Here is a 144,179-nt window from a genome sequence, read left to right on the forward strand (position 1 = left end):
AGGCTCCTTGTCTTCGCCAACTTATGGCTTGTCCGTGAGAACTGACTCAGCGTCACAGAATCACTCAAAGATCCAATTTGTAAGACGTTTCTGTATTTATCCCTTTCAATTTTATACTTTTTTTTGCTTTCGTGTACATTTCTTTTGTTATTTAATCTTTGTTTTTTAGAAGCACTGTACATTTTTTGTACACTAAATCTAAAATGTAACACGTTTGTTCTTTGCAGCTCTAAACGTGCCCACAACCTCAAAGAGGGAAAGTATTCCTTGATTGTCTTGATTATGTTAACCGGTGAATGCCAGAGTGCAAGAAGAGAGCCTGTCAGGGGCTTGTGTTACCCAGGCGTTGTGGCAAAAATAAGTGTGAACTGGCTGTGAGGCGTCATCCTATTTTGATAGGAGAGTGGATGAGGGAGTGTGAGAAGTGTAGTCCCCCTTACACTCACACCTGAATCACGTGTGCAGTGAGTGTTGTTCATGACACTGACAAAGAAACAAAGAACTGATCGCGTGACTCAACCATTGTGCAAAAGGGTATTTTATCTAATAGTCTTTTCTACATGCATCTTCTTATTTATTACAGTATCTTTGTTCTTCTGGATAAAGGAGAACATTGAGTCCATAGATTTTATGATGGCATCACGCAGGCTCGTGAGCTCCCGTTTCTTGCGGCCTCATAAGCCGCCATCCTGTGCGCCGTTTCTCTCGACACCACTCCGCACTGGAGCAGCTGCGCCTGGCGCTCCCTGCCCTCCTCCAGTTCCTTCCAATGCTTCTCTTCATAGGAGTCCAGTAAGAAAGAGGATTTCACTGCTAAAGATCCGCAAAAGTAGCAAATGTGTAACACCCAATAAATGTAAAATATTTACCCGCTTCTTCTAGATTCCGCAAATAGACAAGATTTATTGTAGCATAAAAAGTTATACAATTTAACAATATACAGTATATATATATTTTTATAAATTCTGTACGCTTCCAAATTGCGATTTCAATATCTCTGCTTGCTGTCGAGGTTCATTTATTACAAGTAGAGTCTTCAGCTCTTGAAAACTGTAATTAATGTATTGTTAAGTTTTTAACTTTTGATTATAAAAAAAGAACAAACTTTATTGGCTGATATTGGAGTACCCCCTTTAGGGCTCAGGTTACTCTTCTGGGTATACGGAGACCACTTCAGCACTGAGATAACAAGATTATGGATTGCTTTTTGTGAGGTGATATTTATTCATCCCCGACCAATGTGTACAGATAATATCCAACGTTTCGCCTAATTTGGCCTTTGTCAAGATTATCTGTAATGAGCGGAGGTCGGGGAAACTGGAGTGGTTAGAGTAGATGCGGGACTAGCCGCTCATTACAGATACCCTTGACAAAGGCCAATTCGGCGAAACGTTGGATATTGTCTGTACACATTGGTCGGGGATGAATAAATATCACCTCATGAAAATCAATCTATGATCTCCTTGTTATATCAGTGCTGAAGTTGTCTCCGTATACCATTGACAGGTATTAAAGGCCATCTGTCAGTAGGATCAACCCTCCTAAGCCGTCTGTATGGGCATGAAGGTCATAGGAAGCTGAATAAAATGATACCTTGATATCTGTGATCCGATCTTTTATTCCAGAAAAATCTGCATTTTTCTTAATATGTAAATGAGCTGTTAAGATCTATGGGTGGGACCTAGATCTCCCTGAGAATCTGCCTCCAGAGCTTACTTTAGATGAAAGGAGGAGTTACTAGTGTGAGACATGTAATGACTGACAGTCTGCTCTCAGGATCTACACAGAAACTGTAGTTTTTAGAAGGGAACTTAAAGCTGATCACAAAGTTCTCCCAGTTGGGACACTCAGCATTCAGCTCTAATCTATGGGGAAACCTTGAAGTGAGCATTAACTTTTACTAGAGGACCACCACAGAGGAAATTAAAGTGAAATCAAAGTGAATACAGGCATAACAGAGAGGCAAGCAAATCACTGGACATTCTTGTGAAGGGATGTTCCGGCACATATAGTGCCTCTAGTATAAGAGGAACCGCCCACTCAAAAGACTGGATGGCAAGTTACAGAGCATGAGAATTGGTATAGTTACTGGACATATTGTGCATCAAAAGCGGTTTCCAATGTATTGGTGTGAATGAGGACAATAAGGCCAATACTTTTTTACAGGTATTATGTGAAATGACTGGTACAGTGTAAGGTGGTGCCCACATGAAGCTCAGCGGCCCGGTCCCATACCGTCCTCTTACTTTGATGGCATTACGCTGGGGGTGCAGCTTTAAGGCCTCCGCCTGTCTCTCGCGCTCGGTTATTCTCTTTTCCAGTTTCCGCTGCAGTTCGGTGACTCGATCATTGTTTGCTGCGGCAGTTTTTCCAAACTGAGATTTAGACTTTTTCTCTTCCAGCCTGTCAACAAAGATAAATGAAATAAAACACATCCAGCAGATACTTCTAGAAAAAAGAGATGAGAAAGTGTATGTTTCTGCTCCTATTAAAGCAAGGTTGTATTAATGCGGTGCGGGCTCAGAAATAGCCGCACATTGTGGGGGATTCATTGTCACACTGAGCACTGACTTTACCCGGACTCCGCAGCTTTCAGTTAAGGCGGCAGCTGAAGAGGAAAATTACATTCCCCCAGAACAAGCTTCCCCGGCCGCCCAGATCTGTCCGGAAAACAGTCACTCATTTTAGAGACCTCAGAGATCACTTCATGAATCAGGAGCAAATCTCTGCATTCAGGACGACTGGATGGATGGATGGATGGATGGATGGATGGACGGACGGACGGATGGGAGAAATTATAGAGAGTTAAATAGATAGAAATAGAGAGAGAAAGAGAGATACAGGTGCATCTCACTAAATTAGAATATCACCAAAAAGTTAATTTATTTCAGTTCTTCAATCCAAAAATTGAAACTCCTATATTATATAGAGTCATTACACACAGAGGGATCTATTATATAGAGTCATTACACGCAGAGGGATCTATTATATAGAGTCATTACACACAGAGTGATCTATTATATAGAGTCATTACACACAGAGGGATCTATTATATAGAGTCATTACACACAGAGTGATCTATTATATAGTCATTACACACAGAGGGATCTATTATATAGAGTCATTACACACAGAGGGATCTATTATATAGAGTCATTACACACAGAGGGATCTATTATATAGAGTCATTACACACAGAGGGATCTATTATATAGAGTCATTACACACAGAGGGATCTATTCCGAGTGTTTATTTCTGTTAATGTTTATGATTATGGCTTACAGCCAATGACACAAAGGTCATTATCTAAGTAAATTAAAATAATTAACAAATAACACCTGCAAAGGCTTCCTAAGCATTTAAAAAGGTCCCTTAGTCTGTTTCAGTAGGCTCCACAATCATGGGGAAGACTGCTGACTTGACAGATGTCCAGAAGGCAGTCACTGACACACTCCACAAGGTCCCAGAGTCTGGAGGAAGAGTGGAGAGGCCACAATCCAAGCTGCTTGAGGTCTAGTGTGAAGTTTCCACAATCAGTGATGGTTTGGGGAGCCATGTCATCTGCTGGTGGAGGTCCACTGTGTTTTATCAAGACCAAACTCAGCGCAGCCGTCTACCAGGACATTTTAGAGCACTTCATGCTTCCCTCTGCCGACAAGCTTTTTGGAGATGGAAATGTCATTCTCCAGCAGGACTTGGCTCCTGTCCACACTGCCAAAAGTACCAATATCTGGTTTACACACAACAGTATCACTGTGCTTGATTGGCAGCAAACTCGCCTGACCTTAACCCCATAGAGAATCTATTATAGAGAATCTATGGGGTATTGTCAAGAGGAAGATGAAGACACCAGACCCAACAATGCAGACGAGCTGAAGGCTGCTATCAAAGCCACCTGGGCTTCCATAACACCTCAGCAGGGCCACAGGCTGATCGCCTCCATGCCACATTGCCGCATTGATGCAGTAATCGATGCAAAAGGAGCCCGACCAAGTATTGAGGCATTTACTGAACAGACATTTCAGATTTTAAAATCATTTTTCAAGCTGTTGTTATAAAGTATTCTAATTTACTGAGATAATGACTTTTGTGTTGTCATTGGCTGTAAGCCATAATCATCAACATTAACAGAAATAAACACTTGGAATAGATCCCTCTGTGTGTAATGACTCTATATAATATATGAGTTTCACTTTTTGTATTGAAGAACTGAAATAAATTAACTTTTTGGTGATATTCTAATTTAGTGAGATGCACCTGTAGATAGAATAGACATAGCTATGAATTAGAAAGAGATAGTTAAATAGATATTACATACAGTGGTGTGAAAAAGTGTTTGCCCCCTTCCTGATTTCTTATTCTTTTGCATATTTGTCACTTCAATGTTTCAGGTCACAAAACAAAATTTCAATATTAGACAAAGATAACACAAGTAAACACAAAATGCAGTTTTTAAATGAAGATCTTTATTATTAAGGATAAAAGAAATCCAAACCTACAGGGCCCTGTGTGAAGAAGTGATTGCCACCCACATAAACCATAAATTAACTGTGGTTTATCACATCTTTGGGAAGCTGAGCTCAATTTCCCTAGCCACACAGAGGCCTGATTACTGCCACACCTGTTCTCAATCTACAAATCACTTAAATAGGACATGCCTGACAAAGTGAAGTAGACCAAAACATCCTCAAAAGCTAGACATCATGCTGTGATCCAAAGAAATTCAGGAACAAATGAGAAATAAAGTAATGGAGATTTATAAAGGTTTGGGACTGCAGCGAACCACAGTGAGAGTCATTATCCACAAATGACGAAAACATGGAACAGTGGTGAACCTTCCCAGGAGTGGCCGGCCGACCAAAATTACCCCAAAAGCGCAGCAACAAATCTTCCAAGAGGTCACAAAAGACCCCACAACAACATCCAAAGAACTGCAAGCCTTACTTGCCTCAGTTAAAGTCAGTGTTCACGACTCCACCATAAGAAAGAGACTGGGCAAAAATGGCATGTATGGGAGAGTTCCTAGACGAAAACTACTGTGAGCAAAAAGAACATAAAGGCTTGTCTCATTTTTGCAAGAAAACATCTTGATGATCGCCAAGACTTTTTGGGAGAATACTCTGTGGACTGACGAGACAAAAGTTGAACTTTTAGGAAGGTGAATGTCCCTTTACATCTGGTGTAGAAGTAATACAGCATTTCAGAAAAGGAACCTCATATCAAGAGTAAAATATGGTGGTGGTAGTGTGATGGTCTGCGGCTGTTTTGCTGCTTCAGGACCTGGAAGACTTGCTGTGGTAAATGGAACCATGAATTCTGCTGTCTACCAAAAACTCCTGAAGGAGAATGTCCGGCCATCTGTTTGTGACCTCAAGCTGAAGCGCACTTGGGTTATGCAGCAGAACAATGATCCAAAACACACCAGCAAGTCCACCTCTGAATGGCTTAAGAAAAGCAAAATTAAGACTTTGTCGTGGCCTAGTCAAATCCTGACCTTAATCAGATTGAGATGCTGTGGCATGACCTTAAAAAATGCTCGGAAACCCTCCAATGTGGCTGAGTTACAACAATTTTGTAAAGATAAGTGGCCAAAATTCCTCCAGAGCATTGTAAAAGACTCATTGCCAGTTATCACAAATGCTTAATTGCCGTTGTTGCTGCCAAGGGTGGCCCAACCAGTTATTAGGTTTAGGGGTAATCACTTTTTCACACAGTGCCCTGTATGTTTGGATTTCTTTTTCCCTTAATAAAGACCTTCATTGTCTAATATTTAAATTTGCTTTGTGATCTGAAACATTGAAGTGTGACAAACATGCAAAAGAATAAGAAATCAGGAAGGGGGAAAACACTTTTTCACACCACTGTATAATATCATGGCTTAGATCTATGAAGGGAAGGGGGGTTGTCCATGCGATTGCAGACTCGTTAGGGGCTGATGAGGCTAATACAGAGATAGGAAATTCCAGGCACATTGACTACAGGAAGACGTCTGGTTTGGGCATGGTGCTGCAGTAATGCCCTGGTGCCAGGGTTGCCAACTGTCTAGAAATTCCAGGGCAGTCCCTAAAAATAGGGCACTTTTATGACATGTTCATAAAAAAAGGTAAGACGTCCATGATTTTTTGGAAACTGAAGAAACCTATACAGATTATGTTGACTGTAATTATCATCACTTTAAAGTTCACAGTGACTGCAGCCGATCTCTTCTGGGCGGCAGACATGTATCACTTATCAACACAATGATTTATTGTGGTTTTCCAATGTGTCCGTAAAAAATATTATTTGTCAGTGATTGTTTCGTAAACTGTCCAGATAAAAGTGGGTGAAATAAATATTGAACAAGTCACCAATTTTCTAAGTAAATATATTTCTAAAGGTGCTATTAACATGAAATGCTCACCAGATGTCGGAAACAACCCATCCAATCCACACATTATGTGTAATAATGAGAAATGACACAGGGAAAAAGTATTGAACACACTTGCTGAAATTGAATTAATACTTCGTACAAAAGCCTTTGTTGGTGATGACAGCTTCAAGACACTTCCTGTATAGAGAAACTAGTCGCAGGCATTGCTCAGGGGTGATTTTGGCCCATTTTTCCACACAAACACTCTTAAAATCCTGAAGGCCCCGCAGGCTCCTTCTACGAACTCTGAGCTTTAACGCTTATTTCACCCACTCATACAGATACACTCCTTAACAATAAAATTGTAAAACCAAGGTAAAAGGTGTGGAATGATGGAAATCACAGGATGGAGACACGTTACTGATCTGCAAATGATGAATGGAAATAATATTTTCAAATATGAACGCCTCGCCTGCTATCAATGAGGTTATTAATAGTCGTCTAAGGAATATTCTGTAACGCTGAATGCACTTGGGCAAATCATCAAAATCCGCTGCTGGCAGCTCCTGTGCAATTGCCGACCAATGATGTCCCAGATGTGCTCAATGGGAGACAAGTCCGAAAATGTGCAGGCCATGGGAGCATGCATAAGCCACGCAGGCTGCTCCCGGTAACACGAGCAACATGTGGCCTGGAGTTGATGTGTTGAAAAATGGCTTCTGGAACACTATGGAGATGGTAGTACCACTGGCTCCACAATTGATCCATTCTGTACGGCAAGAGAAAATGGACAACACATACTGAGCCTAAGGCAGCACACAGTGTCTACACAAAGCATTAGAAGGCAATTGGATGACATTGGGCTGTGAGCCACATATCCAGCCACAGGGGTCCATTGACCTCACACCACCACTGTCAAAGGCCATCATTCTGCAGAACTAGAGGAAATGGAGGCTGGAATGGAATGATGGGTCTCGCTTTTGATTTGGACACAATGATAGCGGGAGACAGGTCTGGAGACCACCTGATGGAATGTGTATTCATCCTGTGATGGAAAGGAAAGAGTAGGCAGCAACCCCTAAATTATAGTGAAAAAAGAGGGTTTTTCTAGACCGACATCAATACTATGTGACATTTAAGCTCATCAAAACATACTCAACCTTTGTCTACAATTTATGGAGCGCTGCCTACTTTTCTATTTTTTATCAATTGAAAGGTTGATTGTCTGTACCTATCTTTTTCTACTGTTTTTTAGACTAATAGACAGATGATACATACAGTAAGGAAAATAAGTATTTGATACACTGCCAATTATGCAAGTTTTCCCACCTCCAAAGAATGGAGAGGTCTTCAAGCAAGTCAGGGAAAAAGCGGTTTAGAAATACAAGTAGAGGGGAAGATTGATGGTGCAAAATACAGGGATATTCTTGAGCAAAATCTGTTTCAGTCTGTCCGTGATTTGAGACTGGGACGGAGGTTCACCTTCCAACAAGACAACGACCCAAAGCATACTGCTAAAGCAACACTCGAGTGGTTTAGGGGAAAAGTGTAAATGTTTTGGAGAGGCCTAGTCAAAGCCCAGACCTTAATCCAAATGATTGCTGTTCACCAGAGGAAACCATCTGACTTGAAGGAGCTGGAGCAGTTTTGCCTTGAGGAATGGGCAAAAATCCCACTGGCCAGATGTAGAAAGCTCATAGAGACTTATCCAAAGCGACATGCAGCTGGCTGTAATTGCTGCAAAAGGAGGCTCTACAAAGCACTGACTTTAGGAGGTTGAAGAGTTCTGCACACTGAAGTCTTCAGTTATTTTGTCCTATTTGTTGTTTGCTTCACAATAAAAAGAAAACCAAATGTTCACAGTTGTAGGCATGTTCTTTACATGAACTGATGCAAACCCTCAAAAAAAGAAGTGAAATTCCAGGTTGTGAGGTAGCAAAACATAAAAATTGCCAAGGGGATGAATACTTTCTCAAGCCACTGTAGATAACCAGAGCAGAGACTTATGGGGATCCAGAGCAAAGAAATTAAAAGTTGAGAATGGGTTTTTTGTTTGTTTTTATATAATAACATTTCTTGTCTCTCTCCAAACTTTTTTGTAAAACTTTCTAATAGATTACAGTAATGGTATAAATGCCATCTTCATTGCGGGTAATGTGCTGTCAAGAAATGGAACAGGCAGCGAGCTCTGGACCCTGCATCCTTTGTGGCCCCCTCCGATATATGAATGCCCCTGACTTTGCACTTTAATGGTTTATGTGGCGCGTGTATGGGGAAAGTCCTAGTTTACGCTGCCGCAGCCTTACTGGAGCACCACAGATCCCTGTTTTTTCCGTCCCGGTGTCGCCGTCGTTTTACCTCTGCACTATGGAGCCTCTTGCAGCTGCGATATGTAAATCTCTACAGCTTGAACGGTATTTATTAGCGCAGCTGTACCGTGTCTGCATGTAAATGAGCTGTCGAGAAAACGAGCTAATTATGCCGCCACCGCTGCTACATAAATCAGGTAATCGGGTGATTTTTACGGGATATTTTAAAATTAGCTGTTTTTTTTTTTTTGTTGTTTTTTTTAACAGAAAACCTTTCACCATAAGTAACGCACTTAGCAATTTACCACCTGAAGATTTGGGTCACTGCCACCTCCCGGCATGCAAGCGGTAATTACATATCCTTCATTATTGCTCCGTATTAAATAAAACATGAGGAAAAAATCAACAAACATAGAATAATATGGAGCATACATAGGGATCTGTGTGTGTACACTCCTCTATACAGCATATCCAGCCAGATCCCAGTGTGTATAGAATATTGTGTCATTTCATTATTTTCTGGTTAAGATGGAATGTGAAGGCTGCAGCCAATCAATGGCTAGTGACTGGCTGCAGCGGTCACATGAAGTCCTCCACTGCAAGAGGAGAGCAGGTGCTGGTAGGTGAGTATATGTTTCTCTTAATACCGCTATGGGTCTTTTTTTATTATTACAAAATGTAGGATACATGTAAAGTTTTGATAGTTTTTTACAGGATTTTTTGGGGGCATGAAAAATGGCAATTCTGAAGTTTAGAACTTTTATTTTTTGCTTTACAGCATATAACGTAGAGGTTACATAATTCAATATTTTGGTAGATCGGACTCTTGCACAATTGTTAATACCAAATATGTCATAAAATATACTTTTTTTACATTTTTCAAATCTCTATTTTTATAATGGCAAAGGGGGGAAATCAAACTATTACGTTTTTGCTTTTTAAAAAGCTTTTTTTTTTTACTGTCTTTTGTCATTTCTGATGAGGAAGCTTGAATCTGCTGATTTCTATTCCTCCTACTTGGTTTTTGGCATCTTTGGTAGTCGACTACTATGAGGCCCCCTTCACATGTCAGAGTCTTCAGTACGTGTGGTGACCGTTTCCACACGTACTGGAGACACTGACGCACGTAGACCCATTCAAATCAATGGATCTGTGCACATGTCAGTGTGTTTCCACGGACCCTGTGTCCGCGGGTAAAACACGCTGACATGTCTGTTTTTTGCATGCAGCACGGGCGGCAAAACGTTGAGAACACGTGCACACTGATGACACATGGATGACATCTGTGTTTCATCAGTGTGACACGTACCATCGCCTGGGAAAAAGAGCTACAGTTAGCGCCGGGTGGAGGCAAGTCTCATCATTGTCCCCTGCGTGCACTGAGATCTGCGTGAGCAGGGGACAATGTTGAGAGTTGTATTCAGCCCCCGCTATCTACATGCAGTGTAAAATGAAGAATAAAATAAAAAACACATTATACTCACCTTAACACCTAATCCCCTGAAGCCATTGTCCCCTGTAAAAAAAATAAATAAAAAAACAATATCCCTCACCTGTCCGAAGTGTAAAGAATCCATAGTGTCCCAAGACTAATCCATCTGTGCGACATTTGCTCATCAGCATGAGGCGACCGCTCATGCTGAAGGGCAGGGGAGAATGACTCGATGCAGCAAGCGTGGGCCCTTGATCTGCAGTGACCTCACTGAGTTCACCGCAGTTCAGGGGTCCGCTCACTGAATCGAGTCATTTTCCACTGCTCTTCAGCATAAGCAGTCGCCTCAAGCCACCGCACATGCTGATGAAGAAATGTCGCACAGATGGATTACGGCGTGGGACACTAAGGATTCTTTACACTTCAGAGAGGTGAGGGATATTTTTTTTTATTTTTGTTTGTTTTACAGGGGACAATGGCTTCAGTGGATTAGGTGTTAAGGTGAGTATAATGTGTTTTTTATTTTATTTTTCATTTTACACTGGATGTAGAAAGTGGGGGCTGAATACAACTTTCAACATTGTCCCCTGCTAATGCGGATTTCAGCACAAGCAGGGGATAATGATGAGACTGGCCTCCAGCACTCGGGAACAGTGTGAACAGTACCGCTGTTTCCCAGGCGCCGGTAAGTGTGATACTGATGCAGCACACGAGCTGCACACAGTTACCACACAGGTACACGGATATCTCTGGTATTGGTTTTTCCAGTATCGGTAATATCAGGACGTGTGAAGGAGGCCTGAGAGCATGCTGTTCTTTTCATGGTTCAGACACATAGATAAGTAAGTCTAGACCTGCAAGGTGTAAAACCGTGTCACTTAATTCCCAGGTTGGGAATTAAGGGCCTTCCCCCATTTTTGATGGTCAGCGCTTGGACTTGTCAGTTTTGTGTCTGTGTCTTGGTATCTAATGATAAAAGGAGGAAGATGTTCAGAAGTTACCGGCTGACTAGGATTCATTTGGGCATCCATTTGTTAGATGAGGTTCAATGTGGATAAATGTAAAGTTATGCACGTGGGTACTAATAGTATGCAGACATCATATGTTCTATGGGGAGTAAAACTAGGTGAGTCACTTGTAGAGAAGGATCTGGGTATACTTGTAAATGACAGACTAAATAACAGCGCGATGTCAATCAGCGGCTTCTGAAGCCAGCAGGGTATTGTCATGTAGTAAAAGAGGCAGGGATGTAATATTTCCACTTCACAAAGAGCTAATACGACCTCATCTGGAATACGCAGTTCAGTTCTGGGTACCAGCTCAAAGAAAGAAAAACCTGCAGCTAGAAAAGGTACAAAGAAGAGCCACAAAACTGATAAGGGGCATGGAGGGTCTTAGTTATTAGGAAAGATCTATTTAGGCTTCAGAAGAGACGTCTACGGGAAACATTGTACAAGTGCATAAATGGCTCGTACAAAAGATGGTCAAAAGCTTTTTCATGTAAAATCCTTCAAAAGTTAATGGGACGCTCCCTCCGTCTGAAGTAAGGAAGGTTCAATCTCCAGAGGACACAAGGCTTCTATTCCATGAGAACTATTCATCTCTAGAACAGCCGATATCAGGAGCCGGTCACAGCAAGAACCTTTATGGTTTAAAAAAAAAGCTTAGATGCTTTTATAGAAGAAAATCACATACAGTGGAAACCAGAAGTTTACATACACGATATAAAAAGACACATATTTATTTATTTTACTCACTTATATAGCGCCATTAACTCCACGGCACATCACAGACAATATCGGCACTGTCCCCATTGGGGGCTCACAATCTAAATTATGGTCAGTCCAGAATTCTTTAAAGGCTTAGTCTATGTAAACTTTTGACTTTGCAGTAAGTAATAGAAATGCCTTTAAACATTTTCGCTCTCTCATTCTGGCATTTGTCAAATATTAAAAATTATGGTAATCCTAATTGACCTAAAACGGGAAAGGTTTATTCTGATTTCAAGTCAACTGTAAATGCTTACATACATGTGTAAAGCTCTTGATCAACACTCGGGATCAGACTGGATCATGCATTATGGTTGTATCTATAGCCCTTTACCTTTATTCTTTCCCTTGCTTCGGTTGAACTTGATGGACATCTGTCTTTCTACTGGACTAACTAAGTAATTATGAAGCGAGGTGTCGATTAACAGGTGTGATCCTTATAAAGGATAGACGCTATTGTGTAGTATCTACCAGAATGGAGAGAATAGAGCTAGGCGCGGGAAACGAGGAGCATTGGAGCTTTAGATAAGGTTTTTATTAGTGCCAAGGCAGTTCGGCGCCGGACCCATGCCTTTCTCAAGGTCAAAAAAACATCTACAGAATGGGAGGAATAGAACAAAGCAACAGTACGTGTAAAAAAGACTTGAGTATACTAATAGATCACAGACTGCACATGAGTCAACAGTATGATGCAGCAGCAACAAAAGCAAACACAGTTCTGGGATGTATTAAGAGATGCCTAGAGTCTAGCTCAAGAAGTAATTAACCCCCTCTAGTCCTCCTTGGTCAGACCCCATCTGGAATACTGTGACCAGTTCTGGGCACCACATTTTAAAAAAGACATCGAAAAACTGGACAAGACAAGAACTGGACAGTTCAGACAATAGCTACCAGGATGGTGACCCGTCTGCAAACTATGTCCTACGAGGAACGGTTAAAGGATCTAGGAATGTTTAGCTTGCAAAAAAGAAGGCTAAGAGGAGACTTAATAGCTTTCTACAAATATCGGACGATACATCACAGTGTAGAGGGATCATCCTTATTCTCATTTGTATATGGAAATACGAGAAGCAATGGAATGAAACTGAAAGGGAGAAGATACAGATTAGATATTATAAAAAACTTTTTGACAGTGGGGGTGATCAATGAGTAAAACTGGCTTCTATGAGAGGTGGTGAGTTCTCCTTAAATGGAAGTCTTCAAACAGAGGCTGGATGGACAACTGTCTGAGATGGTTTAGTGAATCCTGCATTGAGCAGGGGGTTGGACAACTCTAACATTCCATGATTCTATAAGTGACTGTTTAGGATCTAGCTTCAAACCTGATTTCCACATGCCCAGTGTCTCAAAAAAGTAGCATTTATCGCAGAAATCACAATGATGGACACCGCACTGACCTGAGGAGAGCGGCTTTGCCTTGGGCAGCTCTGTGGAGAGATCTGCTCCAAAGTGTCCATTAGATGCTGCTGTTTTGTCTGCTTTTCCTCAAGGATCTGGTCTCTCTTTTCTTCCTCAGCTTTTCTCTGAGCTTCTTTTAGTAAAGCCAGACGTTCCCAGAGCTCCACTACTGACATCTCACAGTTCAGTCCATGCCCCGCGGTCTGAAGAGCAGAGTAACCCACAGAGCAATATCTTAGTGTCCATGAACAGCCAGATCCTTATGTGTGAGCCATGCAAACAATATAAAAATCTCACAATTGTGATTGGTTGGCAAGATTTTTTGTTACTCGAGGCAAACCCTAATCCTGTGAATAATACCCTTAAGAAGTCCTATCGGCATACCACACATCTAGGATTACAGTGCACTCACCTGTGTTAGATCCACAAACTTTTGTCTAATGATTGGCACTGACTCCATGGCTCGTATCTCACGGATCAGCTCAAATTTCTTCCTCAGCTCCTCCTGTGCCTCCTCTAAGGCCTGGCGTAACAGCTCCCGGCTCTCCTCCGCTACTTCTTGTACTAGAGAGGGATAAAACCAGGTCGTAGTAACAGATAGTGGTCCCCAAGAAGGCGACATGACAAAAGAATAGCGTAGCGTTAACGTTTCATTGACGGCTATCCTTCCCGACTCTGCTATGCAAGAGCACGATCAGACCGTGGAATGTGTTCTCAATGGCTGGCTTTGCTCTTTTGTATATAAGCGCCTGCAGTTTATTGCTGTATGTATCTGAACACTCCCATTAAGGCAGAAGTTCTTGCTGATTCTCCTGAGCACCCAGCTCCTGGCACACATACCACGGACACCTCATGGAGGGAGACGTCTTCGGTAAAGGTAACACCTCTGGGTAGACTTTCTTTTACTTTACTGTCTAAAGCGAGACTGAAGTTATGACCCAATTCTTCTATTATCACATACCTATTTGCTGCTTGTATTTCTGGAGCTTCAATCTTGCCTGTTTAGTGTATTTGTGTCCCTCAGAGACTTGCTCCACCAGGTCCCTCATCTCCTTCTCTTCTTGCAGACGTTTCTCGGCGTATTCCCGCATCAGCTTCTCCGTCTAAAGACCAAACAACCAGATGATTATAAAAATTGCAAAGTGACGATAATCTTATGATGCATAAGCCTGGAGCTCCTCCGTCTACGTCTGCAGGCTTCACTTGAGAGTAAAGGTCCCCATACACATTAGATGGGTGTTGCTCTCAGAACTTCCTCGGCCAAGTGCTCCTGTGCTTTCTATGCCAGACTCCTCGAGTGGTGTCCCATCTCCACGCAGGACAAAAGGGTCGGCCACTGGGATCCAATATTCCAATCTTCAATCTAATATTCCTTTAGGTGGGACATCTTCGCGGTGTGCAGGGTGACAGGTGAGACATGTGGCGGAGAGGTGAGATGGACAACGACCGTTTCGCAACCTTCTGGTTCTTCTACAGGTCCAAGGTCCCGTAGAAGCACCAGAAGGTTGCGAAACGGCCTTAGTCCATCTCACCTCTCCCCTGTCTCCCCTATCACCTTGCACACCGCGACGATGTCCCACCTAAAGGAATAATGGACTATTAGATTGAAGATTCGCTGAGTGCTGCCTTTCTTTGCTCTTCATTGGAATTCATTTGCACTTGGCTTGTTGCACCACCAAAAGAATCTAAGAGCCCCTTCACACATGGTAATTTCTGCGGATTGCACATGGTGTGGTGCCGAAATAGTTCTCTAACCCAGAACAATATTCCAATCTTTTCCTTCCCCGACATCTTCCATCAAGGGAGAGTCAGGAAGTTTTCACACACATTAGGGCTCGTTTACACGTCCGATTTTCTCGTACGAGTGCTGGGAATATTTTTCATGGATAGCACTTGTACCCATGGTATTCTATGGGGCTGTGTACATGTCTGACTTTTTCCTCGGACCGAGAGGTGCACAAAAAATTATCTGAGACATGTCAGATTTTGATCAAAATCGGCAATGCAAGTCTACACGTCCATGAAAAACAACAGACCGTACTCGGGTGACATCCAAGTGCGATCCGAATTACAGGGATTGTCAGAAAGGAGTAGGTGAAAAAGTTTTTCTTTTTTCTCTCCACGTATGAAAAAAATGATGACACTTGGATCAAACTCTGATCAGAGTAATTGGTCCGTTTTTCTCCTACGTGGAAAATAGTGACGTCTGAATGAGGCCTTAGACTGTCAGCCGATCCTGATAATATCGCTGGGTTCAGCGAACGTTAGTCTAATGTGTATGGGGCCTTAATCACAAGACAGGTAAGGGAATGATCCCCCTCTTTCTATTAAAAAAAACATGCTCAGCAGACTTAAGTACTGTATATGTTTGTGCCGGGCTATTGAGATATTTGTCTGACGAAAGAATGTTGGGCGACGGCTGTCCGATAAGAGAGTCATTCCCATCTTCATAAATTGAGTATTGCTCTTGTAAAAACAAGCGATTCTGCAATTTATTGCTTAAAATTTGCAGCCGTTCTTGAGACATTAAAATGTTTCTTTTGTTTAGCGCTCGTTGCCTTGGAGTCCGACCACCGCTGAAGTCTAGCTTGTAAGCACTGCAACTGAAGCCGGCCGGGATTAGGAGGTAACAGCGCTCTCCAGCGATCCCGGCCAGCTTCAAAGCAGCGCTCTCCAGCGATCCTGACCAGCTTCAAAGCAGACATCTCCAGCGATCCCGGCCAGCTTCAAAGTAGCGCTTACAAGTCTGATAGATAAGAGCTTGTATGTACTGCACATGTTCTCTTGTCTAGCAGCGGTGGTCGGTCTCCAAGGCGATGAGCTGAAAACAAAAGTGTTGATATCTCAAAAGCGGTTGAAGATTTTAACAAGTGGTGAATTGTAAACTTGCTTGTATTTACAAGCTCTTTCTGAGAATATAGCCATTTATGAGGATGGTAATAACCCTTTAACAAAGCCCCTGACAGAGACAGTCTACAGATTAATAGCTGGAGTTTTGTAAGGAGACAGAATTTATGATTTCACTTTATCGCCAGTGACAAAATAAGGTTTCATTTTTCTGTTACCCCTATATTCACATATGCCCCCTGACATCTTCCTTTATTGTTGCGGTAAACCCCTAATGGATTAACAATTGAGACCGGCGGGTTGCGATCGCCTGGGTTTTATTCATTTCTCGCTGTCACACTTGAAGTGAGGCTGTTTGTCTAGGAAATTAGAATAAGGATTAATGTCGGGTGGATAAAGGCAACAGATACAGATAAGTGAATCCTTCCTGCTTGGATGGTTCGGAGTAATTCGAGTCTGCGTGGCGGCGCTGCCAATGCCTCAGCGCTGACAGTAGCTTTACAAATCTGCCCGCTTCCACCTCTCACCTCCTCTTTCTTCATTAGGACCTTTTTCTTGTTCTCCTGGATGAGGTTCTGCCGCGCCAGCACAGCTTCCTCACGGCTCAGTTTTCCTTCCAGACGCCGGCACTCTATATCGGCTAGTTGCCTTTCCAGGTCCTTTGCCAACATTTGCCGCTGCCATTCTAGAAACTCACTCGGATCCCGGGCGCCATCAATCAGCTTCTCTATTCTGGAAAGTGTAACGCAAATTAACAGAAACTGTTGGGAATATGCAACGACAAAGGCAGCGGCTGTGTCAGGAGTTGCCAAACTAGGCAGCTGCCTAAGGCTCCCTATCCACTAAGGGGTCTGCGGAGCACAGAACCAACCAGAGGCAAACTGTACCTAACATTTGCCACCTTCTTCTACCTTAGATCGCCAGAGAATTTAGCTTAGATCACCAGGGTTTTATTTTTTAGAAAGCGGTCATGTGTGGACATTAGGAATAACATTATTTCTGGCCACTATATGACTTATATCAGCAGATATCCCCTCTGTAGGCTCTAGTAACTAGAAGTCTCAGCAGTTTCATTTTGTGTCTCTTTCTCCCTCCAGCTTCTTTCCTCTCCATAGACTTCTATTAGCAGCAGTAATAGTTTAATCCCTCACTGGAGACAGATCTGTAGACAGATTTGAGCAGCTTATGAGAGTGAATGATTATTACAGGGAAAGAAGAAGTGACTGATGAGTGGGGAAATATACATATTTTCTAATAAAACATATTACAAAGGTTCTTATATTACTTTATGCTGTTGATTTACCAAAAAAATAAAAAAGTAACTACTGTAGACAGATGTGTTGAAAGATTTGAGCAGTTTATAAGCGTGAATGATCATTGCAGGGAGAGATGAAATGACTGATACATGGGAAATATTAATTTTTTTCTAATAAGACATCTTACAAAGTTTCTAATATTTGCTTCTACTGTTCATTTATGATAAAAAAAAATAAACGAGGAATTACTAAAGAAAGAGTTGTAGATAGATCTGAGCAGTTTATGACCTTGAATGATCAGTGCAGGAAAAAAGTGGCTGATTAATGGGGAAATATACATGTTTTCTAATAAAACATATTACAAAGTTTCTTATGTTCACTCGTACTGTTAATTTATGATACAAAAAATAGAAAAGTAGCTACCATAGACAGATCTGTTGACAGATTAGAGCTGTTTATGAGAGTGAATGGTAATTGCAGGGAGACACTAAATGACTTACAGTATAAGTGGGAAATATACTTTAGTTTTCTATTAAGACATATTACAAAGTTTTTAATATTCATTTCTACTGTTGATTTATGATAAACAATAAAAAATAGCTATTGAAGACAGAGCTGTAGACAGATTTGAGCAGTTTATGAGCTTGATCATGTACATGTACTATGATTGATCAGTACAGGGAAAAACCGTGGCTGATTAGTGGGGAAAGAAGTATTTTTCTGTAATAAGACATATTACAATGCTTTTTTTCTAAACTTTTTCTTCATTTATCAGATCTGAACATGAAGATGGCCAGATAAAATATCCAATGTCGCTCAGTACTGTAAAACCGAATGTCCATCACAATTTAGTTTCATGTCAATTATTAGGTCTTAAACTCCTGAGCTCCCCCTGCTGGAGGTTTCTAGTAGGCATATTGAAATTGTCTTCAATCTATGGAAGATAAGCAATCTTAAAGGGGTTGTCTCAACATCTCTAATGGGTAAAATTGCAAAGTGCATATAAAAACATGATTAAAAATCCTAATAGTGGAATTTTTTAAGAGTATTATGTATAAAGGGTGGCTGGTCTCCTAAGCAAGGAGTGCGGTGCTTACAACCCTTTTCTATAGAGTATGCAAGCGCTGCTCTGAAGCTCGCCAGATCACATGATCGGGCCAGTTTCAGTGCCCCTGCGATCCTTTGATGCTGCAAAGACAAAGCTGCCTGTGTATAGTTCAGGCCAGCCCAAAATGTCAATCAATCAGAAGCACACAGCCACAAACAGCCAGGGGAGAGGTTTGCTCTTGTTAGACAACCCCTTTAAGATCAACTGGGTTTCTTTGGCTTCTCCATACAAAAAATTGTTCTTAAAGAGAAACCGTCATCTTAATTTTTATTTAATAAATCAATAGTACACATGAAAATAAGCAACTTTTATTTCTTATCAGAGAAATCTGCTTCTTTCTTCTCCTGGATTGATCTTTTATTCTCAAATTTATGGGTCAAGTTTGTAAAATCTGTATTGAGACAGACTTTCCCATTACTGAGATTGGAGGTGACAGTTGGTGCATTTAAATTATATGGAGGAAGGAGGAGCTAGAGGAACACAGACATTCCGCTGCAAGTTCTCCGGAAAGGACAGTTACACTTCTCCATAGAACTTTATGAGCACCAACTATCATCACCTATCTCAGTAATGGGAATAAGAAAACCTCATAAACCCTAGTGACAAGTGATCTGCTCCTGTTACGATACTGGCTTAGTACTGCTGGAAACCAATAGAAATAATCCGTAGATAGGCAAGAACAATCTAGGTAAGAATGTTCAGGAGCTTGGAGACTGGAAACTAGGCTAACAGCTAGACACAATACTCAAGCACTTAGTAAAAGGCAATTGCAGAACACAACAGCAGCCTCCAGTGGTAAGGAGTGGGATTGCAGAAAAATTATTAAGGTGAACAATAGCAGCCAGTAGTGGTCAAACTGTAGAAGGACAACTGGAATTCTGACAGCTCCACAGACAGCCTCAGGGGTGGTTGTCTTTTGGTGGAAATCATAGGTTTTGTTACAGTGACTATGATTGCTGGATGATGGTGTGATGTGCCGGTTCAAATGCTAATGAAAATAACTACTAAAAAGAATATTCAGGTCAATGTTCCAATCTATAGGGGGCAGTGATGTGTTTTTATACACTGACAAGCAAAAGGGTAACAATGTTTTGACCTTTTGACTTTCAGGCTCCATATCTCTCCATCCACTACTGCTTCAAACATGAGACTGCCATCATTTTATAGACAATCATCGTGGCAATCTCATATATAAATGTGACTTGCATATATTTAGCATATGATTAGTTATGCAGATTCTTGTCATGTCTCTGCATTGTTACTGTTTTGCTCCTAAAAGTCTAAAATTTTAATTTTTCATATTTTTTAAATCCACCTTTGGCTTTCAGCACTGCCTGAATGAATTCTTCTGGGCATGTTCTCTATCAGGTTCCAGCATGTCTCCACCAACATCTGATCTCAGCTCTCTTCTACACGTTTCCATAGTTGGTGCATGCTCTTGGACTCACTCGGGTATGTATACAGCTTTTTCTTCTACTCTACACACAAGTGATAGATTCATTTGAGATCTGGGGACTGTGGGGACAATCCAGCACCTCGACGTCATTGTCATTGAACCATTTCTTGGCAACTTGATGTCTGCTTTGGGTCATTGTCCTGCTGGAACACTATGTCATCCTTTTTATACCCATAGTACTTGAATGTACGAAGTAACTCGTCTTGCAGGATACTCACATATAGCTCAGCATTGAGACCACCATCGATCCTGGTCAAGTATCCAACTTCATTGGCTGTGAAGCATCCCCATATCATCAGGCTTCCTCCAATAAACTTAACAGTTCCTTCAATTTCTCCACCCGTTCGCCCCTTTTTCCCTTGTTTCTTCCAGACCCATTTGCACCCATCAGAGCTTCGCCTATTGACTTTCGTCTCATCGCTCCCAGTCTCCCGTTTCTAATCTTTCACTTTTCGTACTTTTTCTCAGACTCGAGCTGACACTTCTTATGAGGATATTGAAGTCGCGGCTTCTTCACCTTTTTTCTGGCCACCATTCCAGACTTGTGTAACGTGCGTTGCCCGGTGCTCGCATGGACGTCTGTGATCTATTACGAAGCTTATGAGACTCCTCCGCTGTCGTGTTTGTCGCACCAGAGCTGATAGACCTTGTGATGAGCGACTTGTTCACTCCGATATTTTGCCTGGACGTCACCTTTTGGCTATTGGATGGACTTCATTTCACATTCTTCCTACTGTCATGGCGCTCACATGATGCAGTTTGGCAATTTTCTTGGCCGAGAGGCCGATATCGATGAGCTGGATGATGCAGTTTCTCTTTTCTTGGGAAATCTTCTTCATGGAAGCTCCTTCAGTGAACTTTCTCTTGGGAATCGACCCAATAACACACGGAGCTATTAGGGAATGTGAGAACAGGTTGTAATTTGTAGTAAACAAGAAGAAAAAGATTTTTCCACCATCAGGAGCAAAACAGTAACAATGCAGCGACATGACAAGAATCTGCATAACTAATCATATGCTAAATAGTAGTCAAATTTATGTATGAGATAGCCAAGAAGATTGTCTATAAAATGATGGAAGTCTCACGTTCAAAGCAGAAGTGGATGGAGAGATATGGAGCCTGAAAGTCAAAAGGTCAAAACATTGTTACTAGTGATGAGCGAGTGTGCTCAGTTACCCCTTTCACCGAGTAAACTCGGGTGCTGACCGAATATTTTCGTCATGCTCGTCAACTATGTTCGAGTCACAGCGGCTGTTAGACAGCTGCGACACATGCAGGGATTGCCTGTTCGTTAGTCAATCCCTGCATGTCTCGTAGCTATTTAACAGCCCAGCTCAGCATTTCGCTCACTCCCTCACAGCACCTTTCTTTCCTCTCTATGCAGTTTTTTAGGGGCGGCATGCAAGGATCACACAGCTCAGCGTTTCGCTCACTCCCTCCCGGTACCACTCTTTCCCCTCTATGCGAGAATCACACAGCTCAGCATTTTGCTCACTCCCTCCCGGTGCCACTCTTTCCCCTCTATGCGAGAAACACTCAGCTCAGCGTTTCGCTCACTCCCTCCCGATACCACTCTTTCTCCTCTATGCGAGAATCACACAGCTCAGTGTTTTGCTCACTCCCTCCCGGTACCACTCTTTCCCCTCTATGTGAGAATCACACAGCTCAGTGTTTCGCTCATTCCCTCCAGGTACCACTCTTTCCCCTCTATGCGAGAATCACACAGCTCAGTGTTTCGCTCATTCCCTCCAGGTACCACTCTTTCCCCTCTATGCGAGAATCACACAGCTCAGTGTTTCACTCATTCCCTACAGGTACCACTCTTTCCCCTCTATGCGAGAATCACACAGCTCAGCGTTTTGCTCACTCCCTCCCGGTACCTCTCTTTCTCCTCTATGCGAGAATCACACAGCTCAGCGTTTCGCTCCCTCCCTCCCGGTACCACTCTTTCCCTTCTATGCGAGAATCACACAGCTCAGTGTTTTGCTCACTCCCTCCCGGTACCTCTCTTTCTCCTCTATGCGAGAATCACACAGCTCAGCGTTTCGCTCACTCCCTCCCGGTACCACTCTTTCCCCTCTATGTGAGAATCACACAGCTCAGTGTTTCGCTCATTCCCTCCAGGTACCACTCTTTCCCCTCTATACGAGAATCACACAGCTCAGTGTTTCGCTCATTCCCTCCAGGTACCACTCTTTCCCCTCTATGCGAGAATCACACAGCTCAGTGTTTCGCTCATTCCCTACAGGTACCACTCTTTCCCCTCTATGCGAGAATCACACAGCTCAGCGTTTTGCTCCCTCCCTCCCGGTACCTCTCTTTCTCCTCTATGCGAGAATCACACAGCTCAGCGTTTCGCTCCCTCCCTCCCGGTACCACTCTTTCCCTTCTATGCGAGAATCACACAGCTCAGCGTTTTGCTCACTCCCTCCCGGTACCTCTCTTTCTCCTCTATGCGAGAATCACACAGCTCAGCGTTTCGCTCACTCCCTCCCGGTATCACTCTTTCCCCTCTATGCGAGAATCACTCAGCTCAGCGTTTCGCTCACTCCCTCCCGGTACCACTCTTTCCCCTCTATGTGAGAATCACACAGCTCAGTGTTTCGCTCATTCCCTCCAGGTACCACTCTTTCCCCTCTATGCGAGAATCACACAGCTCAGTGTTTCGCTCATTCCCTCCAGGTACCACTCTTTCCCCTCTATGCGAGAATCACACAGCTCAGTGTTTCGCTCATTCCCTACAGGTACCACTCTTTCCCCTCTATGCGAGAATCACACAGCTCAGCGTTTTGCTCACTCCCTCCCGGTACCTCTCTTTCTCCTCTATGCGAGAATCACACAGCTCAGCGTTTCGCTCCCTCCCTCCCGGTACCACTCTTTCCCTTCTATGCGAGAATCACTCAGCTCAGTGTTTCGCTCATTCCCTCCAGGTACCACTCTTTCCCCTCTATGCGAGAATCACACAGCTCAGCGTTTCGCTCACTCCCTCCCGGTACCACTCTTTCCCTTCTATGCGAGAATCACACAGCTCAGCGTTTCGCTCACTCCCTCCCGGTACCACTCTTTCCCTTCTATGCGAGAATCACACAGCTCAGCGTTTCGCTCACTCCCTCCCGGTACCACTCTTTCCCTTCTATGCGAGAATCACTCGGCTCAGCGTTTCGCTCACTCCCTCCCGGTACCTCTCTTTGTCCTGTGTGAAGTTTTTTAGGGGCAGCATGCAATTTCAATAATCTAAAATACTGTCTATGCCTCCATTGCAGACGTTTGAGCCCGATGGTGACACAAATCACGGGTCAGACACATTTACTGGCATGAGAAAAAAAAATTAATAATGTATTAGAAAATGAGTAATTGCTGGCTATGTGCTTTCTACAGGCTACATAATAGTGTATAATACCATATATCCCAATAATATGTACGTGACAATTGGTCAAATGTAAATCGGCCATTTTCTAATGGCTCGCTCACAATGGAGGCAGCGGAGGGCGGCACTGCCTGTGTGCTGCACTACATGAGACTCCTCTGCGTACTCTACCTGTTCAGCTCGTCCTCCACCTGCCTCTGATATAGAGCGCCCTCTCTCAGTATGGCCGCCGCATTCAGTCTCACTGGGACATTGTCCACCTGGAGAGAAAAATATGGAAGAAAACGCTCTCCAATCAATATTGCTAGGATTCATAATCTGGTGCTCCCTGCACACCGGCACCAGGTCTCCCCCTGTGCAAAGAAGGCCACCTCCGCTCCATATCTGTGCCTACTGTCTCCACAGAGCTCAGTACTAGCTGTATACATCCGTGTGCACAGAGCTCCCCCTAGTGGTAATTTTACATAAAATGGATTGTATATTTTTTTCTAAGAGGCAGGTGATGTGATAAGCCGCGGTGCCACCAGTCCCCATCGGTCTCCATTTACTTCCGGTCACGTGCCATCTAGGCATGAGGACAATAGGTGTCATCAATATCACATTAGTAGGGGTCCGACACCCGACATCCCCACCGATCAGCTGTTACGTGCAGTGGTCGGGTGTAAGCAGTGCACAGCGCCACACACTGTAGTGGCCACTCCTGGTACTGCAGGTCAGCTCTTATTCTCTCCAATAGGAGCGGAGATTTTTGAAGTTGCCACCAACATCCGAGCAGCTGATTGATGGGGGTGTCAGGTGTCAGACCCCCACTGATCTCATACTGATGACTTATTCTCTGGAAAACCTGTTTAAATATTCCAGGACTCTCTGTCGGCACAGCTGAGACTGTTCGGAAGAACATTGATCCTTGCAAGTTAACCAGTGGGCACAAAGCAAGACTTATATGCCGTCCATAAGATGGCAGAAGATGGAGAATCCTGCGACCAGATGTGTCACTCATCCATGGAAACAGCAAATATCCCCCACGGGTTACACAGAATTGGAGTATGTGCACACTTGTGGAGGTTTTGGAGCAAAAGCTGAGCGAAAACTTTCCAACTCCTCCTCCAAATCTCAAAACTCCTCAAAAACTTGGGTTTTCTGCAAAAACTCAGCAAAAAGACTCAGGTGTGGCCGTAGCCGTAGAGTATTTTGAAGTCTCAGAACCACTTTCTATGTAAGAACGACTTGCGGGTCTTATGTTCTGTCTTTTCAGACATTTTTTTAACCACTTCATGTCTCCAAAAGTGTCAAATGGGTAACAGAAGCGGCGTACATTCTGAAGACCATTTCTGCTATGAAGTCGCTCCATACATACAATAAAAGTTAGATTAGCATTCACGTCTTGAAAAATGCTCGCGTTTTATTCATTGCTTGATGGATATAAAGAAAATTAAAAAAAGACAGAAAATAGTCTCCCAAAAAGTGGTTAAAAACTGCTAAAAAAATACAGTACATGCCTCCTTAAAGCATCAAAGTTTCCTGGAGCGGTTTCCGTACGAAAATCTCAAATGAAAATTGAAAAAGCAAAACTGTAGTGTGAACATACCCTAAAGGTATGCGAACGGAGAGTTTTTTTGAAGAGTCTTTTGAAACGAGTCCACTTTGAAAAAACTTAAGAAATGGTTAAAGTGGTTTACACTAGAAAATGAGTTGGCTGTAAAATGACTCTGTGTGCACAGAGCCCTAGACTCACCTTCTTTATCGGAGACGGCTTGAGTTTCGTTTTGTTAAAGGACAATTTGTCATCTTCTTCTTTCCTTATTTCGGATAAAACGCGCTGTAAAGACACCGGAAAATGTTAAAAACTCGATCCAGCCATGAGTTCTGACATTTATTCAGTCAGTATGGCGCCACCTGGTGTTCATAATGTATAGCAACGTGCGCATCCACCTATTAAGAGCTGGTGGACGCACATGCTCAGTCACTCTCCCCACAGCCAGATCTCTGCACAGTCATCCCCTCTTCACTCCAGAGCAGGTATTGGAAAAACATTTCTCTCTGGTTGTCAGGAAAGGAGCAGAGTCTGCACAGTAATTAGCAGAACAGCTGAGAACACTGCTTCTATAGGGGTAGTTAGAAGGGACAACATTAGCAGCTGCCAGAGGGGGAAGGAGACTGATTTTATACAGACCTGCCCTCAAAAGCACTACTTGGGACAAATGGAAGTAGAAACTATTAGAAAGAGTGTTTTTCTTTATTCTAGAAACATTGAAAATTATTTAAAAAAAAAAACACAAACAGCTAATACCAACCTTTAGGGACTTTTGTTATGAGAATGATTCATGGGATAATCCATTTCAATCATGAGAGAACATCATTGTTAAGCACCCTTAACACATGAACATATCCATTCTTTGTTTCTCCAATATCAGTCACTGAGGGGCTCTCGAGGTTTCCCTATATGTATTAGATTAGATTATTAGCTGGTACTGATAGAATTGATGGATTTGGATAGTAATCTATGGAGTGTGGGCAGCTTGAAGAGGACCTGACATATCTAGAGCATCATTTTTTGTATAGTACTGTGATGCTAGTCACTGCTCAGGGACAAGCCATGAGGTTGGGTAGTCAAGCGGTCCGGGGTCAGATACCAAGAGGGCTCATCATAAAGTAAGGGGAAAGATAGAGGCGTAGTCAGGTCATGGTCCGAGGTCAGAATTCCAGGAAGGTAGCGGATCAAAATAAAGGGGCTAGGCAAAGGGATGTTCAAAGGCAAATCCAAGGTCGGGCAACAAAGATCAGAATACAAGACAGGGAGCACAGAGCAAACACATACCACTTGAGCTAAGCTACAACTGGCAGTAATTGGAGGCAGAGAACCAGCTAAGGAGCCAGGTAATCACTCAGAACAGGAGACACATGGAGGAAGCCTGGCACATCCTTGCCCTGACTAGGCGGCTGGACTGTCACTCAGCACACTGTCAGGAGTAATAATATATTCTTCCATCTATGAATAGTGTTCCAAAGGTAATGGATTGGTAGTAACAATCTACTGCAAATATAAAAAAACTAGTGTCATATCTTGAGGGGGTGTCCACAATAACAAGAGGTTGTCTGTGCGCCACTTCAATAGAAAGCAATGGTCCAGATCAGGGATGTCAAACTCACAGAGGGCCAAAATGAAAAACTTAGACAAAGTCGCAGGTCAACCACTATACAGTATAATGGCCCCACATAGTCCTCCATACAGAATAATGGGCCCCATATAGTCCTCCATATAGTATAATGGGCCCAACACAGTCCTCCATACAGTATAATGGCCCCACATAGTCCTCCATACAGAATAATGGGCCCCACACAGTCGTCCATATAGTATAATGGGCCTCACATAGTCCTCCATACAGTATAATGACCCCCCATAGTCCTCCATACAGTATAATGGGCCTTACATAGTCCTCCATACAGTATAATGGGCCCCACATAGTCCTCCATACAGAATAATGGGCCCACATAGTCCTCCATATAGAATAATGGGCCCCACATAGTCCTCCAACCAGAATATTGGGCCCCACATAGTCCTTCAACCAGAATACTGGGCCCCACATAATCCTCCATACAGAATAATCACTCCACATAATCCTCCATACAGAATAATGGCCCAACATAATCCTCCATACAGAATAATGGCCCCACATAATCCTCCATACAGTATAATGGGCCCCATATAGTCATCCATATAGTATAATGGGTTCCACATAGTCCTCCGTACAGTATAATGGGCCACACATAGTCCTCCATACAGTATAATGGCCCCACATAGTCCTCCATACAGTATAATGGGTTCCACATAGTCCTCCATACAGAATAATGGGCCTCACATAGTCCTCCATACAGTATAATGGGCCTCACATAGTCCTCCATACAGTATAATGGGCCCACATAGTCCTCCATACAGTATAATGGGCCCACATAGTCCTCCATACAGTATAATGGGTTCCACATAGTCCTCCATACAGTATAATGGGCCTCACATAGTCCTCCATACAGTATAATGGGCCTCACATAGTCCTCCATACAGTATAATGGGCCCACATAGTCCTCCATACAGTATAATGGGCCCACATAGTCCTCCATACAGTATAATGGGCCTCACATAGTCCTCCATACAGTATAATGGGCCTCACATAGTCCTCCATACAGAATAATGGGCCTCACCTAGTCCTCCATACAGTATAATGGGTTCCACATAGTCCTCCATACAGTATAATGGGCCTCACATAGTCCTCCATACAGTATAATGGGCCCAACACAGTCCTCCATACAGTATAATGGTCCTCTTTAAGGGTTGTCCCAGCAATCAGACTCCACTGATGTCCTAGTGAAATGCTGGCACTTACAGCAGTGGGGAAGCTTCTTCACAGGGCTTGTTCCTACCTGTTGATCCAATAGGGATTATTCATGGATGGGGAAAGGTCAAGATGGCGCTGCTGTACCCACGGGGGCATTGCACTTACCTTGGTTTTCTCTGACTTCTCGGGGTTGGCACAATTGAACTGCCCCATGTTTGCTTCCATTAACAGCTCCTGAAATGAAGAATGAGAAGATAATACACATCATAAAGACGGAAGGGCATACAGACGTCACAGCAAAATCTCCCTGCTAAGGATGTGCCTTGTATCAGCCAGAGAGGAGAGCCCGTGCAAAGGGTCGTTCCTGCACTGGCAGACTTGGCACAAAATTCCATTTTTCATGGCTTCTGAGCAAAACAGAGACATCTAGCTGAATACAGGTGATATGAACTGACCACAAAGTATGTTTTGGATGATTTATTACTGAAATAACTTTTATTACACTGGATCATAATAACTTAATAATCAAAAAAACTTACGCCCCTGCGATGTATGATTTGTCCACTAGATGGCGCATCTATGAAAGTATTTACTGCATGGATGACCATGCACTGTAGAGGCAAACTGGGAACAGTACAAGCTGGGGGGCAGCAACCCTGAGGGTCAACACCTATTAACACTCCCGATGGGTCTCACAAATATTCCAAATATCAATATGTCGCATATTTTGGAGTCATTGTAAGTCTGTAGAAGAGAAATAATATTTCTTCAGTTTTATTATTAATTGGTTTAACTTATTTTGTTGTTTTAACTTGTTTTGTTTTTAAAAACTTTGCAAGTCCCTCAACTGTTTCCCTGCACGACCACCTTCAGCTATCTCTGCATGACCATCTACTGCTATCTCTGCACGACCATCTACTGCTATCTCTGCACGACCACCTTCTGCTATCTCTGCACGACCACCTTCTGCTATCTCTGCACGACCACCTACTGCTATCTCTGCACGACCACCTACTGCTATCTCTGCACGTCCAGACACTGCTATCTCTGCACGATCACCTTCTGCTCTCTCCACAACCATCAACTGCTATCTCTGCACGACCACCTTCTGCTATCTCTGCACGACCATCTACTGCATCCTCTGCACGACCATCTACTGCTATCTCTGCACGACCACCTACTGCTATCTCTGCACGACCACCTACTGCTATCTCTGCATGACCATCTACTGCATTCTCTGCACGACCACCTTCTGTATTCTCTGCACGACCACCTTCAGCTATCTCTGCACGACCATCTACTGCATTCTCTGCACGACCACCTTCTGCTATCTCTGCACGACCATCTACTGCTATCTCTGCAAGACCCTCTACTGCTATCTCTGCACGTCCAGACACAACTATCTCTGCACGTCCAGACACTGCTATCTCTGCACGTCCAGACACTGCTATCTCTGCACGTCCAGACACTGCTATCTCTGCACGACCATCTACTGCTATCTCTGCACGACCATCTATTGCTATCTCCGCACGACCGTCTATTGCTATCTCTGCACGTCCAGACACTGCTATCTCTGCAAGACCCTCTACTGCTATCTCTGCACGTCCAGACACTGCTATCTCTGCAAGACCCTCTACTGCTATCTCTGCACGTCCAGACACTGCTATCTCTGCACGTCCAGACACTGCTATCTCTGCACGTCCAGACACTGCTATCTCTGCACGTCCAGACACTATCTCTGCACGACCGTCTACTGCTATCTCTGCACGACCGTCTATTGCTATCTCCGCACGACCGTCTATTGCTATCTCTGCACGTCCAGACACTGCTATCTCTGCATGACCATCTACTGCTATCTCTGCACGACCATCTATTGCTATCTCTGCACGACCACCTACTGCTATCTCTGCACGACCACCTACTGCTATCTCTGCACGACCACCTACTGCTATCTCTGCACGACCACCTACTGCTATCTCTGCACGACCATCTACTGCTATCTCTGCACGACCACCTACTGCTATCTCTGCACGATCATCTACTGCATTCTCTGCACGACCATCTACTGCATTCTCTGCACGACCATCTACTGCATTCTCTGCACGACCATCTACTGCATTCTCTGCACGACCACCTTCTGCATTCTCTGCACGACCATGTACTGCATTCTCTGCACGATCATCTACTGCATTCTCTGCACGACCATCTACTGCATTCTCTGCACGACCATCTACTGCATTCTCTGCACGACCACCTACTGCTATCTCTGCACGACCATCTACTGCATTCTCTGCACGACCACCTTCTGCTATCTCTGCACGACCATCTACTGCTATCTCCGCAAGACCATCTACTGCTATCTCTGCAAGACCCTCTACTGCATTCTCTGCATGGCCAGACACTGCTATCTCTGCACGTCCAGACACTGCTATCTCTGCACGACCACCTACTGCTCTCTCTGGGCGTCCATATACTGCTATCTCTAGAAGACCCTCTACTGCTCTCTCTGGGCGTCCATCTACTGATATCCTGCCCGCCTCTCTACTGTTACCCTGCACGGTCATCTAGTGACACCCTGCATATACTTCCACTGCCACGCTGCACATTCATCTACTTCCACCCTGCATGTCCTTTTATTGCCACCCTGCACTTCCCTTTCCTGCTACCCTGCACATACTTCTACCCTGCTCCCTCTTTTTGTCTTGTGTCCTACCTCTCTTTACCTCTGTTTTGTCTCTGACCTACGCCTATACAGCTGGTCTACCTGTCCTTGCGCTGCCATCCAATCTCTCCCAGGTCAGCAGTGTCAGTGCGGGGAGCTGTGTACAGAGGACGGTGTTGTGGGTCCGGTCAGTGTTCGGAGTGATGATCCCCCTGAATAGCTGAGGTGCCTGTCCATTGTCAGACGTGGGCAGAATCGTGCTGTATGGAGGCTTTTTCTGCCGTCTATCGGTAATCGCAGTAATGGGGCTGTTCCTATTGACGAGCTGCTCTGTTGATTTAACAGCTTTTATACAGAGAACAATCGTCCTTGCAGTGTTCCCTGTCAGGACGGCGTTTATCACATATGCTGACACGTTGCAAAAGAGGAATTGACAAGACCCGGCCAAAATAATTAACAGGGAAAGTAACGCTGGCAATTCTGATGAGGGACACGGCACCTTAGTCTATGGTATTATTGGCCACGGGCAGCTTCCACCTTCAGCCGTGAGGATGACCTATCCCCATGGGAAAAACTATAGGGGGGCCAAACAGGTAGGAACACTTGGACCCTGGTGCTTGAGGGTCTCCACAATTAAATATTTTCTATTTGAGACTAGACGCTTCAAGTTATGGCTGTGAATATTCCGGCACCCCTTCAATAGATACCGCATGTAGTAGAGAAAAATTGTAAAATCCATAAAGACATCTCCGGAGTGAGGACATATCATTCTCACATTGAACATATTTTATTATTTATAACAGGGGAAGTGAGAACCTCCATTGAAGTAGGACCTCCTGCCGTGAACAGGTAATTACCACAAGGGGATCTGATGAGAACCAGCCAACAAACCTAGGATTCGTATACTCAGAGGCAGAAAAGTACAGGGGTTTCCTCTGTTCAAAGGAATTAGCTTTCTTTGTTCAAACAAATTTTCTCATACTTTCTGGAGCCAGTGGTCAGTGATGAATATTGGGATTTGCATTGATCCGATATTTATGACAGATATATTTTCGCCATCGTAGTGAAAGGACAAACATAACACAATCACTCACATCAGCGTAAGGGCGACTAAACGCCTCCAACTTATAATCGTCAGGATGCTATCCATGCCATATTTCATCTCTATAGAAAGGTAAAATAGTAATAGGAAACATGACAACAATATCACCGTCTGGGACCTCCAGGGGTGAAGATATCCTGATAGTTGGGAATCTCATAACCTTCTAAAAGACCTAGTACATCCCATGACCAGACCCCATATGAGCTCACCAAAGAGAGGCATGAGGGCGTAACCGTGATCTAATAAAAATCAGAGTTTGGGTTTTGGTCATTTGTCAGTCCTGGAAGGCACAGCTTGCTGTAGTTATGCCCGTTTCCTAAAGGAGTACCTCCGCTAAGCTCTGAGTCATTTCTGTTACCCAGGTTTAGTACTTTTTTATCTCTATTATATGTAATTGTTTATATCGTATTGTTTTGTTCCCATTTTGTATTGTCTTGTATATTTTTAAAAACACTGCCTACTTTTCCAGATGAAATCTAGAAAATGGAAACAGCACCCCTTAAGCAATACGCTTCCGGTAAAGGGTGTCCAATCGGCCTGTAAAACCTTTTGGTAGTGGCAGCTAGTAGTTCATTTTGTTATTGTGGAGTTGGCAGTTACCGTATCGGGGGTATATATTGTGACAAAGTCGCTGACAAAGTACTAAAGGGGAGATATGTAGCACTGAGGTTGTTAGTTTCAGTAATATACAGTAATATATTCAGTAAAAATCATCCAGCACACTAAGTGCTGAGAGGAGTTAATCAGCTATGTTTAGTGCTAGGATGATTGAGCAGCTGTAGAGTGGGAGGAGTCCAGAGGATAAATACCCAGCTTTCTAGAGCAGTGTGTGGCGTGAGTCTGGAGGTGAAAGTTCTGGAGCTGTGTTTTTGTGTTAAGGAAAGCTAGACCTTGTGTTGATTGTTCCTGAAGCGGACGAATTCCCGTAGCAACAAAGCCTATGCCATATGTTATGTTTTGTTTTCCTGTTAAGCCGGGAAGGCCGTATTTGTTTTGCTAACTCTGCACTGGTTTTATGCTGTACTTTTAATAAAACCAGTGGAATATTTGAAGAACCAGTGTTCCTGTGTCTACCTCTATGTGCAGCCGAGTGAGCCGATCTACCACAATATTTACACTACCGTTCAAAAGTCTGGGGTCATTTAAAAATTTCATTATTTTTGAAAGAAAAGCACATTTTTTTTCAATGAAGCTAACATTAAATGAATCAGAAATACACTCTATACATTGTTAATGTGGTAAATGACTATTCTAGCTGCAAACGTCTTGTTTTTATTGCAGTATCTACATAGGTGCATAGAGGCCCATTTCCAGCAACCACCACTCCAGTATTTTAATGGTACATTGTGTTTGCTAACTGTGTAAGTGTGACGCCTCGCTGCCGCTCGCTGGCCCTACCCTGAGAGACGGGGGTACTCGGAACCGGGCCTCCTGGTGTAAGGTGGATGCAGTCGCCCAGGGTCATCACAGTAAAAATAAGGGACAGGAGGGACGGTGGTAATCGAGTGGATGTAATGACTACGCCACCTGTGGTGCATGGTGATTTGCCACCAGCGCTGCGGTAGTCCTCTGAGGCGGGATGTCGTGGCAGCAGAAGATGGTACTACTCCCCACAGGCGGAGCAGGGCCTCAGGGCAGAGAAGACGGATCAGGGGGGTCGTAGTGGGTGGTACGGTGTGGTGTTGCGCTAAAATAAGGGACCGGCGGCAATGAATGCAGTCTTCCAAGCTTTACTCATGTTGTTAGGTGTCAGCTGCAAGGTTTCTCCTTGCTCCTCACGGCGCGCTGCGGCCACCAGGAAGTGGTTCAGCATACTCCGGGTAGTTCAGGTGCATCAATCAGGACCCCCTGCACCAGAGTGTTCCTAGACTTTCCCACTAGGTCCTCTCATGTCCGTATGTGGTGCGTGTTACAAGGCTGGGTCTCCCTCTGGCTTTACACAGAACAAGGGTATGGGTGGCAACTCCGCTCCATCCGTTACCCAGTGGGATCCTCTAAGCCTCCGGGCTTTTCTGACTAGGACATGAAGTAACAAAGCCAGATATCGGGGGCCGGTACCCCTTTTGCAGCAGAAATCTCTGACTAGGCCAGAATAGTGAGGACAGGTGGGGTATGCTGCTCCGTCTGCATCCCCTGGGATCCTTTTACCTGTGGAGCTTGTCTCCTCTGCTCCCCTCCAGGCCTTCTTAGGTAGGGACCTTGACCGGGTAGAGATAGCCGTTAACTCTAGCCCGCTCCTCGCCTCAAGCCCGGAGACCGTGTATCTCCTGTCAGCTGCAGGTTCCACCGGAAAACCACGTTCAGTGATGAAGACCACAATCAAAGGACCTTGAACCTAAGATGGCCATTGATTAAATATGATAGAATGAGTGTAACCTAAAGTGCGTCCTCCACCCTCACCCACTACATGATTCCCCCTATCTTTTGGTTCCCCCCATCTCCTCTATCCCGGCTGGGGCAGCACTATGGTGCCTTAAAGCCCCCTCAGGACAGGAGTGGTGTAGTTTTGAATGGATGGCTGAGTCCCGAGAGGTGCTCCACCCTTACCTCAGAGAGGAGATACCACACCTCGGTCTGAGGTGCAGTACCCCTGTGGCGACTGAACCCTCAGGGGCGCCACATAAGAAGGCTAATGGATGTTTAGAAAACCCTAGAAAACCCTTGCACAAGTATGTTAGCCCAGCTAAAAACGGTTTGGCTGATTTGAGAAGCTATAAAATTGACCTTCCTTTGAGCTAGTTGAGAATCTGGAGCATTACATTTGTTTGTTCTATGAAACTCTCAAAATGGCCAGAAAAAGAGAACTTTCATGTGAAACTCGACAGTCTATTCTTGTTCTTAGAAATGAAGGCTATTCCATGGGAGAAATTGCCAAGAAACTGAAGATTTCCTACAACGGTGTGTACTACTCCCTTCAAAGGAGAGCACAAACAGGCTCTAACCTGAGTAGAAAGAGAAGTGGGAGGCCCCGCTGCACAACTGAGCAACAAGACAAGTACATTAGAGTCTCTAGTTTGAGAAATCGACACCTCACAACTCCTCAACAGGCAGCTTCATTAAATAGTATACGCAAAACGCCAGCGTCAATGTCTACAGTGAAGAGGCGATTCTGGGATGCTGGCCTTCAGGGCAAAGTGGCAAAGAAAAAGCAACCTCTGAGACTGGCTAATAAAAGGAAAAGATTAATATGCACAAAAGAACACAAACATTGGACAGAGGAAGATTGGAAAAAAGTTTTATGGACAGACGAATCAAAGTTTGAGGAATTTGGATCACACAGAAGAACATTTGTAAGATGCAGAACAACTGAAAATATGCTGGAAGAGTGCCTGACGCCATCTGTCAAGCATGGTGGAGGTAACATGATGGTCTTGGGTTGCTTTGGTGCTGGTAACATGGGAGATTTGTACAAGGTAAATGGGATTTTGAATAAGGAAGGCTATCACTCCATTTTGCAACGCCATGCCATACCCTGAGGACACTGCTTGATTGGAGCCAATTTCATCCTACAACAGGATAATGACCCAAAGCACACCTCCAAATTATGCATGAACTATTTAGGGAAGAAGCAGGCAGCTGGTATTCTATCTGTAATGGAGTGGCCAGCGCAGTCACCAGATCTCAACCCCATTGAGCTGTTGTGGGAGCAGCTTGACCGTATGGTACCAAAAAAGTGCCCATCAAGCCAATCCAACTTGTGGAGGGGCTTCAGGAAGCATGGGGGGAAATTTCTCAAGATTACCTCAGCAAAGTAACAGCTAGAATGCCAAAGGTCTGCAATGCTGGAATAGCTGCAAAGGAGCACTCTGTGACGAAAGCAAAGTTTGAAGGAGAAAATTATTCTTTCTAATAAAAATCATTATTTCTAACCATGTCAATGTCTGGAATATATTTTCAATTCATTTTGCAACTCATTTGATAAATAAAAGTATGAGTTTTCATGGAAAACACAAAATTGTCTGGGTGACCCCAAACTTTTGAACGGTAGTGTATATATATTTCATGTGTTGAAATCAGAGGAGTATATACTATATGCTCACTGTGAGTTTCCTAATAACCGGCCTTATTAGTGGAAGCAGCTGCAGCCTCATCCATCACTCATCAGTCAATTGCGTAATTGTCCTGATAATTGGAGGAGTTGCGTCCCCTGACAAATTGGTGGCAGTGGAGGGATCTGCGTGATCTCTCCAGTGTTATTGCTGACACTGCAAATTTCTCATGAATGTACTTTGGGGAAAATTTAGCAAAGTATCACTCCGGTGATAAATGTAATCTTTTGTCCCCATTTTAGTGATTATTGTGTATGAAGTGCTGGCACTGATTCACGTTCCCATTGCCGCTTTCTCCTGGTCTCAGCGCCATTCCGGTCCTCATCGGCACCACATGATCTATCCTGCATTGTGTCCTCACCCGCCTGGAGGGAGTAGATTATTTACATGTAACCCACCTCTGCTTTCTTACGGTTTCTCAGTTTCTTCCCTTGAAGAACGTCTTGGTCTTTGGGACTTTTGTACGTGGTGTTGGGAACCTGTGTGCAGAGATGGCGGACATTTATAGCAAATACTGAGACAACTACTGATATCATTATGCGGACAGGAGACCCTTCCCGTGTGTGAATATTCCCCGCGGCTCGGCCATCACCACTTACATTCCTTATAATAATAAGGATGCTCATGTCTGCACCTCTTGTCCCCCCACCCCATCCTCCTTTCCCCCCATCCTCCTGTCCTTCTTTGCCCCGTCCTCCATTCCCCCCGTCCTCCTTCCCTCCCGTCCTACTTTGCCCCATCCTCCTTTCCTCTGTCCTCCTTTCCCGTCCTCCTTTGCCCCATCCTCCTTTCCCTGATCCTCCCATCCTCCTTTCCTCCCATTCTGCTGTCTTCCTTTGCCCCATCCTCCTTTCCCCCTGTCTTCCTTTCCTCCCGTCCTCCCATCCTCCTTTCCTTCCATCCTCCTTTCCTCTGGTTCTGCTGTCCTCCTTTGCCCCCGTCCTCCTTTGCCCCCGTCCTCCTTTCCCTCCGTCCTTCTGTTCTCCTGTCCATCTTCTTCATGAATAATGCTCAAAGTAACACAACCCCATTCTGACCGGTCAGGACCCTCAGGGTCAACATGAGGCCAGAACGGGGATTTATACAGGTCCATGATTCCTCATCATTTACAGATGCAGACACTTTCTATTGTAATACACACCTCAGCTGCTGCAGAACCCCATTATACCCACCCCAGCTGCTGCAGAACCTCACATTACACACAACTTCTGAGGTGTGTATTATGAGGTTGTTCAGCAGCTGAGGTGTATTCTGATGTACTGCAGCGGAGGTGTATTATGAGGTTCTGCGGCAGCTGAGGTGTATTATGAGGTTCTGCAGCAGCTGAGGTGTATTCTGATGTACTGCAGCGGAGGTGTATTATGAGGTTCTGCGGTAGCTGATGTATATTATGAGGTTCTGCAGCAGCTGAGGTGTATTCTGTAGTTCTGCAGCAGCTAAGGTGTATTATGAGGTTCTGCAGCAGCTGAGGTGTATTCTGTAGTTCTGCAGCAGCTGAGGTGTATTATGAGGTTCTGCAGCAGCTGAGGTGTATTATGGAGGTTCTGCAGCAGCTGAGGTGTATTATGAGGTTCTGCAGCAGCTGAGGTGTATTATGAGGTTCTGCAGCAGCTGAGGTGTATTATGGAGGTTCTGCAGCAGCTGAGGTGTATTATGGAGGTTCTGCAGCAGATGAGATGTATTATGAGGTTCTGCAGCAGCTGAGGTATATTATGAGGTTCTGCAGCAGCTGAGGTGTATTATGAGGTTCTGCAGCAGCTGAGGTGTATTATGAGGTTCTGCAGCAGCTGAGGTGATATTCTATCACTAAAACAGAACCTAAGAATGAAGGCTCAGCAGAACTCAGTGACTGTGGCGCCCCCTAACTGTTTATCCGTGCAAGCTTTGATGAGCATGCAGCGCTAAACCAGAGCGATCTCTTCAGTCCCTGGATTATGGGGACGTTGGACCCAACCAGGAGGAGATGGCAAATGATATCAGACGCCATCACTTTATCAGCCTTTAAAAGGATTATACAAGATTAGAAATAAAACAAGAACAGCGCTATCCCTGCCTACAGGTTGTGCGTGGCATTGCAGTGCAGTCCCTGACTGTGGGGTTAATAGACACAGTGGTAGACAGGTTCTGGGACACAAATCTGAATACACAACTGCAGCTGCTGAAGAACCTCGCTGTTCTATAAAGCAGGAGCAGCGAGTGTCAGTCCCATCTTCTGCCCCGCACTGTATAACGCCCCCTACTGGGCGACCACTGACTGGCTGGTGAGGCTTTTGGACGGGTATTTTCTGTGGCAGCGGCAGAGTTCTGGGCTTCGGCTTTGTTATACTGAACTCCTTCACTTCCGTCACTTTAGAGCCTTTTATTATATCCGGACCGTCCGCCATCTTACTATCAATGGAATCTATTAAGTTCAGCACTTCAGGTTGCCACCTAGTGGAGAAAAAAACGTGCACTCATCGCAGTGTATAACAGAGTGAGACGATCAGCAATGAATACAGTTTAGGAAAACCCCTGTGCCCTGGCTGCAGGTTGTCAAAAAAATACTCACCCTCCCCAGGTCCAGAGCTGAGTCTCCGCTGCAACTCCCAATGTATGTTATTGTCTGCAGCACTGATGTCAGATCGACAGCGCTGCAGACAATCACTGCTCATGCTGTTATGTCTGGCAGACACGCTGAACTCAAAGATGTGACGTCAGGGCTTCAGGCAATAACAGAAAACAGAAGTAGAGGCGGAGAATCAGTGCTGGACCAGGGGATGGTGAGTAAGGCCCAAATACTTTTTTTTTATTATTATTATTATATATAAATTCTTTCACAGATTTTTCAGTATTTTTTTCACCCATCGAAAGCAATGAGAAAGTGCAAAAAAAATTGCAGCGTTTATTGCGATTTTTGTAGAAAGAAACTAACTTTATTAAACATGTCCTGTAGACAAATCACATGTAATCCGCTCGAAAAAAGCAGCTAAAAAAAGCATAAAAAAACACAAAAATACACTAAAATCTGCAGCATTTTTAATGCCAAGAGAGCAGGTTTAGCTGAAGACAAAGACACTGCGTGTGAACATAGCTTTACAGCGATCACTATTAGATGAAAATAACATTAACTTTATTTCAGAGACAGGTTTAACTTTCTACACAGTAATATAAAAAAATAGAAAAAAATACTGTATATATTTATTTTATTATTTATTTTTAGATTTTTTGTGCCCTTTTTATATATTTTTTTAACGTGGTAATTCTATAGCCCATGCGCCTAGGTTATACACGCCAAGCTCTGGCCCGCAGGGCGGTTTTATTTGGTCCGCAACACCAGAACCACAACCCATATGTAGGCCCATTATTCTGTATGGAGGACTATGTGGGGCCATTATACTGTATGGAGGACTATGTGGGGCCATTATACTGTATGGAGGACTATGTGGGGCCATTATCCTGTATGGAGGACTATGTGGGGCCATTATACTGTATGGAGGACTATGTGGGGCCATTATACTGTATGGAGGACTATGTGGGGCCATTATTCTGTATGGAGGACTATGTGGGCCCATTATTCTGTATAGAGGACTATGTGGGCCCATTATACTGTATATAGGACTATGTGGGCCCATTATACTGTATGAAGGACTATGTGGGCCCATTATTCTGTATGGAGGACTATGTGGGCCCATTATACTGTATGGAGGACTATGTGGGCCCATTATTCAGTATGGAGGACTATGTGGGCCCATTATACTGTATGGAGGACTATGTGGGGCCATTATACTGTATGGAGGACTATGTGGGGCCATTATACTGTATGGAGGACTATGTGGGGCCATTATACTGTATGGAGGACTATGTGGGCCCATTATTCTGTATGGAGGACTATGTGGGCCCATTATTCTGTATGGAGGACTATGTGGGCCCATTATTCTGTATGGAGGACTATGTGGGGCCATTATACTGTATGGAGGACTATGTGGGGCCATTATACTGTATGGAGGACTATGTGGGGCCATTATTCTGTATGGAGGACTATGTGGGCCCATTATACTGTATGGAGGACTATGTGGGCCCATTATACTGTATGGAGGACTATGTGGGGCCATTATACTGTATGGAGGACTATGTAGGGCCATTATACTGTATAGAGGACTATGTAGGGCCATTATACTGTATGGAGGACTATGTGGGGCCATTATACTGTATGGAGGACTATGTGGGCCCATTATTCAGTATGGAGGACTATGTGGGCCCATTATTCTGTATGGAGGACTATGTGGGGCCATTATACTGTATGGAGGACTATGTGGGGCCATTATACTGTATGGAGGACTATGTGGGGCCATTATACTGTATGGAGGACTATGTGGGGCCATTATTCTGTATGGAGGACTATGTGGGGCCATTATTCTGTATGGAGGACTATGTAGGGCCATTATACTGTATGGAGGACTATGTGGGCCCATTATACTGTATGGAGGACTATGTGGGCCCATTATACTGTATGGAGGACTATGTGGGCCCATTATTCTGTATGGAGGACTATGTGGGCCCATTATACTGTATGGAGGACTATGTGGGCCCATTATACTGTATGGAGGACTATGTGGGGCCATTATACTGTATGGAGGACTATGTGGGCCCATTATACTGTATGGAGCACTATGTGGGCCCATTATACTGTATGGAGGACTATGTGGGCCCATTATACTGTATGGATGACTATGTGGGGCCATTATTCTGTATGGAGGACTATGTGGGCCCATTATACTGTATGGAGGACTATGTGGGGCCATTATACTGTATGGAGGACTATGTGGGGCCATTATTATGTATGCAGCACTATGTGGGGCCCATTATTCTGTATGGAGGACTATGTGGAGTCATTATTCTGTATGGAGGACTATGTGGGGCCATTATTATGTATGGATGACTATGTGGGGCCATTATTATGTATGGAGAACTATGTGGGGTCCATTATACTGTAAGTATGACTATGTGGGGCCATTATTCTGTATGGAGGACTATGTGGGGCCATTATACTGTATGGAGGACTATGTGGGGCCATTATACTGTATGGAGGACTATGTGGGGCCATTATACTGTATGGAGGACTATGTGGGGCCATTATACTGTATGGAGGACTATGTGGGCCCATTATTCTGTATGGAGGACTATGTGGGGCCCATAATACTGTATGGAGGACTATGTGGGGCCATTATACTGTATGGAGGACTATGTGGGGCGATTATTCTGTATGGAGGTCTATGTGGGGCCCATTATACTGTATGGAGGACTATGTGGGCCCATTATACTATATGGAGGACTATGTGGGGCCATTATTCTGTATGCAGCACTATGTGGGGCCCATTATTTTGTATGGAGGAATTTGTGGGGTCATTATTCTGTATGGAGGACTATGTGGGGCCATTATTCTGTATGGAGGACTATGTGGGGCCATTATTCTGTATGGAGGACTATGTGGGGCCATTATTCTGTATGGAGGACTATGTGGGGCCATTATACTGTATAGAGGACTATGTAGGGAAATTATACTGTATGGAGGACTATGTGGGGCCATTATACTGTATGGAGGACTATGTGGGCCCATTATTCAGTATGGAGGACTATGTGGGCCCATTATTCTGTATGGAGGACTATGTGGGGCCATTATACTGTATGGAGGACTATGTGGGGCCATTATACTGTATGGAGGACTATGTGGGGCCATTATTCTGTATGGAGGACTATGTGGGGCCATTATACTGTATGGAGGACTATGTGGGGCCATTATACTGTATGGACGACTATGTGGGGCCATTACTCTGTATGGAGGGCTATGTGGGGCCATTATTCTGTATGGAGGACTATGTGGGTCCCATTATTCTGTATAGAGGACTATGTGGGGCCCATTATACTGTATGGAGGTCTATGTGGGGCCCATTATACTGTATGGAGGACTATGTGGGGCCATTATTCTGTATGCAGCACTATGTGGGGCCCATTATTCTGTATGGAGGACTATGTGGGGCCATTATTCTGTATGCAGCACTATGTGGGGCCCATTATTTTGTATGGAGGACTATGTGGGCCCATTATACTGTATGGAGGACTATGTGGGCCCATTATACTGTATGGAGGACTATGTGGGGCCATTATACTGTATGGAGGACTATGTGGGGCCATTATTCTGTATGCAGCACTATGTGGGGCCCATTATTTTGTATGGAGGACTATGTGGGCCCATTATACTGTATGGAGGACTATGTGGGCCCATTATACTGTATGGAGGACTATGTGGGGCCATTATTCTGTATGCAGCACTATGTGGGGCCCATTATTCTGTATGGAGGACTATGTGGAGTCATTATTCTGTTTGGAGGACTATGTAGGGCCATTATTATGTATGGATGACTATGTGGGGCCATTATTATGTATGGAGAACTATGTGGGGTCCATTATACTGTATGGAGGACTATGTGGGGCCATTATACTGTATGGATGACTATGTGGGGCCATTATACTGTATGGATGACTATGTGGGGCCATTATACTGTATGGAGGACTATGTGGGGCCATTATACTGTATGGAGGACTATGTGGGGCCATTATACTGTATGGAGGACTATGTGGGGCCATTATACTGTATGGAGGACTATGTGGGCCCATTATACTGTATGGAGGACTATGTGGGCCCATTATTCTGTATGGAGGACTATGTGGGGCCCATAATACTGTATGGAGGACTATGTGGGGCCCATTATACTGTATGGAGGACTATGTGGGCCCATTATACTGTATGGAGGACTATGTGGGCCCATTATACTGTATGGAGGACTATGTGGGGCCATTATTCTGTATGCAGCACTATGTGGGGCCCATTATTTTGTATGGAGGACTATGTGGGCCCATTATACTGTATGGAGGACTATGTGGGCCCATTATACTGTATGGAGGACTATGTGGGGCCATTATTCTGTATGCAGCACTATGTGGGGCCCATTATTCTGTATGGAGGACTATGTGGAGTCATTATTCTGTATGGAGGACTATGTGGGGCCATTATTATGTATGGATGACTATGTGGGGCCATTATTATGTATGGAGAACTATGTGGGGTCCATTATACTGTATGGAGGTCTATGTGGGGCCCATTATACTGTATGGAGGACTATGTGGGGCCATTATTCTGTATGCAGCACTATGTGGGGCCCATTATTCTGTATGGAGGACTATGTGGAGTCATTATTCTGTATGGAGGACTATGTGGGGCCATTATTATGTATGGATGACTATGTGGGGCCATTATTATGTATGGAGAACTATGTGGGGTCCATTATACTGTATGGAGGTCTATGTGGGGCCCATTATACTGTATGGAGGTCTATGTGGGGCCCATTATACTGTATGGAGCACTATGTGGGGCCCATTATTTTGTATAGAGGAATTTGTGGGGTCATTATTCTGTATGGAGGACTATGTGGGGCCATTATTCTGTATGGAGGACTATGTGGGGCCATTATTCTGTATGGAGGACTATGTGGGGCCATTATTCTGTATGGAGGACTATGTGGGGCCCATTATACTGTATGGAGGACTATGTGGGCCCATTATTATGTATGCAGCACTATGTGGGGCCATTATACTGTATGGAGGACTATGTGGGGCCATTATACTGTATGGAGGACTATGTGGGGCCATTATACTGTATGGAGGACTATGTGGGGCCATTATACTGTATGGAGGACTATGTGGGGCCATTATACTGTATGGAGGACTATGTGGGGCCATTATTCTGTATGGAGGACCATGTGGGGCCATTATACTGTATAGAAGACTATGTGGGACCATTATACTGTATGGAGGACTATGTGGGGCCCATTATTCTGTAAGGAGGACTATGTGGGGCCCATAATACTGTATGGAGGACTATGTGGGGCCATTATACTGTATGGAGGACTATGTGGGGCCATTATACTGTATGGAGGACTATGTGGGGCCATTATTCTGTATGGAGGACTATGTGGGGCCCATTATTCTGTATGGAGGACTATGTGGGGCCCATTATACTGTATGGAGGTCTATGTGGGGCCCATTATACTGTATGGAGGACTATGTGGGGCCCTTTATTCTGTATGGAGGACTATATGGGGCCCTTTATTCTGTATGGATGACTATATGGGGCCATTATTCTGTATGGAGGACTATGTGGGGCCATTATTCTGTATGGAGGACTATGTGGGGCCATTATTATGTATGGATGACTATGTGGGGCCATTATTATGTATGGAGGACTATGTGGGGTCCATTATACTGTATGGAGGACTATGTGGGGCCATTATACTGTATGGATGACTATGTGGGGCCATTATTCTGTATGGAGGACTATGTGGGGCCATTATACTGTATGGAGGACTATGTGGGGCCATTATACTGTATGGAGGACTATGTGGGGCCATTATACTGTATGGAGGACTATGTGGGGCCCATTATTCTGTATGGAGGACTATGTGGCGCCATTATTCTGAATAGAGGACTATGTGGGGCCATCATGCTGAATAGAGGACTATGTGTGGCCATTATACTGTATGGAGGACTATGTGGGGCCCATTTTTCTGTATGGAGGACTATGTGGGGCCATTATTCTGTATGGAGGATTATGTGGGGCCCATTATTCTGTATGGAGGACTATGTAGAGCAATTATTCTGTATGGAGGACTATGTGGGGCCCATTATACTGTATGGAGGACTATGTGGGGCCCATTATTCTGTATGGAGGACTGTGTGAGGACAATTAGACTGTATGAAGGATTATGTGGGGCCCATTATTCTGTATGAAGGACTATGTGGAGCCCATTATTCTGTATGAAGGACTATGTGAGGCCCATTATTCTGTATGGAGGACTATGTGGGGCCCATTATACTGTATGAAGGACTATGTGGGGCCCATTATACTGTATGGAGGACTATGTGGAGGCCATTATTCTGTATGGAGGACTATGTGAGGACAATTAGACTGTATGAAGGATTATGTGGGGCCCATTATTCTGTATGAAGGACTATGTGAGGCCCATTATTCTGTATGAAGGACTATGTGAGGCCCATTATTCTGTATGGAGGACTATGTGAGGCCCATTATTCTGTATGGAGGACTATGTGGGGCCCATTATACTGTATACTGGTTGGCCCGTGACTTTGTGCAAGTTTTTCATTTTGGCCCTTTGTGTGCTTCAGTTTGACATCCCTGTCCTAGGTAGTAGGAGGATTGAGGACTGAGAGCCTATATTAGGTCCCCACAATCGTCAGATCCCTCTATGCCGGCTCTTCCCAGCGCTGCTAGAGGTGATTGACAGGTTTCTCCCACAGTGAGAGGGAGACATATCAATCACCTGCAGCAGCGATGGGAAGAGCCATCTGGGGACGTCACAGTATATTTTCTCTGAAAGTTTGGGCCGCATGAATCACCTGAAAGGTTCCCTTTACAGGAGCTTGTGTCCCTAATCTGCGCCCAGCCCTTCCTTCCATACTACAAGAAGATACATTATACGCACTTCAGTAATGGATTAATCCAGTTTTCCTTCACGTAATTTGAATCATAGATCTGACTCCATTCATCTTTTATCCAAGTGCTCAGGTTTAGGACATTAAAGAAAAATCTAAGAAACTGACAAGACAAGTTAATTAGTGGAAGAACACAAGTAACTCATCACCTGTATGGTCAGCATAAGGAGATTATAAATACAATGCATTACTTATCCTGTACTACTCCAGAGCTGCACTCACTATTCTGCCGGTGCAGTCACTGTGCACATACATTACATTACTGATCCTGTACTGATCCGGAGTTACATCCTGTATTATACTCCAGAGCTGCACTCACTATTCTGCTGGTGCAGTCACTGTGTACATACATTACATTACTGATCCTGTACTGATCCTGAGTAACATCCTGTATTATACTCCAGAGCTGCACTCACTATTCTGCTGGTGCAGTCACTGTGTACATACATTACATTACTGATCCTGTACTGATCCGGAGTTACATCCTGTATTATACTCCAGATCTGCACTCACTATTCTGCTGGTGCAGTCACTGTGTACATACATTACATTACTGATCCTGTACTGATCCTGAGTTACATCCTGTATTATACTCCAGAGCTGCACTCACTATTCTGCTGGTGCAGTCACTGTGCACATACATTACATTACTGATCCTGAGTTACATCCTGTATTATACTTCAGAGCAGCACTCACTATTCTGCTGGTGCAGTCACTGTGTACATACATTACATTACTGATCCTGAGTTACATCCTGTATTATACTTCAGAGCTGCACTCACTATTCTGCTGCAGCAGTCACTATGTACATACATTACATTACTGATCCTGTACTGATCCTGAGTAACATCCTGTATTATACTCCAGAGCTGCACTCACTATTCTGCCGGTGCAGTCACTGTGTACATACATTACATTACTGATCCTGTACTGATCCTTAGTTACACCCTGTATTATACTCCAGAGCAGCACTCACTATTCTGCTGGTGCAGTCACTGTGTACATACATTACATTACTGATCCTGAGTTACAGCCTGTATTATACTCCAGAGCTGCACTCACTATTCTGCTGGTGCAGTCACTGTGTACATACATTACATTACTGATCCAGAGTTACATCCTGTATTATACTCCAGAGCTGCACTCACTATTCTGCCGGTACAGTCACTGTGTACATACATTACATTACTGATCCTGTACTGATCCTTAGTTACACCCGTATTATACTCCAGAGCTGCACTCACTATTCTGCCGGTGCAGTCACTGTGTACATACATTACATTACTGATCCTGTACTGATCGTTAGTTACACCCTGTATTATACTCCAGAGCTGCACTCACTATTCTGCCGGTACAGTCACTGTGTACATACATTACATTACTGATCCTGTACTGATCCTTAGTTACATCCTGTATTATACTCCAGAGCTGCACTCACTATTCTGCTGGTGCAGTCACTGTGTACATACATTACATTACTGATCCTTAGTTACATCCTGTATTATACTCCAGAGCAGCACTCACTATTCTGCTGGTGCAGTCACTGTGTACATACATTACATTACTGATCCTTAGTTACATCCTGTATTATACTCCAGAGCTGCACTCACGATTCTGAGTGCATTTACCATGAAGAAATAAAACAACTTTGTAAACCGTGTTCAGTGTTTTGTCATCTATACGGATCTATGTGTGTCCATGGTAACAGACAACAGATAACCCCGGTGTAGTCTGATCCGACAGTCTCCTTGATTTGTTCCTTACTTCCTGCTACTATAAGAAATGGATGTTAGGAAAAAGTAGTGGAGGAAAGTAACTGAGTGACTGCAGGGTCAGACTACAAAGATTGTGTGTTGTCCTTTACTGTGGAGACACATAGCTCTGCATGGGAGCTGGGACACATTTTTAATAAAGGCTATTTACAAAGTATTTTCTTTTTTAAAAGGGAATCTGTCACCAGGTTTGTGCTCCCCTATCTGAGCGCAGCACGATGTGGTTACTCACTTGCTGCTGTTTTGATCAAAAACTGTTTTCTCTGCTGTAGATCTGACAGTGCTGTGAATGCCAAGCCCTGTACAACCCGCCCATTCTCTATGTGCCTGCTGAGTGCCCGCTCCACTCATTCTCTATGTGCCTGCTGAGTGCCCGCTCCACTCATTCTCTATGTGCCTGCTGAGTGCCCGCTCCACTCATTCTCTATGTGCCTGCTGAGTGCCCGCTCCACTCATTCTCTATGTGCCTGCTGAGTGCCCGCTCCACTCATTCTCTATGTGCCTGCTGAGTGCCTGCTCCACTTATTCTCTATGCCCCTTCTGTGTGCCCGCTTCATTCATTCTCTATGTACCTGCTGAGTGCTTGCTCCACTTATCCTCCATGTCCCTGCCGATTGACGGCTCCACTTATTCTCTATGTGCCTGCTGATTGCCGGTTTCACTCATTCTCTATGTGCCTGCTGAGTGCCTCCTCCACTTATCCTCCATGTGCCTGCTGATTGCCAGCTCCACTCATTCTCCATGTGCCTGCTGAAAGCCTCCATTCATTCATTCTCTATGTGCCTACTGAGTGCCCGCTCCATTCATTCATTCTATATGTGCCTGCTGAGTGCCCGCTCCATTCATTCATTCTCTATGTGCCTACTGAGTGCCCGCACCATTCATTCATTCTCTATGTGCCTACTGAGTGCCCGCTCCATTCATTCATTCTATATGTGCCTGCTGAGTGCCCGCTCCATTCATTCATTCTCTATGTGCCTACTGAGTGCCCGCTCCATTCACTCTCTATGTGCCTACTGAGTGCCCGCTCCATTCATTCTCTATGTACCTGCTGAGTGCCTGCTCCACTTATCCTCCATGTACCTGCTGATTGCCGGCTCCATTCATTCTCTAAGAGCCTGCTGATTGACGGCTCCATTCATTCTCTATGTGCCTGCCGAGTGCCCGCTGCACTTATTCTCTATGTGCCTGCTGAGTGCCCGCTCCATTCATTCTTTATGTGCCTGCTGAGTGCCCGCTCCATTCATTCTTTATGTGCCTGCTGAGTGTACGCTCCATTCATTCTTTATGTGCCTGCTGAGTGCCCGCTCCATTCATTTTTTATGTGCCTGCTGAGTGCTGCGCTCAGCTTTTTCTGGCAGTCCTAAAGAGAATGAATGGAACAACGGTCGGGCATCTGACCATTTTGTAATGGGGATAAAAGTGCTCCTTCGGGAATAAATTAATATTCGCCGTTCTGCCGATCAGTTCAGGTCCCAGCGGTCGGACCCCCACCTGTCAGGAGGTTCTCTTCTATCTTGTTTTCCCCAGACAGCAGAGTGTACAATGGTCTGAACCCCAGTGCTGAGCCCGATGCCGCAGGCTACTGGCCACATTACAGCAGTGCAGTGGTCACTACGCGAGACCCTAGCTGACTGCGGCACATCCTGGGCAGGATCTGGAATTTACCCTCTTGCACGGCCGGCCTGCGAAGGGATAGTAAATGCAAATTAGGGCATCTGCAGTGTGGGAAGGGAGTTTGCTCTGGGACCCTTAGGACCCCTTAGTTGCCCCCTGACAGCCCACTTGTGAATGCCATGAGGACAGTACATACAAGACCTATTCCTCTTTCTATGGTCATGGTGATTCTGTAGCTCCAGAGGCCTCATATATGTTCCTCTACGGCTGTGGATTTCTGACGGAGCGGCGCTCGGCTTCTGGCAGACGAAAGCTATTTTGGTAGCAAACAAGACTTTCCGAGAGGCAGAGAAATCTAATTATAGGCGGCTAATTTGTGAGCTGCATATGTTCATTACTGTGGAGGTTGTGGTGCGGGGTGTGATGTCACCGGTGAGTGGGCCGCATCCCACCTGGGGCGCCAATACTCTCCGCTATTACTACAGAAACAGGTGTGGGAGCACGCTCTGCTCAGACATCTCCTCCAACGCAACAACCACCACCACTACCACGCCTTTACTGACCGCCATAGCACCCAGAGCGCGAGAAGCCGGAGTACGCGGGCTGCGTATAATACTTCTGTGTAATGGAGGATGCACAGCACACGACAAGCCCAAAGTCATCACTGCAGACACAAGAGGCCTGTGACTACCTCTGTGACTACCATCATCGGGGCCCAAAGGCCAAGCCGCTGATCCGGCCAGGACTGCGGGCCCCTTCAGATCAGAACTGAATCCATAGTATGTAAGGACTTGAATAAAATCTCTACCTATGGCGTCTATAAACCTCACTGTTCTTACCGGCATAAATGACATTAAAGTGAACTTCTATCTTTTAACTCCTTCCTGCTACAGCTAATGTTCATTTTTTGCTCTTTGGAGCAAAAGCCATAACTTTTAATTTTTCCATCTACATATGAAGACTTGCTTTTTTTTTTTTGCAGGACAAGTTGTAGTTTTGGATGACACCGTTTGTTCTATCATCCAAAAGAAATCCAATTATGGTGAAAAATAAATTATGATTTTATGATGTTCATTGTGCGGTAAAAAGATGACCTTACATTATGATTTTCCAGGTCACTCCGATTATGGAGATACCAAACTTGTATAGTTTTTTTTTTATAATTTAACTGGGGGAAAAAAATCTGAAATTTGTAAAATAAAATACATAAAAAATATTGTCTTGTCGCCATTTTCTAAGACTATGCTATGTGGGGTTCATGCTGTATATAAGAGGCTATGTGGGGGCTCATACTGTATATTGGAGGCTATGTGTGGGCTCATACTGTATATAGCAAGCTATGTGTGGGCTCGTACTGCATATAGGAGGCTATGTGGGGGGCTCGTACTGTATATAGGAGGCTATGTGGGGGCTCATACTGTATATAGGGGGCTATGTGGGGCTCATACGGTATATAGGGGGCTATGTGAGGGGTCCTTACCGTATATAAGGGGCTGTGTGAGGGCTCTTACGGTATATAGGGGCTGTGTGGGGGCTCTTATGGTATATAGGAGGCTATGTGGGGGCTCTTACGGTATATAGGGGCTGTGTGGGGGCTCTTACAGTATACAGGGGCTCTGTGGGGACTCATACTGTATATATGGGGAAAGCTGTCTGCAGGCTCATACAGCATATAGGGGGGATGTCAGCATACTTAATTCTGCTCAATATTTAGTGATACAACATTAATATAAAATAATTATTAATATATTGATATTAATATTGAGCAGAATTAATTTCAGCCTATTGGTTTGGCCTCCACAACAGTCATGCTCTCATGTGGCCTCTTGGGAAAATTAATTGCCCACCCCTGTTTTATATGATACCATTTGGGGTACATACCTCATTTTGATCACTCTTTATTTTATTTTTTTAGCAACATGTGGAGACCAACAGCAGCAATTCTGGCATTTCATTTTTTTTTCTCTTTACGATATTTACCATTCGGAGTCGGATTAATTAATTTTTTTACTTTGATAGATTAGACATTTACGGATGCGACAATACCAAATGTTTATTTTTTAAATTCTTGAACTGGGAAAACTTTTTTTTTAATTCAAATTTTATGTATTTTTAAAAAAAATTTAAAACGGTTAAGCGGCATCGATGGGGGCTCACACTGGACCCACTAACTATGTAGTGACCATTATATTCACTGATACACCAAAACTGTAAAAACAAAACCCAAAAACTACATTGAAATTGTTTTTTTCACTCAACTTGGAATTAATTCTTGATTTTTCAGTACATTATATGGTAAAGTAAATGCTGTCGATCAAGACTACAAGCCGTCCCGCAGATAACAAGCCAACATACGGCTGTGACGACGGAAGAATAAGAAAGTTATAAAAGAAGTGGAGGAAAAAATAAAAGTGCAAAAATAAAATTTGGCGGCAGTGGAAAAAATATATAATAATAATAGCAATAATATTAAAATAAAACTTTTTATGCTTTTGATTTTTTAGAAGTTAGGAAACTAATGGTCCATATAGGGGGTATACCTTGACCATCTTGGTGAAATCTTGGCATTTGATGATTCTACCAAAGGTCTGAAGACCTAAATCTCCAATCCTAAATATGGCTATGTAACTGATCACTGCAAAAAAAAAAGAAAGAAACAGTATTAATAAGCATCAATAATAATAATACACTCTGGTCAGTGTGCTATAGATGAGAACGCATGATGTCCTTCTGGACATCTGTCAAGTCAGCAGTCTTCCCCATGATTGTGGAGCCTACTGAAACAGACAAAGGGACCTTTTTAAACGCGTAGAAAGCCTTTGCAGATGTGTTTTGTTAATTATTCTAATTTACTGAGATAATGACTTTTGTGTTGTTATTGGCTGTAAGCCATAATCATCAACATTAACAGAAATAAACACTTGGAATAGATCACTCTGTGTGTAATGACTCTATATAATAGATCCCTCTGTGTGTAATGACTCTATATAATAGATCCCTCTGTGTGTAATGACTCTATATAATAGATCCCTCTGTGTGTAATGACTCTATATAATATAGGAGTTTCACTTTTTGTATTGAAGAACAGAAATAAAGTTACTTTTTGATGATATTCTAATTTAGAGAGATGCACCTGTATATATAAACTTGAGGGTAGCCACACGGGCAAGCGGTTAACCCACTGAATGGGGCTATTCACCATGTGAATCCGCAGCGGTGCAAACCGAAAATCCACGGCAGAAATCGGAGGTTCAGTTTTTGATTTCTGCTGCTGATTTTCTTTCATATCAGTTCAGCGTTCTAAGCGGAATATCAAAATGTCTCCAAAGATTTCCCTGATTTTCGGGTCATCACATCACGGTACGTTTAATCTTTCCCACCCATCAATGTAGATCTTTCCACCCCTTTCCTGCACCAAGTTGACCCGTTGTTCACTTTCATAGCTGGGAGCTCCTACTTACCAGCAAACAAAGACCGCTCTGACAGTAGATAATGCTTCCCGTCCCGGGCATAGAAAGCTCGGACAACAACGTCCAGGAGATTTTTATATTGAACACATCCACAAAGAACGTCAAGGACAAACTGTTCTTCTTCATCATTAAGAATCTAGGAGAGAAAAGGCAGGAAATCTACAGGTGGATGAACTATAGATACAAGAGAAATGTATCGGGACTAATGATAGAAGGAACGTGCTTAACACTAAACATTCTGTCAGCAGATTTCACAATACAAAACTGCATACATTTGTAAACAGATCTTTTAGACCTGATGAGGCTGGTGTACTTACAGTGATAATGCGTGACAGAATGGCTGTACAATACTTTTTGAATGTTTAAACTCAATTTCCTTATTTGATTGTCAGCTTCTCAATGTCCCTCTCCTTCTTGTTATGAATCTCTGCCCACCTAGCCCTACTGCCAGCTCCTCAGTGTTCCTCCTACCTGCTGTTGCTGAATTTCGATGAATCAAGCTTCATTGACAGCTCTTCAGTGCCTCTCCTCCCTGCTGCTACTGCTGAATCTCCGGGTATCAGGCCTGATTGAGAGCTCCTCAGTGCCTGTCCTCCCTGCTGCTACTGCTGAATCTCCGAGTATCAGGCCTGATTGAGAGCTCCTCAGTGCCTGTCCTCCCTGCTGCTGAATCTCCGAGTATCAGGCCTGATTGAGAGCTCCTCAGTGCCCCTCCTCCCTGCTGCTGAATCTCCACCCAAATGACATTGTGCTGTCCCTCCTACCTGCTGTTGAGACCTCACACTGCTCAGTACAAGCTGCAGCTGACAGGCTCGGTGGGTGGAGACGGAATACACGTTGACTCATCAGTTCTGTTATACTTTGGCTGGACTCATAAAATACTCATAGTAATATTAGGATTATACAGCCATTAAGACAGGGGTCTCAAACACGCGGCCCCTGAGGCTGCTTTATGCGGCCCGCAGGCACAGACCCCTTGACGATCCCGACCTGGTCCAGGAGGAGCCGCCGACAGCAGCGCTGCATTGCCGCACAGAGACTGTTTCCCAGCACTGCATTTCCAATGTCAGCCGCCGGCCAATCAGAGGCCAGCAGCTGATATCTGCGTGTCGGCGCAGCGAGTATGACGTCATTGCCATATGCAGATGTCAGCTGCTGGCCTCTGATTGGCCGGCGGCTGACATTGGAAATGCAGTGCTGGGAAACAGTCTCTGTGCGGCAATGCAGCGCTGCTGTCGGCGGCTCCTCCTGGACCAGGTCGGGATCGTCAAGGGGTCTGTGCCTGCGGGCCACATCTGCAGGAAGGCCGCCGAGGGAACGGAGGACAGGTGAGAATCATCTTCTTTTTTTTTCTATTTTATGTGTGTGAAGAACAGCACAGGGGGCACATAGCCACAAGAGGGGACCTGGATGGGGCACATAGCCACAAGAGGGGACCTGGATGGGGCACATAGCCACAGGATGTGGACCTGGATGGGGCACATAGCCACAGGACGGGGACCTGGATGGGGCACATAGCCACAAGAGGGGACCTGGATGGGGCACATAGCCACAAGATGTGGACCTGGATGGGGCACATAGCCACAAGAGGGGACCTGGATGGGGCACATAGCCACAAGATGTGGACCTGGATGGGGCACATAGCCACAAGAGGGGACCTGGATGGGGCACATAGCCACAAGATGGGGACCTGGATGGGGCACAGAGCCACAAGAGGGGACCTGGATGGGGCACATAGCCACAAGATGGGGACCTGGATGGGGCACATAGCCACAAGAGGGGACCTGGATGGGGCACAGAGCCTCAAGATGGGGACCTGGATGGGGCACATAGCCACAAGATGGGGACCTGGATGGGGCACATAGCCACAAGAGGGGACCTGGATGGGGCACAGAGCCACAGGATGTGGACCTGGATGGGGCACATAGCCACAAGAGGGGACCTGGATGGGGCACATAGCCACAAGATGGGGACCTGGATGGGGAACATTGCCACAGGATGGGGACCTGGATGAGGCACATTAGTACAAGATGGGCGCCAGGATGGGGAACGTTGCTACAGGATGGGGACCTGGATGGGGCACAGAGCCACAAGATGGGGACCTGGATGGGGCACAGAGCCACAAGATGGGGACCTGGATGGGGCACAGAGCCACAAGATGGGGACCAGAGCCACAAGATGGGGACCTGGATGGGGAACATTGCCACAGGATGGGGACCTGGATGGGGCACATAGCCACAGGATGGGGACCTGGATGAGGCACATTAGTACAAGATGGGCGCCAGGATGGGGAACGTTGCCACAGGATGGGGACCTGGATGGGGCACATTAGTACAAGATGGGGACTTGGATGGGGAACATTACTACAAGATGTTTTCCATTATTACTATATGATGCTAATTGTAAGACAATATTACTGTATGTGGCCAATTGGGGGAAATAAAATAGTAAAAAAAATAAAAAATAAAATAAAGCATGAAAAAATATTGGGCACTAAAAATGCTGTTTTATATGTAAACTAAAGTAAACACAAAAAAGTGCACGTTTATTATTGCCACATCCATAACGACCCAAGCCATAAAAAAATAAACACGGCAAAAATGTTCAAAAGGTGTATACAAAAAAAATGGTATCACTAAAAATGTCACATTGAACAAAGAATGCGGCCCCCCAAATTCAAATTTTTTCCATGTGTGGCCCATATACCCAGCCGAGTTTGAGACCCCTGCATTAAGACATGGATTTTCATAGTAAGTACACTAGTCTCAACAGGATATATATTTATATTGTATGAATCTTTCACTGCCCCTCATAAAGAGTGTGCCTAAGGTGACAATTTAAAACAATTATATAGTTGAGCTACTAATAGCGTAGTTAATAAAATATCAATTTGCGGTGGTCTGACCACAAGGTATTAGATAATGGGTCGATTCTTCACGACTAGCACACGCTCATGCTACGCCGGTCTTGACGGAGTACAAGAAGCACCATATTCATTAAGAGGTACACGCCATTTTAATTGAGTTTAATGTATGAAGCATGAAAAACGTTGTGTCAGTCTTCACTTAGTTCCGTCATTCTATTCTTAGTCCAGGAAGATTGAGCTGACTAATTTCACCAAGTACTGATTACCATCATCTGTGTGAATACAATCAGCGAGGTCAACAGGGAAACCTCTGCACATATACGTCATTGTGATTTCAAGGCAAATTATCCCCTGAAGTTGGACGCCGGTCCTGCAGCATTCATGACGAGACGCACGAGGAAATATTATTAATCACAAGGCAAATGAACAGAGGTTTCCTTCTTCACTAAACGCCCCATAAAAAAGTCTTAAAATTAGGTAACTACAACCTTGGATGGAGAACAACGCCTGGCAAATGACAACGCGTCATTATATATCAATGAAAAACTAGGCCTAAATGCAAAAGCAGTGAGAGAAAAAGTAAGTACACCCTTACTGCCTTTGTAGTAACTTAGCCGGGTCCTACTAATCAAATACTCTTGATGAATTGTTTTTCAGCAAGTGTGACCGCTATAAGTGTGACCGCTATACGTGTGACCGCTATAAGTGTGACCGGTATAAGTGTGACCGCTATATGTGTGACCGCTGTAAGTGTGACCGCTATAAGTGTGACCGCTATAAGTGTGACCGCTATAAGTGTGACCGCTATACGTGTGACCGCTATAAGTGGGACCGGTATAAGTGTGACCGCTGTAAGTGTGACCGCTATAAGTGTGACCGCTATATGTGTGACCGCTATAAGTGTGACCGCTATAAGTGTGACCGCTATACGTGTGACCGCTGTAAGTGTGACCGCTATAAGTGTGACCGCTATAAGTGTGACCGCTATAAGTGTGACCGCTGTAAGTGTGACCGCTATAAGTGTGACCGCTATATGTGTGACCGCTATAAGTGTGACCGCTATATGTGTGACCGTTATATGTGTGACCGCTATAAGTGTGACCGCTATAAGTGTGACCGCTATAAGTGTGACCGCTATATGTGTGACCGCTATAAGTGTGACCGCTATAAGTGTGACCGCTATATGTGTGACCGCTATAAGTGTGACCGCTATAAGTGTGACCGCTATAAGTGTGACCGCTATAAGTGTGACCGCTGTAAGTGTGACCGCTGTAAGTGTGACCGCTGTAAGTGTGACCGCTATAAGTGTGACCGCTATAAGTGTGACCGCTATAAGTGTGACCGCTATATGTGTGACCGCTATAAGTGTGACCGTTATATGTGTGACCGCTATAAGTGTGACCGCTGTAAGTGTGACCGCTATAAGTGTGACCGCTATAAGTGTGACCGCTATAAGTGTGACCGCTATAAGTGTGACCGCTATATGTGTGACCGCTATATGTGTGACCGCTATAAGTGTGACCGCTATAAGTGTGACCGCTATAAGTGTGACCGCTATAAGTGTGACCGCTATAAGTGTGACCGCTATAAGTGTGACCGCTATATGTGTGACCGCTATATGTGTGACCGTTATAAGTGTGACCGCTATAAGTGTGACCGCTGTAAGTGTGACCGCTGTAAGTGTGACCGCTATAAGTGTGACCGCTATATGTGTGACCGCTATAAGTGTGACCGCTATAAGTGTGACCGCTATACGTGTGACCGCTGTAAGTGTGACCGCTATAAGTGTGACCGCTATAAGTGTGACCGCTATAAGTGTGACCGCTGTAAGTGTGACCGCTATAAGTGTGACCGCTATAAGTGTGACCGCTGTAAGTGTGACCGCTGTAAGTGTGACCGCTATAAGTGTGACCGCTATAAGTGTGACCGCTATATGTGTGACCGCTATAAGTGTGACCGTTATATGTGTGACCGCTATAAGTGTGACCGCTGTAAGTGTGACCGCTATAAGTGTGACCGCTATAAGTGTGACCGCTATATGTGTGACCGCTATAAGTGTGACCGCTATATGTGTGACCGCTATAAGTGTGACCGCTGTAAGTGTGACCGCTATAAGTGTGACCGCTGTAAGTGTGACCGCTATAAGTGTGACCGCTATAAGTGTGACCGCTATAAGTGTGACCGCTATATGTGTGACCGTTATAAGTGTGACCGCTATAAGTGTGACCGCTATAAGTGTGACCGCTGTAAGTGTGACCGCTGTAAGTGTGACCGCTATAAGTGTGACCGCTATATGTGTGACCGCTATAAGTGTGACCGCTATACGTGTGACCGCTGTAAGTGTGACCGCTATAAGTGTGACCGCTATAAGTGTGACCGCTATAAGTGTGACCGCTGTAAGTGTGACCGCTATAAGTGTGACCGCTATATGTGTGACCGCTATATGTGTGACCGTTATAAGTGTGACCGCTATAAGTGTGACCGCTGTAAGTGTGACCGCTGTAAGTGTGACCGCTATAAGTGTGACCGCTATAAGTGTGACCGCTATAAGTGTGACCGCTATATGTGTGACCGCTATAAGTGTGACCGCTGTAAGTGTGACCGCTATAAGTGTGACCGCTATAAGTGTGACCGCTATATGTGTGACCGCTATAAGTGTGACCGCTGTAAGTGTGACCGCTATAAGTGTGACCGCTATATGTGTGACCGCTATAAGTGTGACCGCTATATGTGTGACCGCTATATGTGTGACCGCTATAAGTGTGACCGCTGTAAGTGTGACCGCTATAAGTGTGACCGCTATAAGTGTGACCGCTATAAGTGTGACCGCTATAAGTGTGACCGCTATAAGTGTGACCGCTGTAAGTGTGACCGCTATAAGTGTGACCGCTGTAAGTGTGACCGCTATAAGTGTGACCGCTATATGTGTGACCGTTATAAGTGTGACCGCTATAAGTGTGACCGCTATAAGTGTGACCGCTGTAAGTGTGACCGCTGTAAGTGTGACCGCTATAAGTGTGACCGCTGTAAGTGTGACCGCTGTAAGTGTGACCGCTGTAAGTGTGACCGCTATAAGTGTGACCGCTATAAGTGTGACCGCTGTAAGTGTGACCGCTATAAGTGTGACCGCTATAAGTGTGACCGCTATAAGTGTGACCACTATAAGTGTGACCGCTATAAGTGTGACCGCTATAAGTGTGACCGGTATAACAGCAGAAGTTCTGGCAGTTTGCTGGTCTGGAGCATTCAGGCCTGTGCTATTCTCAAGTATGAAAGTTACTTTCCATCCAAAAGATCGGGGATAACTAAGACCCTTTCCCACCAGCCGTTCCCACTCTCGGGCCCATGTATACAGCGGAGCAATCAGATAAACAGCAAGTAATACAATGTGCATCGGGCTGTGTATAAGGAGTGTAAATGAGCGCTGATTGAGGATTGGCGCTCGTTACGAGTAGACCACGGCGGGGGGAGATTCCACGGGAGACCACTGACTAATGAGAGCTGACGCCACGGCGTACGGCGAGCACATCACTCACTTCTTCAATCCTGGATTAAAACTTTGACATCCGAAATGCTCAGAATCTCTCGGAGGCAGCGGAGGAATCAGATGTTCATCTGGATTTCAATTACATTTCTGGATTTGCCGGAGACAGATTTATGATTCCAAATGACATCTGTCTGACATTGTAATATCAGATCTGCAGCTCTGGAGCTCGCGGGAAGTGAGACGAGCGCGCAGGCTTCAAGTGCGCAATTAAATGCCTCATTATGAATGTCACTCCACCGCTGGCAGATATACAAAAGCCTTCTGTAAAATGATTAAGACGTCTCGCAGGAGCAATTAGAATATTTCTTCTGCTCTGACAGTTGTTAGATTGCTGGAAACCAGGATCATGCTGTGCATTGAGGTCGGACCCCCTACATACCACATACTTGTATATACAGAGAGACGCATGCCTGGTGGACGTTGGGGATCATGCTGTGTATGGAGGTCGGACCCCCTACATACCACATACTTGTATATACAGAGAGACGCATGCCTGGTGGACGTTGGGGATCATGCTGTGTATGGAGGTCGGACCCCCTACATACCACATACTTGTATATACAGAGAGACGCATGCCTGGTGGACGTTGGGGATCATGCTGTGCATTGAGGTCGGACCCCCTACATACCACATACTTGTATATACAGAGAGACGCATGCCTGGTGGACGTTGGGGGATCATGCTGTGCATTGAGGTCGGACCCCCTACATACCACATATTTGTATATACAGAGAGACGCATGCCTGGTGGACGTTGGGGATCATGCTGTGCATTGAGGTCGGACCCCCTACATACCACATACTTGTATATACAGAGAGACGCATGCCTGGTGGACGTTGGGGATCATGCGGTGCATGGAGGTTGGACCCCCTACATACCACATACTTGTATATACAGAGAGACGCATGCCTGGTGGACGTTGGGGGATCATGCTGTGCATTGAGGTCGGACCCCCTACATACCACATACTTGTATATACAGAGAGACGCATGCCTGGTGGACGTTGGGGATCATGCGGTGCATGGAGGTTGGACCCCCTACATACCACATACTTGTATATACAGAGAGACGCATGCCTGGTGGACGTTGGATGCATCTACATTCTCATGCTGCATTTCTAGCAGCAGCAGCAGAAATGCCACATCGGTATTTAATACATTTGTTTTTTTGTGATAATGGCATTATTTTGATTGGTCAGGAGACGGGGGTCCTGAGAAAAGTGTAGGGGCGCCCGTATTATCCTGCATAGGCTCAATAGAAAGTCCAAAGATCTGTATAACACCGCTCATGATCTGAGGATGAATTGCTTTTTCCTTTGACCAGCTATAGGTGCCAAGTACCTGAATACTCAGGCGGCGTCCTGCTGCCTGAGCCTTCCTGTAAAGCCACGGAGCATGATGTCAAAGGAGCTTGCCGGCTTACCATAAAAATACTTTGCACTCAAGAAAAATGTGATTCAAGGTGTTTTATTCATAAGTGTAATCCACAGACAAAAGCATAACGTTTCGGTCCAATCTTTGACCTTCATCAGATGCACCAATTGTGTTGGAAAACACAAAGAAAATGAATCAGCATCTTCCTGGAGCCATTCCTACAGTGATGCTCTGCCATACCAGGGCTCTTTTTATTTTGCCTTGTACTTCAGCTTCCACGGCAATTGGTACATCCGATTTGGCCGAAACGTTATGCTTTTGTCTGTTAGTTGAACACCTTGAATAACATTTTTCCTGAGTGCCAAGTTTTTCTGTTGGCGTACGCTCTTGTAGCATGATACTGCCTGGCTTTACATGCCGACTCAGGAAACCGCAGGCAAGCAGGGACGTCAGGAAATCGCAGGCAAGCAGAGGACGTCAGGAAACCGCAGGCAAGCGGAGGACGTCAGGAAACCACAGGCAAGCAGAGGACGTCAGGAAACCGCAGGCAAGCAGAGGAAGTCAGGAAACCGCAGGCAAGCAGAGGACGTCAGGAAACCGCAGACAAGCAGAGTACGACAGGAAACCGCAGGCAAGCAAAGGACGACAGGAAACCGCAGGCAAGCAAAGGACGACAGGAAACGGCAGGCAAGCAGAGGATGTCAAAAATCGCAGGCAAGCAGGGACGTCAATAAACCACAGGCAAGCAGAGGACGACAGGAAACCGCCAGCAAGCAGAGGACGTCAAGAAACCACAGGCAAGCAGGGACGTCAGGAAACCGCAGGCAAGCAGGGACCTCAGGAAACCGCAGGCAAACAGGTGGAGTGCAGGAAACCGCAGGCAAACAGGTGGAATGCAGGAAACTGCAAGCAGGAGGACGACTTCAGGAAAACGCAGCCAAGCAGAAGGAGATCAGGAAACTGCAGGCAGGTGGCGTTCAGAAAACCACAAGTAGGCGGAGTACTTTTGGAAACCGTAGGCAAGCAGGTGGAGTGCAGGAGACTGCAGGCATTTAGCAGTAACCCTCTGGAGTAACGGGAAAGTCAGCAACCGAAGCCGTACACAGCCAGGAAGACGTCCTGAAAACAACAAGTGTACACAGAGAAGAGGTCCAGAAGACCCAGGGACAGGTAGCCAGCAGAACTCCGGAGTCACTAAAAGCCGCAGACAAGTAGGAAGAAGCACTAAAAGCTGCTGATCTACAGGAGACGTCCTCCAGCCCGCACCTAGATTGCTGTGCACGCACAAACTGCAAGTCTAGTCTGCAGAAATTACTTTATTCTGCAGTTCAGTGAGGGTTTGGTTGATGGCCTATACTAACGGTGGCCATATACATTAAATGAATCACAGCCATGCATGCTGATTTTAGCAAGACCAATGTATGTGGAGGGCCTTCAGACTTTTCTCATGAGTTTGGGTTAACGAAGGATTGGGCATGCTGGACGTGAACCTGTATGACTGTTTTATTATTAATGCAGATAAACCATCAGAGGCGTCTAGCAATGGCCGCCTTCCTTTAGAGAATACATGAAGCTCGGCTCAGTATACAGTACAGACCAAAAGTTTGGACACACCTTCTCATTTAAAGATTTTCCTGTATTTTCATGACTATGAAAATTGTACATTCACACTGAAGGCATCAAAACTATGAATTAACACATGTGGAATTATATACTTAACAAAAAAGTGTGAAACAACTGAAAATATGTCTTATATTCTAGGTTCTTCAAAGTAGCCATCGTTTGCTTTGATGACTGCTTTGCACACTCTTGGCATTCTCTTGATGAGCTTCAAGAGGTAGTCACCGGAAATGGTCTTCCAACAATCTTGAAGGAGTTCCCAGAGATGCTTAGCACTTGTTGGCCCTTTTGCCTTCACTCTGCGGTCCAGCTCACCCCAAACCATCTCGATTGGGTTCAGGTCTGGTGACTGTGGAGGCCAGGTCATCTGGCGTAGCACCCCATCACTCTCCTTCTTGGTCAAATAGCCCTTACACAGCCTGGAGGTGTGTTTGGGGCCATTGTCCTGTAGAAAAATAAATGATGGTCCAACTAAACGCAAACCGGATGGAATAGCATGCCACTGCAAGATGCTGTGGTAGCCATGCTGGATCAGTATGACTTCAATTTTGAATAAATCCCCAACAGTGTCACCAGCAAAGCACCCCCACACCATCACACCTCCTCCTCCATGCTTCACGGTGGGAACCAGGCATGTAGAGTCCATCCGTTCACCTTTTCTGCGTCGCACAAAGACACGGTGGTTGGAACCAAAGATCTCAAATTTGGACTCATCAGACCAAAGCACAGATTTCCACTGGTCTAATGTCTATTCCTTGTGTTCTTTAGCCCAAACAAGTCTCTTCTGCTTGTTGCCTGTCCTTAGCAGTGGTTTCCTAGCAGCTATTTTACCATGAAGGCCTGCTGCACAAAGTCTCCTCTTAACAATTGTTGAAGAGATGTGTCTGCTGCTAGAACTCTGTGTGGCATTGACCTGGTCTCTAATCTGAGCTGCTGTTAACCTGCGATTTCTGAGGCTGGTGACTCGGATAAACTTATCCTCAGAAGCAGAGGTGACTCTTGGTCTTCCTTTCCTGGGGCGGTCCTCATGTGAGCCAGTTTCTTTGTAGCGCTTGATGGTTTTTGCAACTGCACTTTTGGACACTTTCAAAGTTTGCCCAATTTTTTGTACTGACTGACCTTCATTTCTTAAAGTAATGATGGCCACTCGTTTTTCTTTACTTAGAATTTGTATTATGGAAAGAAAAAAGCAACTAACAGTCTATTCAGTAGGACTATCAGCTGTGTATCCACCTGACTTCTGCACAACACAACTGATGGTCCCAACCCCATTTATAAGGCAAGAAATTCCACTTATTAAACCTGACAGGGCACACCTGTGAAGTGAAAACCATTTCCAGTGACTACCTCTTGAAGCTCATCAAGAGAATGCCAAGAGTGTGCAAAGCAGTCATCAAAGCAAAAGGTGGCTACTTTGAAGAACCTAGAATATAAGACATATTTTCAGTTGTTTCACACTTTTTTGTTAAGTATATAATTCCACATGTGTTAATTCATAGTTTTGATGCCTTCAGTGTGAATGTACAATTTTCATAGTCATGAAAATACAGAAAAATCTTTAAATGAGAAGGTGTGTCCAAACTTTTGGTCTGTACTGTATGTGTACATGGAAGTCAGGAGGAATAACTTTTGGCCAATCAAGCATTCAACCAACAGTGTCACTGATGTATCAGGTTTGACAGTCGTTCTGGATCCAGCTGTAGAAGGTCGCTGCGCTTGGCTTTTCAGACACCTTCTTCATCCTTTCATCTCTGGAGTGTAGTGGTATGCTTCTTTCGCTAGGACCCAGCAGTGATCTCCATCTTCTGCTGCTAATTGACACACCCTTGCTTGATACAGAAAAACCCTCATTGCCTCCAGAGAGTCACCGGTGATAGTACTATTTCCCCTGCTCAGGCCTGGGGTACTAGCAGTCGGCTAGTGTCTTCTTGAAGTTTCTTGGTGGATTATTGTCGTCTTCTCTCTGGTGTCTTCTCAAGCTAAGAGTATCCCCTTGTCTGTTTCCCTTGCTTGTCTTTAGTTGCAGTGGGGCTGACTGGTGCTCACCCCCCCTCCCTACCTAGGGCCTATCGCTAGGGGCAGTCAGGGATTAGGCTTGCTGCTCGGCGATAGATGCGGAACCTATTTAGGGACGATAGGGGAGTCAGGGTGTTGTAAGCTCTGCCCAGGGGTCTCCACTCTCCCTTTCCCTAGTTGCTGGCCTTCTCCCCCTTTTCCCATCATCATACACTTGGTCCTTCTCTCACCTAGCATGACAAAGAGCTAACTGAAGTAGAAGTCATCAATATAAAATCACGGAAAAGCCCATTAAATACTAACTGGTAATACCAATACTCAATTATAACATTTATTCTGGATAAAACCTAAGAAACAAAATGCAATTTAAGTAAACTGTGCTATCTAACTTGTTAGGCCACGGCCCCACTATCAGTATTTGAACAGTGTTTTTTCTCAGGAGTGGGAGCCAAAACCAGGAGTGGGTGATGAATGCAGAATTGGTGACTTGTTTCTGACGCGCCCCCTGGGCCAGTGTTGTTGGGGGGGGGATACCCGGAGCCGGATCAGATGGGGGTTGTAGTCTCCGAGTGGCGGTGACCCGGTCCGTGCCCAGGGTGTCAAACTCAGTGTGTGGCAGTCCTTACTGATGTTACTAAAGTTCTTTATGTCGACTACGCCACCCGTTGAATTGCGGTCACTACGGCCGCCGCTGCAGCAGGGTCCGCTGAGGCTGATGGTGTTTGTGCAGCCCAGGTAGTATAACCCCCAACGGGAGGGGTATAGCCTCAGGGGGTCAGGTGCAGAGGATGGTGGTTGTGGAGGTGCAGTGAGGATAGTAATGAGAGTCAGAGTCGGGCTGTGCAGTTCAGGGTCTTTACTTACTGCTGTTCTTGAACCGGTCACTCCGGCCTTGAGTGACCACCCGAGCCGCGCTGCGTCCACCAGGTCCTGGACTCGGCCAACCCCCAAGTAGTTCTGGAGCGTGGTTCTGAGCTCCCTTTCTGTCCTGTCCTCGTCTCTGGCCTTCCCCACCAGGGATCCACCTAAGTCCGGCTCCCTCGGGCCTCTTGTTGGTGAACCCTTGTCTCTGGGTTCCCTGACCCTATGCGTGGTCTGCCTTCCGGGTGGATATAGTGGGTGGCCGTGGCAGATTCTGCCCACGGCCTCCGGTTCCTGGCTAAGGTGTGCTGTAGCCTCTGCCAGCTTGGGATCCGGTACCCTGTTGCCAACTCTTCACCCTTTGATTTAGTTTGGGCTCTCAGAGTTCCTTCTTTCTCCCCCTCTGGGTCTTTCTTTCTCCACTCTCACTCTTGGCCTTGGGGCTGCTCTGCTCCTCTGCTTTCCTCCACTGCTCTGCAAAAGACTGACAGACTGACCAGCCTTCTACAAAAGACTCCTCTGCAAAGACTTACTGACTGACCCTGATCTAAGATGGTGCCCACCTTATATACTCCCTCTATGTGTGAGCTCAGGTGACCAGCACCCAATGAGCTCCTAGCTTTACCCAGGCTGCTCCCCCTATCTGCCCCTACACTACTGGGATGGTCCACCCCCCTCCCACTCCAGTCAAGGACAGACTCGGTCGTACCTGCACATTATTAAGTGGGAGTACCATTGGTCCGTCCTCCGGAAATGGGATGTGTGTAGTGCATGCAGTTGACTGAGCTCAGTTCCACACTCCATCCTTACCCGGGAGTGGAATATCACACCTCTGGCTGAGGTGCAATACCCCTGTAGCAGCCGAATCCTCAGGGTGCTACATTTCTATTTTACCTTTTCTCTGATTGTTCCTCACCTGGTTTTGGTTCCCACTCCTGAGATAAAATACTGACCGAATACTGACCAAATACTGATAGTGGGGCCGTAACTCTGCCTGTTGCAATTCATCAGTGTTAGCAGAGACACTGAGACAAATGACAGGAAGCTGGGAGCGAGTCTTTGTGTCTCGGCTCCTGCTCTCCCGTCTGTGAAACTGCAGATAGTCATGAGAGACGTAGGGTTTACTCTAAGGCTGTGTGCCCACGATGCGAATTTAATGCGTTTCCGCCGCGAAAACGCATTAAAAACGCTTGTTAAGTTGTCTGCCATGTTTCCCAATGATAATCCGCATGTGCTGTGCACATGCTGCGCAAATTTCCGCTGCTGATTATCATTGCGGAAAAATCCGCAGCACAACCATTTCTTGTGCGTAATCGCGGCAAAATCGCCGCCATTGACTTGCATTGAACCGCATAACATCCGCATGTATACATGTCTGTATGCGGATGTTATGAGTTTCAATGCGCGGATGGTACCCAGGTCTGGAGAAGAGGAGACTCTCATCCGACCCGGGTACCATTAGTAAAAAAAGAATTAAAAAGTAAAAAAAAAACATTATACGTACCTATCCGGTGGCCCCCGGTCTCCTCTCCGATGGCATCCTCTGTCCTCGGCGTCCCGCAGTGTTCTGAAGGGACCTGCGTTGTCGTCATTTAGTCATGTGATGGTCACGCGACCGCTGACGTCGGCGGTCGCGTGACCTGTCAGCTGACTAAATGACGTCATGGAAGGTCCTTTCAGAACACGGACGCCGAGGACAGACAATTGATGCTGCATTTAAAGCAGGATAAGTTGGTCACACACTATATATGCCGGTCGCATGGATTTATATTGTGTGACCAACTTGTCAAGCACTTTTCCAAGTGATGCTCAAAATTGCTTGGTAAAGCGCTTGAAAAAACGCATGCGGAAATGCTTAAAAAACGCTTCTCCCTGGCAGAAAAAAGCATGTACAAACCACATGTGTTTTTTCTGCCAGGGAGAGGCAGAAACTCTCAGGAAAAATCCACATCAATTCTGTATCGTGGGCACATAGCCTGGGGGCAAAGCAGGTATCAGGCACAATGCATGCTCAGAAGTGAGAAAAAGGAAGTCCCAGGATCTAAAGTGCTGGTAGAATGCTGATGATGACAAACTGACCACAAAAAAAAAGAGTGGATGGCAACTTACAGAGTATAAGAACTGGGGTAGATCCTGGACATATTAGACCGGTATGACAACAAAAATAAATTAACTCCTTGGTGATGAGGGCAGCAAGACTGTGCATTTTTACACGTCTTGTGTGAAGGGATAAGGAACGATAGTCAGCCTCATTTTTAATGGAATGTTTAGGTGTGTAATTTTCATTACCACATAGCATTGTTGAAACCAAAGGTAATTTATGTGTATTTTCCCTTATCAATAAGTCATTAATAATATCTACAGTCCCTTTACCTTCAGCTTCTCACAGTAATTAAAACAGAAGCAGAACCAGTATCAAAGGACAGCAGAAAACGAGGCTGCCCAAAACTGGAGGTCCCCTTCCATGCATTACATTAATGGGGGTTGCATCTAATAGTCACACTCCATAGAGTCAATGATCTGCTAACCTGAGAAATCTCTGTGTGGAAGGACCTGGAGGGGTTGTAGTGAAGCTTCTCCTTTTTTGGCAACGTCTTTGCGTTGGATTACACAGATGAAAGCAGGCATAAAACAGTGAGTCAGGTCAGAGAGACTACAGGCAAGCGCTGTTTTATACCTTTCTCCAGCCTCTTTAACCGGATATCAGCACCTCCACTTAGTAGATCCATTGGGGACCTTGTGGTGAATATCATGGTGTCCTTTTGGAATTGTCACTTGAAGTTGAAGGTCCCACCACCAGGACTAATAACGAATAATCTCCAGTATGGACAAACCCTTTAACGCAGGTTGCTTCTGATTGCCATCCTCCTAAGAGCTAATGAACTGCTCTGAGAAATCAGTGTATGAAAGGTCCTGGAGAGGCTGTAGTGAAGCTTCTACTAAACTGTTAGCACAGATTAAATGATTGTGGGTAGTTTTTACATTTTATATCTTTGCTCTTCTTCTGATTGTCCAAATCAGGTTTTTATTTTTAATGTATTATTTCAAAAATGATGGTCAATTTTTTTGCAGTTTTTTTTTGTTATTTTTCACATATTTCAAATTGAAAGCAATTTTCACAGTGGCCACTAGGCCTCATTTACAATTCACACTTCCTGTTCATTCAGGAAAGCTACATGGACATTAGCTTAGCTCTGTCTGACCATGTAATAAGCATTCTCTCATCTGGGCAAAGGTCACTGCGATCAGAGGGGGAGGAGGTGAGCTGTGACATCACATAGTGTGAATGGTGGATCCTGTGTTATCTACTGTATATAGAGGTGTTATCAGTCATTGTACAGGAGGAGGAGGTGAGCTGTGACATCCCCTATTGTGAATGGTGGATCCTGTGTTATCTACTGTATATAGAGGTGTTATCAGTCATTGTACAGGAGGAGGAGGTGAGCTGTGACATCACCTATTGTGAATGGTGGATCCTGTGTTATCTACTGTATATAGAGGTGTTATCAGTCATTGTGCAGGAGGGGGAGGAGGTGAGCTGTGAGGTCTCCCCTATTTCTGGCATGTATGAGTATTAGGCATAACTGAGCACATTCTCTTACCTGAAAGTCCTCCATAGATTCTTCTAGGAAGTGCTCCAGGCTCCGATCCTCCGGATTATACTTGCTATGGAGCTGGATTATCAGGCTGAGGCATCTTCCATAATGAGTCATCTGTAACCATACAAGTCCGGCAAGAAAGCTATGACGTCAGGACACTAAAACACGTGATTACTCCTATCTTTTTCTACGTGATACGTGACACTTTACTATAACGTCTTCACACTTTTTATTGTAATAACATAATTGCAGTCATTATAATCACTATTATCACAGAAAGTACGGATGCATTTACCTTGTCAGTGACACAATACAGTCCCTGCTAAACGCATCCCCCCCGGATATTATATTATGTAGGTACTAAGAAAAGTAGCTGCAATCATCACAACGAGGCGAACACCTGGGGTTTAGCTCTTAAAAAGTTTGTGCTCACTGAGCATTTTGAGGAGTTTATTAGAGCAGGTCCAGCAAAAAAAAAAAACACACAAAAAAACTTTTTCTGATGACATTGCGTGTTTTTTTTAGCGCTTTCAGATTTTGAAAAACACCTGGCAGTAAAAAAAAAAGAAAATGCATGTCAGTGGGTCCTGATAGAAAACGCTCCGAACTAAGCACTATCCAATCAAAAGGCTGCAAAAAAACATGAACGGAGAAAAAAAAAAGATTCAAAAGCACTTAAAGGGGACATTTCACCAGTTAAGATGGCCACATCATAGAATAGCGGCTGCAGAGCTGAGTAAAATGTAGTTTTTATTGTTTAATTTCTCCTCTCCGTTACGGAGATATTAGTGTGTAAAGTTTAGGTTGTAATTCATGTAGTTCAACTAAGCGTTACCATAGATGTCTCTGGGGGCGTGTACTTCTTCCCCTGTATGAAGTCGACCAATCATAAGCAGGCAACAATACACAAGGGAGAAAAGAACACACCCTCCTCTTCACTGATTTCCGCAGCAACTATGTAGAGAAATAGTGTGACTGAGTTATGTATCAGTACAAACACTTCACTTCCTTTTGCTCGTTTTTGCCTCTGGGGGTGTGTACTTCTTCCCCTGCATGAGGCTGACGAATCAAGCAGGCAACAATAAACAAGGGAGAAAAGAACACACCCTCCTCACTAATCTCCGCAGCTACTGTGTAGAGTAATAGCGGAGCTGAGTTATGTATCAGTACAAACACTTCACTTCCTTTTGCTCGTTTTTGCCTCTGGGGGCGTGTACTTCTTCCCCTGCATGAGGCTGACGAATCAAGCAGGCAACAATAAACAAGGGAGAAAAGAACACACCCTCCTCACTGATCTCCGCAGCTACTGTGTAGAGAAATAGCGGAGCTGAGTTATGTATCAGTACAAACATTTCCTTTTGGTAATTTTTTCTTTTTTTTTTTCTTTAACTGTATAAACTAGTGAGCGGCTTCCAAGTAGAAGCCCCCAGAAGAATGGACCAGTTACTTCTTTTAACAGCTTCATGGATTTTGAAGCCAGAAAGAAGCTCCAAAAAGACTGACTATGTGCACAGCAAGTCGTTTTTACATTGTTATTTATATGTTCATTTTTTATTGCATTTTATTAAGAGCTTTTTCAGGTGGATTTCATGTGAATCTGTCATGTCCTGTGTTCAATTTGGGAGGGTGACTGCCTGCTCTGTTTATGTTACATACGGTATATAAAATCGTTTGGAAAAACAAGTTTGCATGAGATTTCAGAAATTTCATTCATTTTTCTGTTAGGGCTTGTTCACACATTGCATTTTTTTATTTGCAGGAAAAAAACAAAAAGTATAGTACCAGCACAGTGAATGAGATTTCTGAAATCTCATACATAGCCTATTTCTTTCCTTGTAGATTTGAAGCATCAAGGCCTTTTATGAACCTCTATTTTTCACTGTTTTCTGCAGCGCTTTTCACCCATTCAAGTGAAAAAACACATCAAAAATGCACATATTTTTCCTTCCAACATTCCAGTATTGCCAGCTGATTTTTATTCTCCAAATACTGGCCGTGTGCAGATTCCCCTATTGTAAAACGCTGCATTTTTTTCTGTCCAAAAAAATGGACGAAAAATATATAAAAAACACATTGTGTGAACAAGCCCATTACCCAGAAGCATGAAATCCTCAGTCTGATGGAACATGCCACAGTTTTCTTTTGTCTCACTAATATCCCTAGCCAATATTTCATTAGGGCATCGAACCCGAAAAACATGGGCCACACATTAATAGGCCTTTTTATTTTTACTCTTCAGGTATGTGAACATGACGACTTTTTTCAAGCAGATTCCGCTCTGATCTCGCCTCAAAAAGCCCTAAAAGAAAACAGCAAAAAGAACGAACATACGGCACAGCAATGTCAAAAGACTTCCTCGCTCGTGTTCCGTCTTTTTGAGCTTCGAAAGCCGTAAAGCAGCTAAAAGTGACCCGGCGATTCTTCAGGCGGCTTCCAGAAGTTTATATACAAAATAAAGAAAACAAGAAAAGTCAAGACAAGAAAAATGCCAAAGACTTTCTTCAATAAAAACACAGCCAGCGTTTTTGTTACGACATAGCTTATAATCTTAATCAGCCAGACGTCTAGAATTGTTAAGCCAAGAGAAATACACCATTGTGTTTATGTTGACTTATAAATGTATGTGTATTTCTGTGGTTCGTCAAAAAGGTCATACTATTTGTATAACCCTGACTGTTGTCTCCTCTTGGTTCGGTGAACCATGAATGTTTGCTAAATATGTTGATTAACCATTGTGTGGACCCTGTGGCTTGTTGACTCACAAAACAGGAGGACAAACTATGTAAATTCATTAAATGCTCGAACAATGAGACCTGAGCACTTTACCTTTCCCCCCAACCTGTAACTGATGACCTTACACAGATGTAAATGTAAACAGGGATGTCTGTAGAGCTGCAAGCAGAATCAAGGAGAATCAGAAAGACTTTACAAGGAGAATGAGAGACATCCTTCAGGACAGTAGATGGATAGCATGGCGGCTCCATCCAAAGAGACACAGATTTGGATTCTACATGATTTTGGCCTAAGGGTATATAGCCTAGACTGGAAAGATAGGGATCTGCTCCATTGACCATCAGAGATCCCATGGATACATTTGGGGAGACCAGGTTGGGACGATGAAGTCACCTGGCCCCATGGATATGTTGTTTGGGGTTGCCAGGTGGGACCCTCCGGTCGCCTGGAACCCATGGAGACATTCGGAGAAGCCAGATTGGGACCAGCTGGTCATTTGGCTCCATGGAAACTCTCGGACAGGCCAGGGTGGGACTCCCGGGTCTCCATGCCTTGTACCTCGATGGACTGCTAGCTTCCTAAGCTTGCCGCTATCTTCTCTCGGTGGGGGCCTGCCAGAATCGGGGGGGCCACTGGTTGAGGTAGTTGGCCCAGGAAATCCCAAAGTCGCAGCTGTTGTATCCCAGGTGGGCCAGCGGAATGGTGAGCCTGTGTAATGTTGTACCATCTTGGGACTGTTCTATGTGTTTTTTGTCGGTTTTGTGGTGCAATAAAGTATTGCCGCACAGTTTTACCCTCGCCCTGTGTTGTCTAAGTAGTATTACACACACGGAAGACCCCGGGTCTTCACAGTTTTCCTATAACGTCTTCCACTGCAAAAGTTCTGTGGGTACGCCGGCATCTAGACGCCGCCGTGGGCACATGCCTTTAATAAGTGATATGTATAAAACCTATGCAGGATTTGTGTCTTCTACGCCTGTTTGACATAAGTGAGTTTTTCCGCACTACTGAGCGTGATGTCCTCAATGGTCTAATTAGACTCCATCTCTTCTTGTCCACAGTAAATATGACAGTCCTAACCTATGAGGACTGCCACGGCTGCTGATCCAGTCTGAAGTTTGAGCATTTTCCAAGTGTCTGTTTGCTTGTGAATACTGGACGGCAGCTAATAAGACTGCAGAACGGCGTGATCATGAATGAAACACTTAGCGGCAAGTGAGTAATGGCGCCACACCTGCAATAATTGGCGGTGCAGATGGACCCGTGTGACCACATAGCAAATTGCAATGAAGTGACCGTGTTGAACCCATGAAGACATTTCATCATTTCCTCCGCCTTGTGAAATAGCTCAGGCTGTCATATGTTCAGGTAGTGACTATCCAGACCCTGCAAACGTACAGGGAAGTGTCTGTGAATATAAAGAATAATGGGAGCGTAATATACTGTACGTAGAAGAAATCACAACAAACCTCATCTACACATTGCTGGGAATTTCTGAAAGGAAATTGACCTGCGGTTTGGATATTGAAATCTGCAGCAGGTCATATTTTTGTGTAGATTCAAGTGGATTTCACCAATTACAATGGAGTCTGATGGGTAACATCTCTCCTTATGAAGAGTGACATACTGGTGTAAGGAGACTTATAGGCCATGAAATGCTCCTCTGGGAAATTAAATATGCAAATTGCCTCTTCAGAAAGGAACTCTAGTGCCACCTACTAGAAGTTGTAATTTGCATATTTAATTTCCAAAAGGAGCATTGCAAGGCCTATAAGTCTCCTTACAATGGAAAGAGTGAAATCTGCAACAAGTCCACAAGAAAACCCGCGGGAATATTACTGCATATAGGATTTGTTCACGTGCTGCTTTTTTTCCAGTGTATTTTTCAAAGGTAAAAAATGCCTTTGTGAAATCTCATGCACCCGCTGCTTATTTTTTTTCTCGCGGATTTAAACCATCAAATCTGCAGCACGTCAATTCTTTCAGCGTTTTTCACCTATTCAAATAAATGGGGAAAAATATATAAGACATGCACATAACAAGTATAAAAGGCACTTATTTTACTCAGGTTATTTTTGTTACACTCTGGTTTTTGGTGCAGAAAAATCTGCTGCAAATACTCAACGTGTGCACACGGCCATAGGCTGCAGATGCACTGCTAAAAAATACGCATCCAAATATGTAAAATATAGAGATTCCTTTTCATATGAAAGGGTGAAATCCGCGCTAAATCCACAAAAAGTGCTGACAAGCTGCAGACTTTAAAATTCGCACCACTATATTTAACAGGTACAGCTGAAAGCAGAAGTCTCCACACACTATATAAAAAGACACATCTGCAGGTTTATCTCAATATCTAACATGGAATAAGAATAAACCTTTCCTGTTTTAGATCATTTAGGATTACCAGAATTTTCAATATTTGCCAAATGCCAGAATAGTGAGAGAGAGAGAGAGAGAGAGAGAGAGAGAGAGAATGTTTTAAGGCATTTTTATAACTTACTGCAAAGTCAAAAGTTTCCATACACTAAGATTACTATGCCTTTAAACAATTCTGGACTGCCCATATAATGATGTCATGTGTTTGGAAGCTTCTGATAGGTTTTTTGGCAACATCTGAGTTAGAGACACACCTGTGGATGTATTTTAATGCACACCTGAAACACACTGCTTCTTTTGTACCATCATGGGAAAGTCTAAAGAAATCAGGAAGAGAATTGTGGACTTGCACAAGTCTGGCTCATCCTTGGGTACAATTTCCAGATACCTGAAGGAGCCTCGTTCATCTGTACAAACAATTATACGCAAGTACAAACAAGATGGGAATGTCCAGCCATCATACCGCTCAAGAAGGAGACGGGTTCTGTGTCCCAATAGATGAACGTGCTTTGGTCCGACATGTGCATATCAACCCAAGGACAAAAGCAAAAGACCTTGTGAAGATGATGGCAGAAACTGGTAAGATTGTGTCAATATCCACAATGAAACGAGTACTGTATCAACATGGGCTGAAAGGCCACTCTGCCAGGAAGAAGCCATTACTCCAAAAGAAACATAAAAAAGACAGATTAATGTTTGCAAATGCACACAGGAACACAGACCTTAATTTTTGGAGACATCTACTGTGGTCTGATGAAACAAAAATTGAACTTTTTGGGCATAAAGACCATCGTTACGTTTGGAGGAGAAAGGGAGAAGCTTGGAAGCCTAAGAACACCATCCCAACTGTGAAACATGGGGGTGGCAGCATCATGTTGTGGGGTTGTTTTGCTGCAGGAGGGACTGGTGTACTTCACAAAATAGATGGCATCATGAGAAAAGAAGATTATGTGGCAATACTGAAGCAACATCTCAAAACATCAGCCAGGAAGTTAAAGCTTGGGCAGAAATTAGTCTTCCAAATGGACAATGACCCGAAGCAAACTGCCAAAATGGTAACAAAGTGGCTTAAGGATAACAAAGTCAAATGTTTTGAAGTGGCCATCACAGAGCCCTGATCTCAATCCTATTGAAAATTGGGCAAAGCTGAAAAGGCTGCGAGCAAGGCGACCTACAAACCTGGATCAGTTACATCAGTTTTGTGAGGAGGAATGGGCCCAAATTCCGACCAAATATTGTGAGAAGCTTGTGGAAGGATATCCCAAACGTGTGACCCAAGTCATTAAGGGCAACGGTACTAAATAGTAATGAAATGTATGGAAACTTGACTTTGCAGTAAGTAATAAAAATGCCTTAAAACATTCTCTCTCTCATTATTCTGGCATTTGGCAAATATTAAAATGATGGTAATCCTAATTGACCTAAAATGGGAAAGCAGGAAAAGGTTTATAATGTGCGTGTGTACCATATATATAGTACAGACCAAAAGTTTGGACACACCTCATTAAAAGATTTTTCTGTATTTTCATGACTATGAAAATTGTACATTCACACTGAAGGCATCAAAACTATGAATTAACACATGTGGAATTATATACTTAACAAAAAAGTGTGAAACAACTGAAAATATGTCTTATATTCTAGGTTCTTCAAAGTAGCCACCTTTTGCTTTGATGACTGCTTTGCACACTCTTGGCATTCTCTTGATGAGCTTCAAGAGGTAGTCACCGGAAATGGTTTTCACTTCACAGGTGTGCCCTGTCAGGTTTAATAAGTGGGATTTCTTGCCCTATAAATGGGGTTGGGACCATCAGTTGTGTTGTGCAGAAGTCTGGTGGATACACAGCTGATAGTCCTACTGAATAGACTGTTAGAATTTGTATTATGGCAAGGAAAAACCAGCTAAGTAAATAAAAACGAGTGGCCATCATTACTTTAAGAAATGAAGGTCAGTCAGTTCGAAAAATTGGGCAAACTTTGAAAGTGTCCCCAAGTGCAGTTGCAAAAACCATCAAGCGCTACAAAGAAACTGGCTCACATGAGGACTGCCCCAGGAAAGGAAGACCAAGAGTCACCTCTGCTTCTGAGGATAAGTTTATCCGAGTCACCAGCCTCAGAAATCACAGGTTAAGAGCAGCTCAGATTAGAGACCAGGTCAATGCCACACAGAGTTCTAGCAGCAGACACATCTCTACAACAACTGTTAAGAGGAGACTTTGTGCAACAGGCCTTCATGGTAAAATAGCTGCTAGGAAACCACTGCTAAGGACAGGCAACAAGCAGAAGAGACTTGTTTGGGCTAAAGAACACAAGGAATGGACATTAGACTAGTGGAAATCTGTGCTTTGGTCTGATGAGTCCAAATTTGAGATCTTTGGTTCCAACAACCGTGTCTTTGTGCGACACAGGAAAGGTGAACGGATGGACTCTACATGCCTGGTTCCCACCGTGAAGCATGGAGGAGGAGGTGTGAAGGTGTGGGGGTGCTTTGCTGGTGATACTGTTGGGGATTTATTCAAAATTGAAGGCATACTGAACCAGCATGGCTACCACAGCATCTTGCAGCGGCATGCTATTCCATCCGGTTTGCGTTGGACCATCATTTATTTTTCAACAGGACAATGACCCCAAACACCTCCAGGCTGTGTAAGGGCTATTTGACCAAGAAGGAGAGTGATGGGGTGCTACGCCAGATGACCTGGCCTCCAAAGTCACCAGACCTGAACCCAATCGAGATGGTTTGGGGTGAGCTGGACCGCAGAGTGAAGGCAAAAGGGCCAACAAGTGCTAAGCATCTCTGGGAACTCCTTCAAGATTGTTGGAAGACCATTTCCGGTGACTACCTCTTGAAGCTCATCAAGAGTGTGCAAAGCAGTCATCAAAGCAAAAGGTGGCTACTTTGAAGAACCTAGAATATAAGACATATTTTCAGTTGTTTCACACTTTTTTGTTAAGTATATAATTCCACATGTGTTAATTCATAGTTTTGATGCCTTCAGTGTGAATGTACAATTTTCATAGTCATGAGAATACAGAAAAATCTTTTAATGAGGTGTGTCCAAACTTTTGGTCTGTACTGTATATATATTATATTATACATATAATGGCATAAATGTTTAAACAGAAAAAGTTTTCCCAGGTCATAAGTCAAATAAAAATAAACATATCCGTAACTTTGTGTCCATTTATTAAAATCTAAAATTATTTCAGCTTGTACTATCACCAAAAAAAAATCTCACAACTACAGAATTGTTCCTTTTTGTTTGCTGCAATTCTTAGAAAAGATAAAATAAAAAGTGATAAAAAAATCAAAAAAAGCGTATCTAGCCCAAAATGGTGCCAATGGGCGCAAAAAAAAAAAAAAACCTCTCTCACACCTCAATCAACCAAAAAGTACAAAAGTTACTACGGATCTTGGAAAATGACATGACACAAAGCAAATGATTTTTTCCCTTTACAGAATTATTATTTGTCTTTCACCATATACAGGTGCATCTCACTAAATTAGAATATCATCAAAAAGTTAATTTATTTCAGTTCTTCAATACAAAAAGTGAACCTCCTATATTATATAGAGTCATTACACACAGAGGGATCTATTATATAGAGTCATTACACACAGAGGGATCTATTTCACGTGTTTATTTCTGTTAATGTTGATGATTATGGCTTACAGCCAATGAAAACACAAAAGTCATAATCTCAGTAAATTAAAATAATTAACAAAAAACACCTGCAAAGGTTTCCTAAACGTTTAAAATGTTCCCTTAGTCTGTTTCAGTAGGCTCCACAATCATGGGGAAGACTGCTGACTTGACAGATGTCCAGAAGGCAGTCATTGACACACTGCACAAGGTCCCAAAGTCTGGAGGAAGAGTGGAGAGGCCACAATCCAAGCTGCTGGAGGTCTAGTGTGAAGTCTCCACAATCAGTGATGGTTTGGGGAGCCATGTCATCTGCTGGTGTAGGTCCACTGTGTTTTATCAAGACCAAAGTCAGCGCAGCCGTCTACCAGGACATTTTAGAGCAGTTCGTGCTTACCTCTGCCAACAAGCTTTTTGGAGATGGAAATGTCATTCTCCAGCAGGACTTGGCCCCTGTCCACACTGCCAAAAGTACCAATACCTGGTTTACACACAACAGTATCACTGTGCTTGATTGGCAGCAAACTCGCCTGACCTTAACCCCATAGAGAATCTATTATAGAGAATCTATGGGGTATTGTCAAGAGGAAGATGAGAGACACCAGACCCAACAATGCAGACGAGCTGAAGGCTGCTATCAAAGCCACCTGGACTTCCATAACACCTCAGCAGTGCCACAGGCTGATCGCCTCCATGCCACATTGTGCATCGATTACTGCATCAATGTGGCAAAGAGCCCCGACCAAGTATTGATGCATTTACTGAACATACATTTCAGATTTTAAAAACATTTTTCAAGCTGGTGTTATAAAGTATTCTAATTTACTGAGATAATGACCATTGTGTCATTGGCTGTAAGCCATAATCATCAACATTAACAGAAATAAACACGTGAAATAGATCCCTCTGTGTGTAATGACTCTATATAATAGATCCCTCTGTGTGTAATGACTCTATATAATAGATCCCTCTGTGTGTAATGACTCTATATAATAGATCCCTCTGTGTGTAATGACTCTATATAATAGATCCCTCTGTGTGTAATGACTCTATATAATAGATCCCTCTGTGTGTAATGACTCTATATAATAGATCCCTCTGTGTGTAATGACTCTATATAATAGATCCCTCTGTGTGTAATGACTCTATATAATAGATCCCTCTGTGTGTAATGACTCTATATAATAGATCCCTCTGTGTGTAATGACTCTATATAATAGATCCCTCTGTGTGTAATGACTGTAACGGGTCTGGGAGGCGGAACCTCTGGGCTACTATACAAGGGAGCGGTCCTTGTAAGGGAGCGGGTGGCGACCAGGCAGGCAGTCACAGCAGGTGACCGGGACAGTCTCTGGGTGTACGGGCAGGAGATCACGGCAAGTGATCAGGGCAGTCTCTGGAAGAACGGGCTGGAGGTCACGGCAAGTGACCGGGGCAGTCTCTGGAAGAACGGGCTGGAGGTCACGGCAAGTGACCGGGGCAGTCTCTAGGTAAAGGGTAGGTACGACCTGTGATGGCTGAACCTCCAGGTAGGCTAGCAAGGCAGATGGAGGATGTGTGCTCCCAGGTGAGCAAGCGAGAGTCTCTGGAATAGCAGGTGGTCACAGCACGTGACGGCGGAGCCTCCAGGAAGGCAAGCAGGCAGGTAGCGGAAAAGCGCTCCCAGGTGAGCGGGCAAGAGTCTCTAGAATAGCTGGTGGTCCCAGCACGTGACAGCAGAGCCCCCGGGCAGGCAAGCAGGCAGGTAGCGGAGAAGCGCTCCCAGGAGAGCGGGCAAGAGTCTGGAATAGCTGGTGGTCACAGCACGTGACAGCGGAGCCCCCGGGCAGGCAAGCAGGCAGGTACCGGAGAAGCGCTCCCAGGAGAGCGGGCAAGAGTCTGGAATAGCTGGTGGTCACAGCACGTGACAGCGGAGCCTCCGGGCAGGCAAGCAGGCAGGTAGCGGAGAAGCGCTCCCAGGTGAGCGGGCAAGAGTCTGGAATAGCTGGTGGTCACAGCACGTGACAGCGGAGCCTCCGGGCAGGCAAGCAGGCAGGTAGCGGAGAAGCGCTCCCAGGTGAGCGGGTAAGCTGGTCCATAGACAGACTGACCGGAGTTGTAAGGCAGACCGTCGGACCTCGGGCAAGCAGGCAGGTAGCTGATGTGCGCTCCCAGGTGAGCGGGCAAGTTGGTCCTTAGACAGACTGACCGGAGTTGTAAGGCAGACCGTCGGACCTCAGGCAGGCAGGCAGGTAATAGGAAATCAGGCAGGATTAGGACAGCAAGCTGGCAGGAATCTGGCAGGTAACTGGCAGGTAACTGGCAACGGGACCTGAGGGCTGAAGCAGAGTAGAACGGTGCAACAACATTGCTCGGGCACCTCCATTTTGGAGGAGGTGCCTTATATATGGTAAAGTCCTCCGGCCATTGGCCGGGGACTCCTTAGGACGGCGCGCGCGGCCCCTTTAAGAGGGAGGGAGGGCGCGCGCGCGCGCCCTAAGCACAGTGGCCGGGAAGGAGCGCGCGCTGCCAGCAGAGCGGGAGAGGGACGCCGGGCACGGAGCAGAGCGGTGAGGGGAACAGCGTCCCTGCCTAGCAGAGGGCAGGGACGCCGGCACTACAATGACTCTATATAATAGATCCCTCTGTGTGTAATGACTCTATATAATAGATCCCTCTGTGTGTAATGACTCTATATAATAGATCACTCTGTGTGTAATGACTCTATATAATATAGGAGTTTCACTTTTTGTATTGAAGAACTGAGATAAATTTACTTTTTGATGATATTCTAATTTAGTGAGATATATATATATAGTTGCATTAGCAATTCTTACCCCGATAGATGTGCACACAATCTAATGATTCCTCTTCCGCTGACTTCCCGTTGCGTTCCTGACCCCGCTTATACCGGTATTGTGGGGTCTCTGTTTGGTTTTGTGTCTTTCTATTGTATCAGACAACCAGCGTGACATCTGATCTCTCCCTTGCTGGCATTGTGCCCTCGTGCTGCCCACACGCTGTCTGTCCCGCTCTAAGCTGCCAGGGTATCGTCTTCCCAGCGTGTAAGGAGTTCTCTACAGAAGGCACTGATATTTCGGTGCCCCCCATCTCTTTTTGCGCTTTCTTTTTTCCTCCCCGTCTTCCACAATGCCGCACTAGGGCTTGTTTTTTTTGTTGTGGGACGAGTTGTACTTTTGAATGAAATCATCATTTTATTGTGCGAGTCCTGGAAAGTGGGAAAAAATTCCAGTGCGGCGAAATAGTAAAAAAAAAATCTTTTTTTTTTATTTTTATTCACCATTTTCACTACATGTAAAATTGACCTTGCAATCTGATTCTCCAGGTCAGATACTAAACACGTATAGTTTTTTTTTTGGTTAAGCCTTTGTCCAAAACCCGTAATTTTGTAATTTTTTGCGGGATCTGGGGCAGTGTGAGGGCTTATTTTTTTGCACCCTGAGCTGACGCTTTTACTGTTACCATTTTGGGGTAGATACGATGTTTCAATTGCATTTTATTGCAATGTTGTCAAAAAAAAGTAATTCTGGCGTTTCGATTCAATTTCTCATTCCACCGTTCACCGATTGGGTTAATTTATTTTATATTTCAATAGATCGGGCTTTTACGAAAGGCATCGATACCAAATATGTGGGTTTTTTTAATAGGGTGAGAGGGATTTGAACTTATATATATTTTTTTATTTATTTATTTATTTTTTGCATATTTTTATTAACTATCCGCGGCTGTTAGCGGCAGATGATGGCTGAATAATTCAGACATCATTTGCCGGGAAAGATGCAGGCTCAGCTTGCGAGCCCGCGTCAAAGTAAGGTAGGCGGCATATGACATAACCGTAACTGTACGTCATATGTCGGTAAAGGGTTTAGTATATGGTGAGTCGCATGCGACCAGAAACTGAAGATCAAACACTTTTGGAAACATTTTGGACTTTATGTTGTGGTACGTCACTGGTCACAATGTAACACCGTAGGGAATCATTAGGTGTAATATCGCAGCGTGGCACCACGATCTCAATGTCGCCCCAGCATTAACGGACTTGTTACCAGGTGAAATGGGACCAGTTTTTGATCTAATTTTATTCCCTCTACTCCCCTGATTATTATTATTTTTTATTCCGTCATACGGTTCCAGAGATATGGCCCTTTTTATTTAATGCTAATTTTTATGGCATTTACAAGGAGGCGCGGCTCACAGGATCTTCGGGGGCGTGTCTTCAGTTTGCTCTGCATAATTAGCCTGTTGGCCACACCCCCTTAGTAAAAGACCATAAAAATGAGCACTAAATAAAAAGGCCCATATCTCTAACAGTATGGCAGATTAAAAAAAAATGCTCAGGAATAAACTGCCCACTTTTGACCTAGTTCTCTTTAAGGGTGTATTCCCAAGTTTGGAAGTCGTCACCTAACCGTGGTATAGTGAATAATGTCCAGATCCCTGGGGCTCTGACCACTAGGACTCCCACCTATGGCGAGAGCCCCTTGTGAGTGGGTCGATCAGCGCTCTAATCTTCCTGTGCTCAGCTATCTCTGACGTTCCCATTAAGAATTGAGCAACAGAGCGCATGATCGACCACCGCTCTTTTCAATCGGGTGAAGAGCCCTTGTTCCCGGGACCTGTGGAGGTCCGAGCGGTCGGACCCTCAGTGATCGGGAAGTTTTCCAGACTGTGCAGGAATTTGTAGACAACTGGCAATGATGCAAATGACTACTGTACCAATGAAACAGACCACTAAGGCTATGTTCACACTAGGTGTTTTTTCAACATTTTTTTTGCTGCTTTTTTTTAATGCAAATTTTCTGCTGCGTTTTACAGTACCAGCAAAGTCGATGAGATTTCAGAAATCTCCTGCACAGACATTGGTTTTTGTTTGATCAGTATTTTGTGCTTTGCATGTTATTTTGCAGAATAGAACATGTCACGTCTTTAAGCGTTTTTTTCTGCATTTTTTTCAGAGCTTTTTACCCATTGAAAGTAATAAGTGGTGAAAAAAATGCCTAGAGTGAACATAGCTATCAGGTTTTGGTGCCTTTTTAGTATAAAAAAAAAAAAAAAAAAAGGAGAGCAGTATGTGAAACTCATTTATTTTTGTCATTTTACCATCTTGTCTTTGTCACGTGAGATGGCAGTTTGGATTAGTACAGTGTAATTAAATTAGAGATGTGTATAGTGTAAACAATGGCTGAGCAAGGTGTGAGATTGAACAATACCTGTGGCCCAGGGAGGTGTGAAATTGAGCAATGCCTGAGCAACCCAATGGCAGACCATAGTGTGAAAGTAAATGGTGTCCTACAAACTCAATGCACTGCCAGTGTCTTAGGTAAACTAGTTGGCCATGGTCCCACTATCAGTATTTGGTCAATATTTTTTCTCAGGAGTGGGAGCCAAAACCAGGTGAGGAACAATCAGAGAAAAGGTATAATAGAAACAAGTCACCAATTCTGCATTTATCACCCACTCCTGAGAAAAAATACTGAACGAATACTGACCAAATACTGATAGTGGGCTTGTGGCCATACTGACCAATACACCTCCCCCCACTGTTACATTTGTAATTCTGGTTAATATGGTTTCACATATGTCTTGCATTGGTGACCTGTGTTCATGCTTCTGTGGTGGAAGGGATCCAGAAAAACGCACCAAAACCTGTGATTTTGACGCAGCTTCTTTCCTGCCAAGAGATCAAGTTTTGCTGCAGAAAAAAAACGCTGAAAAAACGCCAAGTGTGAACATAGCCTTAGTGTCCGTTTTTTTAGAAAGGAATAAAAGCACAACATGCAGAATTTTTTTTCTTCTGTTCCAAAAAAAACCTGACATTTAAAGGGAACGACCCATCAAAAACAAGTAATACCTTTCCATGGGATAGATGATAACTTGCTGATTGTTTAGGGGGATGTGACTGCTGGGACCGGCAATATTCAGCAGAACAGGGAAGTTTTATCCTAGATGGGGGGAATTTTATTACAAAATGGAGCAGCAAGTTGGATGCTTCGCTCATGCTCTATGGGGCTGCCGAAAAAGCCGAACACAAGGCTTGGCAGCCCCATATGGAATAAATGGAGCGGCGGTCGCACATGGGCATTGATGCTCCATTCTAACGGGGACATAAAGATCCCTCTTCTGCCGATCAGTGCGGGTCCGAGAGGTCAGACCCCAGCGATCAGCATGCTATCCTGTGCATAGGTGATAACAACCCCTTTAATGGAACCCAGGCGGCCCCCATAAGAATCAGTGGGCTCCTCCCCTTCTGACTGCATCAGTTCACGCGACGGAACGGAACATGTCCTCATATCCTACATTTTCCACTCTACTGCTTAGGAAATTTGTCTATTTCTGCACTGCAACATTTTGTACCAGTAAGGCTATGTTCACACGTTGCATTTTTACTGCAGGTTTTTTCTGCAGGCAAAACCTGCTCTCTTGGCAGGAAAGAAGCTGCTTACAAAAAGCAGGTTTTGCTGCACTTTTTTTTTTTTGTCCCTTGTTCCCCCTAAAAAAGATGATGCAACTTCCTTAGGTTTTCTGCACCGAAAACACAGCAAAACCTGATACCTGCGTTTTTTTCTGCATTTTGCACTTATTTATTGCTTCCTATGGGTGAAAAAATGCTGAAAGAAGTGACATGCTGCATTTTGCAAAAACGCAGCAGTTTTCCAAGTCAGTCAGAAAAAAAAAAAAAAAAAACAATGTGTGTGGTGTGCTGGAGATTTCTGAAATCTCATAGCTTTTGCTGGTACTGTAAAATGCAGCTGAACATTTGCATAAAAAAAAGCAGCAAAAAAAAGAAGCAAAAATGCAATGTGTGAACATAGCCTTAGGCTATGTTCCCACGCTGAGCTTTTGGTGCGTTTTTGACGCTGTATATTTTTGCATCACTGACTGGAGAGTGACAGCTGCATAGAAATACATGACGCTGTCACGCTCGGGTCAGAAGAGCCGCCGGCCAGTCCGAGCATTGCGATGTAATCCTCGTCCATGTTATACGGCCATCTGTCTGCATCCTAAGAAAACACAAGTAACCTAAATACTAGGTGCAGAAATGGAGCACAAATAGTGCAACATACAAAACTCATCAAAAGCTCATAGCCTTAGGGTATGTGCACACAATCAGGATTTGCTTTGCAGAAATTTCTGCAGCATTTTTTTAATGCGTTTTTTGCGTTTTTGCCTGCGGATTTGCCATGCGTTTTTTCCAATGCATTGTATAGGAAAAAGACAAGCAAAAACGCCCAAAGAAAGGACATGCTGCTTCCGAACATGAAATTCTGTTAGGAAAAATCCTGATCATGTGTACAGATCTTGCAAAATCTCATAGAAAATGCTGGGATAAGGTTTCCAATGCGTTTTTGGGGCCAATTCCGCACGGATTTACTGCATAAAAAACGCACCGTGTGCACATACCCTAAGGGTACATTCACACCGCGTCTTTTTCCGCAGGTCCTTTTTCAAGCAGAAGATGCTCCAGGAATTGTCCCCTTTCTTTGGAGTTTTTTAGTCATTTCCTCAGCACTTTTTCAGGGTTTTATTTTCGCTGTCGTTATTTAAAAAAAAATAAAAAAAAATTGAAGCTTCTCTTTACTGATATTTTCCAGACGTTTTTTAAAATTCTACAAAACGATGAAGACAATGAAGCCAAAACGCTGACAGAATGTTCAATAAGACGCCCGGGCGCCATCTTATCCTTCCCATTGACTTCATCTGTGAAATATCGAGTGACTTCTCGGCAGAAAACACCTGAAGAATCTGAGGATCGGCGTGGAGCCGCCGGACGTCACTTCTTTAAACGCTTTGGCGCCTTTTGGAAGCCCGGACATACGGACAGAACGTCATTTTTCCCACACAAATTAATAGGATCAGTGTTTTGATTGTTTTCTTAGCGCTTTTTCCGCCATTTTTTTAGCAGACCCGCTCATAAAATTGGATTTTTTTATTTTTTGCTCTGCTATGGAAATAAGTGACATTATCCTGCCAAAAATGATCCTTTTGGAAGGTGATCTGCATAATTTATTAAAAAGATCTTAGACCTGATGAGACTGGTGTATTTACTTTGAAAAATCCCATTTCTGAATGGCCTGTATAATCTTCATGGTATGATAAAGGCTAAGAACTGGATATGACTATATGGATATGAATGGGGCAGAACTTTCCAAAGAGGACTACACAGCCATTGTGAGCTGGATTTTTTCCAAAGGAAATACACCAGCCTCATCAAGTTTAAGAGGGTTTTTTCTATGCAAATCAACACATTCTTAATTTGCTTCTTATGCAGATGTAGGAATAATAGGAAAGCTGAGTGACAAGTGCAATAAGGAAGAGTGATACTGTTTGTCACCCAGCTTTCCCAGAAGTAGACCCCACTGTGGTGAGCCCTGCATCTGATGCCCGTGGATGATGTGGAGAATGCAGCCTAGTCTTCAGTAAAGCAGTCACTTACCTTCTGACACATTCCCTGCTTCTTTAGGAGCTCAGAACAGTCCAATAGTAGTTTCAACAGCGGTTTCTAATGCAGCGCGATGACTGCTGGGTATTGTAGTCCTAATGTTAACAGCGCAGCAGTTCTAAAATGGTTCTCTGCTAAGAGAAAAACTACTATTCCCAGAGTGCAACTCGGCCTGGTTACTATCCTTATGTTTGATCGCCGCCCTAGCAACCGGAAAATATAGAGGACGGTGATTGGTGAAAGTAGGAACACGTGGTTCTGTCCTGTTGTTTGTTTTTTTTCCTGAATTAGGTGTTAATAAAGTTGGTTTTAAAATAGGAAGATGTAGTTTGTATATTGAATTAAAAATGTGATATTATATTAATGTGTAACATCAATTGCCCTGTAATTGGCCATTTTGAGACCGCCCACTCTTAAAGGGGTTGTCCAGACGTGGGGCTCTGGTTTGTAGTCACTCTGTGTGACTGCAGACTTGTGAACCCTCACAGCTCGCACAGTGTGCGCTGTCACGATTCGCTGGGAGCAGATGGTACTCACCGTCCACATTTCGACTAGACGTGCCCGGCCTTGTATTGAGCGAGGCTGTGCACGACTAGTCGGCACGTGACCACATGTATGCAAATCACTTACTTGCACTCACGTGCCAGCCCGCTCCCAGCACCGACAAATCCTGACAGCGTGCACTGTACGCGGAGGATTCACAAGTCTGCAGTCATATAGAGTGACTATAGACCTGAACCCCAAGACCTGGACAACCCCTTTAACGCTTTTTCATTTGGGCCTTCATTTTTACCTCCCCTTATCCCAAGAAACAGAACTTTTCCATCAAAGTAGCCATTTGAGGGTTTGTTTTTTTTGCAGGACTAGTTGTAGTTTTACTCATATTACTATATGATGTACTGAAAAACATGAAAAAAAATCCAAGTGAGGTGAAAAAAAAACACAAGTCCACCATTGTTTTTTGGGTTTTGTTATGACAACGTTCATCATGCGGTATAAATTACCTGGAAACATGATTTTCCCAATCAGTATGATTATGGTAATACCAAAGTTGTTTATATACATAAATATATATCTATATATTATATGTATATGTATACATATATATATATATATATATATATATATATATATATATATATATATATATATATATATATATATATATATATATATATATATATATATATATAGATAGATAGATATAGATCCTAAAAATATATATTTTAATGGTTTAAAAATATTAGGAACTTCGTAAAAAAAATAACTAACTTGTGCCGCCATTTTTTCACTTTTCCGTGTGAAGGGTTCTTTTTTTATTTTGCCGTGGCGAGCTGATGTTTTTATTGGTACCGTTTTTGGAGCACATACTATGTTTTGATAGCTTTTTATTGTATTTTTTGGGGAAGGTGCGGTGACTAGAAAACACTAATCTTGACTTTTTTTTTCTTTACGGCTTTTGTTGTAGGGGTTAAATCATTTCATATTTTGCGATGTCGGACTTTCACAGTTGCAGAGAAACCAAAAATGTTAATTTTTTCTTTTAGTTTTGAGAGCGCGAGGAAGGGAATGATAATTTAAAGAGTTTTTGTTTTAGTTATTTTTTTAAATTCCTTTCTAGTTTTTTTTTACGTAGTTTCCCTAGGGGACTTGATCCTGCAGTTTTTGATCACTTGCAATGCATAATGCAATACTTTAGTATATAATGCTAATAACAATCTCCTATGACTGGGCGTCAGAGGAGGACCAAGCTGGCCCTTATAGGTGCTTTCAGTGGGCCCGCCGCCTTTTGAGCCCACTGCAGCCGCACTACAGGAAAGTTTCTGCATCACTTGCCAGAGCGCCAGTGTCCAACGGCACATTTAGAAGATTGGTAATGGGTAGTAGAGGGGTTAAAAATCCTTCGGCGGCATAACCTTACAGAAGCCCATTGCTAAAATTTGACACGTCTGCCTATAGAATTACATGTCCTTAAACAGCTTTATTCATCAAAACTCACAGTTCAAAACAAAAGCTGTCCTCCGGATCGCAGCCGGGATGTCCACACAGTTCATAAGACCCTGTTGCCGTGGGAGACGGCCGCGCCATGTCACTCAGGGTGCATCAGATGTGGAGCCTTCACAGACCTGTGTTCAGCCTCACACAAGCCTGTACAGAGCAGAGCACTGCTTGCAAACCAGAAACTGACATACCCAAACCTTTGCTGCAGCTTTTAAACAGGAATCTGTGGCCATGAGCCACCTATAAGACCCGGGCTGGAGGAAGTGGACTGCCCCACTGCCATTCCTGCAGTCCACTCCAAGAATAAAAGCCCATGCCGGGTTTTACCAAATCTGCCTTGGACAACTAGTTTGACCAAGTCCAAACTTACTTTTATCCTACACTGCAATCATATATGTATACACACCGCTGCACTACATTATGGTGGAGAATGTGGGCAGTGTGAGCTGAGGCATACCCCAACACCAGCTGCATGTCTATTATTAGGCCTGCCACTTTGCAGCCTAGGCCAACAGACAAAATGGAGGAGCTACTAAAGAAGTTTGTACTCACCCAGCGGCAACAGCAGGAGCGGGATCAGCAGCACAATCAGCAGCAGCTACTGTACCAGCAGCAGCAAAAGACTAATGAACTAATTCTGCAACAGATTGCTGCCCTGCGAGAAACGGCGCAAACGCCGAATATCTCTCCGACGTGAGGCCTGGGACAAAGTAAGAGCAGCGTTAAGGAAGATGGGTCCTGAGGACGACATGGAAGCCTTCCTCACAGTTTTCGAATGCACAGCGGAGCGGGAGTGCCTGCCAGTCCATCAGAGGGCTGAAGTGGTGGCTCCGTTTCTGATGGTCGAAGCTCAGAAGGCCTACTTTGACCTCAGTTGGGAGGATGCCCAGGACTACGAGAAGCTGAAAGGTGAAATCCTTGCCCAACTGGGGGGTAATACTTATGTGTGAGCCCAACGCGTGTACCAGTGGTCCTTTGCGGAGTCCCGACCCGCTAGGTCTCAGGCATATAACTTGTTACAGTTGGTCAAAAAGTGGCTCCAGCCTGAGACCTTGAGCCCAGCCCAAATGGTAGAGAGGGTGGAGGTGGACCGGCTGGTGCGAACTCTGCCAGCAGCCATACAGAATTGGGTGGGGCAAGGGGACCCAGGTAATCTCGACCAGGTGGTTAGCCTGATTGAGCGGTATACAGCCACCCAGGACTTTTGAACGGGACTCTGCCCCAATGCAAATGGCACGCCGGCCCCTGCAAGCCCCGGAGTCTGGGAAAGGGTCACGGCCCTCTGGTGGGGACAGTAAGAACCAAGCCCACACTGTGGGGGTACCCCAGAGTGAGGGTGGCAGGAGACCAGTTTCTCCTAAATTGGTCTCAAGGACTGGTGGTGCCCCCGCTATTAGGTGCTGGTGATGCCAAGGGCCAGGACATATGGCTGCTAACTGCCCCCTGACTGTTGAACCCATGGACTGCAGGTTTAACCGCAGGTTGTCTAGGTATGCATGGACCATCGGCACCGCAGACCCTGTCGGAACAACAGGGGAGCTCCATCTGTGCCAAGTGCGGAGAGGTTAAACATGTGGTTGGAGTGGTAAAGACTCTTCCTTACGGGACTGTGCTGGGAAGAAGTTTGCCACTGTTTTGGACCTTGTGGGAGAGTAAGATTAACCCTCCCAGAATAAAAGTGTGTCCGGAAGTGGAACCCGAAGATCCCGACTCAGAGGTACCTGCCGTAGGGGTCGCGAACCTAGGGACAGAGTGTGAACCCAATAGGTTTCCCTTAGAGGTATTGACAATAAAGGTTTGTTTGTGTGGGGGTGTGACTGTGGCACTACTAGATGTTCAACGACCTTGTCCCGGATCTTGTCAACCCTATAGAGTAAATCTTGGTTGACCGCCATGCGTGGAAAGACAGTCTCTGCACCCGGTTGCTGAGCCACCCCATTTACCTCTATTACCCATTCTCGTGCCCGGGTCAGGGTAGGATCCTATAGCTGAGCTGTCCCAGATAGATGTATACATATATCTATCTATATATATATTATAGGCATAAATATTCTTTTAAAACTGTTGTGATAATATATTATTTTTGTCAATTAACAAAATGCAGAGTAAAGTTTGATGGATGCAAAAAAATCTCCGTAAAAATATATATAATTTTTTTTATTGATAATAGGATAGAAGGATAAGGGAGGGAGAAAATCAGGAATAGAATCAATAGGTGAAATCATAGTCAGGAGCACAGCCGGGGTCAGATACCGGGTGATCAGTAAAAGCCCAGACAGGCGAGCAGTATGAATACCGCGGAGCCTGGTGACAGAGGTGATACATGTCCGGGTAGAGATGTAACAGTCAGACGGCCTCAGGTAGATGGTGAAGGTCCTTCTATACAGGTCCAGCAGTGATGGTGGATCTGCTGGACTTCAGGTTTTCTGTCTTTTAGATGGTTTTAGGGCAACAGTGACAACATGCAAATGCACGAGCAGCCCTGGATAATCCACGCCGGCAGGATGATAAGATCCGGCGGAAGATGGAACCTATGAGAAGAGAAGTAAATATAATGTAAGTGATGGGACTCCATAATACATGATACTACTGTGCGGTCACTGTGCCGGACGGCAGAGGAATCTCATCACACAGAGGTCAGGGATCATTGTCAGCCATCACACATGTGACAATCCCATCACTGACAGATGACATCTGCTCCACATGAATTATTCTCACTGACCGACATCACACAACATGGAGATGACTCTCACACTTACCTCGTCTCTTTTTCCCCTTTTCTCCATTTTCTGGTTTTTGTTCTTCTATACTCAGATTTGATGCAGATTTTCTTTCCTCCTCAGCTGGAAATTCTGATCGGAAAGTAAAAAAAAACCTCATTAACGACATATTCTTCTGGGATCTGCTTTGTATCTTTCATATACATAGTAGAATTGTTCTAGTCATGTCTCCTATAGTCCTGGTAATCTGGCATTACATAATAGGGCAGAATAAGTCCTATATACCACACACGACCTTATCTGAGGGGCATTAAAAGTATCACTAATATGAAGCCGCGAGCGCCCTGTGTGCCGCCATATGGTGCATCCCTAATGAGCGATATACTACTATAGGAGACGATGTCTCATTATGATGACGTAGGTCACTGGATGCTCCAACGTATCTCACAGAATCCATGAAAAAACTGTACAAAATGTAAGGAAACTGAGATACAATATGGACCCATGGGCAATATCATTGGAATCCATGAAACATGGATAACATAGTAGACCTATTACAGAAAAACCATGTGGAAATATTTGAGTCTTGATGGCAACATCTCCATTCTTTGTGCTGTAGACATGTACATACCTGACAATGGGGACGAGGATGGTAAGCTGATTATAGCGTCGTCTCTGTCAGATTGACGGAAAGATTCTTTCTGCCTGTTTGGATGAAGAAAATGTGTAAATCACAAGTAAACGCAGGATATAAGGGATTGTCTCGCTAGAAGAACACCGACTATAAGGACTAATAGGACATATGACTGTCATCGTGGGGAAGGTCTCCTGCTCAAAACTATGTTCTGTGGATCAGAGGAGAAAACAACTACCAAGAATGACTGACATGTAATACTACATCTCTCCTACAGTGTGGGCAGCAGTGAAAATGCATGACTAGCTGCAATTATGGACTGTTATCACCAGCGATTTCTGAAGCCAAAAGTACAATGACCGCTAATCATGGGGCGGTGGATGCTACTTTTGATATTATCGTATTTATGTCCTATATTTGGTGTTGTGGTAATATATCAGCATGGAGCTCCCAGTAATGACCCCTTAATCTACTTACATTTCTGAGATGTTTGTACTGGATGATTGGGTACACTCGGGAGAGGACTTGGGATCCTCATCATTCATTGTCCTGGTAGCGGAGGTATGGAGCTAAATACAAGCAAAAATAAGATATGAAATACTTTTTTACTTTTAGAGGTTTTTTTTACGTATTCTGGATTTATTGATCACCTACTTACTTTAGAAAGCCTTTCAGAAGATGATATAAAATTTTGGAAGTCAAGGCTCTCATTGTCCTCACTTGTGTCCTTCTCATCCTCTGAGACCAGATAATTGCTTATATCAGAGTGATCTACAAGACATAGGTAATGAAGTGTTATTAAGGGTTGTCAGTATAACACAGTCTCCATTAATCACTATTATCAATGGGAACCAATTGTCACATTTTATGGAAGACGAGACAAACAGCCGCTTAGTCTAGGTGACGTCTCTTTCTACTTACTGATAAATAAGCTGGTGTCCTCATCTGACACAAGCTGAGGAACGTACTCCGGCTTCTGACTTAGAAGGTTGTCAAAATCGAAGTCACTCAGGAACGGATGGCCCTTGATCTCAAATGCTCCTCCTGGAAAAAAAAAAACAGAAGTGATTCGGACATTGTCAGAGACAGCTCCACATCTGAACAGTATATCTTAATCTGAACTAATAACATAAGCAAGCCAACATGAAGGAAATAGACTTAAAATCATAGTATGGAGAATTAGAAATAGGCAAGCAGATAGAGAAGTGCTGATCCTCATGGACATGAGCGATATATCCTTGGTTTAGTAAGAAATATTAATGCTGTTATATCTGTTACCTGTCCCAAGTCTATGTGCCGGATTTCTTCTAAGCAGCTCATTGATGAGGTCCTGAGCATCGGGAGGAGGAGCATGATCGCAATCCCAAATTATGTCTCCTGTTATATAGAAAATTACAGAAAATAAAAACTCTGCATTGAACTGTAAGATAAAGCAAAGGAAATAACTAAACCAATGTAACCAGTGAAAGCAATGATTGGATTATTCTACCTACCAACTTGGCCAGTTCTATAAAGCTCAGTTAGTGAGTTCTCATCAAATGGTACAGATCCCACAAGGAATTCGTGCAGGATGATCCCCAGTGACCACCAGTCAATAGGTCTTCCGTAGCCTTCGTTCAGGAAGACCTCTGGGGCGATGTAATATGGGGTGCCACAGATCTGGAAACGAACAGAAGATCAAGATGAGAATCGATGAAACGATTATTGTGAAAAGTTCTCGCCATAAAAACACAATGACAAAAGACAAAATATCAGTGGAAAAGTTCTCTAGAAATGAAGAATGTAGAGAAGAGACAATAGTGTAATGAGATTTGTAAAGAACAAGCTAAGTTCCTGTAAGTGATGCTGACCTCGCTGTCCAGGAACTCTCTGTAGATGTCCACCGCTAATTCCTTGTGGACGTTGGTTTTTGGTATCATGAGACCAAGTTTGGAAGCTCCAAAATCGGTGACTTTTATGTGTCCAGCAGATGAAATCAGGAGGCTGTGAAAGAGAAGATGGTTTTAGACTCACAGACCATGTGATAATAGATGATAGCTTTACCCCTTTATTATACTACAGGGGGCACTTACTTATCTGGCTTCAGGTCTCTGTGCACCACACCATAGCTATGGAGGTATTCTACAGCAACAACCACTTCTGCAAAGTACAAGCGGGCCAAGGGGACAGATAACGGACCCCTGGTGCTTAGGAGGGTCCCACAGTCTCCACCTATAGAAGAAAGGAAATATGAGCGGTGAGGGGTTTATACAGCAGATCGCCATGATGTATGATGAGAAGCGAGCGGAGACATTGGGGCAGGAGAGAATATATACAGATATCATGTATAGTGCACATAATATTAGTCTGAAGTCATGGTGAAACGTCGTCCATGTCACTAATAACATAAAGTGATGTCACATCTCGTCTACAGCTGGAGATACTGACGTGCTCAGTGCGGACATACAAGGAGATCACACACATCAATGACTTTCCAGGCATCTTGGTAATAGATAACCTGTAGTAAATGCTCTGTGGGGATGTAACCGTCCACGGGGAGAATCCTAATGATAAGATGTCAGCAGACATGAGCTGAGTATAATACAATGTACGTGTCCTACCTCCTACATACTCCATGACCATACACAGGTGAGATCTCGTAGGGAAGGAGCAGAGCATGGAGGCCACAAAGGGACAATCAGAGAATGTCAGGATGTCCCTCTCCAGAAAGGCCGCTGGTTTATCCAGGTTCCGCTTGGCCATTTTCTTCATGGCAAAGATCTGTTTTGAGTCTTTGTGGTGCACTAAGTAGACGGCCCTGGAGAGAAGGAGAATCCATGGGTTATAATGAATCATTATTAGCAGTCCGTCTATAGAAGTTATTATTAGTGTTGAGCGAGTATGTTCTGTTAACCCTTTCGCCGAGTATGCTCGGGCCGAGCTCCGAGTATTTACAGCTGCTCGGTGATAAGGTTGAATCGCTCCCGTGTGCTTGATTTGCAACTGTTTGACAGTTTTAATACATGTGAGGAATGTCTATTTCTTACACATTCCTCACATGTAATAAAGCTGTCAAACAGTTGCAAATCATGCACACGGGAGAGATTCAACCATATCACCGAGCAGCTGTAAATACTCGGAGCTCGGCCCGAGCATACTCGGAACAGAACATACTCGCTCAACACTAGTTATTATATGATCTTCTGTACTAATGTTTAATACTAGAAGTCCGGCCGTCACTAGAAATCCACATCTAGAAATACATGAAATAGCACTATATAGATCACCTATGGGAGGTCTACACAAGCCACGTCTGTCAGACCCTCACCCAGGTCACATTATCACCTATGTGAGGTCTGCACAATGCCATATCTGCCCTCACCTAGGTCACATTATCACCTATGGGAGGTCTGCACAATGCCACGTCTGCCCTCACCCAGGTCACATTATCACCTATGGGAGGTCTGCACAATGCCACGTCTGCCCTCACCCAGGTCACATTATCACCTATTGGAGGTCTGCACAATGCCACGTCTGCCCTCACCCAGGTCACATTATCACCTATGGGAGATCTGCACAATGCCACGTCTGCCCTCACCCAGGTCACATTATCACCTATGGGAGGTCTGCACAATGCCACGTCTGCCCTCACCCAGGTCACATTATCACCTATGGGAGGTCTGCAAAATGCCACGTCTGCCCTCACCTAGGTCACATTATCACCTATGTGAGGTCTGCACAATGCCACGTCTGCCCTCACCCAGGTCACATCATCACCTATGGGAGGTCTGCACAATGCCACGTCTGCCCTCACCCAGGTCACATTATCACCTATGGGAGGTCTGCACAATGCCACGTCTGTCCTCGCCCAGGTCACATTATCACCTATGGGAGGTCTGTACAATGCCACGTCTGCCCTCACCCAGGTCACATTATCATCTATGGGAGGTCTGCACATTGCCACGTCTGACCTCACCCAGCTCACATTATCACCTATTGGAGGTCTGCACAATGCCACGTCTGTCCTCGCCCAGGTCACATTATCACCTATGGAAGGTCTGCACAATGCCACGTCTGCCCTCACCCAGGTCACATTATCACCTATGGGAAGTCTGCACAATGCCACGTCTGCCCTCGCCCAGGTCACATTATCACCTATGGGAGGTCTGCACAATGCCACGTCTGCCCTCACCCATGTCATATTATCACCTATGGGAGGTCTGCACAATGCCACGTCTGCCCTCACCCAGGTCACATTATCACCTATGGGAGGTCTGCACAATGCCATGTCTGCCCTCACCCAGGTCACATTATCACCTATGGGAGGTCTGCACAGTGCCACGTCTGTCCTCACCCAGGTCATATTATCACCTATGGGAGGTCTGCACAATGCCACGTCTGCCCTCACCCAGGTCATATTATCACCTATGGGAGGTCTGCACAATGCCACGTCTGCCCTCACCCAGGTCACATTATCACCTATGGGAGGTCTGCACAGTGCCACGTCTGTCCTCACCCAGGTCATATTATCACCTATGGGAGGTCTGCACAATGCCACGTCTGTCCTCGCCCAGGTCATATTATCACCTATGGGTGGTCTGCACAATGCCACGTCTGCCCTCACCCAGGTCACATTATCACCTATGGGAGGTCTGCACAATGCCACGTCTGTCCTCACCCAGGTCACATTATCACCTATGGGAGGTCTGCACAATGCCACCTCTGCCCTCACCCAGGTCACATTATCACCTATGGGTGGTCTGCACAATGCCACTTCTGCCCTCACCCAGGTCACATTACAGATGAGAGAATCTACCGATATTCATCCCGGGCAGATTCGCTATATTTCACCAGTAGATACTATTCAGTCCAAATAAAAATTGGTCTAAATTGAAAGTCGTCCAATGGCCGTAAGAAGTTTATTATGCTCCCCCCACACATTACAAGGCATAATTGCTCAACTGTATATAGCTGAGCTGAATAGTGATCATTAGATGTGGACAGTGGTGTGGACTCATCATGTCCCTATGATAACACTGAATGGCAGCACAGCATTGTCATAGGGAACCCTGAGAAATGTGGATGATACAACAGAAATCTCACCCATAAGATCCGCTGCTGATCAGTTTGGATGTTTCGTAGTCGCTGATATGCGGCTTTCTCGCCGGGATCAATGATTCCATCAAGTTCTAGAAAAGAAGAAAGAATGATATTAAGATACAGAAGATACAGGAAAAAAGCTCCAGATACAGAAACTTCTCCCCTATATTATGTCCCAGCGGATGTGCACTGATCCGATGTAGGGAGGATACAAGCCGGACGCTCCGCAGACACGGATGTAATATAAGGGGGGATCCTCCCGGGGTTATATGGAGGATAATACTGGACGGGTCATTCACACCCCATGACCCGGTGATACACAGACATCTCCCTCTATGATACTTACATCAGCAGATTCTTGGATCTCCGGGATCTCACAGATTACACTGTCAGGATCCGCCAACTCAGCTGTTTCTAAAATAGTGATAAAACAATGAAGAAATAAAATGTATTAGATGATATTAATCCTACATAGATAATACAGCAATATAACGGAGAAATGACAAGACGTCTGTGAATGGGATTAATATTCGTTATATGGGGATTCTAATATGGGAGCGTACGGCGCATCCATAGACATCAGTAGCATCGCTATCTGTAGGGAGTGGCAGAGGTTGCGGCTGGGGCGCGCTCAGAGGGTCCTACCAGGAGCATCATACATCATATTATGCATAGGGGAGCTGTGGGCTCACAATACGATATATAGGGGAGCTATGTGCTCATCATACTTTGTATAGGGGGAGCTGTGGGTCCATCATACTGTGCATAGGGGAGCTGTGTGCTCATCATACTGTGTATACGGGAGCTTTGGGCCCATCATACTGTGTATAGGAGAGCTGTGTGCCCATCATACTGTGTATAAGTGAGCTTTTGGCCCATCAAACTGTGTATACGGGAGCTGTGGGCTCATCATGCTGTGTATTGGGGAGCTGTGGGCCCATCATACTGTGTAGAGCGGAGCTGTGGGTCATTCATACTGTCTATAGGGGAGCTGTGGGCCATTCATATTGTGTATACTGTGTATAGGGGAGCTGTGGACCCATCATACTGTGTATAAAGGAACTGTGGGTCAATCATACTATATATGGGGGAGCTGTGGGTCCATCATACTGCGTGTAGGGTAGCTGTGGGCCCATTATACTGTGTATAAGGTAGCTTTCAGCCCATCATACTTTGTATAGGGGAGCTGTGTGTTCATCATACTGTGTAAAGTGTCACCGTGGGTCCATCATACTGTATATAGGGGAGCTATGGGGGCATTATACTGTGTATAGGTGAGCTGTGGGCCCATCATACTGTATATAGGGGAGCTGTGGGGGCATTATACTGTATATAGTGGAGCTGTGGGAGCATTATACTGTGTATAGGGGAGCTATGGGTCCATCATACTGTGTATAGAATAGCTGTACATGGGGGTCTCAGGGGACATTATTAAATGGGCACTTGAGCATTATTATTATCGGGGCACTCAGAGTATTGTGACCGACAAAGATCCATATGTGGACTTTATCACTTTTATAGGGGCAAAATGTGGAAACTTTTCTAGGACACTTGCACAGGGCAATGATATTTTCTAGGGGGAAATTTTACTATCTAGAGGGAACAAAGGGGGCAATTTACTTTGTAAGAATCACATTGGTGGCATTACTATGTGGGGCAGTAAGAGGATCCCTGTTTTTGTGCGGCACAGCAGCTGCAGTAATAGGGACACATAGGGCAGCAGCGGCTCAGTATTGGGGTATCAGCAGGATGAGGAGTTTGTGCAGGTTGGGAATAGATGGGGACGTGGCAGGAAATGTGAGAAGTCTAATGTGTTTGGAAATATCTGGATATTCCTTGTAGAAGGTCGGGTGGTCGCTCACCTGTAATCAGATCGCTGTTCAGCTCCGGCTGACTCATATTAGGGTCAGCGATTCCCGGGATAAGATTTTGTTCATCTTTGGTGTCGTCTTCTGCTGTTTCCTGATAGATATAATATATGTAATTAATATGTGGAAGATGTCACTAAATCACCAAACACATAAATCAGGAAGGAGTAAACCTGCATTTATAGATGCACCAATTGTAACTGCACAAATCACGCGCCATCTTGAGAACAAGGGCAGCTTGTGGTTGCTTCAATAAAATCAGTGTTTTATCAGCAGGAGATTATCACTAGAGGACTATCTGTCTCACGTCATCTAGTCCTATTGTTCTGTGCAACCTCGCCAGCACCTCTGAGTAGCAGCTTTTTGCCCATGCACAGTGTATACAGAAAGCTACCAATCACTGGTGTGGGCGGGGTTATACACAGATATCTGCCAATCACTTGTGTGGGGTTATATAAAGAAAACTGCCAATCACTGGTGTGGGTGGGGTTATACACAGAAATGTGCCAATCACTGGTGTGGGCGGGGTTATACAGGGCTCAGCATTCAGAGCACTGCCAGATCTGCAGCAGAGAAAACAGTGATTATATCAGAACTGCTGCCTCCAGTAAGGTTATCGATACATCACTGGAATCAGGGTCTCTGCCCCTCCATCATGCTGCTCTCAGATGAGTAGCAAAAACCTGGTGACAGATTCCCTATAATATAAATGCTATTATGTAACGCAATGGTGTCATCTCCTCTTAGAATAGCGACGTCCTGGGGTTATATGGGGATAATACTGGACGGATCATTCACACCCCATGATCCGGTGATACACAGACATCTCCCCCTATGATACTTACATCAGCAGATTCTTGGATCTCCGGGATCTCACAGATTACACTGACAGGATCCGCCAACTCAGCTGTTTCTAAAATAGTGATAAAACAACGAAAAAATAAAATGTATTAGACGATATTAATCCTACATGGATAATACAGCAATATAACGGGGAAATGACAAGACGTCTGTGAATGGGATTAATATTCGTTATATGGGGATTCTAATATGGGAGTGTACGGCGCATCCATAGACATCAGTAGCATCGCTATCTGTAGGGAGTGGCAGAGGGTGCGGCTGGGGCGCGCTCAGGGGGTCCTACCAGGAGCATCATACATCATATTATGCATAGGGGAGCTGTGGGCTCACAATACGATATATAGGGGAGCTATGTGCTCATCATACTTTGTATAGGGGGAGCTGTGGGTCCATCATATTGTGCATCAGGTAGCTATGGGCCCATCAAACTGAGTATAGGGGGAGCTGTCGGTCCATCATACTGTGTATAGGGGAGCTGTACATTGGGGTACTCAGGGGACATTATTAAAGCGCACCTGTCAGCAGGATTGGCTCAGTAAATTACATACACTGTCAGGTGGGTGACATTACACTTATTAATATGATACCTTGGTTGATGAAATACATCATATGGTTCTTGTGTAATCTTCACTTTCATTTTGGAGATAATGATATGCTCAAGCTTCGGGGTGGGACTGTAGGGGGCGCTCTCTCTGGTGATCTGCTTTCATATTCATTTGTATGCTCTTATGACAGCTCACTGTGCCTTCACTGACCTGCCTGCTATTTTACCTAGCCCTACACTACTAGATGCATTATGTAAAATAGGAGGCATGTCAGTGAAGGCACAGTGAGCTGTCATAAGAGCATACAGATAAATATGAAAGCAGATCACCAGACAGAGTGCCCCCCACAGGCCGCCCCGAAACACGAGCATATCATTATCTCCAAACTGAAAGTAAAGATTACACAAGAACCACAGGACAGATTTCATCAACCAAGGTATCATTTACTCAGTCGCCTACCTGACAGTGTATGCAGTTTACTGAGCACAATCCTACTGACCGATGCGCTTTAAATGTTAAATGGGCACTTGAGCATTATTATTATAGGGGCACTCAGAGTATTGTGACTGTCAAAGGTGCACATTATGGCATTATCACTTTCTGGGACAAAATGTGGAAACTTTTCTAGGACACTTGATCAGGGCAATGATATTTTCTAGGGGTCAATTTTACCATTTAGAGGGTAGAAAAGGGGAAATTTACTATGAAAGGGGCACATTGGTGGCATTACTATGTGGGGCAGTAAGAGGATCCCTGTTATTGTGCCGCACAGCAGCTGCAGTAATAGGGACACATAGGGCAGCAGCGGCTCAGTATTGGGGTATCAGCAGGATGAGGAGTTTGTGGAGGTTGGGAATAGATGGGGACGGGGCTGGAAATGTAAGATGTCAGAATTGTCTTTGTTGTAATCTCTGCAGACGAGTCCTGGCCGGAAGTTGTTATGTCAGTCTGGGCCAGATGGAAAAGATGGGAAAAGTGATCGACTCCATCAGAAAGAACATAATATGTAACCATCTATAACTACTGTAATCTCATATAAATCTAACGTTATCCCCGTCCTCTGTAATATCTGGATATTCCTTGTAGAAGGTCGGGTGATCGCTCACCTGTAATCAGATCGCTGTTCAGCTCCGGCTGACTCATATCAGAGTCAGGGATTTCCGGGATTAGACTTTGCTCATCTTTGGTGTCGCCTTCTGGTGTTTCCTGATAGATATAATATATGTAATTAATATGTGGAACCTTCCTCTAAATCACCAAATACATAAATCAGGACGGACTAAACCAGATCTTCTGAGATCTGACCGGTGATCTGGAGAAGATCAGAAAACAAGGACGTGTGATAGAGAAGATGATGGCTCCTTACCGGGCGTTCCGATGAGCGGGCCGGACGTTCCAGTACACACAGGACTTTTTCGGCCAGTTCTTTAATAAAAGCCAAATCTCCATATTGAGATCTTTTTTCAGCCTATAAAGAAGAAAGGAAACAAAAAGGAAAATTCTGAGATGAGAAAGGTGACAATGGAGGCCGCCATTGTCTGTGACATCTGCTCCTCTCTCTGCAGATACAAGACTACATATCTGGGGACTCGTCGTGCTTTATATGGAGGAAAGAAGAATCTTCTATCCCACCATTATTATCTATTATCAGGTCCCTCAGACCCTCATTCATCTGAACTGTATTGCTGCCCAGAGACCGGCTCTCTGCACCACAATACCTATAGCAGCCACCGGCCAATCAGAGGCCAGCAGCTGATGTCGGCATTGCGGCACGGCTGCACATGACGCCATTCCTAAGCGCCCCGGCTGTGGAGGAGGAAGAGGTCAGGTGAGATGAATTTTTTTATGTGTATGTAAAAAGCAGCAGAATGGGGGACATTGTTACAAGATGGGGCCAGGATGGGGACATTACTATAAGATGGAAAACAGGATGGTGACATTACTATAAAATGGGTCCAGAATGGGGACATTATTATAAGATGGGACCAGGATGGGGACATTACTATAAGATGGGACCAGAATGGGGACATTACTATAAGATGGGGACCAGGATGGGGACATTACTATAAGATGGTGACATTACTATAAGATAGAGAACAGGATGGTGACATTATTATAAGTTGGAGACCAGAATGATGATATCACTATAAGATGGGGACATTACTATAAGATGGGACCATAATGGGGACATTATTAAAAGATCGGGAACATGATGGTGACATTACTATAAGAGAGGGACCAGGATGGGGACATTACTATAGGAAGGTGACATTACTATAAGATGGGAACAGGATGGTGACATTACTTTAAGATAGGACCAGGAAGGGGACAATATTATAAGATGGGACCAGGTTGGTGACATTACTATAAGATGAGGACAAGGGTGGGGACATTGCTATAAGATAGAGAACAGGATGGTGACATTATTATAAGTTGGAGACCAGGATGGGGACATTACTATAAGATGAGGAACAGGATGGGGACATTACTATACGATGGGACAAGGATGGGGACATTAGTATAAGATGGTGACATTATAAGATGAGACCAGGATGGAGACATTATTATAAGATGGGGAACAGGATGGTGACATTACTATATGATGGGACCAGGATGGGGACATTACTATAAGATGGGACCAGGATGGGGACATTAGTATTAGATGGGACCAGTATGGGGACATTACTATAAGATGTGTCCAGTATGGGGACATTAGTATAAGATAGGACCAGGATGGGGACATTAGTATAATATGGGGATCAGGATTATTATGGAGAAGTTTTGTACGGAGCTTCCGCCACTTACCTGCTGTAGTAATGTCTTGATGTTCTGAGATAAATCCATCAAATACTCTGAGGTGAGATGACCTTCTTGGTATTTGGTCAGGCAGCCCTTTACTAGCTCCAGCACCAGCCGGTGAGTGAAGCTGAGGACGCCATCGGGTGGTAGAAGCTCAATGTCAGGGCGATTGGTGGTAAGAATCTCCCTTAGTGCTTCTACCTGAAGATTGTCCATAAGTAATTCAGCCATAGCAAGAAACTGCAAGTGCAATCAGTCACTATGGAATAGCGAGAAACTGCAAGTGCGATCAGTAACTATGGAATTGTGAGAAACTACAAGTGCAATCAGTCACTATGGAATAGCGAGAAACTGCAAGTGCGCGCAAGTCACTATGGAATAGCGAGAAACTACAAGTGCGATCAGTCACTATGGAATAGCGAAAAACTGCAAATGCGCTCAGTCACTATGAAGCCAACAAAGGCACCTGTGACCCTGTGTACATTGTATAAGTAGAGACCGTGAGCAGTGATGTCATAATGGCCGACAATCACCAGTGATGTCATAATGGAATCTTGTGATGGAATCTTCAAGGTGCAGCTCTGCACAAATAGATGCTGCCTGGCGATATTTAATGTGGAAACACCATAGAATTACATATGTCTCCATGTTTTGATGACCGTTCTCGTTTATTTCCAATCAGAACACAACCATTATAAGGGTAGGTTCACACGGTGCGTTTTTGCAGCATTTTTCTCTGCACCAAAAACCACATTGTTTTTGCAGTGTTTTTACTTCAGATGAATGGGTGAAAAACTCTGCAAAACCCCTGAAAGAACTGACAAGCTGCAGATTTTAGAAAAATGCAAGGAAAAAATGCAGGGTGTGAATGAGATTTCAGAAATATCCAGCACTAAGCTGATACTGTAAAACGCAGTTTGCAACAGAAAAAAAAGATCGCTAAAACAGGGCAACTTGTGAACATACCCAAAAGATATACTCCGCCATATTCTGGGAAATATTGTGTGTATTTATTACCTCACGTGTCTTTTTTTCTCCATAGACATTTACCTCTTTGGCTGCAGAGTTTCCTATTACCAGCTGTGACTGTGATAAATCATTCACATCATTAATATTAATGGCTGTTTTCTGTGATCTTCCTTCCTTTCCCGTGTGGGTTTAGGTGGTGATCGTGCGGCTGCAGGAGCGGAGAGCGGCTGTCAGACCCGGCCAGACTCCCTATAAAGATGGTTTATTACAAAGATCTCCGAGCATCAAATCAGTCACAAAAAGACGAAAAATGTATTATACAAAGTGATACCTGTTATTGTAATATGCAAAATACACGCTGGGTTTCCTCCTTTGTGAAGCTTTACCCCTTTAACCCCTTAGTGACAGAGCCAATTTTGGACTAAATCGCCAGGCCAAATTTTAGAAATCTGACCAGTATCACTTTATGAGGTAATAACTCTGGAACGCTGCAACGTATCCCACTGATTCTGAAACTTTTTTCATGACATATTGTACTTCATGTTAGTTGCGAATGTTGGTCGATATGATTTGAGATTATTTCTGAAAATATCAAAAACTTGACAAAAAAATTTAAAATTTTGCAATTTTCAGACTTTACTAGTGATGAGCGAGCACTAAAATGCTCGGGTGCTTGTTTCTCAGGTCGAGCACATTGGAATACTCGGGTGCTCGACCCGAGCAACGAGCCCAATGTAAGTCTATGGGAAACACGAGCATTTTTCCGGCGGCTCCCCCCGGCGTTCTGCAGAGGGACTAAAAATTGCCTAAATTGATGGGAACAGTGCTCAAATGACATGGGAACAGCATGAGGAAAACCCCTGGAAGCATTTCGGACTCCCAGGTCACTGCTGTCAACAAAGTTGTGAGAGGTATTACGCTACTTTTACGGACTTTCAATAAAACGTACAAAAACGAAACCATAATGGACTTTCCTGGGAAAAATGTTAAGGAACATCCTTTCCAGGATAATGACTTGTATATAAGGCAAAATAAATAACCAAAAACAAAAATGCTCATCCACACCTTGGGCTATGTTCACACATAGCGTTTTTGATGTGGTTTTGCACTTTTGCATTGCTTTCAACGGTGAAAAATACATTCACCAGTAAATGTCATTTTAACATTTTACAACCTTATCTGTCCATGTGGTGTGTCACACATCATCAGACACATATTGTTTCATTTATGAAGGAGGGATTGTGAAAGTCACAAACACTATTTTTACAGCCTTACTATTCTTAAAGGGCCAGCAGTCGGCTATGCTTTGCTGTTCCCATTATTAAATAGTGGGTTTCCTATACTGTTAGTGCGTATGAAGTGACTGCAAGGGCTGGCAAAAATTTGCACGCAACCCAATACCCCTTTGAAGAGACATAGACGAGGGTCTCAGTAAAAAAAAATTTCCCATTATAAAGGAGCGGGTCTCCTATAGTGGTAATGCCCATGCTGTGACTGCAAGGGCTGCCAAAATTTGGGAAAAACCCACTAACAATTTAAAGACACATAGAGCTGGGCCACAGTAACGACATGTTCCCATTACAAAGGAGACGGTCTGCTATCCAGTTATAGGGTATGCTGTGAGTCCAACGGCAGCCAAAATTTAGGAAAAACCCCACTAACAATTTAAAGGGAATGTGTCACCCCCCTGGGCGATATCAGACCTCTACTATGGGCATACAGGTGATAGAAAAGTAAATCTATACTTATACCTGTATGGCCCATAGCACAGGTCTGATAGCAGAGAAATATGGTTTTATAAAGTCTGCTTTCCTGCTCTGCCTCCCCTCCTGGTCATGCGCAAAGCGCCTTTCCCATGGAGCGTGATTTGTTGCCCTCCGGCCCCGTTTGGCTGGATACTGCCAGTGAAGCGGAAGTCTCAGTGACTCACCGTCGCTTGCGCAATACAAGGCTGCGGCGCAGTATGCAGCCAAATGGGGCCGGAGGGAAACAAAGCGCTTTCCATGGGAGCGGCGCTTTGCGCATGCGCTGGAGGGGAGGCAGAGCAGGGCACGTCACAGGGCCTGTCATATGGCCCTGTGACATGCAGGGGAGTGAGGGGAATATGGTAATTTAGCACAGAGGCGGCGATATAGGGGAATAGTAAGCAGATAGGAGGGTTTTGCCTGGCTTACCCCGGACGCCAAGCCTCTGGAAAACAGACTTTATAAAACCAGATTTCTCTGCAATCAGACCTCTGCTATGGGCCATACAGGTAAGTATAAATGTACTTTTCTATACCCTGTATGGTCATATTAGAGGTCTGATATCGCCCAGGGGGTGACAGATTCCCTTTAAAGACACATAGAGCTGGGCCACAGTAATGACATGTTCCCATTAGAAAGGAGAGGGTCTGCTATCCAGTTATAGGGTATGCAGTGAGTCCAACGGCTGCCAAAATTTAGGAAAAACCCCACTAACAATTTAAAGACGCATAGAGCTGGGCCACAGTAACGACATATTCCCATTAAAAAGGAGAGGGTCTGCTATCCAGTTATAATGTATGCAGTGAGTCCAATAGCTGCCAAAATTTAGGAAAAACCCCACTAACAGTTTAAAGACACATAGAGCTGGGCCACAGTAATGACATGTTCCCATTAGAAAGGAGAGGGTCTGCTATCCAGTTATAGGGTATGCAGTGAGTCCAACAGCTGCCAAAATTTAGGAAAACCCCAATAACAATTGAAAGACACATAGAGCTGGGCCACAGTAACGAGTATGACATGTTCCCATTAAAAAGGAGTGGGTCTTCTATACTGTTTGCTTATGGAGTGAATGCAACGGCTGCCAAAATTGTGGAGGAACTCCAGTGTCCCTTGCAAGAGACGTAGAGGTCGGAGGGCCTCCTGAAAACAATGTTCCCATTATTAGGAAGTGGGTTTCTCGTACTGTTTGCCTATGCAACGGCTTCCAAAAATTGAGAGGAACTCCAATGCGCCTTGCAAGAGACGTAGGTATGGTGATATTGTAGATATGGTGGTGATATGAAGGAGGATGTGAAGGATGAGGGTGAGGAGAAGGACAAGAGCAAATAGACAAAATCAGGAAGCGTATACCCATGTCTGGATGTGAAGACATAGGTGCATGGGAATAGAGTTAGACCTCACAAAAAAAGACACTGTATTTGAGTTTATGTTACGCTACTATCATTCGGTGGTGTTGAGAAGTCTGGCCCAATCCAGCCCTTGTTCATTTTTATAAGAGCCAGCCTGTCAGCATTTTCAATTGACAGGCGGATGTGCCTATCGGTTATAATTCCACCAGCGGCACTAAAAACCCACTCTGACAAAACGCTAGCGGCAGGGCAGGCCAGGACCTCCGAGGCGTAGAGAGCCAGTTCATGCCACGTGTCCAGCTTGGATACCCAATAATTATAAGGCACAGAGGAATCACGGAGGACACTGGTATGGTCGTCAAGATACTCCCTCACCATCTTCCGAATCTTTTCCCTCCTTGGGAGAGTACTCCGCGCCTCAGGGCCTGTGCGATGGGAGGGTCTGAGAAAACTCTCCCACAACTTTGACAGTGTTCCCCTGCCTCTGCTGGATTGTATTTGTGTCTCTCTCGCCTGTACTCCTTGGTTGTACAACGAACTGTGACCTCTTCCACCAGCATTTTCATATGGGAATTTTTTATATAATTGCGCAACAAGGGCCTTCTCGTACTGCACCATTTTATTAGGCCTGTCCTGCAAGGGAATAAGAGACAGAAAGTTCTCCTTGTAGTGTGCGTCTAGAAGTGTCACCAACCAGTAATGACTGTCACCCAAAATTTGAACGACGCGAGGGTCACGGGAAAAGCAGCGTAACATAAACTCAGCCATGCTGTTAGACTACTAACAGGCAAGACTTCCGTGTTTGTACCAAGAGGATGACTGACCATGCTCTCCTCCTCCTCCTCCCTGTTCTCAGGCCATCCACGCTAAACAGACGGTATTACAGTTGTGCAGGTAGTACCGTCTATAGCGCAGGAAACTAGCTCCTGTTTTTCCTCCTCTTCCTCATTATTACCCAATCCATGTTGGGATAAGATGAGGCTGGGTTGTGTGGAATCACCCTGTATGGTTCCTTGCTCCATCTCATCGTGCTCCGCCTGCAATGCATCCTCTTTAAATATGAGCAGAGCGTTTCAGAAGACAGAGAAGAGGGATGGTGGCGCTAATTATGGTGTCATTGCCACTCACCATCTTGGTGGAGTACTCAAAGTTTTGGAGGATGGTACATACGTCTGACATCCATGTCCACTCCTGATGTCTTATGTGTGGAGTCTGACCTGAATACTGATGGCCTTGTTGTTGCTGGTAGTCAACAACTGCCCTCTTCTGCTCACAAATCCTTCCCAACATCTGCAATGTAGAGTTCCAACGCGTGGGGACATCTCAGATCAGTCGGTGAGCTGGAAGCCACAAACGCCGCTGGAGCATGGCTAGGGCGGCGGAAGCTGAAGCTGACTTTCTAAAATGGGCACACAGGTGGTGTACTTTGACAAGCAGGTCCGGCAGATCTGGGTAGGTTTTGAGAAACCACTGAACCACGAGGTTAGCACATGGGCCAGACATGGTACGTGTATGAGCTCACCTCGCCTCAGAACCGCCACCAGGTTCAGGGCCATTGTCACACACGACCATGCCTGGCTGTAGGGTCAGTGGTGTCAGCCACAGATCTGCCTGCTCTTTCAGAGCTGTTCACAACTCTTCAGCTTTGTGCGCTTTGTCACCTAAGCATATTAGCTTCAGCACAGCCTGTTGCCATTTGGCCAAGGCAGTGCTGCAGTGCTTCCAGCTTGTGACTGATGTGGTAATTTCGGAGATGGAGGCTGAAGAGGAGGAGGGGGAGGTGAAGGAGCTGTAGAATGTGGGGGCAACCCTGATTGACCCAGGACCCACAATCCTCGGCATTAGGAGGACGTGTTCCGTCCCAAGGTTTGACTGGTTCCAGCTTCCAGTATATTAACCCAGTGTGCCGTCCGCGAGATGTACCATCCCTGCCTACAACCACTTGTCCATGTGTCCGTGGTTAGGTGGACTTTCCCAGTAACTGTGTTGTTGAGTGCACGGCTAATGTTGTGGGACACGTGCTCGTGTAATGCGGGGATGGCACACCGGGAGAAATAGTGGCAGCTGGGGACCGAGTACCGAGGAACGGCCAACGTCATCAGGTTGCGGAAAGCTTCCATCTCCACGAGCCTAAAAGGCAACATTTCAAGTGCAAGCAATCGTAAAATGTTTGAATTTAGTAGTGTGGCCTGAGGGGTGTTGGCTGCATATTTCTGCTTGCATTCCAAAGACTGGGGTAGATATAAATGAACACTGTGCTGGGACAAGGACATGGACGTGCTTGCTGATGGTGCTAGTTGAGAGTGTGCAACGACACGTGCAGGGTGGGAGGCATCTTGGCATGCGCCATGGACAGAGGATCGGCGTGCAAGCACAACAGCAGAAGAAGCAGTGGTGTCACCTGCAGACACTGTTTCTGGACCCTGAAGTTCGGCTCACTTATTTGCTGCCATGTGCCTGATGCCGGTGGTGGTCAGGCAGCTATTTTTGCTACCCCTGCTGATGCTGGCCTGGCAGGTGGTGCAAATGGCCTTTTTGGGGTTATCTGCAGAGTTTTTAAAATACAACCAGACTTGGGAAGACCTAACAGTTTTACTGGCAACTTCCGTCATGTTGGCGTTACGAGGAATGCTTTCCTTGTGTCTGCGCCACCACACTGCTTCTTCCTGCCTTTTGTCCTTGCTCTGTATGTCCCCCTGCCAGGTTGGGTCAGTTACTATATCATCCACCACCTCATCTTCCACTTTCACATCCTGGTCCTCCTCCTGACTTTCTGGCAATTGTGTCTCATCATCATCATCATCCACCTCTTGGCACAGTAATTGCACTCTCCCACCATTGCCTTCATGTGACCGTGGCTGCTCCAATATTTGGGCATCGCTGCATGCGTTCTCCTCTTGAGTTGCTTGAAGCTGGCCAGGCGAGAGGCCCGAATCTACAAATGGAAAACAGCTCTTCTGAGTGTCCGAATGTTGAATCAGTTGTCTCCGGGCACTCAGTATGATGCGAAGAAGGGGGCTCAGGGTGAAGAACATGCGGTCCAGACTCACGGCTACTGAGACTTGACCGTGTAGCAGACAGGGTGGTGGTGGTGGCAAAGTGACTGGAAGCATTATCTGCTATCCAACCAACAACTTTTTGACATTGCTCTGGGTTCAATAGTGGTGTACTGTGGTCCCCTAGTAATTGGGACAGGTCGAGCGACAAGATGTGGGTGTTTGTTGTGGCACAATTTCAGCTTGCCCACGGCCACGTTCTCTGCCTCGGCCTCTGCATGCACCATCACCAGCATATCCACTTCCCCATCCCTTGCCATGCACCTTTCCCATTTTAAAAGGAGGACAATATTTTCCATGTTCACAAGAAATGGCTGATTTTGGAACGCAGATATATGTGATACGTCTGACAGAGAACCATGGTTTTAAATAGCAGGCCTGTAATTTACTAATATTATTCTACACAGAGATCTAGTGTGAAGAGCTTGACCGACACACTGCATCGAAATGAAAATGGAAGAAATGGCTGATTTTCGAACACTGTTATAGGTGATATGTCTGACAGAGAACCACGGTTTTAAATAGCAGGCCTGTAATTTACTATAATTATTCTACACAGAGACCTAGTGTGAATAGCTTGACCGACACACTGCAACGAAATGAAAATGGAAGAAATGGCTGATTTTCGAACACTGCTATAGGTGATATGTCTTTATTGCTGAAATATGGAACAGATCTGGCTGTATTCTGCAGTGCTAATGTAGCTCCCCGAGGGCTCGGCCGCTACAGGGGTATTGCACCTCAGACCAGAGGTGTGATATTCCACTCCCAGGTAAGGATGGAGTATGGACCAGGGCTCAGTTAGCTGCATACAGCACACACACCCCATTTCCGAGGGACAGCTCAACGGTGCTCCCACTAGACAGAAGTGCAGGCACGACCGACTATGTCCCTGTCTGGAGTGGGGAGGGGGGTGGAACACCCAGTGCTGTAGGGGCAGATAGGGGTTGGTTCCTGAGCATAGGAAGGAGCCCATTGGTTGCTGGTCACCTGGGCTCATGGTCAGAGGGAGGTATAAAAGGTGGGCACCATCTTAGATCTAGGTTCTGTCCAGAGAGGAGAAGACAGGGAGTAGAGGCTCTGTAGGAGCTCTACTCCAGAAGGGCCTAGTGAGAGGCCGAGGAGGAGGTGAAGGGGAGCTGAGATTTTGGCTCATCTCAGCTCCAAGAGAACGGAACAGAAAGAACAGGAAGGAACGGAAAGGGAGAAGAAGAGACAGAGAAACAGAAGGGCTCAGGAACAAGAAGGTGGAAGAGACCCTAAGAACCCATGAGAATCCAGGGTGAAGGGTCAGGCAGATTAAGGGTACCGGATCCCAAGTTGGTGGAGGAGAAACTACCCTCAGCCAAAGACCGGTCGTCGTGATCATTTATTGGTGCGACACCTCATCAAACCTGCTAGGAAGGCACCATATAGGACAGCGGAGGACGGGGCTCACATTTAACCGCACAAGTCCGCGGCAGCTGGACAAAAGTGGGTCACTGGTGAGGCAGGCCAGAGAAAGGACAAAAGGGGGTCCTGAGCCATACTCTTGAACTGCCTGGGAGTTGACCGAGCCCCACACCTGGTGGAAGCAGCACGGCTCGGGCGGTCACTGCTGACAGAAGTGACCCGGAACAAATGAACTGTGAGTAAAGACCCTGGACTGTAACTTGTTGACCTGGTGCTCCTTCGCGCCTCCAGCACTATCAGCACTGGGACTCTCACTACCATCACTCCCACCATCCACTACACTGCCCTGGGGCCGCACTCTTCCCGTGGGGAGTCACAGCATCCCAGCTGCACACGTCATCAGCCCCAGCGGACTGCCTTGCAGCGGCGGTTCCTAATAACCGCAATCCACGGGTGGCGTAGTCGGACATTATCTAAAGTACAGTAGCAGACTACCATTGGTCTGACCACCCTGAGCCGCGGGACCGGGCCGCCACTACTACCCCCATCGTTCCCCTATCGCCCGGATCCGCGTGCCCCACGGCCCAGGGGGCGAGTCACTAACAAGCACATGGAGCAGAAAAATGGTGTACCTTGGATTGTTTTTTAAGCAAATAACCAGGATTAAGCTAAAAAAAAAATTGCCCTGGCCCCTGATATCTGGGGCTATGTCTACAAATATCTGAAATTATTACAGCAGCAGCAGACAGGACGTTCAATGGACCCTCTTGCACTATATGCACTGCAGTCAGCCGCATACACTGCCTGCCTGTCTAACTCCTGCTGTCACCACTAAATATATGCAGCTGGATTAGTCCTCAGAAGGACTGTTAGTTAAGATGGATATACTGTATATATATGTAGTGGAATACCTATACTAACTAGAAACAAGCAAATCTCTCCTAGACTCAGCATCACCTCTCCCTTCTCTACCTGCTTCGGGGTAGACTATGACGAGCATGGCGGCACCAGGTCTTATATACACCTGATGATGTTGTGTGGCCAGCCAATCACTGTAATGCCACAACTAACATGGCTACGGCATTACAGCGAGTGGCAGGCAATCCCTGCATGTTCATTGGTTCTGTAAAGAGCGCTAAACATGCAGGGAGGGGACCCGAGTTTCCGTCCGAGCAACCCAGAAATACTCGCTGAGCGCCGAACTTGTCGAGCACCGTGATGCTTGGCCGAGTACCGAGTAGTGGCGAGCACGTTCGCTCATCACTAAACTTTATATTTTTATTCCCTTAAATCAGATAGTTAGACCACACAAAATCGTTAATAAATAACATTTCCCATATGCCTCCTTTACATCTGCATCATTTTTGACACAATTTTATTTTGTTAGGAAGATCTCAGGTTCTCAATTTTTCAACAAATTTACAAAACCTATTTCTTTAGGGACCTATTCAGATTTAAATGGACTTTGAGGGTCCTATATATTGGAAACGCCACAAAAGTGATGCCATTTTAAAAACCGCACCCCTCAGATACTTCAAAACTGTTGTCAGGAAATGTTTTAACCCTTTAAGTGTTACACAAGAATGAATTCAAAGTAGAATGCAAAAAAAAAAAAAAAATTACCTCTAAAATGCTGCTTTAGCCCCAATTGTTTCACTTTTTCAAGAGCTAACACCAAAAAGTGGACCGTACAGTTTGTTACCCACTTTCTTATGAGCGCGGCGATATCGGAAAGAGCAATAGATGAATTTTGGAACACAAATTTAGCTGAAATAGATGGCGGGCACCATGTCGCATTTACAGGGCCCCTCGGGTGCCTAAACAGCAGAAGCCAGCCACAACTGACCCCATTTTGGAAACAACACCCCTCAAGGATTTTATGCATGGATATAGTGAGCATTTTGAACCCACAGGTACTACACAGAATTTGATAACATTAGGTCGTCATATTGAAAATATTAATTTTTTTCACAAAAATCTTGCTTTAGCCCCAAATTTCTGACTTTTGTAAGAGGTAATGTGTCACCATGGCCTGGATGCCACAAGTGTAATTAAAGCTGTGTCTGAGAGCAAGGGGGAGGTTCTCTAGTCAGGGGAACATTAGCATGCAGTACTTCCTGTCTCAGGCCAGTAGGGGGAGCAGGCTGCCCCTATAAAAGCTGGTGCTGGGGGCAGGGTTAGAGAGAACTGGATGACCTGTCTCAGCACTGAGTCTTGTCCCAGAGCAGAGCAGGGACAGACAGTTGCACTGCACCTAAGAGGAAGTGTGGCAGGAGGAGAGCCACAAGCCAGAGACAACAGGCGAAGAGAGGCTGTCTTGGCAGATAAAAGACTTACTTTACCAGACTTTGGTGTCTGAGGCTGGGAGGATTCCACATTCTCCAGCAGATAACCAGTTCGCAAGGGACTGTATATCCCTTGGCCTAAGAAGCCTGGAGGCCCTGCCACAACCGAAGGGACCAGTAAAGCCGTACAAGGCTGGGAGCAGAAAGGAACCCACGTCGCAGGCCATACAGGCGAGAATACACGGAAAGCTCGGAAACGTGGGCTGTTACCCTATAACGAGGAGATAGCCAGAAGGAGCGCAGAAAGCACGGTAGGCCTACACCCTCACCCTGACCAGGGCCAATTTCCCCGTTGCTCTCAGACATCCAGGTCCCCTCCTAGCCGGGACTGTTTATGGGTCAGTTTACCTGTTTTAGTAAAGACCCTGGACTGCAACTTGTTGTCTGTGTGCTCCTTGCTCCTCCAGCACTATCGGCACCGGGACTCTCACTACCATCACTCCCACCATCCACCACACTGCCCTGGGGCCGCACTCTTCCCGTGGGGAGTCACACCATCCCAGCTGCATATATCATCAGCCCCAGCGGTCTGCCCTGCAGCGGCGGTTCCTAATGACCGCAAATCCACGGGTGGCGTAGTCGGACATAATCAATAGCACATAACGGACTACCACTGGCCTGACCACCCTGAGCCACGGAAACGGGTTGCCACTACTACACCCATCGTTCCCTATTGCCCGGATCCGAGTGCCCCACGGCCCAGGGGGCGAGTCAGCTTTGGCGTAGTCGGCAGGATTTCGTGCCCGCAACCACCGGGTACTGCGTGCCTGAAAAAGACTTTTGTAACTTACCTGTGGCGAAGTTTCCCGCCGTCCGGAGTCGTTTCCCGCCATCCGGAGCCAATTCCCGCCATCAGACGCCATCTTGGACCGTTTCCCGCCGTCTTCTGCCGTCTTCCCGCCATCCGCAGCTGCTTCCCGCCATCGGACGCCATCTTCAGGACGCCACGCGGGAAGAAGAGGAGTGTGGACGTCAAAACCGCGCGAGATCTGAAGCTCCGCCCCACGCACCGACGCTGTGCAAGGTCCTGGAAGGGAGAGAGAGCGACGCTGACGTCATCGGAGCGCGACGCCAGGTCCTCGTCCATAGCAGCAGCAGCGGAGCCGCGGCCTACAGAAGAGGATCGTCGGAAGGTAGGCCACGCTTAACTAGGGGGGAGGAAGATGTCGGATACAGAGGCGCCCACTACCACCAATGCAGCTGCAGCAGCGGTGATGCCCTTTTCCCTGCCCTACATCCCTGGAGCGGCCTGGCTGCCCAAGTACTCAGGGGAGCCCCATGCCCTAACTGACTTTAAGGAAAGGCTGTACAGTTTGTTCCAGGTTTACCCCCTGACAGAGGAACAGAAGGTCAGCATCCTAACAGGGCAGTTAACTGGCGCAGCCCAAAGGGAGGTAAAATCATGGCCCACTGAGGAGAAAAGGACTGTGAAGGGTATTCTGGCCCGGCTGCGGGGTACCTTTGACACACGTACCTCCGCTGAAATTAAAATGAGGTTCTATGGATGTAAGCAGCGGGCACAGGACAGCATCAGAGACTATGCCCTAAATCTGCAGGAAGCCTTGAGGGCTATTCAACAAACTGACCCTGGCAGTGTGCAGGAAACGGATAAGCTGCTAACAGAACAATTCATAGAAGGTCTGCTGTCTAGCGCCCACAGGGCCCAACTGCGCCTCATGTTCTTTCAGAACCCCGACCTGACCTTTGCCCAATTTAAGGATAGGGCCATAAGGGTGCTCCGTGAATCTGCAACCAGTGGCGCTATAAACCACCGGCGCCCTGCTCTCACCTACCACCAGGAGGCGGCGCCCTCCTCTATGGACCCCGTGGGGGCTGATGCACAGGCCCTGAACCAAGCCCCGTCGATAGACCTGCACCACCAAGTCCAGGAGCTGACCAGGAGCGTCGCGGCGTTGACCAGGACCGTCCAGGCATTGCAAGTGGACCCGTCAAGACCCATCGAGCTGGCTTCAAGTCCGGAGGATGTCCCGTGGCGTCGACAGAGTAGGATCCCGTCGTTCCGAGGGAGGCCCACAGACCGCTACGCAGAGGATGGACAGCCCATTTGCCATCGATGCAACCAGCCCGGACACATTTCCAGGTACTGTAATTTAAACGGGTCCAACCTGGGGCAGAGGGCCAACCCCCAGGCATAAGATCACCAGGCCCTTACAATTGGCGTAATAAGTACGTTGGGGGGCGCCCGGTTTTACCCGTGGTGCTGGACGGTATCCCCATGAGCGCCTTGCTGGATACTGGGTCACAAGTAACCACTATCCCTTATGTACTTTTTAAGCAGTATTGGACTGATGCTGATATCACACGGTATCCAGACAGTAACTTGAGCATCATCGCCAGTAATGGCTTACCCGTGCCGCAGATGGGGTTCAAGGAGATGACCATTAAAATTGGTAAAGTTGAACTGCCGGCACAGGGAGTAATTATTGTGGACATTGACCGTCGTGAAAGTCACCCTAAAATAACTGTGGGTACTAACGTGATTGAAAATTGTCTTTCAGAGGTAATTGTAATCTTACAACAGGTGGCGGTGAATGCTAGTTCCAGCCAACAGAGAGTCCTCAACAAGGAGATAAAAGCCCTGATGAGACGGCAGCAGGTAGAACTGTCTGGTGGTGAGATCGGTAGCGTAAGACTGAGTGACCCATTCCCCATTTCCATGCCTCCCAAAAGTGAAATGATGATCTGGTGTCGGACTGCAATCGGGTTGAGAGGTAGAGACTACCAAGCCATGGTAGAACCCGTGTACTCAGACAGCAGGCCCACCATTTTGACAGCCCGGGGGGTGGTTGATGTCCATCATGGGAGGGTGCCCGTCCGCATCCTCAACATTGGGGAGAGGGAGGTACACTTACCCAGGTACGCTACACTCGCCAAGCTGTTTGTGGTCGAACACAAAGCTATCAGGGCCGTGGAACCCTTGCCTCCATCTCCTCAGGCGGAGGGTAATGGCTCCCAGAAACAAAAGGAGGACTGGTGCCAGAAACTCCATGTGGGTGCTGACTCCACTCCCCTGCACCAAAAACAAGGAGTCTAGGGGGTGGTACAGGAGTACGAGAGAGTCTTTAGTAAGCACCCGCTAGACTTCGGCAGAGTAAAGGGGATAGAACACCTCATCCCCACAGGGAGCCACCCACCAATAAAAGAAAGACACAGACCTGTACCCCCTGCACATTATCAGAACGCAAAGGGCATGCTAAGAGAGATTAAAGAAGCTGGGGTCATTAGAGACAGCTGTAGCCCCTGGGCAGCCCCCTTGGTTCTGGTGAAAAAGAAAGACGGCTCCATGAGAATGTGCGTCGACTATAGACAAATCAACCGTATCACCCACAAAGACGCATATCCGCTGCCTAGAATAGAGGAGACTTTAGCCGCACTAAAATCAGCTAACTTCTTTTCTACTTTGGACCTTACTAGCGGGTACTGGCAGGTTCCTGTGGCAGAGGCTGACAAGGAGAAGACCGCCTTCACCACCCCGATGGGACTGAGTGAGTTCAACTGTATGCCTTTCGGGCTCTGCAACGCACCAGGGACCTTCCAGCGGCTGATGGAATGCTGTCTAGGGCACCGAAACTTCGAGATGGTCCTCCTTTACCTGGACGACGTGATCGTCTATTCGAAGACCTACAAGGACCATCTCAAACACCTGGCCGAGGTGTTCGAAGCCCTGGCAGGCTATGGCCTGAAGGTGAAACCATCGAAGTGTCACCTGCTGAAACCAAAGGTCCAGTACCTAGGGCACGTGGTAAGCGCGGAAGGAGTGGCCCCCGACCCTGACAAGGTCACGGCAATCAAGAGCTGGCCAAGCCCCTCGAACATCAAAGAGGTGAGACAGTTTCTCGGGTTGGTAGGCTACTACCGAAGGTTCATCCCCGGGTTCACTAAGATGGCAGCTCCTATGCAGGACCTCCTGATCGGACAGTCTAAGTCCAGAAGTCAAAAGCCACCCTTCAAGTGGGATAAACCGGAAGAGGAGTCCTTCCGCCAGCTAAAGATAACCCTCACGGGGGATGAGATCCTGGCCTACCCTGATTATGGCCAGCCTTTCATTCTCCACACAGACGACAGTAATGTGGGACTGGGAGCCGTACTGTCGCAAAACCAACAGGGCAGAGAGCGGGTGATCGCATACGCCAGTCGGAAGCTGAGGCCCACCGAGAGGAACCCGGAGAATTACAGCTCCTTCAAGCTTGAATTCTTGGCGGTGGTATGGGCCGTGACGGAACGCTTCAAGCATTACCTGGCCTCCGCGAAGTTCACCGTGTACACGGACAACAACCCGTTGACACACCTGGACAATGCAAGACTGGGTGCCCTAGAACAGCGGTGGATGGCCCGTCTCTCCAACTATGACTTCGTGATCAAGTACCGGGCAGGCAAAACCAATGCCAACGCGGACGCCCTATCAAGGATGCCTCACTTACCTGAAGGTGACGAAGACCCAGAAGAGCTGGAGGAGGTAGAACTCCCCGCGTTTCACCGGTATGGAGCCGCTCAATACTCTCACCGCGTGAAGGAGGAGGATCTAACCACTGTGATGATCAATCCCCTACCTCACCACAGCTGGGCCAAGACCCAAGATAGTGACCCTGCAGTCCGCCTGGTGAAAGATCTGCTGACCCGGGAAGACGCCCGCTTAGATCCAGATGCCCCAGAGGAAGCCAAGCAGCTATGGAAGGAGAAGAGCAAGCTGTTCCTCTACGAAGGCAAGTTGTGCAGAAGGATTGTTAACCACCGGACGCACGAGCTGACCTGGCAAGTCGTGGTCCCAAGACGGGATGCAGCCATGGTCCTGGGGGCTTACCATGACAGAGCGGGACACTTCGGTTGGAAGAAATTGGAGTTCCTGCTAAGAGGAAGGTTCTTTTGGGTCGGCATGAGAGGAGCTGTAGAAAAGTGGTGCAGAGACTGTGGCCCTTGTCACCTGAGGAGGAAGGACCGCACCAGCCAGAAGACACCCTTGAGGCCCATCGTCACCACGCAGCTGGTAGCTCTGGACCACGTCAAATTGGCTCCAAGCCGGTCTGGATACATCTATGCCCTGACAATCGTGGACCACTATTCCCGTTTTCTAGTGGTGGTCCCGGTAAAGGACTTGACAGCCCAAACAGAGGCCAGAGCCTTCCAGCAATATTTCTGCCGTCCACACGGGTATCCGGAACAGGTCCTGACAGACCAGGGTCCAGCGTTCGAGGCTGAAATCTTCCAGGAGTTCTGCAACCTCTATGGCTGTAAGAAGATTCGGACAATGCCTTACCACCCACAAACCAACGGGATGTGTGAGAAAATGAACAATATAGTTATTGATCTCCTGAAGACGTTGCCCCTGGAGGAACGCAGCCTGTGGCCAGAAAAACTGCCGGACCTGATAGACTTATACAATCATATCCCGGTGAATGCTACCAACTGCACCCCAGCTTACCTGATGCGAGCCAGACCGGGTAAGCTGCCCGTAGACCTGGAGATGGGAGTCCTAACGCCTGAGGACACCTCCCCAGATGCGGATTGGGATACGGAAAGGCAACTGCAGTACAAGAAGGTACAGGAGAGTGTGGAGAAGAGCCTGGCCCAGGTGAGAGAGAGGCAAGAAAAACTCTTCAACCAACACGCCCCTGCTGGTCCCCTGGAACCTGGTGAGCAGGTCCTGAAGCGGAAGAGAAGGCTACATAAGTTGGACGACCAGTGGGAAAGGGAACCCTACACAGTACTGCAGTCTGATCACGACAACCCGAAGGTGTGCGTGATCACCAAGGACGGAGGAGAAACCACTAGTACCGTCTCCAGAGACCACCTCAAAAGATGCCCCGAGCAACTCCGTAGTGCAGAAGAGGATCAGAGTGACCTTGAACCCGCAGAGGACAAGGAAGAAATGATCAGCACTGTTCTCGGAGAGTTCCCTCAGTCCTGGACTCGCATAAATGATGCCATAGTGGTACCCGTCCTGCATTTCCTGCAACCGGCACAGCAACAACCAACACCAGAGCCGGAAGGTGAAGAGGAGCAAGCAGTTCCAGAGGCAGAAGAGCCTGTACCAGCAGCCCAGGAGAGTCAACCCTCTGCTGACAGTGAGCCTGCCATGCCTGCGGTAAGCCAAAGGACCCGCAGACAGCTGCCTGCCCTACCTGTACACCCAGCTGGTAGCTGTACCCCTAACGCTAGTGGGGAAAGCCAGGTTGGTCCACCACCAGACAGTGGGCTACGTAGATCAACCAGGAGCACAAAGGGGCAGATAACCGCTCGCTGGAAAATATAGAGTGTACTAAAATTGTAAATAACCCTGTTGCCAAATGTTGAATTGTTTGCCAAGTTATATGCATGTTTGGTAATTCTGTGTTTCAGTTTCTTGCAGCTACCGTAAGGACTCACAGGTTATGGACTTTTTATAACCGGGACCTTGTATGGACTGCGTTCGGAGCCTAACCCAGGAATGAACTAAGACTGTAAAGGACTTGGGGTAGGACAGACCCCCACCTGGTTAAGGCTCCCCGTTGTGCTGGTGATATGGACACCCTGTCACAGGCCACACTGTGACCTTAAGAACTCAATTTGTGCGTCACTTTCCTGATAATGTTTTATGGTATGCATATTGTCTTTGTTTATTGTTTAGTCCCGGCGTACTAAATTTCACTAGGGGGGAATGTGTCACCATGGCCTGGATGCCACAAGTGTAATTAAAGCTGTGTCTGAGAGCAAGGGGGAGGTTTTCTAGTCAGGGGAACATTAGCATGCAATGCCTCCTGTCTCAGGCCAGTAGGGGGAGCAGGCTGCCCCTATAAAAGCTGGTACTGGGGGCAGGGTTAGAGAGAACTTGATGGCCTGTCTCAGCACTGAGACTTGTCCCAGAGCAGAGCAGGGACAGACAGTTGCACTGCACCTAAGAGGAAGTGTGGCAGGAGGAGAGCCACAAGCCAGAGACAAGAGGCGAAGAGAGCCTGTCTTGGCAGATAAAAGACTTACTTTACCAGACTTTGGTGTCTGAGGCTGGGAGGATTCCACATTCTCCAGCAGATAACCAGTTCGCAAGGGACTGTATATTCCTTGGCCTAAGAAGCCTGGAGACCCTGCCACAACCGAAGGGACCAGTAAAGCCGTACAAGGCTGGGAGCAGAAAGGAACCCACGTCGCAGGCCATACAGGCGAGAATACACGGAAAGCTCGGAAACGTGGGCTGTTACCCTATAACGAGGAGATAGCCAGAAGGAGCGCAGAAAGCGCGGTAGGCCTACACCCTCACCCTGACCAGGGCCAATTTCCCCGTTGCTCTCAGACATCCAGGTCCCCTCCTAGCCGGGACTGTTTATGGGTCAGTTTACCTGTTTTAGTAAAGACCCTGGACTGCAACTTGTTGTCTGTGTGCTCCTTGCTCCTCCAGCACTATCGGCACCGGGACTCTCACTACCATCACTCCCACCATCCACCACACTGCCCTGGGGCCGCACTCTTCCCGTGGGGAGTCACACCATCCCAGCTGCATATATCATCAGCCCCAGCGGTCTGCCCTGCAGCGGCGGTTCCTAATGACCGCAAATCCACGGGTGGCATAGTCGGACATAATCAATAGCACATAACAGACTACCACTGGCCTGACCACCCTGAGCCACGGAACCGGGTTGCCACTACTACCCCCATCGTTCCCTATTGCCCGGATCCGAGTGCCCCACGGCCCAGGGGGCGAATCAGTAACACCAAAAACTGGACCCTATAATTCATTAACTACTTTCTTACGAGTGTGGTGATAACCCACATGTAGTCAAAAAGTTCTGTTTGGACAAGAGGCAAGACTCGGAACGGAAGGAGCAATATATGAATTTTGATTCACAATATTTTTATTGAATTTTGTCAACATTTAAACACGAACTTGAACATGGTTCGTATGGGAGGCGGGAAGGGGGGGGATTTGTGAATGGGGAAGGAGGGTAGTCAGGTATATTAGCATTGTTTATCCAAGATAATATAAATCAGAACAAAACAGAACAAGTAAAAGCGAATACGCTTAGCAATGACACATTGGAACAACATGTTGCACCTGTGTGAAAGGTTTGGGAATGACGATTGTCTGTCTATGATTTCCCTTTAATCGGGGAATTTTTTTGACCATAATGACCATTTTTTTAAGTTTCTTGTTGAGCCATTTATGCTGGAAGCATATCTGAACTCGTACAATTTATGGAGTGAGATTCTGCCTAGAAGTTCGAAGAAACGAGGGGGATCTGGTTTCTTCCAGTTGTATGCGACTGAATTTTTTATTACCAGGCAAATGTGAATGATAAGGTATCTAGTGTGTGAGGTCAGTGATTCCAACTCTAAGGACAAGAGAGCCTTCTGGGGTGTAAGGGCGATTTCTTGGTTGGTTAGGTTATTAATTAGTTTAGACGTCTGAGCCCAAATTTTTTTAATTTGGGGCAATTCCAAAAAATGTGGATCAGATTTCCGTATTGCCCGCAGTTTCTCCAACAGAGAGGGGAATTGTTGGGGTCTATATGCGAGAGCCTTAAAGGGGTATAGTACCAGCGTGATAGCGTTTTATAGTATCTGTAACGGGTCTGGGAGGCAGAACCTCTGAACAACTATACAAGGGGGCAGCCCTTGTAAGGAAGCGGGTGGCTCCTAGGGAAGACGGGCAGGTAGTCACGGCAAGTGACAGGGGCAGTCTCTGGTTAGAAGGGCAGGTAGTCACGGCAAGTGACAGGGACAGTCTCTGAGTAGAAAGACGAGTACTCACGGCAGGTGACAGGGACAGTCTCTGAGTAGAAAGACGGGTACTCACGGCAGGTGACAGGGACAGTCTCTGAGTAGAAAGACGGGTTCTCACGGCAAGTGACAGGGACAGTCTCTGGGTAGAAGGACAGCAGGCAGGTGGCTGGTGAGCGCTCCCAGGTGAGCGGGCGAGAGTCTTTGGACAGGCAGGTGGTAACGGCAAGTGATGGCAGAGCCTCCAGGTAGGCTAGCAGACAGGTAGCAGGTGAGCGCTCCCAGGTGAGCAGGCAAGAGTCTCTGGACAGGCAGGTGGTCACGGCAAGTGACGGCGGAGCCTCCAGGTAGGCTAGCAGACAGGTAGCAGGTGAGCGCTCCCAGGTGAGCAGGCAAGAGTCTCTGGACAGGCAGGTGGTCACGGCAAGTGACGGCAGAGCCTCCAGGTAGGCTAGCAGACAGGTAGCAGGTGAGCGCTCCCAGGTGAGCAGGCAAGAGTCTCTGGACAGGCAGGTGGTCACGGCAAGTGACGGCGGAGCCTCCAGGTAGGCTAGCAGACAGGTAGCAGGTGAGCGCTCCCAGGTGAGCAGGCAAGAGTCTCTGGACAGGCAGGTGGTCACGGCAAGTGACGGCGGAGCCTCCAGGTAGGCTAGCAGACAGGTAGCAGGTGAGCGCTCCCAGGTGAGCGGGCAGGCTGGTCCATTGACAGACTGACAGGTGTCGGAAGGCAGACCGTCGGACCGCAGGCTTTCAAGCAGGTAAACGGATATCAGGCAGGTATCAAGCAGGAATCTGGCAGGTGACTGGCAGGTAACTGGTAACGGGACCTGAGGGCTGAAGCAGAGTGAAGGCTTTGCAACAACATTGCTCGGGCACCTCCATTTTGGAGGAGGTGCCTTATATATGGTGAGGTCCTCCGGCCATTGGCCGGGGACTCCTTAGGACGGCGCGCGCGGCCCCTTTAAGAGAGGGGGAGCGCGCGCGCCCTAAGCACAGTGGCCGGGAAGCAGCACGCGCTGCCAGCAGAGCGGGAGGAGGACGCCGGGCACGGAGTGGAGAGGTGAGGGGAACAGCGTCCCTGCCTAGCAGGAGGCAGGGACGCCGACGCTACAGTACCCCCCCCTTTAGGCCCCCCCTTTTTTAGGCCAGACAGAAATTTATCAAGGATGAGAGGGGCATGGATGTTCTCCCGGGGCTCCCACGTTCTCTCCTCAGGACCAAACCCCTTCCAATCTACCAGAAAAAAGGTTTTTCCTCTTACCCTTTTGGTGGCCAGAATGTTCTCTACCTCAAACTCGTTTTCAGCGGAAACCGGAGCAGGAGGCGTACCTGTAGACTTGGAAAAAGAGTTAAGTACCACGGGTTTGAGGAGAGATACATGGAAGGAGTTAGGGATCCGCAAGTTGGCCGGGAGTTTCAATTTATAGGCCACTGGGTTGATTTGTTTGATAACTTCTAGTGGGCCGATGAACCGAGGCTAACGAGAGATTCCGCAGCCGGATTGTCCACCGAGGTGGAGACGGGAAATGGGATCCGAGGATGCTGACCGAAGACTACAAAAAACGGGGATTTGGAGGAAGATTCGCTCTCGTGATTATTGTAAGAGAATTCGGCCCATGGCAGGAGATCCACCCAGTCTGAATGGTGGGCATTAACGAAGTGCTGGAGGTAACTGGTCAGGATCTGATTGATCCGCTCCACTTGACCATTGGACTGTGGATGGTATGCGGAGGAGAAGTCCAGGTTGACGTCTAGCAGCTTACATGTGGCTCTCCAGAAGCGTGAGGTGAACTGAACCCCACGATCCGACACGATGTGGAGGGGCAGGCCATGGAGACGGAAGATGTGGCGGATAAAGTCTTTAGCCAGCTCGGGTGCAGACGGGAGGCCTGGCAGGGGAATGAAATGAGCCATTTTGGAAAAGCGGTCAGCGACCACCCAAATGACCGTACAACCGGCAGAGACAGGGAGATCTGTTATGAATTCCATAGCTATATGCTGCCAGGGGGCAGCAGGTACTGGAAGAGGAAGGAGGCGACCGGCTGGCAGGTGTCTCGGAACCTTGTTGCGGGCGCAGGATACACAGGCAGAAACAAAGTCTATTACGTCCTTGTGCAGGGTAGGCCACCAGTAGTGCCGGGTGATAAGCTGGAGGGTCTTTTTCTGACCGCCATGGCCAGCAAGCTTAGACGAGTGACCCCAGTGTAGGATCTTCTCCCGATCAGGTACCGTTACGAACGTCTTACCGGGAGGGAGACGATTTAGACTCACGGGGGCCACCTGCATTACTCTGGCGGGATCGATGATGTGTTTAGGTTCCTCCTCAAGATCAGACACCAGGAAGGATCGGGACAAGGCGTCAGCTTTGATGTTTTTGTCAGCCGGGCGAAAATGAAGAACAAAATCAAAGCGAGCAAAAAACAAGGACCACCGGGCTTGGCGCGGGTTAAGTCTCTGGGCACTCTGGAGGTAAGCCAAGTTCTTGTGGTCCGTGTAAATTATTACCGGGTGAAGAGCCCCCTCGAGCAGGTAACGCCACTCCTCCAATGCCAGCTTAATGGCCAATAACTCTCGGTCTCCTATAGAATAGTTGCGCTCGGAAGAGGAGAAGAGTTTGGAGAAGAAGCCGCAAGTTACCATTCTCCCGGAAGACGGTTTTTGGGTAAGTACCGCTCCGGCTCCAGAGGAGGAGGCGTCAACTTCCAGGAAGAATTGCTTGTTGCTGTCCGGGCGATGCAGCACCGGGGCGGAAGAGAAAGCCTGTTTTAAGGAAAGAAAGGCTTCCTCAGCTACGGGCGGCCATTCTCTGGGATTAGTGCCCTTACGGGTGAGCGCAGAGATTGGGGCAGTCCGGGAAGAGAAGTGCGGTATGAAGAGGCGGTAGTAGTTGGTGAAGCCCAGGAACCGCTGAATAGCCTTCAACCCCTCTGGTCGAGGCCACTTCTCGATGGCAGACAGTTTCTCAGGATCCATTCGTAGGCCGGTCTGAGAAATTATGTAGCCCAAAAACGGAAGCGAGGTCTGCTCAAAGAGGCACTTCTCATATTTAGCGTAGAGGTGGTTCTGCCTGAGCCTGAGCAGAACCTGACGAACATCCCTCCGGTGTGTGGAGAGATCCGGAGAGAAGACCAAGATGTCTTCCAGGTACACCACTACGCAGGAGTAGAGAAGGTCCCGGAAGATGTCATTGACCAACTCTTGAAAGACGGCGGGAGCGTTACAGAGACCGAAGGGCATTACCAGGTATTCATAGTGGCCGTCCCGAGTGTTGAATGCCGTCTTCCATTCATCCCCCTGACGGATACGGACCAGGTTATACGCCCCACGGAGGTCCAGCTTGGTGAAGATTCTAGCCCCCTTCAGACGGTCAAATAATTCCGGAATGAGCGGAAGGGGGTATTTATTCTTCACCGTGATCTGGTTAAGGCCTCTATAGTCTATACAGGGACGGAGTGAGCCATCCTTCTATTTGACGAAGAAGAAGCCTGCTCCCGCCAGGGAAGTAGATTTCCGGATGAATCCCCGGGCCAGATTCTCCTCAATATATTCTGACATGGATTGGGTCTCAGCAGCGGACAAAGGGTAAATGCGCCCACGGGGAGGAGTAGCGCCGGGCATCAGGTCGATTGGGCAGTCGTATGGTCTATGAGGGGGTAATGTCTCTGCCTCCTTTTTATTAAAGATGTCCGCATACGACCAATAAGGAGCCGGAAGACCAGGTAGATTGGCTGGAGTAGGAGAAGGACGGACAGGATGGACGGGAGCTAAACAAGTCTTATGGCAGTCCTGTCCCCAGCGAAGGACTTCTCCGGTCTGCCAATCAAGCACGGGTGCATGTCTCTGAAGCCAAGGTAGGCCTAGTAAGAGAGCGTGAGAGAGTCCAGGCAGAACATGAAAGAAGATGCTCTCAGAGTGCAGCATTCCCACCTGCAGGGTTATGGATTCGGTGATGAGTTGGATGGGATGTGGTAAGAGGCCCCCATCCACGGCAGCGACAGATAAGGGTACAGCTAGAGGTTTGGTGGGAATGCGGTATTTCTCTACCAGAGACTGAGAAATGAGATTTCCGGCAGCTCCGGAGTCAAGTTGGGCTAGTTCAAAATAACGGTTCTCCCCGCAGATGATAGAGACCGACAGCAACAGAGATGGAGAGGGTTTACTCTTGTCTAGGACGACCTCTCTGAGCGATCCTAGACACAGGCGTTTCCCGACCTCTCCGGGCAGGAACGGATCCAGTGCTCCTTACTGCCACAGTAGAAGCAGCTCCCCTCGGCACGGCGTAGCTCTTGACGGGTTTTGACCATCTTGGTCTGGTCGACCTGCATAGGCTCGGGTGAGTGCGCCTGGGGAGTAGCGGGAGAAGTGACAGGTTTCTGAAAGGTAGAGGCTAAACGTGGAAACCTCCTCTCACGGGTGACCTCTTTGGCGCGTTCCTGGAACCGGATGTCAATCCGGGTGGCAAGAGTTATTAAGTCGTCGAGAGTGGTAGGTATGTCCCGACCGGCGAGTTCATCTTTAATACGGCCGGACAGACCCTCCCAAAAGACAGACACCAGGGCGTCGTTATCCCAGGCCAGCTCCGAAGCAAGGGTACGGAACCGTATGGCATATTGGCCCACGGTGAGATTTCCTTGATGGAGGCGTAGCAGAGATGATGCGGGTGAGGTCTTCCGTCCGGGTTCGTCGAAGACTTTCCGGAAAGCCGTGAGAATGGCTGGCAGGTTGGACACCAGGGGGTCTCCTCTTTCCCATAGAGGATTTAGCCAAGCCAGTGCCTCCCCCGTGAGATGGGACATGATGAAGGCTACTTTGGCCCAGTCGGAGATAAACTGGTGGGACAGGAGTTCAAAGTGCAGGGTGCACTGGTTTATGAAGCCCCAAGCTTGAGCGGGGTCGCCTCCGAAGCGTGGAGGTGCAGAAAGCCGGGGTCCGGGGCAGGAAGCCATGGTATTGGTGGGCAGCGGCGCTGCCGGGCTGCGAGTCATGACACTAGCGGTGGTTGCTGGTGGAGCAGTCAGAGTGTCCAGGCGAGAGTTGACATTCCGCAGATGACTCAGGATGGACTCCTGTTGGGACCTCTGACGGGACAGTTCATGACATAGGTCCGAGAGCGAGGGAGCTTGGGTGCCACCGGGTTCCATGGCCCGAGCAAACTGTAATGGGTCTGGGAGCCGGAACCTCTGAGCAACTATACAAGGGGGCGGTCCTTGTAAGGAAGCGGGTGGCTCCTAGGGAAGATGGGCAGGTAGTCACGGCAAGTGACAGGGGCAGTCTCTGGGTAGAAGGGCAGGTAGTCACGGCAAGTGACAGGGACAGTCTCTGAGTAGAAGGACGGGTACTCACGGCAGGTGACAGGGACAGTCTCTGAGTAGAAGGACGGGTTCTCACGGCAAGTGACAGGGACAGTCTCTGGGTAGAAGGACAGCAGGCAGGTGGCTGGTGAGCGCTCCCAGGTGAGCGGGCGAGAGTCTTTGGACAGGCAGGTTGTCACGGCAAGTGACGGCAGAGCCTCCAGGTAGGCTAGCAGACAGGTAGCAGGTGAGCGCTCCCAGGTGAGCAGGCAAGAGTCTCTGGACAGGCAGGTGGTCACGGCAAGTGATGGCAGAGCCTCCAGGTAGGCTAGCAGACAGGTAGCAGGTGAGCGCTCCCAGGTGAGCAGGCAAGAGTCTCTGGACAGGCAGGTGGTCACGGCAAGTGACGGCGGAGCCTCCAGGTAGGCTAGCAGACAGGTAGCAGGTGAGCGCTCCCAGGTGAGCAGGCAAGAGTCTCTGGACAGGCAGGTGGTCACGGCAAGTGACGGCGGAGCCTCCAGGTAGGCTAGCAGACAGGTAGCAGGCGAGCGCTCCCAGGTGAGCGGGCAGGCTGGTCCATAGACAGACTGACAGGTGTCGGAAGGCAGACCGTAGGACCGCAGGCTTGCAAGCAGGTAAACGGATATCAGGCAGGTATCAAGCAGGAATCTGGCAGGTGACTGGCAGGTAACTGGTAACGGGACCTGAGGGCTGAAGCAGAGTGAAGGCTTTGCAACAACATTGCTCGGGCACCTCCATTTTGGAGGAGGTGCCTTATATATGGTGAGGTCCTCCGGCCATTGGCCGGGGACTCCTTAGGACGGCGCGCGCGGCCCCTTTAATAGAGGGGCAGCGCGCGCGCGCCCTAAGCACAGTGGCCGGGAAGCAGCGCGCGCTGCCAGCAGAGCGGGAGGAGGACGCCGGGCACGGAGTGGAGAGGTGAGGGGAACAGCTTCCCTGCCTAGCAGGAGGCAGGGACGCCGACGCTACAGTATCCCTCATGTATCGCCATGCAAATGTTGGAGGAATATGACGAGCAGAGGGCGTTTTCCCACATCTCCATTGTGAAGGATGTATTTAAGTCTACTTCCCATTTTTTCATGAATGTAGTTTTTTTTAAAAGTGCGTCTTTGTTAAAGCTCGAGTAGATATATTTCAGACTCCAGAAGAAGTTGTGGTTTGTATTGTGAAGTAAGTTTGTAGAGGCCTCAGACATTGATTTCCTGTTGGATAGAAATATCCCAATCATGTCCTTAGTCATTGAGTAGTAGAAGAACTCGTCGGATGTCAATTTAAATTTGGATTTTAGTTCTGGAAAGGGAATAAAGTTGCTACCATTAAAAATGTCTTTGATATTGATTATGCCTATGATGAGCCAATGAGAGGGGAATGGGTGATTGTAGATTGCTGCGATATATGAAAGAGGAAAACTCAGTGAGTTATTTGAATTGTTTTTGCTTCTATTGAGAGGAATGAATTTTCCTCAAGCAAATAAAGCAGCTTGGAAGATAGGGTGGGATGGAGTATACCGGGATTTCTTGAAAAGTTTATTAAGGAGTAGATTTTGGGGAAGACGGTTACCATTGAGCAATGTCTCCAATTCAATCCATGCTGGAGGGTGTTTTGAATGTAACCAGTATTGGCTTTGTTTAATTAAATTTGCTAAATAGTAAGCGTTCACATTGATGCGACCAATGCCACCATTAACTTTGCTTTTATATAGCAAGGCTGTCGGGGTCCTCGCTTTTTTACCGCTCCAAATGAATGTATTGATAAGGCGTTGCATCTTGGTTATGTATGGGGCGGGAATAATTAAGGGAAGGTTTCTTAGTACGTATAAGATTTTAGGTAGTACAAATGCTTTCAGGATTAGCGGCTTGCCTAACCACGATAGATCTTTGTCGTTAAAGTATTGTAAATCTTTATTTATTGTTTCTGTAACTGAATCTATATTTTTGGTGATAATTGAGTTTATATTTTTTGTGATGATGATTCCTAGGTATGTGAATTCCTCCTCTTCTCAAACGTAGTTAAAGTCTTTTTTGATTTTATTTATTGTGCATTTGCTTAGGTTGATTTGGATTATTTTTGATTTTTTGTTGTTTATTTTGAAATACGATATTTCCGAGAATTTTTCCAGGGTGTTTGTTACCTCTTTGACGGAATTGAGGGGGTCGGCTAGTGTAAGGAGGATATCATCTGCAAACAGACTAATTTTAAATTGTCGGGAGCCTGCCTGTATACCTTTGATATTTTCATTTTCCCTGATTTTCTGTGCAAGGGGTTCAATTGCCAAAGCAAACAAAAGAGGTGATAGGGGGCAACCCTGCCTGGTTCCGTTGTTTATTTTTATTGGGCTACATATATGATTGCTGGCGTATATTTTGGCAGAGGGGTTAGAGTATAAGGCGAGGATGGAAGACAAAATTTTTTCATCAAAACCAAATTTCATTAGTGCAAGTTTTAAATATAGCCAGTTGAGACGGTCGAATGCTTTTTCAGCGTCAGGAGAATTGATGGGGTTTTGGATAAATTCAATAATTTGATAATATTAATGAGGCGTCTCGTTCCGTCTGTAGACTGTCTTTTTTCGACAAAGCCAATTTGGTCGTTGTTTATTAAGGTAGATAATATAGATTTTAATCTATTTGCCAACACTTTGGAGTATAGTTTAACGTCGGTGTTTATAAGGGAGATGGGCCTGAAGTTTTTGACATCCTCCGGATTTCCTTTGGGTTTGGGTATAAGTATGATTATGGCTTCTAGCATTTCGTCTGGGAATGAGCCCTGAGACGCTGCCTTATTGAATACTTGGGTGAGGTGAGGGGTAAGAATAGATTCGAACGTTTTGAAATATTCGTTGGTGAATTCGTCGGGGCCTGGGGATTTATGGGGTTTTAGTTGTGTTATTGCCTCGGTGACCTCTTTTTCTGTAAAGGGGGATGATAAGGTTTCTAAGTCGTGGTTACTGGCTTTTGGTAGATTAATTGAGGAAAGAAATTTGTTGATGAGTTCTTTGTTAGGCTTTGGTATGGAATCATTTGTGTTAATATTATATAGTTTATGATGGTATTTCTCAGACGTGGTGACTATCTCTTTTGGGTGATGTTTAAGTGTGCCATCCTCCGATAGAACTTTATTAATTCTGTTTTGTATCCTCTTTTTCTTAATGCGGTTCATCATAAATTTGGTCGGCTTGTTGAAGGATGCATAAACTTTAAATTGTGAATTCTTGACTAGAGATTCAAGGGGGCAAATAATTCTTTTTTGAGTTCTACTCTTAAATTGTTAATTTCTTGGCCAGTTTTTTGAGAGGGTGGGCAAGTGTTGGTTTGGATCTCCTCCTTAGATCTAATTAGGGCTTGGAGTTCTATCATTTTAGCCCTATTCTTATTTTTGATGGAGGATGACAGTTTCAGCAATGTCCCTCTGAGGACTGCCTTATGAGCATTCCACAGAGTAAATGGACTAATGGTTTCATCTTCATTTTCAATGAAGTATTGTTTTAAATTTTCCTCAATTATAGATCTATACTCTGGTGAATAGAGGAGGGACGGGTTGCATTTCCAGAGAAAGCTATTAGTGAGGGGAGGGCCAAGCCTAATTTCTCCCAGCAAAGGGGAGTGGTCAGAGATAGTTTTTTGGGATAATTTCAATTTTTTCAATTTTTGAGATGGAAAAGACATCAGTTAGAATAAGGTCTATTCTAGACGCAGTCTGGTGGACGTCTGAAAAAAACGTGTACTCTTTTGAGGTAGTGTTGATACACCTAAATGCGTCAAACCGCTCGTTTTTTATTAGCCACGGGTTTAGGGAAGCAGATAGACATCTTCTGGGGGATGAGGAGTCCATATGACCATCAGGAACCATATTGAAATCACCCAGTATAAACAGTTCTCCCTTCTTGATTTTGGAAATCTTTTTCATCACCTTGTTAAGAAAGCTGATTTGTCTTTTGTTGGGAGCATAAATGTTTACAATTGTACAGGTCTTGTTATTGACCCTACAAACAAGAATATGATCTCTGCCATTTGGGTCAGAAACCTCTTCTTCAAGTTTAAAGGGGACGGTGTTTTTGATTATAGTGGCGACCCCCGCTTTTTTTTTATTCTTGTTTGTAGACTCAAAAATGTTAGTAAAGTTTTTATGGCCGAATTTGGGGTGATTGGATTCAGAGAATTTTGTCTCTTGTAGACAGATAATGTCCGCTTTTTGGGAGTTGATCTCTTTCCAGAGACAGAATCTTTAATTCAGGCTATTTAGTCCCTTAACATTATATGATGATATTTAATACTCATGTTGGAGAATGCTTATACTCAGTTGGGAAAGGTGGAAAGATTTAGGAGTTGGAGTCAGGTAGTATGTTAAAGCTTTTTAGATGACTACACAGGTGAGTTATTATAAATGTGTCATAAAATATGTGAACAGATCACAATGCAAACAACAAACAAATGAGAACAATAATACAACTTTTAGATTGTACGTGATAATCGAAGTGAAAATTTGTATAATAAAGTCACGACTTCTAGACAAACCTCCAGGGGATACCTACTAGTCCGTAGGGTTTTTTTTATGGGGGAAAAAGTTCGTGAAATTGTCCGATGAAGAACAAACAAGTTGCTAGAAGAGAAAATCCCAATATGAAGAAGTCCAGTTAGGATTGCATACAGTTGGTATATAACACATTACGAAATGCATAATAACTGTATGATGAAAAGGTTATATAATTATAACATAACATTAAATCCTTCAACAACGTGGAGGGAAACTGCAGCTTTTTAAGGAGTAAGCAAATTTATTAGAAAGGGTGACAGCCGGAAGTTCAGCGATTGTCCCTTTGGGAGAGAGGAGGAACTTTAAATAAGGAATCGTCCTTCAGCGAGGCAATAAATTTACGCCCTTCCTCAGGGGTGAAAAGAACGATGGTTTTCCCTTTGTGAAAAACTAATAGTTTTAACGGGAAGCCCCATCTGTAGGGCACTCCCGATTCTCTCAAGTATGTCGTGGTGTCTCTGAAGGATTTTCTGGCGTCTATAGTTTCCTTAGACGGGTCTGTGTCGATTTTTAGATCTTTAAATGGTTCAGGAAAGGTTTTTTGTACCTTGATGAAGTTTTGATTTTTTCTTTTGTTTGGTAGAAGTGAATTCATAAAATTGTATCTCTTGGGGTGTCGGCTGCAACTGAGTTGGGACGGGGTAGTCTGTGGATCCTGTCTATAGTGAGTTCTTGATTGGATAATGAGGGCATAGCTTTTTTGAACACTGATTTAGCGTAATCAGATAGGTCTTGTGGTGGGACCTTCTCCGGGATACCTCGTATTTTGAGGTTGTTCTTGCGGTTACGGTCCTCCAAATCCGCCAGTTTTGCTCTGAGTTAGTTGATTTCTGTGTGGGTATTATACTGGTCATTTGTTGTTTTTTTCGGATTTGACTTCTACTAAGATAAGCCTTTTTTCATAATCCTCCAGTCTTTTATTGAAAACTTGGAAAGTGGAATTTATTGTTTCTGTTTGTCCAGAGTAATTTTCATATTATCGTTGATCACCCTGGCCAATTCTAACATGTAGGATTCAGTGTTATTTGAGGGAGGTGGAAATTCTTTGAAAATGCCTGAATTGTAAGAAGCTTTATCGGGGGTCTTGGGCCCGTGTTCTGTTTTCTGCTTATTTTTTTCCGGGCTAAGATTTGGGGATGAGTCTGTGAAGTCAGAGTCTGAGTCAGACTCAGCGTGATCCTGGCACACTGTGCCCTTGTGACCCCAGCTTTCAGGTTTCGATCTTTTATGAGATATTGAGGTGTCCATTCCCTCGAAGTTCAAATTATTAGATGCGGTTGAAGGAGGGAGGTCCTTGTTTATGACTGTTGGAGGGGATAGGATAGAGGAAGAGGGATTTTGGAAAGAAGTTTGTGACACTTCTTTTTGGGAGGTTGATTTTTCTTCCCTTTTCAGGGGAGATGTGGACTTGAGAGGGCTTACTGTATTTGGAGGGTCCTCCAGGGGATTACAGTATGTGTGGTAATGAGGATTTTTCTCGGTAGGATTTTTAGATCTATTTGTAGAGTTAGAGGATTTGCTACTTGCAGTAGCACTTTTTTTAGTAGAGCTCATGTTTGACCGTGTCAGCTACAGCAAAATTTGAATTTTTTTAGTCAGGATTTGATTTTGAAATGAGTTTATCCGGCACCTCTATAGTTAATAGGTTTTTGTAAAGAAAAATGTTGTTGACTATTAAATGATATCAACCGAGCAGAGGTGATCTGTCAGAGATATAATTAACCTGTATCGCTAAGTGAGAAAAATACAAGTTAGACAGTTGGAAATAAGTCCGTGGGACTCTGTAATCCTAACGTTTAATATGATTTTTCCTTCTTTTCCAGTGACAGGTTGAAATCTATTGCCTGAGCATAGGAGAGTTTTGTAGGGAATCCAAGTAAATGATATGAGAATTGAACCTTAAGAGATCAGCAGCACTGATTTATTGTGCCAAGATTGAGGAAGTCACAACTTTGTCGTGTTATATGTGTCATAGATTTTGCATTCAGATGTGATCTATGCTCAAGATTGGCAGCTGGCGGAGGTAAATCAGAAGATGCAAGTAGGGAGTAGTTACGTTTTGCGATTCCAATCAGTGCTGCGAGATGCACTTAGGTTCAGCTGTTGAGGCAGTTGACTGTCATGTGTAACACTGTAGGTGTTAGGGAAGTTGTAGCTGCGATATGCAGATGGTAATCTGTATTCACACTCTGAGTTCCAAAAGAGACAGAACTGCAACCTATAGATGCAGTGTGCTACAAGGTCCAGTTAATATTTATATGCCGAGCAGTCAGCAGACTGTATTCACACTGTGGGAGCTGAGAAGGATGCGACTGCTATTCATAGAGCGAGATTTTGTGGATCAGCACAGAGTTGTGCACTACAGCTTCGGCTGTCAGGGATCCGCTTGTTGGTGCAGAGACGAGGACAGTAAAGTCTGAGACCTGCGTTGTGAGTCTGTCACAGCACTCAAATAGATCCCAGTCCTTAGACTAGCAAGGGTTAATGTGCCCTTAGTGGTTTATTTTAGTCGCCCCACGAGTGGTCCGATGCTAGCTGTGGGGTTGTATATGTGGCGCCAGTTTATATGTGAGTGGCGCAGCTGCGGCGCTGGAGCAGGGACGGAGATAGTAGCAGGCCTCGGGTTAGTGACGCCGGCCGGTATTGTCAGGTGGTATTCTCCCCCACACAGATCCCCGCGATGTTTCCTTCCTGTACCGGGTAAGGATAGACGGGACGGGGGAATAGATACTGGCCTGTGATTTCTCACCGCTGGTCCTTCGTCTGCGTCGTTCCTTCCGTGCAGTCCGCGCTGTCCTCTTCTTCGTGGTGCTGGATCCTCTCCTCCGTGCTTCACCGTGTGGAGCCTCGGCCTTCCTCTTCAGTATCCAGGGATGACAGGTAAGTAGCTGGTCACCCGAGCGGCACAACTGCGGCGCGGGAGCTGGGGCGGAGCCAGGAGCGGGCCTCAGGTCTGCGACGCCGGCCGGTATTGTCGGGCGGTATTTTCCCCGCACGATTCACCGTGATGATTTCTTCGTTCGCCGGGTAAGGGGGGGGGGGGACGGGACGGGGGAGTAGGTATTAGCCTGTACTTTGTCTCCGCTGATCCGGCGTCCACTTCGCTCCCTCCGTGCAGTTCGCGCTGTCCTACTCACCGTGGTGCTAATATATGAATTTTGAAACACAAATTTGGCGGAAATAGATTGCGGGCACCCTGCTGCATTTACACAGCCCCTAAGGCACCAAAATAGCAGAAAACCCCCACAAGTGACCACATTTTTTGACTCGAAGTTTGTCTCCTGTGCCGTTGAGTCAAATGGGAGACACTAGACCATTTTCTCCTGGAACTGGAGGAAAGGGAGTGCTGCTTGTGACTTTTTGTACATAACAAAACTGTTATGGGTAGCAATCTGTATGGGGTAGACCCTGGTCATTCGCTTCACCAGATGCTGTTGAAGCACCTGGTCTGACAGGTCAATGCCTCCCATACATTTAGTATAATCTGTGATGCAGACCGTTTTTTGCTTGTCCTCGGTGGCACCCCTGTCTCTGTCCGCATGCAGTCTCAGCATGTAGACGTCTTTCCTGTCATTCTATGATTCCACTTCACTGCAAGAAGTTGGTTGCTTGCAAGTGAGAATGGCGTCCCGTTCTCCAAACGTCTGGACACCAACTGCGATGGAAAACCTATTCATTTTTTCTGACTGACCCACAGGCCCCCATATTTGTAGCGTGGAAGGATTGGTATAGGGGAATGCTAGTGTAATAGTTGTCGGTATACATGTTGTACCCTCGATGTAAAAATGGCGTCTTTGGCGCCCAAACAATTTTAAACAAGAAAGCCAATTGTCTGGGGGCAGTTTGTTGGGTTAATTTGGCGGTCCCTTGTTATGCTATGTATGGGAAGGACTCAGTGTACGACGATTGGAAAGGGGGGAAGCCCAGCAACTAGGGAAAGGGAGAGTGGAGACCCCTAGGTAGATATAATTACGCTCTGACTCTCCTTTCATCCCTAAATAGGTTCCACACCTATCGCCGAGCAGGATACCTTAACCCTGGGTGACCCTAGAGCTAGGCCCTAGGTAGGGAGGGGGAGGGATGAGCATTAGTCAGCCCCACTGCAACTAAAGACAAACAAGGCTAACAGACAAGGGGATACACTTAGCTTTGAGAAGACACCAGGGAGACAATGACTACAATCTACAAAGGAACTCCAAGAAGAATCTAGCCGACTGCTAGAACTCCAGGCCTGAACAGAGGAATATACTTCTATCACCAGCAACTCTCTGGAGAAACTGGATGTTATTTAAAGATCCAGCAAGGGTGTGTTAATTAGCAACAGAAAGTGTAGATCACCGCTGGGTCCTAGAGAGAGAGGGATGATGAAAGGATCAAGAAGGTTTCTGCATGGTCAAGGGCAGTGACCTTCTACAGCCAGATCCAGAATGACTGTCTGTCAAACCTGACACACCCGTGACATCCCTACCTTCATATATTACGAAGGTGCACATGTACTTTGTTGTGCTCTCACACATTTTGTACAATTTTACGCCGTATTTGGCTCACTTGGAGGGGATAAATTGGCGAAATAACAGACAGCCATTCAAACTCATCAAGAACTCATCAGCTGCGACATTTTGCGCCGGGGTATAGGAATTTAGAAATGAATCTATTAGGAGGGAAATTAGAGGTCTCAATTTGTTAAGGCGATCGTAGTTGGGACCATTTCTTAAGGGGGCTTGGGAGTTACCACTAAAATTAAGGAATTTCATTGGGGCTTCATAACGGGCTTGGGACATGACAGCTGCAAATACAGGGGTGCTTATGGCAAACAGCGGAGGAAAGGTAAGGACTAGCTGCCATCTTGATCCCTACCTGAAGCGCCGCATGGGCTGGGAGTCCACAAAGGAGTTCGTAGGAGACAGTGCGGCGTCTTCCAATCTGGCAGTCGCTTGTCTTGGTGACAGCACTGTGCAAGCGGAGGGCTCGGACCAGGACCAGGGGAGCAGCTGTTGGTAATGTCAGGAGGCCTCCCGCCGGCCATTTTGGAGTGGATGTACAGCGGGAAGGATAATCGCTGTCAGTCACTGACCGCTGGTTTGGCCATACCATTGTCAGAAGCCTAGGATCAGCCTTTCTGAAAAAAGGGCTTAACCAGCCCAGAAGTAATCACAAGCTTGAGACATAGCCCGCAAGCCAAGCATATTGGGAGTTAGCCCCTGTTGGAAAATAAACTACAGGAAGTCAAGAAATAAGTAACAGCTTTAATTAGAATATTTGAAAACGCACAGATTTATGCTCCATACAGGCTGTGTTTTCTCTGAGATTATATGCCTCATCTAATATTCCAGCATGTTATTGGGATCACAGTGACATCTAGTGGTCAGCTGAGAACCTTGTTGAAGATAATTCTCTGAAGTTAATCTCATTGGATTTACAGTGACATCTAGTGGTCTATTGAAAACCGCACCGAATGTTCATCTCTTTCTTAGGGATGAGCGGATTCATGGAAGTTCGGATTCTGGTACTCGACCCAAACTTCATTCCAAAGTTTCTCCTCTGGTTCTAGAACTGTTCCTGAACTTCAACCAGAACCAGAACCCTATTGAAAACAATGGGGACCCGGACATTTCTCTCTTTCTCTTTCCAACGGACTTCCCTCGGCACGCCGAACACTGCAATGCACTTCCGGGGAAAGCCCGTGTTCGGCGTTTAGCATCAGACAGTAACTGTCCGTTTCAAACGCCAAAATGTTAAGTTCGGTTCGCTCATCTCTATTCTTTATCTCATTGGATTTATGGTGCAAATTGCCTCTTCAGAGAGGAAGTGGACTTGAACTCTATAGCGCCACCTGTTGGAAGCAGCAATCCTACAAGTCTTATCGACCCTTTCTTTGCGGAAGGTATGTATTAAATCAGCATACCAGCGCCATTATGGGCATACCTTTAGTTTAATATGCATAACCCTGATGACAGGTTCTCTTTAAATGGCTTTCCAAATTGAACACAATGAGAGGATGAATATCCTTGAATTATACATTTCTCCACGTCCCTATAGACTATACCAGTGTATCCCAAACTCCAGTCCTTTCAAGTAGAAAGAATACATACATCCAATATGATTCTGACATGTGAGATCTTTACAGCAGCGTAGCTACCGGGGGGCAGAGGGGGCGGAGGCCCTGGGTCCCGCTCTCTCAGGGGCCCACCCGGAGCTATGCCAGTGTAACTGCATCCAAATGCACAAAACGCAGCTGATACAGTTACACTGTGGGGCAGAGCAGGGAGACTCGATGTCCCTGCATTACCAGGTGGCCGCTATCGGGCCCTTGCGCAGGAGGGGGGGGGCCCCGGTGCTAGCATAGGGCCCCCCGCCAACCACCCCAAGTTCAACGATGAGAGAGGGAGAGCGACGCTCCCTCTCCCATCAGTCCCCTCTGCGTCTGACGTCACTGACCAGACGCGATGACGTCTTCACTTGGCGCCCGCTGTTCTGAGATGTGCGGGAGCTCAGTGTAGCGTGGGGAACAAGGAGGAGAAGTGAGTATTGTATTTATTTATTTATGGGGTGCATTATACTATATAGACTGCCTATGGGGGTGCATTATACTATATAGACTGCCTATGGGGTTGCACTATACTATATACTCTGCCTATGGGGGATCATTCTACTATAGACTCTGCTTATGGGGGTGCATTATACTGAAGACTCTGTCTATGGGGGAGCATTATACTATATACTCTTCCTATGGGGAGCATCATACTCTGCCTATGAGGCTGCATTATACTATATAGACTGCCTATGGGGGTGCATTATACTATATACTCTGCCTATAGGGCTGTATTATACAACATAGACTGCCTGTGGGGGTGCCTTATACTATATATTCTGCTTATGGGGGAGCATTATACTATATTCTCTGCCTATTGGGGAGCATTATACTATATACTCTGCCTATGGGGGAGCATCATACCATATACTCTGCCTCCGGGGCTGCATTATATTATATAGACTTCCTATGGGGGTGCATCATGCTATATACTCTGCCTATGGGGCTGCTTTATACAATATAGATTGCCTGTGGGGGTGCATTATACTTTATACTCTGCCTATGGGGAGCATTATATGCTATACTCTGCCTATGGGGCTGCATTACACTATATACTCTGCCTATGGGGGTGCATTATACTATATACTCTGCCTATGAGGGAGCATCATACTCTGCCTATGGGGCTGCATTATACTATATAGACTGCCTATGGTAGAGCATTATACTATTTACTCTGCCTATGGGGGAGCATTATACTATATTCTCTGCCTATGGGGGAGCATTGTACTACATTCTCTGCCTATTGGGGAGCATTATACCATATAGTCTGCCAATTAGAGGTGCATTATACTATATAATCTGTCTATAGGGGTGCATCATACTATATAGACTGCCTATGGTAGAGCATTATACTATTTATTCTGCCTATGGGGGAGCATTATACTATATACTCTGCCTATGGGAGAGCATTATACTATATACTCTGCCTATTGGGTATGCATTATACTATATACTCTCCCTATAGGAGAGAATTATACTGTATACTCTGCCAATGGGGGAGCATTATACTATATACTTTGCCTATTGGGGTTGCACTATACTATATACTCTGCCTATGGGGGGTACATTGTACTTTATACTTTGCTTATGGGGGAGCATTATACTATATACTCTGCCTATGGGGCTGCATTTTACTATAGACTCTGCCTAAGGGGGTGCATTATACTGTAGACTCTGCCTATGGGGGAGCATTATACTATTTTCTCTGCCTATGGGGGAGCATTATACTATATACTCTGCCTATGGGGCTGCTTTATACTATATAGACTGCCTATGGGGGTGCATTATACTATATATTCTGCTTATGGGGGAGCATTATACTATATTCTCTGCCTATTGGGGAGCATTATACTATATACTCTGTCTATGGGGGAGCATCATACCATATACTCTGCCTAAGGGGCTGCATCATATTATATAGACTTCCTATGGGGGTGCATCATACTATATACTCTGCCTATGGGGCTGCTTTATACAATATAGATTGTCTGTGTGGGTGCATTACACTTTATACTCTGCCTATGGGGGAGCATTATACTATATACTCTGCCAATTGGGGGTGCATTATACTATATACTCTGCCTATAGTGGCATCATACTATATCCTCTGCCTAAAGGGGTGCCTCATACTATATAGCCTGCCTATGGTAGAGCATTATACTATTTACTCTGCCTATGGGAGAGAATTATACTATATACTCTGCCTATGGGGGAGCATTAAACTATATACTCTGCCTATTGGGGGTGCACTATACTATATATTCTGCCAATGGGGTGCATTGTACTATATACTCTGCTTATGGAGGAGCATTATACTATAGACTCTACCTATGGGGGAGCATTATACTATATACTTTGCCTATGAGGGAGCATCATACTCTGCCTATGGGGCTGCATTATACTATATAGATTGCCTATGGGGGTGCATTATACTATATTCTCTGCCTATGGGGGATCATTGTGCTATATTCTCTGCCTATTGGGGAGCATTATACCATATAGTCTGCCAATTAGAGGTGCATTATACTATATAATCTGTCTATAGGGGTGCATCATACTATATAGACTGCCTATGGTAGAGCATTATACTATTTACTCTGCCTATGGGGGAGCGTTATACCATATACTCTGCCTATGGGAGAGCATTATACTATATAGACTGCCTATGGTAGAGCATTATACTATTTATTCTGCCTATGGGGGAGCATTATACTATATACTCTGCCTATGGGAGAGCATTATACTATATACTCTGCCTATTGGGGATGCATTATACTATATACTCTCCCTATAGGAGAGAATTATACTATATACTCTGCCAATGGGGGAGCATTATACTATATACTCTGCCTATTGGGGTTGCACTATACTATATACTCTGCCTATGGGGGGTGCATTGTACTTTATACTTTGCTTATGGGGGAGCATTATACTATATATTCTGCCTATGGGGCTGCATTTTACTATAGACTCTGCCTATGGGGGTGCATTATACTATAGACTCTGCCTACGGGGGAGTATTATACTATTTTCTCTGCCTATAGGGGAGCATTATACTATATACTCTGCCTATGGGGCTGCATTATACTATATAGACTGCCTATGGGGGTGCATTATACTATATATTCTGCTTATGGGGGAGCAGTATACTATATTCTCTGCCTATTGGGGAGCATTATACTATATACTCTGCCTAAGGGGCTGCATCATATTATATAGACTTCCTATGGGGGTGCATCATACTATATACTCTGCCTATGGGGCTGCTTTATACAATATAGATTGCCTGTGGGGGTGCATTATACTTTATACTCTGCCTATGGGGGAGCATTATATGCTACACTCTGCCTATGGGGCTGCATTACACTATATACTCTGCCTATGGGGGAGCATTATACTATATACTCTGCCAATTGGGGGTGCATTATACTATATACTCTGCCTATAGTGGCATCATACTATATACTCTGCCTAAAGGGGTGCATCATACTATATAGCCTGCCTATGGTAGAGCATTATACTATTTACTCTGCCTATGGGAGAGAATTATACTATATACTCTGCCTATTGGGGGTGCACTATACTATACAGTGCCTACAAGTAGTATTCAACCCCCTGCAGATTTAGCTGGTTGACACATGCGGAATTAACTTGGCATTGTGACATTTGGACTGTAGATCAGCCTGGAAGTGGGAAATGCACTGCAGCAAATTTTGTTTTTGTTTTTTTTTTTTGTTTTTTTTTTTAAACGTTAAAAGTTAATTCAGAGTGTCATTTATTATTCAACCCCTCAAACCACAAGAATTCTGTTTGGTCCCCCAAAAGTATTAAGAAGTAGTTCAGGCACCAAGAATAATGAGCTTCACATGTGTGGATTAAAGATCTCTTTTGCCAGCCTTTTCTGACTATTTAAGACCCTCCCCAAACTTGTGAACAGCACTCAGACATGGTCAACATGGGAAAGACAAAGGAGCATTCCAAGGCCATCAGAGACAAGATCGTGGAGGGTCACAAGGCTGGCAAGGGGTACAAAACCCTTTCCAAGGAGTTGGGCCTACCTGTCTCCACTGTTGGGAGCATCATCCGTAAGTGGAAGGCTTATGGAACTACTGTTAGCCTTCCACGGCCAGGACAGCCTTTGAAAGTGTCCTCCCGTGCCGAGGCCAGGCTTGTCCGAAGAGTCAAGGCTAACCCAAGGACAACAAGGAAGGAGCTCCGGGAAGATCTCATGGCAGTGGGGACATTGGTTTCAGTTAATACCATAAGTAACGTACTCCACCGCAATGGTCTCCGTTCCAGACGAGCCCGTAAGGTACCTTTACTTTCAAAGCGTCATGTCAAGGCTAGTCTACAGTTTGCTCATGATCAATTGGAGGACTCTGAGACAGACTGGTTCAAGGTTCTATGGTCTGATGAGACCAAGATCGAGATCTTTGGTGCCAACCACACTCGTGACGTTTGGAGACTGGATGGCACTGCATACGACCCCAAGAATACCATCCCTACAGTCAAGCATGGTGGTGGCAGCATCATGCTGTGGGGCTGTTTCTCTGCCAAGGGACCTGGCCATCTGGTCCGCATCCATGGGAAGATGGATAGCACGGCCTACCTGGAGATTTTGGCCAAGAACCTCCGCTCCTCCATCAAGGATCTTAAGATGGGTCGTAATTTCATCTTCCAACAAGACAACGACCCAAAGCACACAGCCAAGAAAACCAAGGCCTGGTTCAAGAGGGAAAAAGTCAAGGTGTTGGAGTGGCCTAGTCAGTCTCCTGACCTTAACCCAATTGAAAACTTGTGGAAGGAGCTCAAGAATAAAGTCCACATGAGACACCCAAAGAACCTAGATAACTTGGAGAAGATCTGCATGGAGGAGTGGGCCAAGATAACTCCACAGACCTGTGCCGGCCTGATCAGGTCTTATAAAAGACGATTATTAGCTGTAATTGCAAACAAGGGTTATTCCACAAAATATTAAACATAGGGGTTGTATAATAATTAACCCACACTTTTATGTTTAAAATTTAATAAAATTCAACTGAGCAACATAACTTTTTGGTTTGTAAGATTTATGCTTCTGTTCATAAAACCTACTCTCGTTTGCAGTTTGAAGGCTCTAACTTATTTGCATCTTATCAAACCAGCTAAATCTGCAGGGGGTTGAATACTACTTGTAGGCACTGTATATTCGGCCTAATGGGTGAATTGTACTATATACTCTGCTTATGGAGGAGCATTATACTATAGACTCTACCTATGGGGGAGCATTATACTATTTTCTCTGCCTATGAGGGAGCATCATACTCTGCCTATGGGGCTGCATTATACTATATACTCTGCCTATGGGGGTGCATTATACTATATTCTCTGCCTATGGGGGAGCATTGTGCTACATTCTCTGCCTATTGGGGAGCATTATACCATATAGTCTGCCAATTAGAGGTGCATTATACTATATAATCTGTCTATAGGGGTGCATCATACTATATAGACTGGCTATGGTAGAGCATTATACTATTTACTCTGCCTATGGGGGAGCATTATACTATATACTCTGCCTATTGGGGTTGCACTATACTATATACTCTGCCTATGGGGGGTGCATTGTACTTTATACTTTGCTTATGGGGGAGCATTATACTATATATTCTGCCTATGGGGCTGCATTTTACTATAGACTCTGCCTATGGGGGAGCATTATACTATAGACTCTGCCTACGGGGGAGCATTATATTATATTGACTGCCTATGGGGGAGCATTATACTATATACTCTGCCTATGGGGCTGCGTTTTACTATAGACTCTGCCTATGGGGGAGCATTATACTATAGACTCTGCCTATGGGGCTGCATTATATTATATTGACTGCCTATGGGGGTGCATCATATATACACTCCCTGACAGAAGTTATGTCGCTTATCCATGTTATGTAAATAGAAGCTTATAACCTGACGTTAAAAATTGTATGAATCATTGTTGAACCGCATGGATGCAGTCCTTCAAGCTCATGGAAGTCACGCAAAATATTAAATATGACTCTAATAGCACCACAACTTCATTCACCAATGTTATGCAACATATATTTGTATTTTAAGATAATTATTTGTTTAAATATTACATTACTTTCTGTGGGCGACAAAACTTTTGTCTTGCCAAAATCTGACCATTCTGTGTTCATTAGATGATCAATATTTCAGCATTGATGCCAATTTATTTTCTTAACCTAAACCAAATTTGGGAGGGTTTCAGCTTTCAAAAGAGCAATTTATAAAACCAATGGATGAATTTAACGTCAGGTTATCAGCTTTTATTTACATAACATGGATAAGCGACATAGCTTCTGTCAGGGAGTGTATACTCTGCCTATGGGGCTGCATTATACAATTTAGACTGCCTGTGTATGCTAATTTACGGGTGCATGTCTCCAGAAGCACGAGCTGGGCACTACAATGTACTGGTCACTACAATGGCAGCATGCAATTTTCAGTCAGCAACATCCACTAATGCTTGTTTCTGGAAAAACACCCATGGAGTCAAAATCATTGTTACACCTGTAGATAAGTTCCCAAAAAGGTATAATTTCCAAAATGGGGTCACTGGAGGGGAGTTTCTGCTCTTCTAGCACTTTGGGGCTCAATATATGGAGTCCAAAAACTATTCTAGAAAAATCTGTGCTCCAGGAGGCACATAGTGCTCATTCCCTCCTAAGTCTTGCCATGTGGCTTAGCAGTACTGTACTGCCACATATGGGGTATTTCTACATTCAGCAGAAATTGTAGAACAAATTTTTGTGCCACCAGTGTGAAAATGTTATATCTGGGGCTAGAACAAATTTTTGGTGGTAAAAATGTAATTTTTTTTTCACTGCCCAATGGTATGAAATGCTGTGACACACCTGTGGAATCAATATGTTATCCTTGTGAAAATGAAAAGATTTGGGGCTAAAACAACATTTTTGTGGAAAATGTTTTTTTTCTTTTTCAAAGATCAATGTTGTTAAATTCTGTGAAGCACCTGTGGGTTCAAGATGCTCACCGTCTAGTTTCTACTATACTATAGACTCTGCCTATGGGGGACCATTATACTATATACTCGATCTATGGAGGAGCATCATACTCTGCCTATGGGGCTGCATAATACTCTATAGACTGCCTATGGGGGTGCATTATACTATATACTCTGCTTATTGGGGAGCATTATACTATATTCTCTGCCTATTGGGGAGATTTTATACTATATGCTCTGCCTATGG

At 45.5% G+C, this 144,179-nt stretch overlaps 1 protein-coding gene and 1 pseudogene across 1 annotated transcript; both read right to left on the bottom strand.

The window, feature by feature from the left end:
• Positions 1-543: 543 nt before the first annotated feature.
• Positions 544-85,000, bottom strand: LOC141162603 (cilia- and flagella-associated protein 99-like; annotated as a pseudogene).
• A 3,954-nt stretch (positions 85,001-88,954) lies between these two features.
• LOC141193468 (microtubule-associated serine/threonine-protein kinase 3-like) lies at positions 88,955-92,239 on the bottom strand. Its single transcript, XM_073662138.1, has 9 exons — positions 92,124-92,239; positions 91,767-91,932; positions 91,552-91,650; positions 91,195-91,317; positions 90,932-91,044; positions 90,751-90,842; positions 90,271-90,344; positions 89,679-89,771; positions 88,955-88,980 (listed from the first exon to the last, which is right to left on the bottom strand). Exons 1-9 carry the CDS (start codon positions 92,190-92,192, stop codon positions 88,955-88,957), a joined length of 855 nt encoding a protein of 284 aa, XP_073518239.1. The 5' UTR covers positions 92,193-92,239.
• Between the last annotated feature and the right edge of the window lie 51,940 nt (positions 92,240-144,179).

The sequence above is a fragment of the Phyllobates terribilis genome, unplaced genomic scaffold (genome assembly GCF_046119375.1).
Source record: "Phyllobates terribilis strain yellow unplaced genomic scaffold, ASM4611937v1 Scaffold_1__5_contigs__length_1240528914, whole genome shotgun sequence".
NCBI lineage: Eukaryota > Metazoa > Chordata > Amphibia > Anura > Dendrobatidae > Phyllobates > Phyllobates terribilis.

Coding starts and splice junctions, on each gene's coding strand:
- LOC141193468 (XM_073662138.1), bottom strand. CDS start 92,192: ATGATACCAAAAACCAACGTCCACAAGGAATTAGCGGTGGACATCTAC. Junction 91,318..91,551: donor GGCACATAGACTTGGGACAG/GTAACAGATATA, acceptor TTTTTTTTCCAG/GAGGAGCATTTGAGATCAAG. Junction 89,772..90,270: donor ATCCTCGTCCCCATTGTCAG/GTATGTACATGT, acceptor CTTTCCGATCAG/AATTTCCAGCTGAGGAGGAA.